This window comes from Staurois parvus, unplaced genomic scaffold (assembly GCF_062004578.1).
Source record: "Staurois parvus isolate SC_StPar_1 unplaced genomic scaffold, SC_StPar_1.0 ptg000717l, whole genome shotgun sequence".
Lineage (NCBI taxonomy): Eukaryota > Metazoa > Chordata > Amphibia > Anura > Ranidae > Staurois > Staurois parvus.
The window spans coordinates 1,016,979-1,161,157 of record NW_028318513.1 but is presented as its reverse complement, the minus strand read 5'-3'; the positions used below and the strand labels follow the sequence as shown (position 1 = coordinate 1,161,157).

General features: G+C 42.9%; 1 protein-coding gene and 2 long non-coding RNA genes across 3 annotated transcripts; all 3 read right to left on the bottom strand.

Annotated features, from left to right (window-relative positions):
* Positions 1 to 5,863: 5,863 nt before the first annotated feature.
* LOC149445588 (uncharacterized) lies at positions 5,864 to 9,595 on the bottom strand. The gene is made up of 3 exons (XR_016306383.1): positions 7,020 to 9,595; positions 6,746 to 6,913; positions 5,864 to 6,659 (listed from the first exon to the last, which is right to left on the bottom strand). It is a non-coding gene; the product is annotated as an uncharacterized LOC149445588 (long non-coding RNA).
* A 6,639-nt stretch (positions 9,596 to 16,234) lies between these two features.
* LOC149445587 (uncharacterized) lies at positions 16,235 to 32,103 on the bottom strand. The gene is made up of 2 exons (XR_016306382.1): positions 31,772 to 32,103; positions 16,235 to 16,322 (listed from the first exon to the last, which is right to left on the bottom strand). It is a non-coding gene; the product is annotated as an uncharacterized LOC149445587 (long non-coding RNA).
* A 45,682-nt stretch (positions 32,104 to 77,785) lies between these two features.
* LOC149445586 (tetraspanin-18-like) lies at positions 77,786 to 139,508 on the bottom strand. The gene is made up of 7 exons (XM_089653636.1): positions 139,430 to 139,508; positions 137,261 to 137,455; positions 87,006 to 87,080; positions 86,810 to 86,908; positions 83,309 to 83,488; positions 79,955 to 80,038; positions 77,786 to 78,044 (listed from the first exon to the last, which is right to left on the bottom strand). The coding sequence occupies exons 1-7, from the start codon at positions 139,484 to 139,486 to the stop codon at positions 77,997 to 77,999; spliced, it is 738 nt and encodes a 245-aa protein (XP_089509762.1). The 5' UTR covers positions 139,487 to 139,508; the 3' UTR covers positions 77,786 to 77,996.
* Positions 139,509 to 144,179: the final 4,671 nt, after the last annotated feature.

Genomic DNA, 144,179 nt, shown 5'->3' with positions numbered 1-144,179 from the left:
GTACATGTCAATCAGGGTAGGCCCAGTGGAGGTGTGGATTTAAGCCATGAAAGCAGAACAATGCCATGGTAACAACAGAAGCTTTCAAAGAAGATTATAAAATGCAGTGGGTATTTACCGTTTTAATGCTAAATTTTGAGGCACATTCTTAAGTAAGTATACATTTATATATTTATATATTATATATAGTGTTTATGGTGGATCTTAGAAAGCATAAACCGCAGTGTAGATCTGTCACAATAAGCCCTCTAGAGACAATGTAATTCATGGAGAGGAGTGAGTGACTCCTATGGGACATTTTGTCTTTTAATTAGGAGGAATAAACACCAAAAACTTTGACCTTGACATGTAGCCTTGCACTTTCATCATGTTCACACTGCAATGCATCCCAGAAGTGAGCTGCAGTAAAATACAGACATTTTACTGCAGTGCACAAGTAGGCACTGCATGTCACTGCACAGTAGGCAAACGCACCACACTGCTGTGTGGAGACCTGAACCAAATGTCACTTTGTGCACTTCAAATAAAGTTAAAGAAAAAAAGCAGTGTGTGGTGTGATGTGCTGTAGCATGCAGCCAAAAATGGAAAGCTGGAAAGCTGCCTGCACGCTGAAATGGAGTAATATTGTGCATGCTGTGTGAATGGGCCCTTACTAACTGTATTACTCTTGAGTTAGAAAAATGCCAAAGCAACAACTATGGAGGTTAGTCTGTAATTGCTTTCCAACTACATGGTATGACAATGGTATTCTCAGCATCACCCTGCCCAGAGACTTTCCTGCTTTGGAGAAAACATTATACAGGCGTACCTCAGTTTACGAACGCCTCGGTTAACGTAATTTTCGGTTTAAGAATGAAAATACATTGAAAATAATGCCTCAGTTTACGTTGTTTTTGCAATAAGAATAGATTAATTGGTTTTCAATGCATTTACAAATTTTTTTAATCATGTCCCCGTACAGTACTATGCCTTTAAAGTGCACTTTATAAAGAGTTTTGAACAGAAAATACTTTTTTTTACTTTTTGCTGACCTCCGGAACGGATTAATTGGTTTTCAATGCATTTACAAATTTTTTTAATCATGTCCCTGTACAGTATTATGCCTTTAAAGTGCACTTTATAAAGAGTTTTGAACAGATAAAAGACTTTTTTTTTTAACTTTTTTCTGACCTCTGGAATGGATTAATTGATTTTCAGTGCATTCCTATGGGAAACCACGTTTCGCTTTACGAATTTTTCGCAATACGAAAAGTCTCACAGAAAGCATTAAATTTGTAAACCGAGGTACGCCTGGGGCATCACAGTGGCTAAATGGTTAGCACGTCTGCCTGGCAGTACTAGGGTCGCTGGTTTGAATCCTAACCCTGGCACCACCTGCCTGGAGTTTCCATGTTCTCCCTGTGACTGCGTGGGTTTGCTCCGGGTACTCCGGTTTCCTCCCACACTCCAAAGACATGCTGGTAGGTTAATTGGCTCCTGTCTAAATTGTCCCTAGTATGTATGAATATGAGTTAGGGACCTTGGATTGTATGCCCCTTGAGGGTTAGGGACTGATGTGAATGTATTTTGCTGCGTAAATTAACGGCGTTATATAAGTACCTGCAATAAATAAGCAAATAGTGTCAATGGGGTCAGTTGACTCTGCAGTCAACCCTTCACACATGCAAACGATGGCTTCCACTACTTGTTTTAAAAGCCTCCCGCCCACCATATAAGGTAATGACGGGTGTAAGGCGGTTCTCTCGTTCTGGGAGGACGTCGTATGACGTCCTCCCACTCTAACAGCGCATGCGTGCCCCCGGGGGGCATGCAGCATGGCGATCAGTGGTGCGCTGTGACCCCGATCAACGGAAAGAGCCAATGACGTCTGCTCTGTCATGTGATCAGCTGTGTCCAATCACAGCTGATCGCATGTAAATAATTAAATGCCTTTTAACGACATTCCTCTCCTCATGAGCTGTCACGCTGACAGCTCATGAGGAGAGGAGAGCCGGTAATCGGCATTACTCAGAGGGGACATGTACATTGATCACCAGGGCACTGATGATCAGTGTGCGCTGATGATCAGTGTAGCCCCATCAGTGCCACCTGTCAGTGTCAATCAATGCCACCTGTCAATGCCCATCAATGCCAAATGCCAGGGCCACATCAATGCCACATATCAGTGCCTACCAGTGCACATCAATGCCACATATCAGTGCCCATCTGAGCTGCCTTTCAGTGCCATCTATCAGTACCAGTCAGTGCCACGTATCAGTGTCAGTCAGTGCCGCCTATCAGTGCTGCCAATCAGTGCCACCAATCAGTGCCAGTCAGTGCCACTTAACAGTGCCAGTCAGTGCTGCCTATCAGTGCATGTCAGTGCTGCCTATCAGTGCCGCCTACCAGTGCCAGTCAGTGCCACCTAACAGTGACACCTAATAGTGCCAGTCAGTTCCTCCTTATCAGTGCCGCCTATCAGTGCCCATCAGTGCAGCTTATCAGTGCCCAACACTGCAGCCTCATTAGCACACATCAGTGAAGGAGAAAAATCACTTATTTACAAAATTGTATAACAGAAACTAAGAAAAAACGTTTTCCTTTTCCAAAATTTTCTGTTGTTTTTGGTTTGTTTAGCAAAAAATAAAAAAAAACAGAAGCGATTAACTACCACCAAAAGAAAGCTCTATCTGTCTAAAAAAATGATAAAAATTTCATATGGGTACAGTGTTGCATGACCGCGCAATTGTCATTCAAAGTGCGACAGCACTAAAAGCTGAAAATTGGCCTGGGTAGGAAGGGGGTATAAGTGCCCGGTAGGGAAGTGGTTAATGGAAGCACTCACCATTCACAGCATCTGCTGTAACAATTCTGACCTTAAAAAATGTAACACTCACTGCCACTGCAGACAGGAAGATAATAGAGTTTAGAATATGATATCATTCTTCAAAGAGGCAAGGATTATTTAATTTCCTATTTAAAGCATTTAGAGGATTACTTTAATGAATTTTGTGATGAAAGAAAAATGATGAAAGAAAACATTTACAGAAAATACATTCCAAAATGTACAATAGCAACTATAAAATGAAAAGGATTAAAAGTGAAAAAATATTTGAAACATTTTCCTGGTTTTTGGTCCTTGTGCATAGTCCAGTTCACTCAAAGAATGTCCAGATTGATATAACCACTGGCTCTGTCATTAATAACACTTCCAGGATTTCCAGCTTTTATTGATATTTCAGTGGACCCTACCTTGATGCCAGTTTTCTAACTGTATCAATATTTTCAGATGACCATGTTTTACCATCTAAAAACCAACATACTATTAATCACTTGCTATCCCACCTACAGTATTTTATTGCAGGCAGGTGGCATATACAGGCAAGGTGACGTACCTGTATATCATGGTGAACATACGCACCAGTGCGCCTCCTGGTGTGTGCGCATGCGTGGTACCTAGCCACTCTGACTGGCCAGGGCATCAGGTGATCGCTAGGACCAATTGTAGCGATCACGTGAAAAATTTAAACAAACTGTCATGAGTTGATTTCATTCATGAACAGCATGCTTACTATTGTTGTGCTGTGATTGGCCAACAGCTATCACATGGTACAAGGAAATTCACAGCAGCCTTTGTGCAATGTGATAACTAACAGTAAGCAAGCTGTCATGAATGAAAGTCATTCCTGGCAGTTAAAAGGATTGCTTATAGCAGTGATTGTCACTGCTAAAAGCAATCACGATGTAAAAATATCCATGATCAACACCCCCCAGAGTAGTACATTGTCACTATGGTGGCATGAAACTGTGTAGTCTATGGTATCTTTGCTAAGTAATTTAGTTACAGCTTTGCAATACCTGCTTGTATTTGCTTGGCCAGAGCAGTAACAGTCTTACAAGGAAAACACATTAAAATGTAAAAATAGAAGTTTAAATAATATATGTATTACAAAAATTTAAAAAAACATAAGAAAAATAGAATACATGAAAAAAACTGTGACAGAGGGTTGCAATACAGTTGCAAGAAGAAGTATGTGAACCCCTTGGGATTACGTGGAGTTTTGCATGAATTGGGCATAAAATGTGCTCTGAACGTCATCTATGTCACAACAATAGAAGAACACAGTCTGCTGAACATAATACTACACAAACATTAGATGTTGCCATGGTTTAATTGCACATAACATGTAAACATTCACAGTGCAGGGAGGAAAAAGTATGTGAGGCCCTAGCTTAATGACTTCTCCCAGAGCTAATTGGAGCCAGAAGTGAGCCAATCTTGACTCCAATCAGTGTGATGATATTGGATGTGTTGCTGACAGCTGTCCTGCCCTTAAAAAACACACACCTGTTTTGGGTTTACTGGTTTCAAGAAGCACTGTCTGATGTGATCCATGCCTCGCAGAAAAGAGCTCTCAGAAGACCTACGATCAAGAATTGTTGACTTGCATGAAGCTGGAAAGGGTTACAAAAGTATCTCCAAAAGCCTTGATGTTCATGTGTCCATGGTAAGACAGACTGTCTACAAATGGAGAAAGTTTAGCACTGTTGCTACTCTCCCTAGGCGTGGTCGTCCTGTAAAAATGACTGCAAGAGCACAGCGCAGAATGCTGCATGAGGTAAAGAAGAATCCCAGAGTGTCAGCTAAAGACCTACAGAAATCTCTGGCACATGCTAACATTTTTGTTGACACATCTACAATAAGGAAAACATTAAACAAGAATGGATTACATGGGAGGACACCACGGAGGAAGCCATTGCTGTCCATAAAGAATATTGCAGCACGTTTGAAGTTTGCAAAAGAGCACTTGGATGTTCCACAGCACTACTGGCAAAATATACTGTGGACAGATGAAACCAAGATTGAGTTGTTTGGGAAGAACACACAACACTATGTGTGGAGAAAAAAAGGCACAGCACACCAACATCAAAACCTCATCCCCACTGTAAAACATGGCGGAGGGAGCATCATGGTTTGGGATTGCTTTGCTGCCTCAGGGCCTAGACGGATTGTTGTCATTGATGGGAAAATGAATTCCAGAGTTTATCAAGACATTTTGCAGGAAAACGAACGACCATCTGTCCGCCAACTGAAGCTCCGCAGAGGATGGGTGATGCAACAGGACAATGACCCAAAGCATACAAGTAATTCAACAAAACAATGGCTGCAACAGCATAGAATACGCCTTCTGGAGTGGCCCAGTCAGAGTCCTGACCTCAACCCGATTGAAATGATGTGGCATGACCTTAAGAGAGCGATTCACACCAGACATCCCAAGAATATTGCTACACTGAAACAGTTTTGTGAAGAGGAGTGGTCCAAAATTACTCCAGAATGTTGTGCAGGTCTGATCTGCAACTACAGGAAACGTTTGGTTGAGGTTATTGCTGGCAAAGGAGGGTCAACCAGTTATTAAGTCCAAAGGTTCACATACTTTTTCCTCCCTGCACTGTGAATGTTTACATGTTATGTGCAATTAAACCATGGCAACATCTAATGTTTGTGTAGTATTATGTTCAGCAGACTGTGTTCTTCTATTGTTGTGACTTAGATGACATTCAGAGCACATTTTATGCCCAATTCATGCAAAACTCCACGTAATCCCAAGGGGTTCACATACTTTTTCTTGCAACTGTATGTTAATGTGGGATGACCCAGGCCATGAACTGGATGAAGAGTGCTGTTTTTTACAAGCTGGTCTAGAAGCAGTTAAATTGCCAAGCAGCTTTGCCAAGCTGACATTCAGGTGCTGGACATGTTATTTTTCCTACCAGTCTAGCTTTTGAGGGAAGTGAAGCCAGGCATGGGCAGGTTATAGTTGGAAACAAGGGAATGAAATGTCCCAAACAGTTAGTGAAAGTAGTGGAAAAGTGAAAACAGAGATGCCACACAAAAAAGAGAATTTATTGTCACATGACTTGACATGCAAGACTGCATTCTTGCTAATCTGTTTTTGTTTTCAAATTATTCAGAGGTCCTCCACCTAACAGCAAAAAATGGTCAGTTTGGTAGAATTTGTCATAGGTGTATGCCTATGGATAGAGTGGTGCCTTCTAGAGGAGGGAACTTTTAGTACAGCAAAATGTCCAAGACACACCTTATGATAAATAATAAAATATTGAATTTTATTCCAAATGAGTTATTTTATGGTTACAAGAAAGGCATGCTCATTAAGAAAGGAGACAATACTGTACCCTTATATCTCAAACTGGTAACGCATTGATTAACCAACATTTCTCTTTCTGTAACCTCCAAACCCTGGGAAGTTCTAAGAACTGTTCAGCTACAGCCTTTTTGATGTATGATCTGAATGTAATCCCCCCTTTCGCCCACTCATGAAAAATGTTTTAGACACTTATGCAATGGAATAGGGAAATTTGAGGCTGCATTCAGCCCAATAATAAATATGAATAGAGTGGTGACTTCTAGAGGTGGGGACTTTTAGTGCAGCAAAATGTCCAAGACACTCCTTAAGATATTTAATAAAATATAGAATTTTCTTTTCAAATTATCTAAAAACATCAGATAAAATACATAGCACACATATTGAAGAGGCGACCAGATGAAATGGAATACATAGCTGATACTTGTGAACAAAACCCAAACATGAGAAGCATGAGATAACACCTGAGATTGTCTCTTCTTCAGGGGTGTATGCTTGCTGGTTCTGGATTTTTTTCTGCAATATAAAAAAATGGTGCATATAGGTAACCATTACACATAGGAAATATTGCTATATAATATTTACAAACAGTATGCACTAACCTAATATTCATGGAATTACATAAGATCGCCAAAATCAAATCACATGATAAAGTGGGTATGTTGTCGCCATTTGTAGTCACACTGAGCAGACACACCCAAGTCCCAAGCATCTACAACCACTGGGGTCACCAAAAGAAAGAAAATGGAGGCCTGAGGATTTCAGTTGTGCTAAAAGAGGGGAGGAGAGGGGAGGGAAAAAGGAGGATAAGAGATATAGTACTAAAAAGTATATGGATGTATTAAATAATGCTATTCCCTAGAAAGCACAACTTACATGGTATATAGTGTCCATACTGGTGAGAAGGTAACAGAGGCTTGCCATCAGATGTTGGAATTTAAATCAGTTGTAGCTACTGTTCCCCAAAGAAAAAGGGAGACGAAATGTCAGTAATAATCTATAGATATGTAGAAAATGTCATGGGACTAGGAATAGTAATGATTTAGCCCTTAGTGTTCTGGAAGTTGGGTCAGCTAGCTCTTTAGAACAGTGAAAACATTTTCTTGAATATATGATGGGCGTTCAAGTCAAACTGGGACTTTTGAGTTTATATAATAAAAGAACAAATTTCAAGGAGTGGAAACTGCATTTATTTTTTTACATACTCGCCTGGTACATTTATTCATTTAAGCTAGCATTTAACTAATGCCTGGAAAACTTCAGCATAGAAAGATTTGTCAGTATGCCTGAACCATCCTAGGTCAGCCTGTTTCACTTCATCATCATTGTGTTCACCATTCCCACACAAAGATTGGACTCTTGTTAAATTTCACAACAGGTTATATGTTGATTATCCAGGATCAAGCGTTCCACATGCTGAATGTTCACAGGAATGACTGCTGTGGGCTGGGAACCACCACGGGCGGGATTGTCACTGACAGACATACGGCCATCTTTGAAATGTTTACACTAATCAAATGTCTTACTGTGGCTGAGTGTCTCATCACCATACTATGCTTGAAGTCTTCTGTAGATATCTAAGGGTTTTACGTCTTCCTTCAGAAGAGATTCCTTCACCACATGCTGTTCCATGCACGCACTAATGCTGTTGTCTGCCATCTTGATAAACGGTGTCTGGACTGGCCTGCAGCATGTGCGCCACCTATCAGTAATAGGACACACTTGCCACTTACTACTGTGTGTAGTACCGCCATACTAGCATTCCTTTTTATTCCTGTAAAATTAAAACTTGGTTTGACCTAGTGGTAACCAATACTTAAATGAATTACAATTACAATCGCAACTGTGGTCAAAACATGAATTTTAAGGCACTAAATCAGAAAAGAGTTAAAAGGATGACTTTAAAATATAAGAAGTTCCTTACCAGGGGCGGACTGACCATTTGGAAACTCGGGCACCCCTGTTCCTTACTGTGTGTATTCTGTGGTATGTTGTAATTTGTGCAATATTACAAGAGCGTGTGTGTCTTTTAGTGGGTTCAGTGCTGTTTTGAGCTCTTTGAGCTTACCACTCTATGGACATCAGCTACTTCAAGACACATGATCAGGGTAGTAATATACACTGGAAGTAGAAACAGAATCAGAGAAACATATTCAAGAACTTTGAAACACGGCTTGTCAAACCTAAAAGATATGCTGCAATTTCTTGCAATGCTTATGGACTCTAATCTATAGACTCTTGTCTATGGTTTTAAGTTTATATAATAAAAAAAACACATTTTATTTGATCAACTTCTAGATTTATGTTGTTTCATTTTTATTTCCTATTTAGTGTTTATGTAAAGAACACCACCTATTCACCTGGGAGTTCAGCTTATAGAAGAATTGGATCCACATCACGTTACGTGTAGAGGCCTAACTATATAAGTGTACCTAAAGGGGGCCATTTACTCCATGCAAACCACTTTTCTTATGTCAACCCCCTCCGTCTTGCTGAAATGCCTGAAGAGGAAAAGTGAGATAATATACTAGCCTTTTCCCCAATTTCTGTATTGCTGGATATGACATCACCATCCTGTCGAAGAAATCCCAGAGGATGCTGAATTCCAGTACAAGATGCTGCTGCAGTGGAATGCAGGATCATTTTCTTCGGTAGATTTGAGCTACTCAATATTCTTCAGGATCTTGCCTAAAGGAGGATGATGTCATTTTCACCTAAGCTCTATTGGTGTAAGCCAGGTAAGAATATTATCCAACGTTTTCCCCCACAGCAGACCTTTCAATCTAGGTGCAAGGTCCAATTCAAGTTGACACTGTCATCACAGAATTATGAGGGCCTCCTATTGCTGGCCTCCTGAAGAAAATTATATTTGCCTGGCTGTGCCTTCCATACAGACGCAGAACAAGCATGCTATAAATAAGTGTTGGCAAAGTGTCAGAATTCCTTATCCCTATAATTGTTCCAGGAAAATCTCAGAAATCCGGAAGTTTAAACTATGGCATGACATCCAGGTATCTCGATGACTAATACCAGCCTCCATGATTCTCACATGACAAAGTCCCTTTAAATGATGATGCGATCAACCTAGAGCGGGGGTCCACAAGCCATCGATCATCATCAACCAGTCGACCTTGGGGAGCCGACAGGTCAATCATGACTGCAGCTCTGCCTCCCCTAGCCTCGGCCGCTCTCATGTTACCTGCAGTGGAAAGTAGGAGGCAGCATAATGCTGGATGGGCAGGGTGGGAGCTGTTCGGTAATTGGTTGCTAGGCAGTCCTAGCAACCAATCACCAGCCTGATTTATGAACTCTGGCAGCTCCAGTCCCACCTTCCACCCAGCACTTTGCTGTCTTCTGATCTCCACTTTGCTCTATGTGTGATGTGAAGAGGACAGAGAAGAAACTGAGACACTGTGAGGGGGGCAGAGGAGACACTGTGTGAGGGGGGACACAGGAGATACTGTGGGAGGAGGGGCACAGGAGACACTATGGGACGGGTGGGAAAGGAGACACTGTGGGGGGGGCAGAGTAGACACTGTGGGATGGGGGCAGAAGAGACACTGTGGGGGGGGCAGAGGAGACACTGTGGGAGGGGGGGGGACACAGAAGACACTGTGGGAGGGGCAGGGTAGACACTGTGGGAGGGGGGACACAGGAGACACTTTTGGAGGGGTTAGAAAGGAGACACTGTGGGGGGGCAGAGGAGACACTGTGGGAGGGGGGCAGAAGAGACACTGTGGGGAGGGGGACACAGAAGACACTGTGGGAGGGGGGACACAGGAGACACTGTGGGAGGAGTTAGAAAGGAGACACTTTGGGGGAGCAGAGGAGACACTGTGGGAGGGGGTAGAAGAGACATCGTGGGAGGGAGCAGAGGAGACACTGTGGGAGGGGGGGACACAGGAGACACTGTGGGAGGGGGGCAGAAGAGACAAAGCGGGAAGGGGAACACAGGAGACACTGTGGGGGGGCAGAGGAGACAATGTGGTAGGGGGGACACAGGAGACACTGTTGGGGACAGAGGAAACTACAGTGTGAGGGGGGATTCTGATGAGAAAAGGACATTGCTTTGGGTTATGGGGAAGCAGAGGACACTGCTATGGGGCTGGGTAGAGGACACTACACAGTGGGTGGGTTGATGTGAAGGGGGCAGAGGACACTGGGTTGGAGGTATGGGAAGGTATAGGACAATACTGTGGGGGGAGGGGGCAGGGGACACTACAGTGGGGGGGGGTGATGTGAAGGGGCAGAGGGCACTGTAGTCAGGGGTGATGTAAAGGGTGGCAGAGGACACTATTGTGGGGGGGGGGTTTAAGGCACTGCCTAGTAACACCCCCACCCTGGGGATCATCACTTTACTCCATGTTGTCCAGGTAGATCTCAACCTCTAAAAAAGCTTCCTACCCCTGACCTAGAGTAAGGGTAGCTTGGTGAGCACTGGTATGGACTGAAATACCTTTATCGTTATACGACATCTAATTTAACTAGCATACTCTTTAACCACTTGACCTCCAGAGGATTTACCCCCCTTAATGACCAGGCCTCTTTTTGCTACTCAACGCTGCACTAATTCAACTGATAATTGCGCGGTCATGCAATGCTGCACCCAAACGAAATTTAGGTCCTTTTTTTCACACAAATAGAGCTTTCTTTCGGTGGTATTTGATCACCTGTGCACTTTTTATTTTTCACGCTATAAACAAAAAAAGGCCAAAAATTTTGAAGAAAAACAATATTTTTTTTTTTCAGCTATAAAAAATATATAGTAAACTCAAAGTTGGTTATAAATGTAGGCCAAAATGTATTCTGCTACATGTTTTTGGTAAAAAAAAATCCCAATAAGTGTATATTGATTGCTTTGTGTGAAAGTTATAGCGTCTACAAACTATGGTATAGATACTGCAATTTACGCCTTTTTTTGCTATACAGCGCTGCGCTAGTTTAACGGACAATTGCGCGGTCATGCAATATTGTACATAAATGAAATTTACATCCTTTTTTTTCCCACAAATTGAGCTTTCTTTCGGTGGTATTTGATCACCTGTGCGGTTTTTATTTTTTTGGGGCTATAAAAAAAAGGCTGACAATTTTGAGGAAAAAAAACAATATTTTGGACTTTTTGCTATAAAACATGTCCAGTAAAAAAAAATGCAAAAATCAAATTTAGACATAAATTTCTGCCAAAATGCATTTTGCGACATGTCTTTGCTAAAAAAAAAAGCCCCCTACCTGTTTACAAAACACACGTTTTAAAACGTGGTTTTGCCCAGCCGTTCCGCCCTGCCGCCGTATTTATACATTGGCTGGGCAGCATGTGGTTAATTATCATATGAAATAGGTTAAATTCAAAATTTGTTCCATTATCTCCCTTAACTGACCACAGGGGAGACAGTGAATAACAACTGGTGAGTGTTTTAAACAAACGTTTATTTAATTGTTGTGTATGCCTGAATGCATCTAATTTGTCCTCAAGCACCAGGCTGTAGATAGTCAGGAAGTATTCTGTCAATAGATGAAGCCAAAGAGTCCATATAGTATTTCAATAAATACTTTTTCAACAACTAGGAGGCACAAATACTCTAATTTAGATAGACTTGTGGATTCACCTGTAAAGTTTCCTACTTAGTGACTTAATTGTCAGAGGTTTTTTTTGTTGTTGTTGCATGTGATTAAATTTAGTTTATTAATTTGCTGCATGTAGTGGGAGTACACTACATAACGTGCATGAGTTTGGCTAATGGTCCATAGTACTTCAGGCATTTTTTGTTTAAATGTCCATAAATGGATCTTGAATATGAAAGGTATAACAGCCTCTGTAAATTATTTTAAGTAGTACAGAGTGATGCCCATTCCTCCAGAGTTGATCTTGAGTGTTGAATTAGTTGAAGATCTCTAAATAATGCATACAGCCAGGGTATTTTTTCAGATTTAAAGAGGTTGTTATTGGACTTAAGCATGTCATACATGGGTCAAATTACAAACAAATGTTCTTTACAAAATGGGAAATTTTGTGCATTTTGTAAGCTGATGGTGCCACCATTGATTTAAAAATTTGACCAACCAAGCCTTTTCACCTCATGTTTTTACAGAAAAGACCAAGAATTTTCTTTTCTTTCCAGGTCACAGCTCATGCTCATTTCTTTTTCAATTACATTTCTTTCACGATTCCCCCATCATTGATTAGAAATGTTTTCATTTTTTTTTAAAAATTCCAGCATGTCCAATCACTCACACAGAGAAGGGCAACCAAACTGATACGAGGCATGGAGGAGCTCAGCTATGAGGAAAGATTAGAGGAACTGAATTTATTCTCTCTTGAGAAGAGGACATTAAGGGGAGATATGATCAACATGTATAAATACATCAGTGGTTCATATAGTGAACTCGGTGTAGAGCTATTCACCCTGAGGTCACCACAGAGGACAAGGGGGCACTGTTTACATCTGGAGGAAAATAGATTTAATCTCCAAATACAGAAAGGTTTCTTCACAGTGAGAGCTGTGAAAATGTGGAATAGACTCCCTCAAGAGTTGGTTCTGGCCAGCTCAGTGGATTGCTTTAAAAAAATCCTGGATTCTTTCTTGGATACACAGAATATAACTGGATACTAACATTTATAGGTGAAGTTGATCCAGGGAATATCCAATTGCCTCCCAGGGGATCAGGAAGGAATTTTTTCTCCCGCAGGAGCAAATTGGATCATGCTTTGCTGGGTTTTTTTGCCTTCTTCTTGATCAACTGTGGGTATAGGATTAGAACTTTTTTTTTTGGGTTGAACTGGATGGACTTTTGTCTTTTTTCACCCAGACTAACTATGTAACTAAAATTCGATGGCCATGTGAAAATCGGCTGATTCTGCGACCCACTAATGGTGTAAAATTTGACCAAAAATTCCTAGGAAAGATTTTTGAAAGAAATTTTTGGGGGAATTCGACTCATGTATGGCCATCTTTAATTTGGGATTGAATTATAGTTTCTTTTTAGGAATTCAGAACTCCAAAAGCAAAGACACCTATGATGACAATTGGTCATCCTTACATTCTCTCATGCAACAAAGGAGGGTTGGAAGCAGAACACAATGATTCCATTTAATCAATACACTATATTTTTTTTACATTTTTAATATGCTTTGATTTTGTCATGAATTTTACATGCAGATTAAGCTGTCAATGAAAAGTGGCCGGCTGAGGCAGACTACAGTATAACACTTCCAGGGGTCATCTTTACTTCACCTTTGGTACAATTGCACTTATATTGCAGTCCCTCCACCCCCAACCTCCTTTTCAGTTTTAGTGCTCAGGTACACTGGACGTTTTTACAGCTGCTGTTTTTGGCTTTTGGCGTTTTTTTTCTACAGCCAGTAAACTCCAACGCATGTTATCCTATGTGTCCATGCACATATAAGCTGTAATTAGCGTTTTTTTAGCAGGAGCAGGAGTAAATTTTATCAGCGTTTCAAATGCCAAACGCTTGTAAAAACGTGTAAACATGGCTTCTGCTCTCTCTATTTTTCTCAAAATGTCTGAAATAGTTCATTTTTTACTGTTTTTCAGTGCATTCTGGGCATTTTGGAAGGTCTCCTGGGGTTATCTTTAAAAAAAACGCTTCTAAAGGCAAACGCTCATAAACGCGTATAAACACGGTATGCAAGCTCAGCTAAACAGACTTTTTTAACATACATTTTCCAGCAGTCAGTTTCCATTGTTGTGAAGTGTCCGCTGTACATGGAGCCTAGCGCTGAAAAAAACACAGCAAACTGGCGTTTTTGGACTTTTCTTGAGCAAAAAAAAATCTTTTTTGGGGATAAAAAAATCACAAAAAAAATGTTAAAAACTGCAAATGCATAAAAACGCTGCAAAACACGGCTAAACGCTAATGCAAACATGCTAAAAACGCTGAAAAACATGTTTTTTTAATGTGACTTTACACAGCTAACGCTACCAGTGTTATTAAAATGCCCAGTGTGCATGGAGCAGGACTGACCATTTGGAAACTGGGCACTGCCCGAGGGCCCGGGGTCAGTAGGGGGCCCCATGAGATGCCCCTGGTACCATTTTCATACGCTTTTTTGAGTTTGGGCAAGGACACAGGAGCCCCATGATCCCCTATTGCCCAGGGGCCCCATGAGTTGTCAGTCCGCCCCTGGCATGGAGCCTTATACTCAGCTTTCCTGGGTCCAGAGAGATATTACCGAATAGATTGCATAGCCACTTCTCCAAATCTTCCTGGTTGGGGCATGTATCATACATTCCTATGGAGAGTTAGTTTAGATTAAAGCTCCTTCCAGCAAAATCTATTGAAATAAAAATGCAGACCGCATGTGGAAGATTTTGTCAAGCCACTGAGCAATATAGTTAGGAATCTGGGATAGGTAAGTATTAAGGCGGGGGGAGGAGGCCTAGGAATAGGGCTATCTTCAATATAACTGTAACTACATTTATAAATATATATTTAAAAAAAGCTGTTGCTGCAACTTCCCACTTCCTTTGGTAGTGTTATAGTTTGTCCTAACCTTTGTCACTGTCACTTTTACCAGACAGCGGAACTTCACTCTTTCAGTCAACTCAGCACTGACTATTTCTAATCCTTATGCTGCTAGCATTGGCAAATAGATAGGAAAGTCTATCATATTTACTTGTTTTAAACTTTTTTCTTTACATTTCTTCAGTTACGTCCTGGTTTATGGCCTAGGCAAATGATGTCAAACATCCCAGGAGTCTTCAGGAGCTAAGCACCCCCCCCCTGCCAGCTTGCTTGAGCTAAAGGCAGATGAATTCCAGGACGTAAATGCTACATGAATCATCTAGACATGTGCAGAATGTAAACATTTGTTTTGTTTAGTTTCAAATCGATTCGTTAAGTTACTAATTTCATTTTGTTGCATTTGTAACAAAATTTGTTTAGTTTAGTTTTGTTTTCAACCGGATTCTAATTTTTCCAGTGGATTCGAAGTATTCGAATCTAAGTTGAATCAAATTTGAATCAAAAATATTGAATGAACCCAAATTCATTGTAAAGAATAGCTGGTTCTATTCTATTCAAAATCCGAAATTCTAATTTTGGAAGACAGCTATATTATTTCTATTTTATTCTACTCTGTTTTAATCTATTATTTCTATTGTTTTCTATTCAATTTTTTTCTATTCTATCACTTTATTTTCTATTGTAATTTTTTTCTATTCTTTTATTTTCTATTATATTCTGTTTTACTCTATTTTTTTATTCTATTCTTTTCAAAAGTCGAATTTCGGAAGACAGCTAATTCTTTCTATTTTATTCTATTCTATTTTTTATTCTAATCAGTTTTTTCTATTCTAGTCTATTGCTTTATTTTCTGTTCTATTTTATTCTATGCTAGTATTTTCTATTCTATTCCGTTTTGTTTTACTCTAGTCTTTTCTTTTTTATTCTGTTTTGTTCTATTCTTTTCTTTTCAAAAGTTGAATTTCGGACATCAGCTATATTCTTTCTATTTTATTACATTCTATTTTTTTCTATTCTATTCCTTTACTTGCTATTTTATTTTATTCTATTCTTTTACTTTCAATTCTATTCTGGTCTGTTTTACTCTATGCTTTTATATTCTCTTCTATTCTGTTTTATTCTATTCTATTCTTTTCTAAATTTGAACTTTGGAAGACGGCTATATTCTTTCTATTCTAGTCTATTCTTTTCTTATCTATTCTATTCTTTTCCACTCTATTCTGTTCATTTCTATTCTTTTCCTCTGTTTTCTATTAAATTTTATTCTATTCTTTTATTTTCTGTTTTATGTTTTGTTTTAATCTATTATTTTCTATTCTATTTTATTCTTTTCAAAATTCAAATTTTGTAAGACAGCTAAATTCTAACACTAATACACATAGTCTTTGAAGGAAATCAGCAACAGTCAGCAATATATTTACATTTCGAATCTAATGTTGTTTTTGAATTAGATTTGAATTTCAGACAAAACTTTGTTTTATCAGTTGGGATTTGTTTAAATTCACTACTGTTCGGAAGTAATTCGGAAGTTCAGATATATCCGAACCGCCGAATAACCAAAATTTTGTCCAAATTTCAAATTAAGGTTTTTCACACTTTCCAAAATGTTTTGGGGTCTGTAATATAATTAGTCCTTTATTGAGGGAACCACATGACATGAGAAGGCAAACAGTACTTCATGTTGAACACCAAGACCTGCAAAGAGAAAAGAAATGCATACAGATCACTGAAAATCTTACTCAATTGCAGTAAAATGACTTTATCTGGGTAACGGTGTTGAAGCTAACATTTATGACCAGTTTTTGACACATTTTCATAGCCACATGTCAAAGCTATCCAGACAATTAGCGATATGTAAATCTGTCCAGGTTTAATTCGCCAAAAGTTTGGAAAATCTTGCTTAGTACTCAGCAAACAGAAACTAATGCAGGCCATAGACAGGCCATTTATCGGCCGAATTGCTGGCCGATAAATAAAAAATCGGTCGGTGCCCTTGCCGATGCTGCCACCAATGCTCACAAAAGAATGGGACAAGAAACCAGTTTGACAGAGACAGGGGAGCACACCATACAATGTGACAGCAATACAAATACATTATGTTTTATATGGATACAAATGGATACATTTGTTGCAACCGCAATACTTTTTCATATAAAATATAATAGCGGACTTATTATTATTATTCTCAGGACATCTGCAGGACATCTTCTGAAACAACAGTTTTTTTTCTACTCCTATAAACCTATCTTTGCTTGGAAAATAGAAAATTTTAAAGTACCTTTTTAGAACCTCATTACCTTTTCTAGGAATACAATTTAATTTTGGACTTTCAAAAACTATATATACTGTATATATATATATATATATATATATATATATAGTTGTGTTCAAAATAATAGCAGTCAGAGATCACTAACTTGATCAATCACTGTTTTTGGTAGAAATTATATTTCTACATGGCGAATAATTTACCAGCAGGTGTAATATAAATCCAACAGACCCAACAGTCATGACATGCACGCTGCTGATCCTGTGTCATTGAATCACTAATTGAAAGGGACATGTTCAAAATAATAGCAGTGTGGAGTTCTATTAGTGAGGTCATTCATTCTTTGAAAAACAGGTGGCAATTATTGCCCTTATTTAAGGAAGGAAGGCAGCAATTGTTGTACATGCTGATTACAGTGCATTTCTCTCTGAAATTCTGAGGAAAATGGGTCGTTCCAGACATTGTTCAGAAGAACAGCGTAACTTGATTAAAAGTTGATTGGAGAGGGGAAAACATATAAAGAAGTGCAGAAAATGATAGGCTGCTCAGGTAAAATGATCGCAAATGCTCTAAAATGGCAACCAAAACCTGAAAGTTGTGGAAGAAAGCGAAAAACTACCATTCGAATGCATAGAAAAATAGCCAAAATGGCAAGAACAATCAGCTCCAGGAAGATCAAAGAAGGTCTAAAGTTACCTGTGAGTACTGTTACAATTAGAAGACGCCTATGTGAAGCCAAGCTATCTGCAAGAAGCCCCCGCAAAGTCCCACTGTTGAAAAAAAGACGTGCTGAAGAGGTTACAATATGCAAAAGAGCACATTGACTGGCCTAAAGAGAAATGGCGCAACATTTTGTGGACTGATGAAAGTAAGATTGTTCTTTTTGGGTCTAGTGGCCAGAGACAGTTTGTCAGACGACCCCCAAACACTGAATTCAAGCCACAATACACTGTGAAGACAGTGAAGCATGGCTGCGCAAGCATCATGATATGGGGATGTTTCTCATACTACGGTGTTGAGCCTATTTATCGCATACCAGGGATCATGGATCAGTTTGAATACATCAGAATACTTGAAGAGGTCATTCTGCTTTATGCTGAAGAGGAAATGCCCTTGAAATGGGTGTTCCAACAAGACAACGACCCCAAACACACCAGTGAACGTGCAACATCTTGGTTCCAGACCAACAAGATTGACGTTATGGAGTGGCCAGCCCAATCTCCGGATCTTAATCCAATAGAAAACTTGTGGGGTGACATCAAAAATGCAGTTTCTGAGGCAAAACCAAGAAATAGAGAAGAACTTTGGAATGTAGTCCAATCATCCTGGGCTGGAATACCTGTTCACAGGTGCCAGCAGTTGGTTGACTCCATGCAACACAGATGTACAGCAGTTCTCAGAAACAGTGCTTATACAACTAAATATTAAGTGATTCAAAGGAAAGCAAAATCTTCAAACATTTTTCAGTTCATATAGTGAATGTTTGAGTTTGTAAAGAAGAACACAAACACTGCTATTTTTTTGAACAGTCTAATATTCACTTTTCTTCAATTTTGTTAGAGGAACAACACAAATTTGATATATTTTTCTTCATGTTTTGATTTGGAATAGAATGTGTAGTGTTCCCAATGCATTTGTGTGTATGGAAATAAAAGCTATTAGAAGGATTTTGAGCTTTATTCACTTTTTTCAACACACTGCTATTATATACATGTGTGTGTGTGTGTGCATTTACATTAAAAAGAATGCTGGCAACCTTGCAGGTCATGGCTCATGCGCAGATTTTTTATCTGTAAAACAATCAGCTGATTTGCCCATCATTGCCGGGAAAATCGGCAGATCATCCAAAATGGCCACAAATTTTCCAGCATGACCGATAAAAAAACTGTGCAAAAACCCGAAAAATGGCTGACCAATTAACCCACTAACTGTGAAAATCGGCTGATTTTTTTTTCGGATGAAAAATCATCCGATTTTCGACCCATCTATGGCCGGCATTAGAGGCAAAGTCTACAGAGGTTAATTATTGTTAAATTCTGGTCATTTGTAGGGCTAATTGGAAAATTAAACAAGGGAAGTATGGGAAGCAAGGTACCACCATGGGGGACTATACAGAAAAGAGGGTCTTTTGTGATGATTTGAGGGGAAAATTGCCCAAAAATACAGGAAGAGGATCACAGAGGACATAGAAGTGTAAAACTGGCCAGCAGCATGCTCAAATTTACTAGGGGAAAATGTCATAGACTGGAGTTTTACTACAAGAATTAAGATACTGTAGAGAATACAGTAGAATAAAATTGACCAGCAGAAAGACAGTTTTACATATGAATACTAGGCCCACCTGGTGTATGCCTAACTTTTATTTAATCTATGACGATGGGCAGTGTGTTGAATGTGAGTGATATAATCTGAGGTGGTTTAGGTAAACATTGCACTTGTTTTTTTCTATTCATATCATGCATCAACATGCTCCGAACAAACAGGCAGCTTATAAAAACAGGTGGACAGTAACAACAGATGTTCTTTAAGCACCCCAAATTTAGAATAAGATAAAAATAAAACACAAACAAAAGGAATGAAACCCCAAATACCACTCCTGAATCAAAAGCCCATTGTTTAAGCAAAGACTTTCAGCATAAAAAAAGGTTTAACAGCTTCTTGTCTGCCCTATAGCAGATATACTGCTACAGGGCGGCACGGGTGCGCAAAATCATGTGTGTGTGTGTGTTTATATTTATTTATTTATTTCAGGTACTTACATAGCGCCATCAATTTACACAGTGCTTTACATATATATTGTACATTCACATCAGTCCCTAACCCTCAAGGGGTGTACAATCTAAGGTCCTTGACTTGCACTCATACATACACATATTAGGGCAAATTTAGACAGGTGCCAATTAACCTACCAGCATGTCTTTGGAGTGTGGGAGGAAACCCACACAGGCAAAAAGAGAACATGCAAACTCCAGGCAGGTGGTGCCGTGGTTGGGATTCGAACCAACGACCCTAGTACTGCCAGGCGGAAGTGCTAACCATTTAGCCACTGTGCTGCCAACATATATATATATACACACATGTGATTTAGCATTTTTGGGTAGGTGGCATGCGCGAGGCACGTGTACGCCCTACCCGTGCCGTCGTCCGCTGCCGCGGCTGTCAATCTCCAGGTCCCAGCCAGTGATTACTCTCCGGCGCCCGGTGATTGCCGAGAATCTCTGATGAGGGGGAGAACTGTTAGTAAACAAAACAGTTCTCCTCCCTGTCAGCTCATGCACACTGCTTTGCATGGTTGTGCACAGCACAGCCATGCAAAGCAGTGTGCTCACAGTGAAGCACTAACATAGGACACAGTGTAAAACAGCACACAGTTAACCCTTTGATCGCCCCACATGTTAACCCCTTCCTGCACAGTGTCAGTGCTTTTTATTAGCACTGATCACTGTATTGGTGTCACTGGGGATGTCAGTGACACCAGGTCAGTTCCCCTCAGTGTCAGAATGCCCACCACAGTCTCGCTATAAGTCGCTGATCGCCGCCATTACTAGTAAAAAATGTTTTTAAAATCCCAGTATAATATATACCGCCATTTGTAAATGCTATAACTTTCACATAAACCAATTAATTTACACGTATTGGGATTTTTAGCGAAGACATGTCTCAGAATACATTTTGGCCTAAACTTATGACGAAATCTGATTTTTTAAAATTTTTTTACTTGACATGTTTAATAGCAAAAAGTAAAAAATATAGTTTTTTTGTCTTTTTTTATAGCGCAAAAAAATTAAAACCATACAGGCGATCAAATACCACTGAAAGAAAGCTCATTTCATGGGGAAAAAAGAACGTAAATTTTATTTGGGTGCAGCGTTGCATGACTGCGCAATTGTCAGCTAAAGTAACACAGCGCCTTAATGCAAAAAATGGCCTGGTCAGGAAGGGGAGTAAATCCTCAGGAGGGCAAGTGGTGAAAGAAGTCTTACCAGAAGCTAAATGCGACTTGCTAAATCTCCCAGGCGACCCTGTGCACAGAAGCACTTGTCCCTGTTAAAATCAGTGCTGTGGTTTCTAAGCAGCGTTGTCAGACAGCTAGCCTCTTCAACCGCTATCCAACAAAATTGGACAAAGACCAGTTTTGACTGACTGCACTGGGGAAAGGGGGCAGTGTGGACACAGAGCCTGTACAGCCTCCAACTTTTAGTCACTACTAGAAATGCCTTGAGCAAGCGTCTCAATGATAGTTGTAAGTATGCAACTGAAAAGCCTACTTGTTTTAGATTTTTGGCTTAAATGTATGTATGGATTGAATTATAGTTGGCAATGGTGACATGTTGTTGACTATAATTATAATCAACATAATTGTAATAGGATAATTTCAGTGTAGGATTGATGACGCATAATCTCTGTGCCATTTCTTGATATACAGTATAATTACTATGACTAGGAATGTTTTCTGTTACACTAAAGAGTATAATACATTTGACAATGATGGACATATAAATAACTATAAATAAAAATAACTATAAAGTGTGCCGCACTAAAATAGTTTATATTCACCACTTTTTTTTATACACCACATTAAATTCCTTATGTTCAGTCATTGTAATTAAATGCGTAAATGGCACCCTTACTAGAGCAGGTGGATCTACCCATACATGTTTTTATGCCTGTGCATGCCCTCAATACTCAGTTGTGACTCCAACCCTCATGACATAATTTGCCATATATGTGCCCCTGCCCCTTTGTTTACATCAGCAGTGGTGGGAGGGAAGCAGAGCTGTCATTCAGAGCTGGCAAGCAACGGGTGCAGTTTGGTTCGGTGGGCAGCATTTTGTTTTTGTGTGGTTCGACAGTCAACGTTCCTCATGATTGATGTGGACCTACATCATTGGATGACGTGATTGATGATGGATGGACTTTTTTAAATACAGGACTAAAACATTGTGTGTATTTATTTTACTTGACTTTTCTTGGTGAAAGAGTATTTCACATGGGGGACTGGGATCCCCTTGTTAAAGGGGTCTAGCAGAATTCGATAAGTCACCCCCCCCCTGCACCCACACAACCACTGGGCTAAGGTTCTGGAGAACCCCCCATGTTGAGAGTATGTTGTCTGGTATGGACGGCGGGGGGGGGGGGTTGGAGGAGGAGTGTGCATGCTTGCCCCCCTCTTTTTGCGTGCCAGGCTGCATGCTCAGATAAGGGTCTGGTAAGGGTCCTCACACCATTTTGTAATATTGGTGTGGGGATTTATACTAGAAAATAGGGGATTTAAAAAAATGCTGTATAGTGAAAAATAAAAAGAGTATTTATTAACTACCACCAAAAGAATCTCTCTGGAAAAATGATAAAAAGCTCATTTGGGTAAAGGGTTGCATGGTGGAGTAATTGTCTGTCAAACTATCACAACACTGAAAACTGAAAATTTGCCTGTACAGGAAAGAGGTGTAGCATGCTTTTCCTGAATAAGTTAAGACGGTAAAAAATACCAACCCCGTGTCAATCAAAAACTTCATACAAGTAGATAATAGCTGGGTACATGTCATAAATACCATAAAAATATAATATCTTTATCAGTCACATCGTAAAATCTAAATAGTAGGATGCTACAAGAAAGAAAAACAAGTCAAGGTGAGGTGGGGGTTAGGAATTAGTTTGCTTTCCCACACTGAAGAACATACAGTACATTTTGGTAGGATTTAAGAAAAATAAGGGGTATTTTCAGTGAGCAGGCATGAACAGAGTAAGAGATAAAGATCAAAATTTAATTTGATCTTGCACCAGAACTTCCTGCAAAGCTTTAGTGACTTATAAATCTGGTAATTAGAGAGAAAATAGAGGGCATTTAAGTACCTCCTAGTGTAATCTATTTAAGTGCCTGTGTTGCAGGGCTTTTGTTCATTTCAGTACTGTTTCTATTTCCATACAAGCCTGTGGGAATGCTACAGCTGCTTGGAGCTGGTCAAATATAGGTTACAAGCAGGTCAGTGGCTAGTCAACTGACCTTGTCAATTATGGACAAGGTTGTCATTTGCCACTACAATGGGTTTGAACCATATCTTGCAGATCTGTGATTCATGGTCCAGGTGAAGCTATGTACAGATTTGCCTAGGGAACTTTATAATGCACTGCTTAGACTGGGTACACACTATCAGATTTTCCTGGTTCAACCCAGTGGGCTGAATGAAAAGAAACTGAAAAGCTAGTGAGGAGCTCACGATACTAACTATGAAAGTTAGTACAACAATCTCCCCACTGAGCTATTGTGTTCTGAGTTCTGTGTTCTGCCAGAACACACTGATCAACACTCGCAGCCATTGGCTGCCAGCAATGATCGGATGCCGATCAGATGCTAGTTTTCCAGCCTGCCCATTTTATAGAAGCTGGCTTATCAGACGGCTTCTGTCGGGCAGGTTGGTGTACATATGGGCCGGTTTCTGTTGAACCACTATTCAACCCATGTGTACGGGACTTTCATCTCTGAAACATAGCCATCAGGTTTAGAAGAGCCAATAAGGCAGCATTTGATTAAGCCAGCCCCTTCACTATAAAATGTAGGGAAAGCTAACAAACTGCATATGGAGAGACTATAAGAGACTATAATCAGGAAAACTGTACTTTAATTCTGATTGTTTGCTCTTTCGGCAATCAGTGGTCATCACTGTTTCTGTCCCATCCATAGCAATAATTGTTTTCTGTAAGGCTTTGCCTTTTAAAAAAACATTTTTTGTTTCAGGGGTTGGTATTTTGGGTTTTTTTTTTACTTTGGGGGTATATTGATAGGGCCTTTTTTTAAGTATGGATGCTCAAGTTGGAGCATTCACTTGTTACTGGCCATCTGTTCTTGGAGCTGCATCTTGTTGGCAACTTGCTGTTACATTGTTTGAAAGGAAAAAACTAATTGCAAGAACAGTGTGCATCCAAACCACCTTATATTGTACCATTCATTTACTGTAACCCCCCTTCCCCGTAGATAAAATAAAATTCAGGCATATACCATATAAGTCTACTATCCCTACTAAGTAAAACTATCTTAGTTCTGGCCAATTTTACAGTGTTCTATCCTCTGCAATATCTTAATTCCTGTAGTAAAATCCCAGCCTGTGTTCTTTGTCTCTTTGAGCCTAGTCTTACTCAATAAAACTGTCCAGGTGTTGGTCAGTTTTTTCACTACTGTATTATTTGTGATCTACTAATGCTTGTTGTAAAAAAACCTGGCTGCCCCCCTTTCCCCTTTTTTTTGTTATATATATGTTTTATGTTGTACCCTTGTTGTTTTTGTTTCAATAAAGTTGCTTTACAAAGTAAAAAAACCTGACTGTGCTCTTTGTCCCTTGTAATGTTTGGTCTACCTTTCCTGATAAAATTCTGTGCTACTGGCCAATTTTATACTTCTGTATCATTTGCAGTATCTTAATTCCTGTAGTAAATTCCCAGCCTGTGCATTTTGTCTCTAGTAAATTTAGGCCTATCCTTGCTATTTGAATTTGTCCTGATGCTGACCAATTTAAACTGCTATGCCATCTACAGTCTCATAATTCATGTAGTAAAACACCTTCCTGTACTTTTTTTCCCTAGTACATTTTGGCAAATTTTCCCTCATTAAAAATGTCCAGCTGCTGGTCAGTTTGATTTGCTGTATTTTCTGTGGTCTCTTAATTCTTAATGAGAGCTTAATAGAAATTGGCCAGTGGCAGGATAGTTTTGTATCAGTGAGAACAGGGATATTTACAACAATCTGCCAGCTAATTTTCATTCGGCGGACAAAGCTGGACTATTACCGTTTCATGATCGAACATTTGCCACTGCTAAAGCTACCTGAAAAAATAATTTCATACTGAAATAAATCAGATTGCTATGCTGCTGTTGTATGTAAGTCAAGCTAATTGCAAAGGAGAAAAACAATTGCACAGCCAAATACACTATATTGCCAAAAGTATAGCCTCTTTTTACACGTACATGAACTTTAATGGCCCACTCTTTGCAGCTATAACAGCTTCAACTCTTCTGGGAAAGCTGTCCACAGGTTTAAAGGTTTAGGAGTGTGTCTATGGGAGTGTTTGACCATTCCTCCAGAAGCGCATTTGTGAGGTCAGGCACTGATGTCAGACAGGAAGGCCTGGTTTGCAGTCTCCGCTCTAATTCATCCCAAAGGTGTTCTATTGGGTTGAGGTCAGGACCCTGTGCAGGCCAGTCAAGTTCCTCCATCCCAAACTCGCTCATCCATGTCTTTAGGGACCTTGCTTTGTGCATTGGTGCTCAGTCATGTTGGAACAGGAAAAGGCCATCCCCAAACTGTTCCCACAAAGTTGGGAGCATGAAATTATCCAAAATGTCTTGGTATGCTGACGCCTTAAGAGTTCCCTTCACTGGAACTAAGGGGCCAAGCCCATCCCCTGAAAAACAACCACACACCAAAATTCCCCCCTCCTCCAAAGTTTACACTTGACACTATGCAGTCAGGCAAGTACCATTCTCCTGGCAACAGCCAAACCCAGACACGGCCATCGGATTTGCCAGACAGAGAAGCATGATTCGTCACTCCAGAGAGCACGTCACCATGTCACCACTGCTCTAGAGTCCACAAGTGCATTCAACGCTTTTCATTGCACTTGGTGATGTAAGGCTTGGATGCAGCTGCTCAGCCATGGAAACCCATTCCATGAAGCTCTCTATGCACTGTTGTTGTGCTAATCTGAAGGCCACATGAAGTTTTCAGGTCTTTAGCTATTGACTCTGCAGACAGTTATTATTATTATTATACAGTATTTATAAAGCGCCAATAGTTCACTCAGCGCTGTACATTACAAAGGGGGACAGAACATGTGACAGAACAATACCAATACAATGCAAAACATGAGGGGATTGAGGGTCCTGCTCTTTCGAGCTTACAATCTAGGAACTTTTGTGTACTGTGTGCTTCAGCATGCGTTGACCCCGCTCTGTCATTATACATGGTCTACCACTTCGTGGCTGAGTTCTCATTGTTCCCAGTTGCTTCCACTTTGTTATACCACCAACAGTTGACCGTGGAATATTTAGTAGCAAGGACATTTCACGGATGGACTTATTATACAGGTGGCAACCTATCACAGTACCATGCTTGAATTCACTAAGCTCCTGAGAGTAACCCATTCTTTCAAAAATGTTTGTAAAAGCAGTCTGCATGCCAAGGTGCTTGATTTTATGCTAATAGAGAAAAACAAAACAGAGGGTGCACTGACCTTGTGCATTACCTTTAAAAATATGTTTATTAAATTAAAAGAAAGTATTCTACTCAAAAAAGTACATGAATATAAGCACATCATATGAGACCGCTCTGTCCAATTTGCACTTCGTTTCTGAATGGTGATGAGAATGATGGACATCTAAAATAGCTGTTTTGTTTTGAGGACTAACTCAGGCTCTGAGGAAGAGGCTAGTCCTCGAAACGCATCAGCCAGTGCGCCCTCTGTTTTGTTTTTTTCTATTAGTACTTTTGTAAGGCGTGCACAGTCCAAGACATTGTTTGTGTGATCCCTATGACACAGAGTCCATCCCTAAGTGCAATAGTATTTGGGTTATCCACTTCCACATCGCTTGATTTTATGCACCTGTGGCCATGGAGGTGATTGGAACACCTGAATCCAATTATTTGGAGGGGTGTCCTAATATTTTTGGCAAAATAGTGTATGTGCTGCCAGTGTATACTATCACTGAGACTGTTCCATAACACTACATACCAACTCCCACTGTATAGTATTTTAAAGATCTATTTTTTATTGTTATATGTCCCACATGGCAGTGCCCAGCTTGCCATGCTTTTTTGACAGTAGTTTGCCTATTAGTCCTAAAATTGGCCAGAATTTCACCAGATTCATCCACGCTTAGGCTTTTTGGGATTCACCCCTAAGTTCAGGTTCACCAAATTTCAGGCAAGCACTGAACTCTTGGTAGATATAAAAGAGATATTCTGGATGGCCACTCACCTTGTTCTACTTGCATTGCTTCATATGACAATAAAACAAGCACAAAGAACCGAACTCTTGATAAATCAAACCTCAACAAATTCACCTATCACTACTATTTTTCTAACTGATCTCAGAAGCATCTTAAACTTATGAAAAAAGCAAGCTGCATTTGCCCATTGATGCAAGCACAGTGTGCAGAACCTAAATAAAAACTATGAACTTTAGGAAAGTAACCTTTAAATGACTCTGCCCGCGATTTGGAAACACGCTGTAAAAGTGTGAAAACGCACGATCGCGTGTTCAGGTGCCATTCATTTTAATACAGAGGGTTCACCACAAGATGTAAACCATTGGTGAGCCTCAAAAACAGGAAGGCCAAATTAGAGTTTGCCAAACAACATCTAAAAAAGCCTTCACAGTTCTGGAACAACATCTGTCCTATGGACAGATGAGACCAAGATCAACTTGTACCAGAGTGATGGGAAGAGAAGAGTATGGAGAAGGAAAGGAACTGCTCATGATCCTAAGCATACCTCATCAGTGAAGCATGGTGGTGGTAGTGTCATGGCGTGGGCATATATGGCTGCCAATGGAACTGGTTCTCTTGTATTTATTGATGATGTGACTGCTGACAAAAGCAGCAGGATGAATTCTGAAGTGTTTCGGGCAATATTATCTGTTCATATTCAGCCAAATGCTTCAGAACTCATTGGACGCCGCTTCACAGTGCAGATGGACAATGACCCAAAGCATACTGCAAAAGCAACCAAAGAGTTTTTTAAGGGAAAGAAGTGGAATGTTATGCAATGGCCAAGTCAATCACCTGACCTGAATCCGAGCAGGCATTTCACTTGCTGAAGACAAGCCTGAAGGGAAAATGCCCCAAGAACAAGCAAGAACTGAAGACAGTTGCAGTAGAGGCCTGGCAGAGCAACACCAGGGATGAAACCCAGCGTCTGGTGATGTCTATGCGTTCCAGACTTCAGGCTGTAATTGACTGCAAAGGATTTGCAACCAAGTATTAAAACGTGAAAGTTTGATATATGATTATTATTCTGTCCCATTACTTTTGGTCCCTTAACAAGTGGGAGGCACATATGCAAACTGTTGTAATTCCTACACCGTTCACCTCATTTGGATGTAAATACCCTCAAATTAAAGCTGACAATCTGCAGTTAAAGCACATCTTGTTTGTTTAATTTCAAATCCATTGTGGTGGTGTATAGAGCCAAAAATGTTAGAATTGTGTCGATGTCCCAATAAGTATGGACCTGACTGTATGTGAGCGTCGGACTGTCTGGGGTGGGCATTGTCTATGATAATGTGATAAGCTCTTATCTGATGGTTTTCTGTACAAATTCAGTGTGTTTCTCCAATAAAGCAAAAATTAGTATTATTTAGTTCTTTGGGGTAGCTACAGCTATAATCACTTGCCTCAAGTTTCAGAGCATGGGAAGCAGCTTCTTTGCGGAGATATCCAGTTGGGGTGTGAGGAGTCCGTCACAGGTGATATGCAAAAATTTACTGCAGAGATCTAACAGAAAATCAGCACAGGTTTATGAAATATAGGTTGTTTCAGTCCTGCAGCAGCTCAGACAGGCTACACCTGATGAGGTAGAGGTAGCTGAGCAAAGGATTTGCAGCCAGATGTGAGGTCCTCCACTGTCAGAACTGACATGTGGGCAGCCAAGCAGGAAGCTAATAGTGGGCAGATTCTCTGGAAGACACAATTACTGTGGGGAGCACCTTCCCAGTACAAGAGTACTTTAGTTCCTGTGGGGTGGTCTCCTTGGGTCCTTGGGCCTCACTTGTTTTACCAAAGCTACCCTACACCTCACTAAAAGGGACACTGTTTATGAGGATAAGCGCAAGTAACTGGTATTGTTCTGAACTGCTTTACTGCAGTAGCAGTTCTCAGCTAGACTCTCTGTTTATTATTTATTTCAGGTACTTATATAGCGCCATCAATTTACGCAGCGCTTTACATATATATTGTACATTCACATCAGTCCCTAACCCTCAAGGGGTGTGCAATCTAAGGTCCCTAACTCAAACTCATACATACACATCCTAGGGCCAATTTAGACAGGATCCAATTAACCTACCAGCATGTCTTTGGAGTGTGAGAGGAAACTGGAGTGCCTGGAGGAAACCCACACAGGCAAAGGGAGAACATGCAAACTCCAGGCAGGTGGTGCCATGGTTGGAATTCCAACCGATGTCCCTAGTACTGCCAGGTGGAAGTGCTAACCATTTCACCACTGCCCCCAGCCACTGTGCTCTGTTGCTATAGAATCTTATAAAGACTATGCTATACAGTCATACATTACCCATACTTAGCCACATAAACAATGCCATAAAGAGTTTGTCCAGCTTTCATAGTCTGTTTTGTATTTTCTACAGTATATGCATGATCTTTGCCATTCTGAACCTTTTTTGTTTTTTCCAGTTTTGTACTTCTTTAGTAAACTGCAAGTTACAATTATCTCTGAGCATTTGGCTGATTACCCATCCTATTACATGTCTAACCATGATCTGTTTTTAGGAAGAGATAACTTCAGATCAGGATGTTGGACATGCAACTGATTTAATGTATAAACAAAGCATTTTATAGTGTTCCCCATAATAGCCTAATACAGAAGGTAAAATGTATGTATATATTTTTTGAATAGAGCAGGGAAGATTTAGAACCTGTCCAATTTTACAATCTGGGAGGCCATTATAGAGATTGCCCCTTGCTTCCTGTCCTGTGGACATGAAGTGAGGGTAGATCTCCAATATCAAGACAGACAAAAAAAAATTTTTCTTTAATTAGAGTAGGAAAACAATAGAATCCCTGCCAGGATTTTATTACTGTTTGTGTCACTATTACAGATTTTCTTACACTTTTGTCTAGAGAAACAAGAAGTGAGGGAAAATCTCTCTAATAGAATCTAGAATAGCAGTATAGCTAATTACTCTTTACGGATGCATGGATTAGGAAAGGATACTTGTACACATGTAATGAACTAGTTACAAAAAAAAGGGTTGATTTACTAAAACTGGAGCATGCAAAATCTGGTGCAGCTCTGCATAAAAATCAGAATCAGCTTCCAGTTTTTATTACCAAAACTTAATTGAACAAGCGGAAGTTAGAAGATGATTGGCTACCATGCATAGCTGCACCAGATTCTGACTGCTCCAGTTTTAGTAAATGTCCTCACAGTGTAGTTTTAAACAGGGCATATTCACAATGGACAACAGTTAGTAGCATTGTACTGCACAGATCAATGAATGATATAGATTATTAATATTGATAAAATGGATATATTGCCATTTTTACTATTGGGGGTTTTGTTTTGCTATTTTATGGACAAATGTTGCTGATTTTTGGGCTACATATAGCCATTTAAGCCTTTCTTTGTGGCTTTGTGGGTTTCCTTTTAAAAAGTGGACACTTTCCGACATAACTTTGCATTGGAATACTTCAGCAAATGTTAAGTACAAGGATTTGCAGTTGTTTTTATTACATTATGTACAAAGAGCTATAATAATTTTGGGAATTGAGAAGGTGTGGCCCTTAATGGATGTTTATTTATTGTATCTAATTCAGCTAGTAGTTTTGTTTTAATTTTACATATCTGTTGTAGAGATGTAAAGAATTTTATAGTAACACTTGTACTAATGACAGCTCTCTGGTACAATGTGTTGTGGTTATGAGCGTAGCGCTAGTGCATTTGAATGAGACGGAAAAGTTGCATGTTAACACATATGTATTAGCACAACGCACCAAGATGCTAAGTTCTCAATGGGCATTTAGAGAATTGCTTATCAATTTAAAATAATTTGAAACAATACAAACTCAATATTTTAAATACATTCTCTAACATTCTAACATCTTAAACAAGACATATTTGTTTCTGTGTACAAAAATAATTTTAATACAGCAGAAAAAGAACAATTATTCGTTTTGGGGAAAAACACAAATCCACATGGCCTTAAGTTCAATTACTAAACACTGCCTGGAGGTGTCTGTCAACTAATTATACAAAACAAAAGATGCATCCCCTTCTTCTTGCATTTCTGATGAATATTGTCTTCCCTCAATAGCTCATTATATAATTAAGTCTGATTGTTGTTAGTATGTTCAATAACTGCTTGTTAGAAGGGGGTAGGTGCCCAATGAACCACTCCTGCCTGAAGCTAGAAGTACAGAGGGTGTTCATAATTAAGTCTGCAATTAATTTTAGCAAGTCATGTGTACAGATGTCTATATTATAGGTTCATTTTCAAGGTCAAAGGCCACAGTTAGTGCAAGAAAAGCTAAGCTCATTTGACCTTGGAGGTCCTTCTGAGTCATTTTGTGTAATGAAATAAAACTGTTTAAATGAATTAATAAAAAACAAATATTATTTAAAAATGTGTAGTGTCAATCTCTAGACTTCAGTATTACCATTTTATTTAAATGTGTCCTTTTTATTTTATAATGTTTAAAAAACAATAACCTGATAAATAAATACAAAATAATATATTTATAATTTATATTATTACATATATTTATATATTATTTATTCTTATGTAAGCCAGTCATAGTTAATATAAAACAACATTTTTGCTTACCAGCAAGCAAAAAAAAATTAAATCTTACTTTCAAGTATAACAATTCACATTGCTATTTAAGGTTTACAATAACTCTGATCCTACCCCTTTAAAATGTGCCATAATTAATTTCTTTAAATTCTACAAATGCATAGATGAAATGAAAATCAGATTACTTTTCGCCTGCATTTTAAAAGCCTTGGTAAATAACATATTAAGGCAGTACATAATACACTTCTTGCATCCGTCTTGCCAGGATGTGCACTGAAGAGATTGTTATGTAAAACGGTGACATTAGGAAGACGGTATTCTGTAACTATAAGGCAAAATCATTCCACACTACTCACTGTGATTGTTGGTTTGCAGCGACTATGTTTTACTGTCTAGACTTAGGAACAGCAGCAATCCCTTCTGCTCGCCTCGTTGTTTTCTTTTTTCTTTTTTTTTTTTTTCCTTCCCTCCATTGCATTCTGCCAGCAGTGATGGAACTGTCATGCTTTGCTGGCCACAGGCTCTTAATCAGACGCATGTTCTCTGTAGTCTAATCTTACTCTTTTCATATTGAGATTCTGTAGATATCCACCAGCTATACAATATCTTGTAAGCAATCTAATATAATTATTTTTCTCGGTTCACTAAATGTGCCTGTTTTTCCTGTGGCATTTCTTTGGAATATTCATACAGGCTCCAGATCATTTAAAAAAAAAAGAAAAAAAAACTAGCAAAGCTCACCTGATCATTGACGGAAGGAAAATGGGTATTTAAACAGATTAAATAGCAAAGCAGCGATCCATCTATTCAAACTGCATTGGGCATCCAGATAATATATTATGATGTTTGGTCGTACACAGTTATTTATTTATTTTCACAACAGTATACACCCACAAACAAAACACACCATTTTTTGAGGCTTTCTCCTGGGAACAGAGTCATTGTATCTGTAAGACTAATGTATATACTGTGCCTAAAAGTACGTTAATAAATCAAAGCTGTTCATAACACTGCCCCAAACTACATCACCGACCTGATATCCTTATACCACCCAAAACGCACTCTCCGCTCCTCACAAGACTTCCTACTCTCTAGTTCCCTGGTCTCCTCCTCCCATGCCCGTCTCCAGGACTTCTCCAGGGCTTCCCCCATCCTCTGAAACTCCCTAACCCAATCCATCAGACTATTACCTACTCTCCTCTCCTTTCGGCACCCCCTGAAAACCCATCTCTTCAGGGAAGCCGACCCCGCCCTCAACTAATTGCCGATCTCCTCCACTCTTCCTACCACTCCATCCCCCACAGCTATTTCCTCCTGTACCACTATCCCCTCCCTCCTAGATTGTAAGCTCCAAAGAGCAGGGCCCTCTAACCCCTCGTGTATCGAATTGTATTGTTACTGTACTGTCTCGTGTACTGTCTCCCATTGTAATGTACAGCGCTGAGCAAACTATTGGCGCTATATAAATACTGTATAATAATAATAAATCAGTATTTATAGGCTAATCATAATTAAAAGTAAATCATAATGTTTTGGGTCAGCATTATATTACATTTTTAAGTGCCTGTGTTTTAAAACTGATGTGTTTTGTATCATTGTAAAATATTTTTATAAAATCTTTATATTATGTATTAACAATTAACCCAGGGTGCCCCATGACTTCTGTCATGGAATATTATAGATTTTCTAAAAAGAGATCACAATAGATGTTTTCTGTCAGACTGCCTCTCTCCAGCTGGTCATTTGTATGAAGTCACATGCAGAGAGCAGACAGGGGGAAGGGGGGGGGGGGTGTAAGTGATTTGGTCTGAGCTATTGAGCTCTGTAAACAACTTGCCTTTTTCAACAGCACAGCTAATAAAAGACAGACAAACATATGAATGAAGTCTAAAGGTTCACCTACTGGCTGGAAATGTAAAAATAAAATATTCATAGGAAATATTTCATAAATGTTTTAAATTAATTTTTTCGTATGAAATGTTTAGTCCAGAGCATAATTATTACAAATAGATATTTAAATACTGTTAAGTGTGCCTTAGTAAATGGAATGAAGGTAAAAGGAACATGGATTTTTATTATTTTCCACAGAATTGCCTATGTAGAAAATGGGAAAAGTTCCAGCAATAAAGAACTACAAGGTTTTCTTCTAAGACAGTCCTCATATTAAATTTTGTTTAGTTGCTATGCATTGTGCTATGGCCTTTTTAAAATGCCACATGAGATGATTGATGGGGGTCTTTTCTTCAGTCTTTCCTTCAGTGTAAAAGATCAGAAAAATTGATCTGAGCTAACCACTATAGTTGATAATCATGTAAAGATGTACATTGTACTTTTTGCATACACTATGGTCCCAATGCAGTGGAATGCATATTGCTAGGATTTTAAAAAAGATTTGGATCAGCCTTGGAATACATAAAAAAGAAAAATGAATAAAAATGCCCCCTTTGTTTACACCATAGCTGACTTAGCCCTCAATTACACTTGCAATTGAGCCACTGATTGCTACCCCTTAAGCTACAAAGGCAACAGTGAGGGGCAGGAGACACAAGCATACAGGCAGTACCACCTACTGAACACAGCTCATTCAACTGAATGGGCCCGTGATGCAAATGCCCCACAATTTTATGGAAAGAATGTGGTTGCGACACAGTGGTACAGGTTTTTAGGGGTTAAAAGAGGCAGTGAGTAGGTGACATAATGCATGATCCCTACCTGTCAAATGCCCTCTGAAAAGTGATGCACCATGTGTAAATGGGCCCTTTTAGATATAATTTAAGGACATCTTACCTACTAAAACTTGTCCCATCCTAATTTTTTTTCTTTTTAAACATCTTTAAGCACTTCCTGTCTGGCCCATGTATATAAACGGCTGGACGGGAGCAGTGCAGGAGTGGATGGTCATTTATAAATGTTCTCCCGCTAACCTGCCTGTGCGCGCTCCACGATTTGGTGGCCGTTGTGTCCAATCACTGTATGGGACCTCTGTGTGAGGTCCCGATCATGTGATCACTGATTGGCCAGTGATCACATGAATAGTAGTAAACAAGATGTCACTTGCTGACATCATTGCTTACTACTTGTGAAATTTGTGAATGATCACAGAGGTCACATGGTACAAGGCTATTCACAACAGCCTTGTACCATGTGACAAGCTGTGACCAATCACAGCTCGCACAGTATTTCTCAATGGCTCCAAGAATGGAGAAATGATTGATTTTACTGCCTTTATGGGTGTAAAAGCAATCAGTGTAAAACAAAAGAAAAATTCTTCATCACCCCCCAAAAGAAGTTTTACAGTGTCACTATGGTGACACTGTACTCCTAGGGTGACAGTATGTTTAAAAAAAAAACATAAATAATAATATAAAAAATTAAAAATGTAAAGAAAAGTTTGAAAAATTATAATTTTTGGTTATAAACTAATTTGGGTTTTTTTTTTTTACTAAAAAGATAACTGAATAAATTTTGGCCAAGATTTATGAAGAAAGATTATTTATTTGCTAAATTTTATAAGAAAAGCACTTTTTTTTTTCAAAATGTCTGGACTTTTTCATTTATATAGCAAAAAATAAAAATCTCAGTGGTGAATAAATACCACCAAAATAAAGTTTTATCTGTCTCAAAAAAATGCTAAAAGATTCATATGGGTACAGTGTTGCATGACTGCGCAATTGTCATTCAAAGTGTGACAGCACTGAAAGCTGAAAATTGGATTGCACAGGAAGGGGGTGAAAGTGTCCGGACTTGAAGTGGTTAAAATCATTCTTATAATTTGTACTCAAGAAACCCGCTGCAGCGGACTTCTTCTTGGTGTGAAGACCAGCAATCCACCACTGCAGTCCAGGCCTGTTGCCACTCGGTATTATTTATGCCCTTTATGGTGACATTATCAAGCTGCCAATAGAATCTTCAAGACATGTGAAGACCCTACATCCAATAACAGTACAATTATCCCAAAGTAAAGCATATATTGCATATACTGTCACACCAAACCAGGGGTGGACTGACAACTCATGGGGCCCCCGGGCAATAGGGGATCATGGGGCCCCTGTGTCCTTGCCCAAACTCAAAAAAGCCTATTAAAAAGGTACTAGGGGCATCTCATGGGGCCCGCTACTGACCCCGTCCCTCCTTTCCAAATGGTCAGTCCGCCCCTGCACCACACAGTTTTTATAAGAAGCCCTATAATATCTGTGTTTAGAATCTGAATGTAGGAATGCTATACTGTGAGCTTTTAACCAGGGCTTTAGCATTGGACATTTAAATAGTTACATATTCTTAACCAGCAGTAAATAAGCTTTGCAAGCAAGGCCAAATCTAGTAGGGTGCTGGGGTGGGCTATGCCCGCCCAGATTTTAGTTGTCCCACCCAAAGCCACATATATCTTTGTGGGGAGGAGGAGCTCTGCTACCTTTGCCCAGGCTGTGTGCAGTGCAGGGATGGGAGAAGGAGCTCTGCTGAGTGCTCTGCCAGCAGTGACCCTTGTTCTCTGCCCTGCCAAACGTGATCTATATCCTCTGGTCCTCTGCCCTGCCTGCAGTGACTCCTGTCCTCTGCCCTGCCAATTGTGACCCCTGTCCTCAGCTCTGCTGCCCCCTATCATCAGTTCTGCTGACCCCTGTGCCCCGCCTTGCTGACCCCTGTACACTGCCTTGCTGACCTACCATTCTCTGCCCCCCCTGACATTTTTTATTGCACTTCCACATCAGACAGGCTAGATCCGTGCCTGTTTGCAAGAAGCCCTAGGTGATCTCTGTAACTGTAGCCACTTTGGAGCCATTTATCCACATCAATAGCACTCAAGTCATTTGTGTCTTTGTTATGCTTGGCTCATGTCTCCCAGCGCAACTGCTCTGTGTTTATTTAAAAGATTAGAAGGCTGCTGAATCACTGATGTAAGAGGAAGAAGAATGTGACTTCAGTGCATCTACTGTGAACTTTGGGAAAGAATTGCTCCACAGTGTCTGCAGATACATAAGTCATCGAGAGCTTGTATTAAAGTTTATTTGCTGCTTGTTGAGAATATATACAATACGTAAATACCTACAGCCTAGCTATAAGTTAATTCTAAATAGAATTGTCGTCAGGCTATTGACATATCCAACAGAAAAAAACAACAGTGAGCGCTAATCCTGAAAGCGGCTAAGCACTCTAAGCAACCAATATGTACTTAAAATGGAATAACATAAAATAAGTGCAGCGCTAAAAGTAGTGATAATACAGATATAAGTCCACTGAAAGTCTTGGTGATATGTACGTGTCCAGTGACAAATGAGGATTCAGAATTGGTGATCCGTGTGGAAACGGCTGAAAAACGCACTCACCAGAAGTAAGACACATAAACGCAGTGTGCATCTAGAGCTCATGGATCCTCAATCCAGAAGGGGATAAAGCTGGTCCGGTTACAGGAATGGTGGATCCCTCCTCTGTGGATGCAGCAACAGATCCTATATTTTTTTCAGTATGTGCTTGCTCCTACTCAGCATGTTGTAGATGAGCAATTCTTAGATGTGGTGGTTGCATTAGTTTCATTTTTAGGCTTTTTTCCATTATTTTCACTTGGTGATCCAGGCAGTAAGTATTTTATTTTTCAACTTCCTTTAACAGACCAAGCTGTCTTTTCTCATAAGCAGTTAGAGCAGTCTGATGACTTCTATCAGTGTCCATTATTGACATATCCATTTACATTAATTTGAAAAAAGTAAGTGCACCTCACAAAGATTGTTGACTTTTAACACGTTTGTTTTTTAAATCAGAAAAATACTTTGTAAACTGTGAATTTTATTTCAATCATTACAACAGTATGATGTATATGATATACAGAGTCTCCTATATGAATTTTCTCTTCTTGAATCTTCACATTATGTTCATTTTCTGGACACAAGCTAACCGAAGCTTAGGTACAAAGTGTGATAAAAATACTTTATAACCTAATATATGTACCTTAAAAATTATACTTATACTATTCTAACAGAAGTCTATTTGATACCCAATCCAAGGAACACAAGCCTTGTGTATCCAGCCAATTATCTCATAGTTTTTCAAATTTGGTGCTGCATTCTCGATGTTGAAAAATGAGGCATTCAAGCCTCAGAGTGTCATTCATATGTTTTAGCCATTCTGCACGGGCCAGAGCTAATTTCCTGTGTTGTAAAACAAGTTTTCAAGCTTGGAATAATGTTCTGGAGACAACAGATTTTACACTTCTGTTGAGTGGTAAGGACCATACGTAAGGATAATTGTAGTTTAGGACATTATATGGATCAAACCTCCATGGTCCCTTGGACATCTATCACAGAACGGCTCATCAAGTTCACCCACCGTATACAATCTTAGATGTGTGTAGTGCGTTCGTAATACTATATAAAATTGAGACAGTCTCTGGATAACATTAATATTACATAGTTATCGTATCCTGTTATAGGTCCCATACTTCTTTACCATCTGTCTGGACCTTACACGGGTAGTCTTTAGGGAAGGCTGTATGGGACATAATATAGTAATTAAATGTGAAGCCTTTAGTAGAGGTGGTGTTTTGCATAAGATTACAAATGAGAGTAGGATACATACACCAACTAGCAGTATTCCCTTGGGCAAGTACTGCATGTCTTAATTGAACATATTTAAACGTACTTATATTGGGGTAGGTTAAACTGGAACTGTAACATTGGGAAAGGTAGCAGGGTACTGTTCACGCATAGGTGAAGCATGTGTGTGACCCCAAAGGTTCTCCACTTACTGGCATATAGCTTAGCAAATTCAGAATATGTACTATTTTAACATACTGTATCATGGCATAGTGCATCTTTTTGGTTTTGTTAAAAAAATTTTACATAAGCATACACAGTAAGTCCTTCAATTTTGTGAAGTGAAGAATAGCAATTGGTCCGGACCTCCCCCTCTTTTATAAACATTACTAGGCCTTCCTCAAGATGTTGCAGCTGTACTGCAAAATAGTGTAGCAAAGGGTTCGGTTTGGCAACCCTTCCACCATATTTTTGGTGTTGCAGCTGTTCTAGTTTAATCCTAGGTGTTTGCATAGTAATTTCCTACAAATAGTGATTATGATGTGAAAAAACCTTAAGTGGAATTTCTATTGGAATGTTATTTATGAGATATAATAATTGAGGCATAAGAGTTTTTAAGGTTAGTTTTACCTCTGAGCGATAACCAGAGATTATTTCATACCCTTACTTTACCTCTAAATCATATTAGTAAATATGATATATTAAGAACATTAAAGTCAGTAGGTCAGGGGAAACATATACCAATGTACTTATAAGAATCTGTAATTGGTATGGGGCAGAATGGTGTAATAGGCCGTGAGGCATCACCATCAGTAAGCATTAATGCTGATTTAGACCAGTTGATTGTCAGTCCTGAATATATGACAAAGGTAGAGATAAATGTCATTACTTCCTGAAGGGGAGATATGGTGTCTCCCAGCAGCAATGCAATGCCACGTGCATAAAATATAATTTTTGTATGTATTTCCTCACAATGAAACCCTAATACTTTGTCATTAGTTCTAATCAGAGCTGCTAATGGCTTAATAGTCAGAGAAAACAGGAGTGGTGAGAGTGGAGACCCATGCCTAGTGTAAATACTGGAGATACCCTGCCTCCTGTGTGAATAGCTGCTTTTGAGTCCTTATACAGGAGTTTAATCCAGGAGATAAATATATTTCCAAATCCAAATTTTGTCAATATCGCCCACAGGTACTGCCACTCTATACTGCCAAAGGCCTTAGTGGCATCTAGGAAGTGTAGGGCTATATACCCATATTGTCTGCTGGGGTTTGCAGCTTAATAAGTAATCTACAAAGGTTAACAGCAGATTTTTGAGGCTTAAAGCCTACTTGATCAGGATGTATTAGAGAAGTAATAGTTTTTTTAATCCTGTTGATAGAACCTTAGCCAATATTTTACATCAGATTGTAGGAGTGAAATATGTCTGTATAAACTGAGGTCCATGGGGGTCTTTTGCACATATTTGAAAAGACAAACATTAGATCTTCATTCAAACAGTGCTTACAGATAAAGGTAATATACGTAAACAAATGACATATAAAATTGACATGGTGTATTAATTCTCATAATCTAAATGAATGAAAATAAAGACTTGTCACATGGAACAAGTAAGCATACGCCTATATTTAAATATATTCTTAGCAATCCATAGATAGACTGACCTTTGTAGTTACAGCTACTGTAAAGCAATTCATTTTCACAATACTGTAGAAGGAGAAATGTTATCCAAGTCATGCCTCAGCATTTTTATCTCTCTTTAGTTAGTGGGAGCTTGTTTTACGTAAAATGCTTTAATGCTTGCTTAAGTGGTTATGTCTTGTGAAAATAAGTACCTGTAATATACATAATACAGTATCTTGGAAATGCTTTTATTATTTTTAAGTAAATTGTTGCAACAACCTTATTTGGGGTATCTTTTCAGATGTTTCTAACAGAATTTAATCAAACAGAAAGTAAATTAAACATGTTATGAGAGAAATATGGTGGCTCCCATTGCTGAAATGCTAGTTGCTAGACTGTTACACTAATCCGCTAACTTCAACACTTCCTGAGTCATTGACCTGAAACTAAACAGGAAATCAGATCAGGAAAGTCAGAGAAAATTTAGAAATCCTTACCCTGTCATATTTTTCTGTTGTAAAGTTTCCTATAACTAGTGCAGGTTTCCTCTGTTCCAGCTGGGTTTTTTTCTATTTTCGTAAAATCTACTCCAATTTAAAGATGTGTGATCATAGAAAAATTGTGATCCACCCTTACCCTCTGTAAATATAGGTGCCAAAATAGAACTCTACCCATGAAGCAACAGGTGTAGTGTATTAAACTGAGTGACTCAATGCACACAATTAATTGTGGCAGTGTTCACGTCAGAATGGGACACAAAAGACTACAGCACCTGGCTCAATACAAGTAAACCCATTTATTTTATTTCTTTGTTTCCACTAGAAGAGTTCTTAATACCATTAGGCGTGTGGGTCTGAGGACTAATGCCTAGAAGTAAGTGGGTCAATGATGAGCTCTGGAAAACACCAAACTGATATGTGAAGTGATGAGAAATACTATTATAAACCTCCATTAAGCCAGAGCCTGCTAATAGCTATCCTAGATCCTAGGACGTAAATCAGTCTAGAGAGGGGTTTGAAGCAAATAAGCACCCTGGTTTATTTTAACTAGTAGAACCAAAATCCATTTATAAACCAAAATTAGTGCTATGGTGGAGCTGCATTCATAACACACAAATACAGAAATGTATAGGAAAATAATCATCAGGGAGATACCAAACACATCTATATTACAGGGAGTAAAGAGATGATGGAACACGTTATCACCTATGAAGAAGAAATACATAGGATTCATATTATGTTTGGTGTGTCACAATCCTAATTTTATTCAGTGCAATAATATGTTGGATGTTGGACTGTAAGTGCTGTGATAGTATAACCACCAAGTGTCCACTCGGTGTGATTAAAATTTTTTTTTAAAAAGTCACTTGTTTCAAAAAAATCCCAAATTATGCTGGACACAGTCAACTGGCTGTTCCAATCTTCCAATCTTTCACTTCCAATCTAGCACTCACCAGCAGACAGACACTCACCATAAAATCTATGCTTCATGTATGACAGATCAGTATATCACACTTTATACACTGACATTTCAAACTCCCTAAGTCATCTCGGATTCCATCCTCCAAATTTGCTCTGCAATCATAAAAACTAATCATGTTAATTGGAATGACTTATCATCCATGAACTCATGCTGGCTGATTCTTTGTCATTGGATTATCTTAACAATAGCCTATGCCATAGGATTTTCACTCAACGTCAAAAAGTCCCAGCCTAGTGGGGGAACCCTTCAAGTGTTTCTTGCACAGCAAAACACCACGCAGTTAGTTTTACATCCTTTGAGCTATACTTTGAGTTTGAAAACTCAAAAGACCAGGCAAAGTATTTATCGTTTTTTGATCATGTTCATTTTATTGTTGCTACTGTCTGTTTTTATTTATTTTTCTGTATATACTTTCATGCACTGTTTTTCTTTATTTTCATTAAAACAATATTTGAATAGAAATGCTTGCCTCTTTGAAGCTACCATATTTAATCAGTTTACATTCCTCTCCAGATGTGGAAGCTATGTGTAAGGAACAATCGTTTTGCATGCATCGCCATGTTTGTCTCGACGAGTTGTCAAGACATGGTCATTGTAACTGACGATCAATCTACATCTCTGGGCGACAGAATTGATAATGAATTTACATCACGATACATTTTTTGTTGGGAGGGTATTATTAAAAAAACAAACTTTTTTTACTGAGCCTGTGTGTCTTTATACTTTATTTATTTATTAATGAATGAGTAACAAGGGGTACGCTCTTTTCTGTACTCATTCACATAGGGGGGAATAATTTTAAATGGGGCTTCCAGACTTTCATTTTGACTCTGTTCCTCCCACCTCACAGACCCCCACATTCACTGAGCCAAGTATGTAGGAATGAGGTCTTTTTCTCTGTCAATATGGGGAGCAAGGCGCATTGCCCAAGGGGGCCCACTTGTAAAGGTATACTCCCTATGTTGATGGCTTGTGGCCTAGTAAGGCTCAGAAGGGGGAGGGCACCGAATTTTTTGTTGCCTGGAGCCCCCCTTCAAAATACATACCAGACCCCTATCTAGGAAAAGGGTCAGATATGGGTTTTTGGGGGACCCAATCACCATTTTTGTTTTCTTCTGCAGGGCATGTTGGCATGTACATTGCAAGATGGGGGGCACGCGCTGGCTGCCCCCTCTTCTCCTAGCTACTCAGGCTTGCATGGTTTGGTGTGTAATTTTAAGGGGTCCCGAAGCAAAAAAAAATTTAAATGATTAAAGATTTGTTTTTCATTGGAATTCATCTTCCACAGCAGTGTCCAGCTATCCATGCCCTTTCTGTTCTAAAAGCTTTCACGTTAGCTTATATAAAGGCCAAAAAAATGACATAATCTTCAATAGACTTCAATAAGGTTTTGGCACTACTGTATGTACAGCATTTGCAATTTTTCTTATAAGTGGTTGGTAAACATCTGGTGAACTAATATCCATCTCAGTGCCCTTTTTTCCTGGAATCCCCATTATGGAGTTATCAGTGTGCTTTTCGGATTTTTATCTATTGTTGAGGAATTCCATGTAACATGGATTCTTCTTCTTGTGCTGTCCATTAATTCTTCCTCTGAGTTCTGATTCTTGGTAAATATTGCCAGATTCTGGCAAGGGTGAGAACTAGCCCTTTCGTCCGTCCTGGGAGGATACTTATAATGGATATGTATGCTTGCATACTTTTACAATTTCCTGACTTTTATTATATTCTCTCCTGGATCTCATCTGGAAGCTGCTAGATCTTCACCTTTGGAAACATTGTGCACTTCTCTGTTATTAGGCCATATGATTTATTCCCTACACTTAATAGTGTTGGGTATTCCTTTCTCAACCACATGGTTTATTTATCCAGAAGTCAAGATATTGACTTCCAAACCACTACATAGGATCTTTAAAGACTGCAGGATGTGCACGTCAATGTGCCTTCTTTCTTTTTTGTAAGGAAGTATACATTACCAAGAGGTGATGCATTTCACTGGAGCAGCCAGGGCATTCTGTTACCTTGCTGCAGATAGTGTAAGTCCAGAGACATTTGTAGAACCAGGTTATTGATCCTATTTTATATCTAAACTGTGTTTTTTTAGAAAGTTTCAAACAAATATTCCTAGTGCTTGTACTAAAATGTCTACACCTGATTACTCTATAGAGGATTTTGCCCTTTACAGGGCTAAGTTGTATGATTCTTCAAATCATATTTTTCATACTGGCTAAGAAGATTTTCTTTGTGGATATCACAACCTCAAAACACCTGTAGGTGTAAATTGTAAGTACTCATTCTCATGCTTTTAGTCCTGATGTCCTTGTACAGTTGTGTTATGTTATATCCTCACCCCTGCCTACCCCTTTTTTATACAGATGTAGTTGCTCACCTTCTTCTTTCAAAGGTTTCAGGTTTACTACCCTTCTATTTTCTTTAACTTAAGGGTTTCTTTTCTTTGTCTTCTTTTTGATTTACTGCTGAGAGGGCTCTCACTTCCATGTAGCTCTCCTTAAGATTATACTTATATATCAAGTAACATTTTGTTTTTTTATGAACCACCCTCTCCCTGAAATCAAGGATTTAGGCTTTAGGCTACAGCTTGGCCAAAGTCTGGTTGGTCTTTTTTCTGAACATACCTTCCCTATCTTAGTTTATTTCTATGAAGTCAAGGGTTAGGTGTTCTAGAGGTTTCTGCCCTAGTGACTTTCCTTGTTATGGACTTCTTTAGGTGTTGGTCCAGGTTTTCTTATACAGCAAAAGGTTGTTTATTTCACATGCTTTCTTTATGGTGGATGAGTGGTTGTCTCTCATATTGTCAATTGGTACCCAAGATTTTTCAAGTACCATTTTCACCTTACTGGGGATTACTTGTCCTAGTCTTGATCCTAGGTGTCCACCCCCTGGATGCAGCAATTTCCATATTTACTTGACTTGGTTTTGGCTAGTCTGATATTTAAAATAGTCTTGTAATATTAATTCAACATCTATTGAATGAAAATATTTTTTACTGACTGTAAAACATTTTTCTTGAAGTTCATTGAAGGACACTGGTCCCGTACCTTTGCTTTATTAGCCTTATGTACTGCTTACCCACAAAACTGAGGCATGATTGTTGGAGGGAGGGCTATACAGGGGCTGGCTAAATGTTTTTTCTTTTTGTTTGCTAGTGTCTCAACCTCTTAAAGGTGGCAGTATAACCTGAGATTTCAACAAGCAGAAGCCAATGGAGGGATAGGCAGAGAGCTGTGGCAGACACTGAAGAGTTGGTAAGGTGGATGAGTCTGGCAGCAACATTCATTATGAACTGAGGGGGGATAGCTTATGTAAAGGAAATCCAATGAGGAAGGAGTTGCAACAGTCAAGGCGATAGATAACCAGGAAGTTAATTAGAAGCTTTGTAGTTTCATTAGAAGGGGCATATTTTGGAGATGTTGCAGAGGTTTGGCAGCAATATTTGTACAGTGATTAGATGTGGGGACAGACTGATAGTTGTGCCATCGATCTTGACAGAGCAGTAAGGGGAATTGGCACGTGGGGGAGGAAATATTTTGAGCTCAGTTTCCATAAATTCAGTTTGTGAAAGTGGTGTGACATCCAGACTGGTACAATATGTCTGTTAGTAAATTAGTGATGCGTGATGAGACTGATGTCCAAGAACAGAACCTTGGGGGATCCCAATAGAAAAAGGAAGAAGAGAAGAGGAGGTAGAGTTGTAAGTGACACTGAAGGTGTGGTAGGATATGTAAGATGAAAACCAATGAAGAGTACAGTCACAAAGACTAAAGTAGTGCAATTTGTGAGGAGTGGGGAGTGGTCAAATGTATCAAAGACTGTGGACAGTTCCCTTGGGGCAGTGTTTCTCCTCATGGACCCCCAACAGGTCATGTTTTCAGGATTTCCCTCAGATGAAACAGCTGTGGTAATTACTAAGGCAGTGAAACTGATCAAATCACCAGTGCAAAATAATGGAAATCCTGAAAACATGACCTGTTGGGGGTCCATGAGGACTGGAGTTGAGAAACACTGCCTTGGGGGAAGGAGTACAGAATAGTGACCATTGGTTTTAGCTGTTAGTTTTAGGAGAGTTTTAGGAGAGCAGTTTCTGTGGAGTGTTGCTTGCATAGTCCAGACTGAAGGAGATCAAGAAGGTTATTCTCAGTAAGGTGGTAGCTCAGACAGTTGAAGACCAGGCATTCAATGAGTTTGGAGGTAAAGAGGAGCAAGGAGATGGGTCATAGGTTGTTAAGACTGGTGGGATCAAGCAAGTGCTTTTTAGATATGGGGGTGACTGGTGCCTGTTTTAGAGAGTTAGAGAAGATCCTAGAGGAGAGGGAGAGATCGAAAATGTGAGAGAGTGTAGGATAGAGCCAGAGGGTGACCAGTATTTGTGAGGAAACAGGGTCCAGGGGAAAGTGGTTAGTTGGGCATTAAAAAAGAGTTTAGCAACCTTGCCTATAGAAGCAAGGTTAATTGACTGTAACCGTGGACATGGAATGTTAAGTGGGGGAGATATCTGTACAGTTAAGATATCATCACGAATTGTATCAATCTTCTTTTTGAAGTGATTAGCGCATGCCTGGGCAGTGAGTGAGTTAGTGGGTGGAGGCAATGGAGGACGAAGTAGAGAGGTAAAGGTAGAAAAGAGTTGAATGGAACTGGATGAAAGGATGTTAATGAGAGTGATAAAATAGGTTGGTTTGGCATTGTGGAGGCAGGAATTGTATTTCTGGAAGGCAGGTTTATATTGGTTGAAGTCTTACTAAGACTTAGTCTTACACCACAGACACTCAAGAAAATGTCTACATTTTTTGAGAGTTCCAGTGTCACCTGCTTGCCAAGGTTGTAGTAGTTGGGGTCTAATTCTGTGTGTAGTGATGGGCGAGAGTGTGGCCAGGAAGGATGACAATGAACTGTTGTAGAGAGAAGTGGCTTGGTTGGGACAGGACAGGGTTGAGATTTTGTCAAAAAGGTGGACAAGAATAGAGGAGAGAATGGTTAAAGGGGGAAGGTTTCAATGGGTAACTGTTAGGCAGTTGGAGGAAGAGGAGGTGGAAGACAGGGAGAGGCTAATAGAGATAAATAATAAGGTAGACATCCAAGAAAGGAAATGTATTGTTGTTGAGGTTGCAAGGAGTGCATAGTTAAGAGAAAACAAGGTCAAGAGTGTTGTCATCAGAGTGAGTATAAATGTGCCCATTGCTTCAGGTTTAAAAGAGGAGGTTATTCTGAGACGTTTAGAAGCAGCAAGAGTGTTAGTTTGAACAGGGATGTTGAAATTGCCAAGAATAATTGTGGGAATTTCAGAAGAGAGAAAGTAGGATAGCCAAAAAGATGTAACTGACAAAGGTTGATACCAACTAAGGAGGCCAATAAATCACAGCAATTCTCAAAGAAACTGGAGAGAATAGACAACTACAAATGAGGAGAGGAAGATGAGTGAAGAACCTGAAAAGAGTGGGTCTAGAGAAGACCACCATGGGAGAGGGAAAAGGGAAAGGCAGAGTCATTGTCATTAAGCCAGGTTTCAGTAACAGCAAGTGGATTAAAGGAGTTAGTGATAAAAAGATCACGGACAGAGGAAAGTTTGTTACAGACAGAGCAGGCATTCCAAAGGGTGCATGAGAAGGGGAGCCTTGTTTTGGGAAGAGGAGGAATAGAAACTATTTTATAGAACTTAGGAGAAGCAGAAGGGTGGGGGATGTAATATGGGAGTGTGATTTATATGAAGGGACATGCCCCATCATCCTGGAGATTTTATTAGCATGTGGGTTCAGAATTAGCAGGAGCACAGTAATAAGGAGAGGATGGAAGTGAGGGTAATATACATAGGCTGCTGATAGAGAAGAGGCGTGAACGAATGAGAGTTTAAGGAGAGAGGACACAACTGTGAAAAGGAGAGGTAGAGAGCGCATGTTACAGAGTGGAAAGATTAAGAAGAAGACAGGGAAAGAGATAAGAGAGTTGAAAGAGGAAACAAGGTCACCTGTAGTTTGACCGGATTAGTTAGGCATTTGATTGGTCCCAAATTCATTATGCAACAGGGCAATACTTAAAACATACAGCCAAAGTCATTGTGAACTATCTTCAGTGAAAAGAAGAGCAACCTGGAATAGATGATATGGCCCCCAAAGAGATGCACCTGTCAAGCCTCTTAACCACTTGTCTACCGGGACTATTTTCTAATTTGTTTCCTCACACATGGTAAAATATGCATTTTTTTTGCTAGAAGTTAATTTAAACTCCAAGCAATTATATATTCTCTGTAAGCAGAACCCTTTGAAGAATAATATAGTGGCAGTTGCTAATGTTAGAGAATTTTAGACTGAACAGACAATTTCCTGGGGGGGGGGGGGGGGTGTGCAAAGGCATATGTGGGTTGGTCCTCCACACTGTAATATAAAAGGGACTGCACTGTAAAGGGGCATTGTGGTTACAGTGCCCCTTTACAGCGCAGTCCCCTTTATATCACAGTGCCCCTAGAAATCTAATCACAGTGCTCCTTATATATTCAAAGAGATTGCCCAATCCAGCAAAGATACATCACCATCCAGCAAAGAGACATCCCCACATAGCAAAGAGACATCCCCATCCAGCAAAGAGACATCCCAATCCACAAAGAAATGGGATGTCTCTTTGCTGGATGGGGATGTCCCTTTTTGGACTGGGCTGTCTCTTTGCTGAACTGGGATGTCTCTTTGCTGGACCCAACTGAGCAAAGAGCCAGCCCATCTAGCAAAGAGACGTCCCTGTCCAACAAAGAGACAGCCTGTCCAGCAAGGAGACAGCCCGTCTAGCAAAGAGACAGCCCATCCAGCAAAGAGACAGCTCAACCAGCAAAGAGACAGCCCCTCCAGCAAAGACAAAGCCCATCCAGCAAAGAGACAGCTCAATCAGCAAAGAGACAGCTCATCCAGCAAAGAGTCATCCCATGGCCGTATGGCCAGTCCGGGCCTGGTGATAGTTCACATGCATCGTAATTTATGTTTACATACGAGTGTGTGCCCAGATCTCTTTTATCTCAAAGTCCTTTGCAAACCTTAATAATAAACAACAAGCTTATGTCTGCAGCATCAGCAGTGAACTTACTTTAAGACCTTGAAAACCAGGGAGTTTATAAACATACTCTGATAGACAAGGAGTAAAAAAAAACTGTGTACAATATGTGCCTGGGAAAATAGATCCTGTTTTAAAAGGCACAAAGAGTTGACACACTTAATATCTGATTTAGTATTTTTTATCTCTTTTTGCACTTTATAGGTTGTTAATTGTTAAACAGAAACTATTTGATGCATTATTTTTTTAAAGCATCCTCACAAGTGTGTAAAATGTTGTACAGGTATGTGTGTGTGTCAAAGATAGTCATATAGCAAAGTTGCACATTGAACCTTGCTGTGCTTTCTGCAGATGACAGTAGTTTAGAGATGATAAAAGTTCTAGAGATTTAAAATCTGACAGTCTGTTTCTCCCTGGAACAATTCAATAAGGTTTAAAATAGCACTGTGCACAATGTTGCATTGTATACAGCAGCTGTTCATTACATTTTCTACAATAGCTTGTAAAAAGTCTGATTTCTGACATTGGTAGTAATTCTGATCTAGGCTCATTGTCAAAGCTATAAAACCTCCTTCAAATTTACTGTTGAAACCAGCATGCTGCACAGTGTTCATGTTGTATGACCATAAGGCAATAATACTATTCCTCTTATGTTTTATATTCTAAAGTACTGTATAACCCCCTGTGTAAAAACTTCTGCAAAACAATTGCTGGAAAAATTAACACTGCATTTAGATATATGAATATAAATTAAGAAAGTTCCACCATTTAGGCCATTTTAGGCCTGGCAAGTGAAAGGTCTGTACCCCACCTGCGTTGTGTCTGGAATAGAAAACAAAATGACAGTGGTCACATCGTAGTAGTTCAGCCCAGTTGTAAATGGGTAAATGGCTACTGTTACAACTCAAAAACCTCCTTTATTTATGCCCATTGGGACAGCCATTAAACTGTCTCCAAACTTACTAACCCCACCCACCTCTGTCCTAATATAATCTTTTACAAGGGAGGATAAGTGACAAGCCTGTTGCCTGGTGCTCAATGGACTGGACTTAGCCTTGAGGGACCTATAACCCTGTAATATGAAATTAAAAATACAATTATTCAATGGCCTGTACAAAAGTAATACTAATGACTCTTGTCTTGTCTGTGCAGATGGTCAATGTAAACTGCACAGAAATCCAATTAGTCCTTCAGAATTTTGTATGTAAGCAAACATTCTAGTAGAACAAATACCCAACGGTTACAGCAAATAGGTAAGTTATGGATGGTTGATCCAATAACCTCAGCTCCTTTTAAATTAAGTATATCCATTACTGAGTAACATTTGACTTAACAAAGTACTGTGTATCAAACCTTTTTTTTGTTTTAACCCCTTTTTAACTCCTTCCAGACTGGGGGCAAAACAAATGTTAATCCCTGTACACAATTTTGACATGTATTTGCAAAACTGTACATATCATCGCAACTACTTTGTGTATCCAGGTAGATTATACCATGGTTTTTGTTTTTTTTAGGACAAATTGGGTTTTCTTTTTGTGGTAAATGGTAATGGATATCTCCAGATTTTTTTTATTATCAAAGGAAGGAAAACTGACCCAAATCTTTTTTTTGTTAAATTTAGCTATATATTTCTTGCTATTACCTTAATGTACCACCAAAGAACAACCCAAAATAAATTATTCTGCAAGACACAGCAATATCACATATGTGTATCTTAGTTGTTGCTTGTACCTGTAGTAGTGCTCAGAAACAACAGTGCACCTTTATCTTTTTTCTTTTTACCCTACCTAAAATACACTGACACTAAAGATAGGTTTATGTGGATGCGGTGTGATTTTCCTGATGGTTGCAGTACAATTTCAAGGGGTAGTTTCACAGCAATTCAGGTGTGATTTTAATGCAATTCGGCAGGGTTCTCAGTCAGTCTCTCGCTCTCTCTCTCTCTCTTTCTCTCTCTCCTTACATGGACTAGGGATGGGAGACAAGGAACAAAGCAAAGACTTTCAGAAAATGTACTGGATTCGTGTTATCTTAGGAAAAATAAGTGATTTCCATTCAAGTCTATGTAGATACAAATCACACCACGCTGCACTAAACTCACACAGGACCCTTTTTATAATGGAAATGAACTTTAACAGCATCACGGTCTTAGTCCATAGGGATCAATATTGTGTTAGCTCACCCATTGCAGCTATAACAGCTTCAACTCTTCCACAAGGTTTAGGAGTGTGTCTATGGGAATGTTTGATCATTCTTCCAGAAGTGCATTTGTGAGGTCAGGCACTGTTGTTGGACGAGAAGGCCTGGCTCGCAGTCTCTGCTCTATTTTATCCCAAAGGTGTTCTATTGGGTTGAAGTAAGGACTCTGTGCAGGCCAGCCAAGTTCTTCCACCGCAAACCTGCTCATCCATGTCTTTATGGACCTTGCTTTGTGCACTGGTGCACAGTTATGTTGGAACAGGAAGGGGCCATCCCCAAACTGTTCCCACAAAGTTGGGAGCATGAAATTATCATTCTCCTGTCAACCACCAAACTGAGACACAACCATCGGATTGCCAGACAGAAAAGCATGATTTGTCACTCCAGAGAACATGTCTCCACTAGAGTCCAGTGGCAGCATGCTTTACACCACTGCATCCGACACTTTGCATTGCATATAAGGCTTGGATACAGCTGCTCAGCCATGAAAAAACATTTCATGAAGCTCTTTATGCACTGTTGTTGTGCTAATCTGAAGGCCTCATAAAGTTTGGAGGTCTTTAGCTATTGTTTCTGCAAACAGTTGGTGACTTCTGTGCACTATGCGCTGACCCAGCTCTGTCATTTTATGTGGCCTACCACTTGGTGGCTGAGTTGCTGTTGTTCCCAGTTGCTTCGACTTTGTTATAATCGACAAAATATATAAAACTTTTTCTTTTTTTTTTTTACCCAAATAATAAATATGTCCGCCAATCCCACCTAACAAAAAGTGTCCAAAAAAATATATATAGTGTCCCAAATGTCTCAATTATCAAAATAAATCTCCAAACATGTAGATCATTAAATTCTTTCTTCTTCAAACTTGCAAATCCTGATGACAATTAAACCTCAAAAGAAAAAAACTTAACATAGTGTCATACCATTTAAATAATAAAACACACGTGCCACTCTCTGTGCAACATGCAAAATCTATGTACACGTGTATACTCTATAAGTGAGTATCTCTATACAAGCAAAATTTATATCAATGGACGACACTCACATAAAGTGTCAGCTACAAACAAACGTGAAAACTAAAGATATCACTCCAAACGATGTGTATCACCACACTCTGTATATAAGTGTACACCTTAGACCCAAACCCACAATCTCCACCTCATGTGCTGATGGATAATTACCCTATGCAGGAAAATATAGGGCATCATATCACTCTGGGTTGCAATCTCTTCATTCAGATATCAGGCTTCCTCCAATCCTAAGATTATTCCTCCATTTCCCTCATGAGGAAATTCACAGTTACCAATCGTGGATAAAAACACAATTTTCCTTTATTTGCCAACTTACATTAAAATAAGGGTGAAGCAGCTCCTCCTCACAGGGATACAGATACAAACAAGTTTTAGGGAAACATTAGCCACATGTTCCCACTTCCAAGATGGCCGCGATCGCACTTCCGGTCAGCGTCGATACGTCTGACGTCACGTGTCACTGACGCGTTTCGTCACTTCCTTTGACTTTATCTGAAGGGTCTGAAGGGTTTTTTTCTTTTTTTTCTTTTTTTCTTTTTTTTCTTTTGAGGTTTAATTGTCATCAGGATTTGCAAGTTTGAAGAAGAAAGAATTTAATGATCTACATGTTTGGAGATTTATTTTGATAATTGAGACATTTGGGTCACTATATATATTTTTTTGGACACTTTTTGTTAGGTGGGATTGGCGGACATATTTATTATTTGGGTAAAAAAAAAAAGAAAAAGTTTTATATATTTTGTCTGTTTGGCCTTCAAGGGTGGAGGTGGATAACTTTTTTGGGATATTGGATTGGGATTGTTTTTGCTGTGTATTTTCATATATGACTTTGTTATAATACCATTAATAGTTTACTGTGGAATATTTAGTAGCAAGGAAATTTCATGGATGGACTTATTGCGCAGGTGGCAACCTATCGCGGTACCATGCTTGAATTCACTGAGATCCTGGGAGTGACCCTTTCTTTTTCAAATTTGTAGAAGCAGTCTGCATGCCTAGGTGCTTGATTTTATACACCTATGGCCATGCAGGTATTTGGAACACCTGAATCCAATGATTTGGAGGGGTGTTCCAATACTTTTGGCAATATAGTGTATGTGAACAGCCTCCATAGAAACTCATGTTATTTCACTTGTCATGAGATTCTATGCATTTTGGAACACATCAGAAATCGCATCAGTGTGAACCAGGGCTAACTGACACTGATACTAATTTTAAAAATACATTTAAAAATAAATCCTACCCAAAATATACTGACCCTGACCCTTTACCTTGACCCAACACTAACCCTGACATTGACCTAGATCAAACCCTAATCTAGCTTTTTTTTTTTTTGTTTACAAATTTTTTACGTTTATTTACATCTTTCTCCCCTGCAGTGAAAGAAAGATACAATGTATCTTTCTCTCCATTCAGAAGAAAATAAAAATACATGGATGGGATATAACAGCGATCAGGTGACCGGAAACTGAGTACTGGGTCCTGGTAGTATGAGACCCAGGGCTCTTGGTGAGAGCTTGGTGGTAGCCTGGTCACTGTGCTGGGAGCACCCTGTGCTGTATCTGTTGCACTGCTGTGCATACCATGCCCTGCACGTGGGGTTTCCTTTCTCGTGTGTGCACTCATCAATGCCTGGGGCCAGGTAGGGCCACATTCATATGAAAGACTACATTATGGTAGTACCTTGGCTTAGAGATGAGTGCAGAAACCCTCTGTGAAACATGCTGTCCTGTGTTACTGGACACCTTGTCTTGTTGTTGCTTTTAGGATGGACAGAGCCTATGCCTCCTCCACCCTAGCATACCTCTGTCACCTCATTCCCAGTGACAGAAAGGGGTCCCAGCATGTATTCATGTGTGCACATGTATGTGAAATTCACTGCTAAAGCAATCATAGTGTGTAAAAAAATCCTCATCACCTCCCATAGTACAGTGTTACTATGGTATGTATTGCTCTGGTCACAGTATGTTTTTTCTTTGCATACGGTCACTAGTCAGTGTCTCTGCTCACCGCCACACCAGTTATATGATGACCTTTTACTGTACTGGTGACAGCATGTAAAAAAAAAAAGTGAAAACATTTTTTTTTCTAATTTCTTTACTTTCCAAAAAATTGTGACAAATAATTACAATGTCAAAATACATGCTATACCTCTTACTAAATACCTTGGACTGTCCATTTTCCAAAAAGAGGTCATTTGGGGGATAATTGTATTGTCCTGGCATTTTCGGGCCTCTAGAAAAGAAAAATGCTAGTACATCAGAACTGATCGGTTTTCAGATATATATACTGTAGTTTGTGGACTCTATACCTTTCCTACAGACTAAATAATATACACTAATTTGGGTTATTTTCACCAAAGACATGTAGCAGAATACTTTTTGCCTAAATTTATGAACAAAAATGATTTATTTGCTAAAGTTTATAACAGAAACAAAGAACGTGTTTTAGCAAAAAAATAAAAACCCCAATGATGATTAAATACTACCAAAAGAAAGAACTTTTTGTGTGAAAAAAAATTATAAAAATTTCATATGGGTACAGTGTTGCATAGCATTACAATTGTCAAAGTGTGACAGAGCTGAAAGCTGAAAATTGTCCTGGGTAGGAAGGGGGAAAAAGTGTCCGGGATCGATCTAGTTAACCTAGAATTACTTCCCTATAGTCACCAACATCAACCTCCTTGTAAGCTTAAATCTGATTGGTGAATCTGAACAAATAACTGTTTTTATTATCATGCTGGTAAATCAAATGTTATTCTTTCATGTGTTTTCTTATTCTTCAGCTCTTATATTGCATTACAATTGGGTGAAAATAATTACATTATTATGTAATCTCATATAGAGATCCTAATCAAACAAATGCAATTGCCCATGAAGCTAAGCACAAGTAATATTTTTTCATGAATCAATGCATTATTCCACATGAACCTTAGGTTTAATAGAGTATTCAGGGTTGGGAATTTATAAAAAAATTGGAGCATCTGTAATCTGGAGCAGTTGTGCATGGCAACCAATCAGCTTCTATCTTTCATTTTTAAAGGATAACTTTACAAAATAGAAACTGAATGGTTGTCATACACAACTGCTCCAGATTCTGTCTGCTCCAGTTTCTATACATTTCCCCCAGGCTGCCCAGACAGGACTGGATTTCCATTGGGGATATCTGTTCCAGTGACATCTGGAGGGGAATTCCCCCTGCTTTGTAGAGATATCCTCTCACTTCCTTTTGTCCAGGGAGACACAGACAACAAAAAAACTTACCAAACCCTTTCCTACTCTATTCAAAACTAAAATAATGTTTTGAGTATACATAAACTTTAAATTCAACATCCTTGCCAAGAGGTCCTAAAAAAAAAAAAAAAGATTTTCAGCGAGGATTTATTTTAAGTAGTAAATAGTATTACTACCCTTTGCTGTTTGTCTTTGAGCAAATAAAGGAAGAATATATACATTTTATGCATAACTAAATCGTTTTACCATTAACCACTGAGCCACCATGCTGAAATCAAAGTATCTCCTTCCAGCACAAAGTACAATTGTATCAATCAAAAGTAACCAAATGTTTCTTGAACAAAAAGGATTTTGACCAATCTGGCAAAATTCCAAGGCACACATTTGGATATTGTTGCATTTTATGCCATACCAGATATTATTTCAAAGATATGAGTGAGCTCATTTATCTGCAAGATATATCTACCCATTAAAATGAAGCCAAAATGTGTTTAGTTATGTGTTTAAAATTTCAACAAATACTCCTCTAAATGCATCATTTTTATTTTACATTTAGCATTCTAAAACAAAAATATTGTATAGTCAAAGATATATGTCCTTAAAATTAATCTGCTTTATGTCATAAAATTAAGAAAAAAGACAATAATATGTATATATAATTTGTGTGCTTAAATTGCATGGCATTGGAAAAAAAAAACATAATTAGCAGTTGCTTTAGAGTTTTGCAGCAAATACTTTAGACAGCAGTTTGATATAATTCACTGGGATTACACAATACAGACAAATGTATGAAATGAAAGAGATCGCTTGTTGATGAATTTGCTTTCTCTCATTTTAAAAATATTAAATACAAAACCATTTTTCTCACCCTGGGAGATCTGTGAAAGGATAATGTATCAATGCTACCATCTAGTGGTAATACAAGGTAACAGGCACAAGCAATGGATTCCTAGATTGTAAACTCCAAGGAGCAGGGCCCTCCTTTCCCTCTTGTATTGAACTGTATTGTTACTGTATTGTCTCCTGTTATATTGTAAAGTGCTGAGAAAACTGTTGGCGCTATATAAATCCTGTATAATAATAATACACATGTTGTTCTGCATCGAGGTGCCAGTGTTAAGCAGCCCATTAATTATAATGGCCTGTCAAGGACCCTAAGTTCATGAAAAAAAACAGGTCCTGCATAATTAAAGGCAGCACACATAAAACACAGAATATTTGTATATGAGTGTTTTGGTTTGCTATAGCACAGGTGAGGTTCTTACTGAAAGTCATATCAGCACTATATTTGAATCTATGGTGTATGTGTACAGCTGTGTGCCAATAGTTTTTATAAAACCGTTCCTTAATTCTGGTTTACAGAAAATGCTGATGTTTTTTGTGCATACTTTGATTAGCAGTGGTGAAACTAGATATTCTTTCACACGGGGCAAAAGTTAGGCGCCCCCCTATTTCCTGAAGTGTGTTAGTAGTTTTTCTATTTGTTCATTATATTTTACAATATTATTATATTGCATCAATACCCCCCCTTACATCCATACATTCCTCCCTAACATCAGTGTCCCCCTTGCTTCAGAGTACTCCATTACTTTAGAACCCTCCCTAACATCAGAATCCCCCTTTAATCAGAGTCCTGCCTTACATCAGTGTCCCCCTTATATCAATGCCCCACCTTCCATTATTATCCCACTTTACATCAGTGTCCTTCTTTACATCAGTGTCCTCCCTTACATCAATGCCCCCCCTTACATCAGTGTCTCCCCTTACTTCAGAGTCCTCTCTTACATCAGTGCCTCCCCCTTTATATCAGAGTCCTTCCTTACATCAGTGTGCCCCCGTACATCAGAATCTCTACTTACTTCAGAGCCCCTGCTTAAATCAGTTCACCCTTTATATCAATGTACCCTCTTACATCAATCCCCCTTACAATACTGCCTTCCTTGCATCAGAATCCTTACATCAGAGTCCTCCTTACATCAGTGTCCCACCCAGGGCCAGTGCTAGACTATTTTGCACCTTAGGCAAGACCAGCTTCTTGTGCCCGCCCCACACACACACACACAATTTTTTTTTAATAACAGTAGAAAATATTAAATCAACAAAATATGAAACTGCTGGATATCTTTTAATTTGCAAAAATAGGTGCCACAAAGTAGTCCGGACAGATCCCAGGGTGGAATTCCCCAGGCAATGGGGGGAGATAAAATGCTGTGACAGCAGGCAGCCTGGCCCACACACACACACAGAGAACACCTGAACTAACTGCACAATCCCACACAGTGACAGATCCGACACAACACACCACCCCCAACACTGACACTGATCAGTAGGTCCAGCAGGCACTAGAAGAGCAGGCTGTGGGATCGTGATGATGTCATCAGTCAAATGTGATGGATGGATGGATGGATGGCTGGGTCACACAGACGTGAGACATCAGAGTCAGACATTATCTTTCCCCGCAGTTGCAGCTCCGCCTTTGCTGATGAATGGGAAAAGAAGGGCTGAAACTCCACAGTGATCAGCAGCTGCCAGCTGGCTTGCAGTAAGGGACTGAGTCTGAGAGGAACACTGAAAGGAGTGTCAGCTCAGCTGCTACATTGACCTCAGACATCTTCCTCTGTCCTTTTTTCCTCCCCCTCTGCCACCCCTTCCCTCAGCTGAAGGATCATTCATGACATGGCAGTGTTCCACACACAGAGAGTGCCGGTCTGTGCTGAAAACAGGTGCCCCTAACTGGCAGTGAGCCCTTGCCGGCTGCCTAGTTTGCCTAGTGGAAGCACCGACCATCGTCCCACCTTACTTCAGTGTCCCCTCTTACTTCACAGCCCCCGTTACATTAGTTTTCCCCTTTATATCAATGTCCCCTCTTACATCAATTCCATTTTACATCAGTGTCCCACTCCTACAATAGTGCCTTCCTTGTATCAGAGTCCCCCTTACACCAGTGTCTCCTCTTACTTCACAACCCCCCCTTACATCAATTCCCACCGCCCTTTATATCAGTGTCCCAAATTACAATAGTGCCTTTCTTGCATTAGAGCTTCCCACCTTACATCAATTACAAAAGAGTACCCTCCCTTACATCAATTTGCCCCCTCCCACATCAGTGTGCCCTCCTTACAACAGTGTTCCCCCCTACCTCGGTGTGCCCCTCTTTACATCAATGTACCCCCCCTTACATCACTGTGCCCCCTTCCTTATATCAGTGTGCCCCCCTCCCCATCAACATGCCCCACTACCTTAACCAGCATAGTTTTAGGAGCCCTTTCTTAGGTAATATAGTTGTAGTAACACAACAGATCTTTTAGCTGCAGTTGCTCTTTTCACTGTCAGCTGCTGCAGCTCAAAGATTGGTCCTGTGTGGCGGTGCGTATGTGGACAGGTACTTACAAACGCTGCTGTCTCCTAGGCACATTCCTTCACCCAGTCCTGCTTGCACATGATCTTGTAACCCCCTCTGACACTTCAGGATCCACGGAGACAGACCATTGACACTACCAGCCTGCAGTGCCAACACTGGTTGAGGGGGGGGGGGTGCACATGTCCTCCCGGGAACAGCTTAGCCACTTATCTTAACTTATCTACAGACAAAATACTAAATTACTGGTGAAGATACAGCTTCAGCTCAGACTGACAGCAAAACTGTATCTGAAAAAGAAAAAGGTTAGTAAGCATATATGATGCCTAATACCAATGCTTCATCAAAGTCTGAAAAAACAGAATTGCCGGTCTTGGAAGTTTAAAATAAAGACCCTGTCCTCTTGTGATGCTATCGACAGGGGAATGCTGGGTTGATGATCTTAAACACCCTCCATGTTGAGGTCATGTGGCCTGGTATGGTTCAGGAGGAGTGGCTGCTCGCTCATCCCCCTCTTTCCTAGCCTGCTGGACTGCATGCTCAGGGTCTGGTATGGATTTTGGGGGTGGGGGGAGCCCCACTATTTTTTTTTTCATTTTGACATGGGGTTTCCCTCAAAATCCATACCAGACCCAAAGGGCTTGGTAAGGATTGGGGAGACCCAATGCTGTTTTTTATTTTAATTTTTAAATGTCAACAATTCTTTTGTTCACATACTGCTATCAGCAGGAAACCTATGATATTTACTTGTTGTTAAGGATGCCAGCGGATGCCTGCTCCTTAACAACCATTTTGTTTACTGGTTGTTAAGGATGCCAGCGGATGCCTGCTCCTTAACAACCATTTTATTTACTGGTTGTTAAGGATGTCAGCTACAGCCGGCATTAAAGTACCGCTAGCTTTCACTACTTAAATACTACATCACTTCATAAAAGAGCTCATGCAGTATTTAATAGCGGTTTTTTTAGTGAACTGCAAAAAAAGTTTGAAAATAAGTATTTTACAGCAGTTCTTAAAGTGGTGGCACAGCTGTCACCAGTCAGTATCGCTGATCAACGCCACACTAATTATATGATGACACTGTACTGGACTGGTGACAGTATGTAAAAAAATTCAGCAGGGATCGGCCAAGATTTGACCTATCTATGGGCAGGCTGATTTTACCCAAGATGAGCCATCGATCGACTTGGGTACAACCAGAATGTCAGATTTTTAGCTTGCAATTATTGCCAGCAGCTATAGCCGCTAGCAATAATCATTATGTTCTCCTGGCATAAACAGTAACTGTAGCCGCAGTTGCAGGAAAGAAAATTGCGTAATTTAGATAAATATGTGCAACATCCTAATATATTATACTGTTATTACTACTTCGAACACTAGATGGTAATGTTATGTCTATGATGGTTAAAGGAGAAGTACAGCCAAAGCTCTTTTTAGAGGGGCTCAGCTATATGTCCAGCAACATCTTGACTGGTTAGAGTCACATTCTGCTTTCCAATAGAAGGGCATCGACACAATCTCAAAGCCCATCAACATAGGCTTGTTTTCTGAATATTTGGTGCTACAATGGAGCAGCAGGAAAGTCTGAGTCCTGAGAAGAAATACAAGGTGAGCGGGATTGATCCTTGATGGACTGGGGATGCAGAACTAGAGAAACATGGCTAAAAAGAACAAAAATAAATCAGCTAGTGAACATCTTGTCTGTTGAAAAAGAGGCATCCTGACTTGGGGTACACTGTATGAGTGTGACCCTGAAAGTGTGCATGATAGGTTTCTGGAAAATGTAATGTGTATGTTTCAATATTTGTTAAGTCAGTGAAGAAAGTTATCGCTCTGCCCAGTAACTTCCCAAGGACTTGCAACATACACTCACTGGACACTTTATTAGGTACACCTTGCTAGTACCAGGTTGGACCCTCTTTTGCCTTCAAAACTGCCTTAATTCTTCATGGCACAGATTCAACAAGGTGTTGGAAACATTCCTCAGAGATTTTGGTCCCTATTGACATGAATTACTGTTGCCTTTCTATCATCTCAGTCTGCCTATTCTCCTCTGACTTCTGACATCAACAAAGGCATTTTTGTCCACACAACTGCCACTCATTGAATATTTTCTCTTTTTCAGACCATTCCCTGTAAACCCTAAAGATGGTTGTGTGTGAAAATCCCAGTAGATCAGCATTTTTTGTAATACTCAGACCAGCCTGTCTGGCACCAACAACCATGCCACGTTCAAAGTCACTTAAATACCCTTTCTTACCCATTCTGATTAGAGATGAGCGAATCGAAGTATCCGAAGTGGAATTCGAGTCGAATATCGGAAAAATTTCGATTCGTGCCGAATCCGAAAAACAGCCTAATTCGGACGCGCGAATCGAAATTTTTCCGAAAATGGCGGCTGACATGTGCGGCGACGGAGCGGGGATGTCGGGGAAGGCGCGCAGACAAGGCGCGCTGCCCCATAATGCATTCCTCAACGACATGTGATCGCATCAGCCAATCAGCAGCCAGCCAGCCAGCACTGTGTAATGGTCGAGGTATATATAGCGGCCATTTTGGAAATCTTCATTTGCCTGCAGTCATTGAACAGAGGCAGACCGCTCTGTACTAGGGACAGGGACAGAGTTAGGGCCACAGAAACGAGAATTGGGGACAGAGAGAAGTTACTTAGGGACAGAGAACCATTACTCAGGGACACAGACTTGTTAATGAGGGCCACAGAATCGTTATTTAGGGACAAAGAAACGCTAGTTAGGGCCACAGAATTCATACTCAGGGACAGACAGAATTTTCACTCAGTGCCAGAGAATTGTTACTTAGGGCCACAGAAACGTTATTAGGGCCACAGAATTTTTACTCAGGGACAGACAGAATTGTTACTGAGTGCCAGAGAATTGTTACTCAGGGACAGACAGAATTGTTACTGAGTGCCAGAGAATTCTTACTCAGGGCCACAGAATTCATACTCAGGGACAGACAGAATTGTTACTCAGGGACAGACAGAATTGTTACTGAGTGCCAGAGAATTGTTACTCAGGGACAGACAGAATTGTTACTGAGTGCCAGAGAATTGTTACTCAGGGACAGACAGAATTGTTACTGAGTGCCAGAGAATTGTTACTCAGGGACAGACAGAATTGTTACTGAGTGCCAGAGAATTGTTACTCGCACAGACACAAAATTGTTACTTGCACAGACACAGAATTGTTACTCGCACAGACAGAATTGTTACTCAGGGCCACAGAATTCATACTCAGGGACAGACAGAATTGTTACTGAGTGCCAGAGAATTGTTACTCAGGGACAGACAGAATTGTTACTGAGTGCCAGAGAATTGTTACTCAGGGACAGACAGAATTGTTACTGAGTGCCAGAGAATTGTTACTCAGGGACAGACAGAATTGTTACTGAGTGCCAGAGAATTGTTACTCGCACAGACACAAAATTGTTACTTGCACAGACACAGAATTGTTACTCGCACAGACACAGAATTGTTACTCAGGGCCACAGAATTCATACTCAGGGACAGACAGAATTGTTACTGAGTGCCAGAGAATTGTTACTCAGGGACAGACAGAATTGTTACTGAGTGCCAGAGAATTGTTACTCAGGGACAGACAGAATTGTTACTGAGTGCCAGAGAATTGTTACTCGCACAGACACAAAATTGTTACTTGCACAGACACAGAATTGTTACTCGCACAGACACAGAATTGTTACTCAGGGCCACAGAATTCATACTCAGGGACAGACAGAATTGTTACTGAGTGCCAGAGAATTGTTACTCAGGGACAGACAGAATTGTTACTGAGTGCCAGAGAATTGTTACTCAGGGACAGACAGAATTGTTACTGAGTGCCAGAGAATTGTTACTCGCACAGACACAAAATTGTTACTTGCACAGACACAGAATTGTTACTCGCACAGACACAGAATTGTTACTCAGGGCCACAGAATTCATACTCAGGGACAGACAGAATTGTTACTGAGTGCCAGAGAATTGTTACTCAGGGACAGACAGAATTGTTACTGAGTGCCAGAGAATTGTTACTCAGGGACAGACAGAATTGTTACTGAGTGCCAGAGAATTGTTACTCAGGGACAGACAGAATTGTTACTGAGTGCCAGAGAATTGTTACTCAGGGACAGACAGAATTGTTACTGAGTGCCAGAGAATTGTTACTCGCACAGACACAAAATTGTTACTTGCACAGACACAGAATTGTTACTCGCACAGACACAGAATTGTTACTCAGGGCCACAGAATTCATACTGAGGGACAGACAGAATTGTTACTGAGTGCCAGAGAATTGTTACTCAGGGACAGACAGAATTGTTACTGAGTGCCAGAGAATTGTTACTCAGGGACAGACAGAATTGTTACTGAGTGCCAGAGAATTGTTACTCGCACAGACACAAAATTGTTACTTGCACAGACACAGAATTGTTACTCGCACAGACACAGAATTGTTACTGAGTGCCAGAGAATTGTTACTCAGGGACAGACAGAATTGTTACTGAGTGCCAGAGAATTGTTACTCAGGGACAGACAGAATTGTTACTGAGTGCCAGAGAATTGTTACTCAGGGACAGACAGAATTGTTACTGAGTGCCAGAGAATTGTTACTCGCACAGACACAAAATTGTTACTTGCACAGACACAGAATTGTTACTCGCACAGACACAGAATTGTTACTCAGGGCCACAGAATTCATACTCAGGGACAGACAGAATTGTTACTGAGTGCCAGAGAATTGTTACTCAGGGACAGACAGAATTGTTACGGAGTGCCAGAGAATTGTTACTCGCACAGACACAAAATTGTTACTTGCACAGACACAGAATTGTTACTCGCACAGACACAGAATTGTTACTCAGGGCCACAGAATTCATACTCAGGGACAGACAGAATTGTTACTGAGTGCCAGAGAATTGTTACTCAGGGACAGACAGAATTGTTACTGAGTGCCAGAGAATTGTTACTCAGGGACAGACAGAATTGTTACTGAGTGCCAGAGAATTGTTACTCGCACAGACACAAAATTGTTACTTGCACAGACACAGAATTGTTACTCGCACAGACACAGAATTGTTACTGAGTGCCAGAGAATTGTTACTCAGGGACAGACAGAATTGTTACTGAGTGCCAGAGAATTGTTACTCAGGGACAGACAGAATTGTTACTGAGTGCCAGAGAATTGTTACTCAGGGACAGACAGAATTGTTACTGAGTGCCAGAGAATTGTTACTCGCACAGACACAAAATTGTTACTTGCACAGACACAGAATTGTTACTCGCACAGACACAGAATTGTTACTCAGGGCCACAGAATTCATACTCAGGGACAGACAGAATTGTTACTGAGTGCCAGAGAATTGTTACTCAGGGACAGACAGAATTGTTACTGAGTGCCAGAGAATTGTTACTCGCACAGACACAAAATTGTTACTTGCACAGACACAGAATTGTTACTCGCACAGACACAGAATTGTTACTCAGGGCCACAGAATTCATACTCAGGGACAGACAGAATTGTTACTGAGTGCCAGAGAATTGTTACTCAGGGACAGACAGAATTGTTACTGAGTGCCAGAGAATTGTTACTCAGGGACAGACAGAATTGTTACTGAGTGCCAGAGAATTGTTACTCGCACAGACACAAAATTGTTACTTGCACAGACACAGAATTGTTACTCGCACAGACACAGAATTGTTACTCGCACAGACACAGAATTGTTACTCAGGGCCACAGAATTCATACTCAGGGACAGACAGAATTGTTACTGAGTGCCAGAGAATTGTTACTCAGGGACACCTAATCGTTGAATTAAATAGTATGTCAGACAACATGCAGAGGAGTGGCAGAGGAGGCAATGTTTTAGGAGCGAGCAGACGTGGCAGCAGAGGAAGGGGTCGAGGCAGCAGTATTCGCAGCCAGAGGCCAGTGCTCCCGGTGTCATCCAGCGGTCGTGTCTCCACCGACAACCCTGCCGTCATTGATTGGTTGGCTCGGTCGTCTTCCTCTTCCCAGGTCACCTCTGACACCTACAGCCAACGGTCGGTGGGTACGTCAGACACAACCGTTAGTTGGCATGGCCCGGGAGCAAGCCCACTGAAATCACGTGTCCTCTACCTGCCCCTGTCCTTTGCTGTTCCCTCACCAAGCGAAGTATCGCATGCTGTGGGCTCAGCCCCACTGTACAGTGAGGAAGAGCTAACAGAGGGCGGTCAGGAACGGGGGGAGACATCGGCCTTTTCAGCAGCCAAGCGAACAAGTACTGGCGAGGAGAGTGGCTCGGTAGCCGGTCTAGAGACAGGTCTGTCTCCTGACCCAGACGCAGCCGAGGGGGCTAGTAGTGAGGCGGAGACCCTACTTGATGATGAGGAGGTTGATCGCACTTGGCAGCCTCGTCGTCATCAGGCAATTTCTTCCGCATCATCAGGAGAAGAGGGTGGCAGCTTGGCAGCGAGCAAAACAGTCGGTGGGTTGCCCAGGAGACAGCAGCAGGGTCGCATCAGTGTCAGTGGAGCCAAACGTCCACGGAGTAGAGCACCAGCTCCACTGCAGCCTACCACCACGGCCAGTAGTGGTGCCGGTGCGCACGGAGGAAGTAGCAGTCAGCCAGTGAAGAGTAGCGGGGGCAAAGTTTCCTACTCGGTGGTGTGGCAATTTTTCCTCAAGCCGCCCGAGGAAGTAAACGTAGCCGTATGTCGACTATGTGGCCAGAAATGCAAGCGTGGCCAGGGGGCCCATGTTGGGACTACAGCGTTGCGTCAGCATATGCAGCGTCACCATTCGGTGGCCTGGGAAAACCGTGATAAACATACGGCGGTTCTGCCTGCCCCAGCCCCCGCTCCATCACCCGCTCCGTTACTTGCTCCGTCACCCGACGTCGTCAATCGCCCTCTATCAGCCAGTCAAGGCTCCAACACCTCTGCTGAGGGGAGTTGTCGCTCGTTGGCATCTTCCGCTCGTTCAGATGCTCCTTCTCCTGCTACTCCTCTTCTCGGATTCCGTCAACAGTCTTTCTTGGAATCCGTATCCAAGAGACAACAGTTTGCGAGCACGCACCCGACGGTGCAAAAGCTGAACGTCCTCCTGTCCAAGTTGCTGGTGCTGCAGTCCCTCCCTTTCCAACTGGTGGACTCAGCACCTTTCCGAGAAATGATGGCTTGTGCCGCGCCGCGGTGGAGAGTGCCAAGCCGTCATTTCTTTGCCCAAAAGGCAGTGCCAGCCCTGCATTCACATGTAGAAGAGATGGTGGGCCAGTCTTTGAGCATGTCGGTCTCTGCCAAAGTGCACGGCAGCGCCGACGTGTGGAGCTGTAACTACGGTCAGGGACAGTACATGTCATTTACGGCCCACTGAGTGAACGTGGTGCCGGGACAGCCGCACCAGCAACTTGGACAGGTCACGACGCTTTTGCCTCCACGTTTGCACGTCCTTGGTCCAGCAAGCATGTCCGCCTCTACCACCTCTTTTTCCGCCGTGTCCTCAGCCGCCACCCCCGTGCCAAGTCCCATTACCCGACCGGCATATCACATGTGCAGGGCGCAACGGTGTCACGCTGTGCTGCACCTGGTATGCCTTGGCGAACGTAGTCACACAGGGGAGGAACTGCTGAGTGTAATGAACAGAGAAATCGACAGATGGCTGTCTCCGCGCAAACTAAAAATCGGAACCATGTTGACCGACAACGGAAAGAACATGGTGTCTGCTCTGCGTCAAGGAAGGTTGTGCCATGCGCCATGCATGGCTCACGTGTTCAATCTGGTTGTCAAGCGGTTCCTAAAATCCACCATCCCACTGCAAGACATCCTTAAAATGTCACGTAAACTGTGCATGCATTTCAGCCATTCCTACACCGCAAAGAACACCCTCATTGAGCTGCAGCGGCAGAACGGAATTCCACAGCATCGCCTGATCTGCGACGTTGCAACAAGGTGGAATTCAACCCTACACATGTTAGACCGCCTTTACGAGCAGCGAAAGGCCATCACCGATTTCCTGATGTTACAAGCGGATAAAGGTACTCCCCTGTGTAACTTAGATGTCAGCCATTGGCAGCTCATGCGTGACACCTGCCGCTTGCTCAGGCCCTTTGAGGAGGCCACGCTATTCGTGAGTCGGCAGGACTATGGGATGAACGACGTCATTCCTCTGTTGCACGTCCTGGAACAAATGCTGTTAACAATGGCTGGTCAGGGTGCGGTAGACGTGGCGCACAGATCTCAACGCCACATGACCCCTGTGGGGGCAGGACAGGAAGAAGAGGAGGAGGTAGAGGAGGACATTTGTGCTCAGGAATTATTGAGTGAAATGGGTGGTTTTTCCACTCAGCGGACAGGAGTGGAGGAGCAGGAGCATCTGGTAGAGGAGGAGGAGGAGGAGACAGAGGACCCAGACGCACCGTGGCAGTATGCTGTGGAGATGGAGGCAGGGAGTCCCTCGCATTCCTTGGCACAAATGGCCCATAGCATGCTCGGTTGCTTGCGTAGCGACAGCCGAATAATAACCATCAGACAGAGGGATGACTTTTGGCTGTCCACCTTGTTGGACCCTCGCTACCGGTCCAAAATGGTGGCCTTTTTCACACCTGCTGAGAGGGAGGCCAAAATTACGTACTATAAAAACCACCTATGTAGTCAGTTGGTCTCTGCCTTTGTGCGCCAACGTCCATCCTCAGACACTGTGGGCCCTGTGCGCTCGCGTTCCGCTGGCATGGCAGCAGGGGAGGGGTGGGGTGGTAGGAGCAGTGGCAGCTCCACCAGCAGCGGCTGCCTCAGTCTGCAGTCGATGATGAGTAGCTTTCTTCACCAGCGCAGTGAGGAAACTACTAACCAGCCGCAGCAGCAGCAGCAGCATCAGGTGGACCTGGAGCAGGAGCTCAAACAACAGGCTTGGGCCTACTTGGACAGCACCCTGCCAACCGAGGTAGACAATCCCCTTGACTACTGGGCAACGAAACTTGACCTTTGGCCCCAACTAGCTGAATTTGCCCTTGAAAGGCTGTCATGCCCGGCCAGTAGCGTGGCATCGGAGCGCGTGTTTAGTGCGGCAGGAGGTATTGTAACTCCGCGGAGGACACGACTGTCCACCCAAAGTGTGGAGAGACTCACGTTTGTGAAAATGAATCAGGCGTGGATTAGTCTGGATTTCAAACCACCAGTTCCTGACACAACTGACTAAATCCGCCATGAATCATGCCTCAAACATGTGCCACTTTCAGGTCTCCTCACACTGCTGGTGTGTTTAATTTTTTGACATAGGGTGCTGGCAGATTACGGGCCTCCTATAGCTGCTGCCAGGCCCCTAATCTGCCATAGGCCCCTATATACCGCCTCCTCATGCTGCTGCTAGGTCCAGAGTCTCTCATGGGTCCCTGTACGGCCTCCCATTGCTGCTGTCTCCATCGCCACACTCTGCTGCCATGTGCCACTTTCAGGTCTCTTCACACTGCTGGTGTGTTTAATTTTTTGACATAGGGTGCAGGCAGATTACGGGCCTCACATAGCTGCTGCCAGGCCCCTAATCTGCCATGGGACCCTATATACCGCCTCCTCATGCTGCTGCCAAGTCTAGAGTCTCTCATGGGTCCCTGTACGGCCTCCCATTGCTGCTGTCTCCATCGCCACACTCTGCTGCCATGTGCCACTTTCAGGTCTCTTCACACTGCTGGTGTGTTTAATTTTTTGACATAGGGTGCTGCAAGATAACGGGCCTCACATAGCTGCTGCCAGGCCCCTAATCTGCCATGGGCCCCTATATACCGCCTCCTCATGCTGCTGCCAAGTCCAGAGTCTCTCATGGGTCCCTGTACGGCCTCCCATTGCTGCTGTCTCCATCGCCACACTCTGCTGCCATGTGCCACTTTCAGGTCTCTTCACACTGCTGGTGTGTTAAATTTTTTGACATAGGGTGCAGGCAGATTACGGGCCTCACATAGCTGCTGCCAGGCCCCTAATCTGCCATGGGCCCCTATATACCGCCTCCTCATGCTGCTGCCAAGTCTAGAGTCTCTCATGGGTCCCTGTACGGCCTCCCATTGCTGCTGTCTCCATCGCCACACTCTGCTGCCATGTGCCACTTTCAGGTCTCTTCACACTGCTGGTGTGTTAAATTTTTTGACATAGGGTGCAGGCAGATTACGGGCCTCACATAGCTGCTGCCAGGCCCCTAATCTGCCATGGGCCCCTATATACCGCCTCCTCATGCTGCTGCCAAGTCTAGAGTCTCTCATGGGTCCCTGTACGGCCTCCCATTGCTGCTGTCTCCATCGCCACACTCTGCTGCCATGTGCCACTTTCAGGTCTCTTCACACTGCTGGTGTGTTTAATTTTTTGACATAGGGTGCTGCAAGATAACGGGCCTCACATAGCTGCTGCCAGGCCCCTAATCTGCCATGGGCCCCTATATACCGCCTCCTCATGCTGCTGCCAAGTCCAGAGTCTCTCATGGGTCCCTGTACGGCCTCCCATTGCTGCTGTCTCCATCGCCACACTCTGCTGCCATGTGCCACTTTCAGGTCTCTTCACACTGCTGGTGTGTTAAATTTTTTGACATAGGGTGCAGGCAGATTACGGGCCTCCCATAGCTGCTGCCAGGCCCCTAATCTGCCATAGGCCCCTATATACCGCCTCCTCATGCTGCTGCCAAGTCCAGAGTCTCTCATGGGTCCCTGTACGGCCTCCCATTGCTGCTGTCTCCATCGCCACACTCTGCTGCCATGTGCCACTTTCAGGTCTCTTCACACTGCTGGTGTGTTAAATTTTTTGACATAGGGTGCAGGCAGATTACGGGCCTCCCATAGCTGCTGCCAGGCCCCTAATCTGCCATAGGCCCCTATATACCGCCTCCTCATGCTGCTGCTAGGTCCAGAGTCTCTCATGGGTCCCTGTACGGCCTCCCATTGCTGCTGTCTCCATCGCCACACTCTGCCATGTGCCACTTTCAGGTCTCCTCACACTGCTGGTGTGTTTAATTTTTTGACATAGGGTGCTGGCAGATTACGGGCCTCCCATAGCTGCTGCCAGGCCCCTAATCTGCCATAGGCCCCTATATACCGCCTCCTCATGCTGCTGCTAGGTCCAGAGTCTCTCATGGGTCCCTGTACGGCCTCCCATTGCTGCTGTCTCCATCGCCACACTCTGCCATGTGCCACTTTCAGGTCTCCTCACACTGCTGGTGTGTTGAATTTTTTGACATAGGGTGCTGGCAGATTACGGGCCTCCCATTGCTGCTGCCAGACATGTAATCTGCCATGGGCCCCCGTACCGACTCCTCATGCTGTGACGTTGCAACAAGGTGTAATTCAACCCTACATATGTTAGACCGCCTTTACGAACAGCTAAAGGCCATCACAGATTTCCTGATGTTAAAAGCGGATAAAGGTACTCCCTGTGTAACTTAGATGTCAGCCATTGTCAGCTCATGTGTGACACCTGCGCTTGCTCAGGCCCTTTGAGGAGGCCACGCTATTCGTGAGTCGGCAGGACTATGGGATGAATGAGGTCAAATCGGCCATGGGCCCCCGTACCGCCTGTTCACGCTGATGCTGGTCCCACAGTGTGACCTGGGTCCCTGTACGGCCTCCCATTGCTTCCACTCTGCCATGTACCTCTTTGAAATCTCCTCACACTCCTGCGGTTGTCCATTTTGTCATAGGTTGCTGGCAGATTAGCGGCCTCCCATAGGTGCCGCCAGGCCCCATATCGGCCATGGGCCCCCGTACCGCCTGGTCACGCTGCTGCTGGGCCCACAGTGTGACCTGGGTCCCTGTACGGCCTCCCATTGCTGCTGCCAGGAGGCAGCAGGGTCGCAGCTGTGTCAGTGGAGGCAAACGGCCACGGAGTAGAGCAGCAGCTCCACTGCAGCCTACCACCACAGCCAGTAGTGGTGCCGGTGTGCACGGAGGAAGTAGCAGTCAGCCAGTGAGGAGTAGCGGGTGCAAAGTTTCCTACTCGGCGGTGTGGCAAGTTTTCGTCAAGCCGCCCGAGGAAGTAAACGTAGCCGTATGTCGACTATGTGGCCAGAAAGTCAAGCGTGGCCAGGGGGCCCATGTTGGGACTACAGCGTTGCGTCAGCATATGCAGCGTCGCCATTCGGTGGCCTGTGAAAAACGTGATAAAGATACGGCGGTTCTGCCTGCCCCAGCCCAGGGTTCCATTTTGTCATAGGGTGCTGGCAGATTAGCGGCCTTCCATAGGTTACGCCAGGCCCCATATCGGCCATGGGCCCCCGTACCTCCTGGTCACGCTGCTGCTGGTCCCACAGTGTGACCTGGGTCCCTGTACGGCCTCCCATTGCTTCCACTCTGCCATGTGCCACTTTGAGGTCTCCTTACACTCCTGCGGTTTTCCATTTTGTCATAGGTTGCTGGCAGATTAGCGGCCTTCCATAGGTGCCGCCAGGCCCCATATCGGCCATGGGCCCCCGTACCTCCTGGTCACGCTGCTGCTGGTCCCACAGTGTGACCTGGGTCCCTGTACGGCCTCCCATTGCTTCCACTCTGCCATGTGCCACTTTGAGGTCTCCTTACACTCCTGCGGTTTTCCATTTTGTCATAGGTTGCTGGCAGATTAGCGGCCTTCCATAGGTGCCGCCAGGCCCCATATCGACCATGGGCCCCCGTACCTCCTGGTCACGCTGCTGCTGAGCCCACAGTGTGACCTGGGTCCCTGTACGGCCTCCCATTGCTTCCACTCTGCCATGTGCCACTTTGAAATCTCCTCACACTCCTGCGGTTGTCCATTTTGTCATAGGTTGCTGGCAGATTACAGGCCTTCCATAGGTGCCACCAAGCCCCATATCGGCCATGGGCCCCCGTACCGCCTGGTCACGCTGCTGCTGGGCCCACAGTGTGACCTGGGTCCCTGTACCGCCTCCCATTGCTCCCACTCTGCCATGTGCCACTTTCAGGTCTCCTCACGCTCCTGCTGGTTTCCATTTTGTCATAGGTTGCTGTATGGCCTCCCATTGCTGCTGCCTCCACCGCCACACTGTGGCTCCAAACACTGGTTTTGGCCCCGTGACTGGCCAAAGGAGTGAAGTGTGCAGTGATTCTAAGATTGACGGCACTCATCTGCATGTCATACTGACAGACAGTATTATTTCTCTTCCCCAGCAGACTCCAAGGGCATTTAAATTAAAGGTACAGTGTTCTGCACTAATATTAAGTCTCTCTGAAGCCTAGAAACACCCTTTTTTAAGTTAAATTCACAGCGAATTTATTCGACTCGAATCGAATATTGTCCACGAATTCGCCGAATCAGTCGAATCGAATTTTTCATTTCTTCGCTCATCTCTAATTCTGATGCTTGGTTTGAACTTCAGCAAGTCATCTGCACCACTTCTAGATGCCTAAATGTGTTGAGTTGCTGCCATGTGATTGGCGGATTAGCAATTTGTGTTACCAAGCAATTGAACAGGTGTACCTAATAAAGTGGCCGGTAAGTGTATAGGCAACTATCACATATCCCTTGATTGTAACTGTAACAATAACAGGGGTGTTCTCTCCAGAAATGTCATATTCTGGCTGAATTTCCCAGTCATATATTTCCTATTATAGCACTAAAAATGATCATTGTATTTTTCAGGATTAAGACCCTCCCACATAAGCTTTCTCTTGCAGGAAGTAGACAATGAGACAATGTCTCCTTTTCAACAAATGGAAATATTATTTGTTAAAATCCTTACAATCCTCCACTACCACAAAAAAGCACCATAGCCTTGGGGTGGCAAGTGCATCAAGTAACATTGGTGAACCCTGCTGTTTTTGAACAGATTGGTTCATAGACACTGCATACAGAGCAGATCCAAGAGGCTCTGTACCCTAGGGTTGCTGGGATTGGTCAAAGAGAAGCCAAGCACAGTGATCATATTATGTAAACAGTGTGTCTTCTTCCTTTTACAACAGAGGAAGGGGAGTAAGTGAAACTAATGAATAGATGAGTCATTTATTAGTTTCTCAACACAGTGGAGATCAGCAGCAGCTTCAGATTCAAGTAAATGTTAACCCTTTCAACCCTTATTCTCCTATATATTTGATCTCCATCTCTTTAGTGACCTTTATCTTAACTCTTCAGCTACCTTATCCTGCACATCTGTATATTAACCACTTCATCTCCATCGTTCCACTGCATGTAACCTGCACACTAACATCTTCATCTCCTTTTCCTTCTGTGCATGACCCTATGTGCGCTGTATCTAGTGCAACATTACCAAGCTCCATGTTTTAACCCTCTCAATACCAGCATGTTTCCTAATTTCCAAAAAATAAGATCATCTTGTGGGGGGGGTCCTATTTCCAAAAAGTGTAATTTTGTATGGCTTTCATAGTGTCCTGGTATTTATATTTTACCAGAAACAATTGAGTACTGTCCGTGATACTTTTTTATTTGCACTAACATACAATTTTGAGGACAAGCTTTCAGGGAACGTCCCATTCTTCAGGGTCTAAGCAGTACTACTCACAAAGTTAGCAGAATGTTAGGAGAGATGAAAGAAAAAAAAAAAGGAGGCTAGAGATAAGATGCAGTCAAAGCGAGGGGGGGGGATACTACACTCACACAGAGGGAGTCAAGCTACAGCTAATAGTCATAAAAATGTCGGATAATGATTGAGGAATCCCATGTCCAAATTAAGGCCCTCATCTCTTGTGTCAAATAGAATTATCGTTCTTAGTTCAAAAGTTTTTCTTTCCTGAATGGATTTGAAATTTCCTTTAAGTATTAAACTTCCTTCTAATAATGATGTCACAAATAATGGAAGCGAACCCTGCAGTAAGAAACGCTACAAACTGTGCAACCAAATCAATCCATCAAAAAGTGTCAGACACTCAAAGGGGATCTTCAATATCTCCGGATCATACAGCTGTACCTCCAGTAATGTTGTGAAGTTGCAAACAAGGATGAATTTGCACAGACATACCATCAAAGAACATAAAGAAGATGACCTCTGCACACCTGTAGGACACCATTTCGCACAACCAGGCCACACAATGGGAGACCTCAATGTTTTAGTACTTAAAGGAAATTTCAAATCCATTCAGGAAAGAAAAACTTTTGAACTAAGAATGACAATTCTATTTGACACAAGAGATGAGGGCCTTAATTTGGACATGGGATTCCTCAATCATTATCCAACATTTTTATGACTATTAGCTGTAGCTTGACTCCCTCTGTGTGAGTGTAGTATCCCCCCCTCCCCCCTCGCTTTGACTGCATCTTATCTCTAGCCTCCTTTTTTTTTTTTTTTTCATCTCTTCTAACATTCTGCTAACTTTGTGAGTAGTACTGCTTAGACCTTGAAGAATGGGATATTCCCCGAAAGCTTGTCCTCAAAATTGTATGTTAGTGCAAATAAAAAAAGTATCACGGACAGTACTCAATTGTTTCTGTCGCAAATGCACTAATACGGCTACAATCAACTCAAACAAAATGGAAGATATTTTACCAGAGAAATGGAAAAAGTATGTTTGCAAACTTTTTGATTTTTATCTATTTAGATGGTAAACAGTTTTCAAAATGTTTATTAAATACCACCAAATTAAAACTTTATCCATCTCAAAAATTTTAAATATTTTATTACAGTGTTACATGATGAAGTAATTGTTAGTCAAGGTATCAAAGCACTAAAAATAGCCTGGTAACAAAGGGTTACTACAGGTACTCATGTAGTTAACTAACCACTGAGATTTTAACATGCAAGCTATGGGGCCTAAGGAAGCATGCAGGGCCCCATAAAGAGAATCCTTCATTACATATTAGTAAACCCATACAACAAAAACACAGGTCAGTCTTACCTGTTTCTGGTGGATTCAATGCACTTCAGATCCCTATTCTCTGGGTACAGCCAACCTCAGGCTTAACATAGGCAAGAAGACATCTCATTGAGAACAACAGGCAATATGACGTTAGCTCATCTCCAAATCAGTTGCTGCTCTGCCATGGCCTGCTGCTATATTAGTAATGACTGCTGGCGGGCCCATACATAAAAATACTATTCTTCTCTTTCTTTCATTACCTTCTTGAAGGGAAGTTTTCTATCAGTTTGGATAATCTCTATGAGCGAACTTCCATCACTCAGAAATCTGCAGTCATCATGGTCCCGATATAAATAGCTGTAGACACTGGCTCATATTGTGTAATATGTAAAGTGATTTTAGGTTTATGAATTACATTAGATATGCAAAATAGGAATTAATACTTACCCCTCCCATTGATATTACCACCCAACTTTGCTGTATTAAAGTGACACCGCTGCCTGAAGAATCTTCTACATTTCCCAGAGTGTGAGATTCTGGCACAACATAGGCATACCAGTGCTTGTGAAATCTTCAGAATCTGACACTTCCAGGAGTGTCAGATTCCTGGTCATCTACTGTGCTCATTGATTTCTCCCTACATCACTGCACTGTAATGACGTAGAGGGTTGTTGGTCAAAGTAGTGAGTGCAGAAGGAGACCATAAATCTGATACTCCTGGATGCAAGTCTACAAACTTTTAACTATAAACCCAATAGCATGCAGAAACAATAGACAAAGCACATGTGCGATGTCCAAATATTTAGTAAAAAAAAGTCCAATTAATATTGGAGTTCTTTTACTCAGCCACATTTTGTACATTTTATATTTGCGCAATAAACTAAATTTATAAAAGCTTCTAATAACTTTTGGCAAAAACCTGTGAGATGTGCCAGTGTTACAATATGCTATGTGTTAATGTCGACCCTCACACATTCAGTTTTAAATAGAAATGAAAGGTAAAACATTTTTGTATACACATAAACACCATTATAAATACTTTTTTTTCTTTTGTTATAAGTGATTACATACCCTGTGTTCTCAGCTGCCTAAGGAGCTCAGGGAGTAGAAATGGCAACACACTGATCTTCCCAGTAAATGGCTGTGCGAGGGGGGAGCAAGCTGAGATCCCAACACAGCTAGAGAACTGACCACATTGTGCTCTCCTGCCTAGTGTGGTCAGTTGTTGACAGGAAAGCAAAGGGACTGGCAGGAACACTAGGTGTTTCATACAAAGGAATCAAGACAAAAAGAACAGGATAGTTTTTCATACAAGTGCATGGTACAGCAGGCACATATCAGGAATATGAACCTGTGGGCTGACAAATTCTTTAAAGCTTAACTCCAGGCAGATATAGAAAAGCAATATTTATTGTAGTTACAGTATATATTCATTAATAAATGACTGAATGTATTTTAAACACAAATACCAAATATGATTTGTATTCTTGTAATTCTCTGAACAACAATAGAATGATAGAGGTCCAACTAAGGAAGCAAATCAGGTGTGCTGCATGTGCATGTGCTAATTAGGATTATGCTGGCAGAAGAGGAGAAGAGATACAATCCCATCAGTCTGCTACTCCTTCACTGTCCAATCACAGGCAAGGTACTGTAATAGCAGTAGAAAAAAGTCAGATTAGCAATTCTGATTGTGTTGTCTAGCAAGTAATTTGAGTGCTTAGCTGCTTGTGTGGAGTTCAGCATTATGTACCTCAGGGATTATGTACCACAGGGTGACTGCTCTTGTTAATTCTGTTTTTTGTATGTCTGGGGTGATTTAGAAGTTGCTGGGCCACCCCAAGCAAAGTATAGGCTCAAGAAATGAACTATAAATATAATACAATATAAACACACACATGGGTATTGCTACAATCAGAAGTAGCTCTATTAATAAAAGAGTGCTTTTCTTGTTGGCCTGCTGTGCATGAAAATTAGTTCAATCAAAAGTGACACCTTAGCAAAAAATGCTTTTTTTTTGTGTTACCTTCCATTAATATTTGCAAGCAACAAATAAGTGACAATTATACAATATATTACAAGCTACATACTTCAGGATGTCTATTTTTTTTAAAGGGATCATTTTTTTATGGCTGTTTATTCTTCAGTGAGTGACAGTCGTTGAACTGGGAACATGATGTAGAAAAAAAACCTTAATCCTTTTAAATTTGGATACTGTTGAGAAGCACTGAAACCGTTGTAAGGTTTTTATTTCTGTATGCATGCCCCACGGTAAGATTTTTATCTTTCTAACTGTGTGGTCACCAGGACAGGAAGTTATCATAATCTCTTTAGTGGAGAAGCAAACTGCACATTTCTTCTTTTAGCAAACTGTCTGAACCCTGGTACAGGGGTTGGATAGTGGAGGCATCAGCAAGGTTGGATTGTGATCAAATGCATATCCTTTGATTGTTTGCAGAACCACAGTTGCACAAAGGATATAAAAGGGGGAGTAGTTTTGAAAAATACAGTAAATATATCAAATTATAGCTCAGAGACGCAAACTAAATTAGTATTGGCAGGTTTCCCTTGGGCAGGTACTGAGATCACAAGTCTAAAAAGGAAACAATATCTAAACAATACCCAGCAGCTTTTACAAATCAGAAAAAAACATAACAATTTGCTAGAAACTCACATAAACCACTGTGGCCCAATCAAAGCTGCCAGCATGTGATGTCACTTCTCAAGCACCACCTACTACATTTCATCTAACATCTTCAGGTGATTATTTTAATGTTTTTAATACATTAGTAAGTTTGTATGCACCATTGGGGTCCTTCTGCTTTGTATTGTTGGTTTGCCAATGTGGCGAGAAGACCACTTCTTGGGAAATTTGGCATGCACTTTGATACACTTAAGGATTCAACTGCCAATGGATATCACATGTGAACTGGAATGTGTGATCTGGGGTCTTTACATTATTATTATTATTATTATTATTATTATACAGGATTTATATAGCGCCAACAGTTTGCACAGAGCTTTACAAAACGAAGGCAGACATTACAGTTATAATACAAGAGGAAACAGAGGGCCCTGCTCGTTAGAGCTTACAATCTAGGAATCTAGTAAAATACAATTCTCTTATATGGTGGCAATCATGAGGTTGTCTAACGTCACAAGCTACAGAGCTGGAATGTATATTCATAAGGGTTGTGAAGCTGTGCTTGTGTTGTATATTTTATATATTTTTTTAAAAAATATTCTTCAGATTTTTTTAACATATAAAAAAGCCATTTTAACATATATTTTTACATATAATTGTAAACGAATTCCAAAAATGTAGATTTGCATTTTTAAAGACGTACAGTACATTTGAAATGTATTTTAAAAAATATTTTTCATATATATATATATATATATATATATATTTATTGAAATATATTTTGAAATATATTGAATATGGCCAAAATTGTAGCATTTCAAATATATGGCAATATATTTGGGAAGAATATTTCTAAAATATATTTCAAATAGATTTTTATTCCATGTGAGTTAGCATGGATGTATTGGTTACTTATCTTATTGGTGTACTGGCCTGGAAGCAGATGCCTGTGGCTTTTCATTAGCCTCTAAGACCGAAAACTGTCTTAGCTTTTACATCAAGATTGGTACATAATATAGCCAGATCTCACATATCAAAGGTTTTTTTTATGTGTGTATATTATATCTTGTTCAGGAATGTATAAAAATAGCATGCTGAGTTATAGAATATATGTACATCCTTTGATTATTCACTGTGGTTTTACACAAACATGAGCAGTCAGGTTAATTACTGAACATGAACACTAATAGGGCTCAGTCACATGGCCATTAATGGCCATACACCCCCCAGATCAGCATATTTCTGCAACAGGCATAGCAAGTCGGTTTTGAGTAGCTGAAGTTTGTTTCAGGACTGCTCATTTGAACAGATTGTCTCTCAATGTGCCGCAGATAACTGTATAGACACCTGTCCTGCCACAGAAATATTCTGATCTGGGCAATGTGCAGCCATAAATGGCTGTCCAAATGAGCCCTCAGTATGAGTTTGTGAAACAATAAAAGGCATATACAAAAAAAATCTTTAAAACGTGCATTGCACTCTTTACTGCACATTTTGAGGATATAGTGACAGCTTAACAACTGAAGTCTATTGCTATTACTTGACTCCTATATTAAATTATTATTTTTATTGAGAGAAATGTCCAGAATGTGCGAAATGTGTGTCTTCTCTGTAGATTTCCAGATTAAAAGTTCTTTTTCTTCCTGCATCCAGCCATATCTTCTAGCTTCTAGTCAAAGTTGTAGTAAAGACAAAGGGCAAAGAACATAGCAAACATCTGTAGGTAAACATGTAAAATACGTTGAAGATTACAAAGCTATTAAACAGCTTTCTTCCATATGAACATTCCTATAGGATGGTAATTAAGCAACAGCTACAGTCATGATTTAAACCTACAGAATACTTCAAATCTTGAAAGTAAACTGCAGAAAATCTTGAGCTGCCTATAGCAATTGTTTATACTTTCAAATGAAAAAAAAAATTAGGTTGGTTTCTCTAGACAAAATGTTTTCTTTGTTTATTAGAAAGAACATTTGTATGAAATTATCATTCAGTTTTAGAATGAATGGACTTTACCAAACAAAAACCACATTCACTGTTAGAAATTTGTTCAAGAAAAATTTTCCATCCTGCTCCTTCAAATTTTCTCATCACTGGGGTAAAAAATGAGGTGTAATTTTAGAAGATTGAACAAATGTTCTTAAAATGGATTATTTTGAACAAAAATCTACTAGTGTATTTATCCTAGCTCTAGCATTACACCTATTCCATTTAATCAGTACCTTGCTTTTTCGCTAAGGAAATCCTTGCAATGCACAGCACTATGGGCAGTGACACCTACAGTATGTCGTCAAACTGGAAACATGTGGACCTTGGCATAGCCATTAAATTATAAGCCAGCCTGAGCCATAGTGTTTTAATACAATTCTTTAAAGGAATTCATGAAAATAGTTAACAATTTTAAAATTGTTTTTGTTTATTTAGTCACAAAATGAAAGCATGGATGTGATGGCAATTTAAGCCAGATCATGTAATTGTAATTCACACTGACCAGGCTTTTATGAAATTAATTAATTGCACTGAACTGGGAAAAAATGATCAGGGAAACATAGTAGCTCAGATCAATAAATCAATTGGCCAAAGACCGATAAATTTTGACCACCAATGTATTTTCCCCCTAACAAATACATTTCAAATACATGCTACTGTAGGAAACCTATCACACTTACATTTTAAAACTTGTTTCCAATATATACTGTATAAGGTAGTTTTAAAAACAGGCTTAAGGGGCCTCCCTGAACTTAAAAGATAGCAGGTCCCAAATTTTATGGACTTTTAGAGGACAGTCCCCATTTCCATATATAACTTTTTAAAAGGGATAATTAGATTAGCCAATGATTTCCATCGGGCCACAGTAAAGTAAGGTGGTCCATCTGTTTAATAGCTAAGGCTTTGAAAGCCACAAAGTTTCTTGGATTCTGTTATTGCGTGGCCAATATTCCTCACCTAGTCTGCCAAATAAACATTACATGTACAGGGAAGAGGTATTTGTGTTAAAGTGGTGAGCACAATCACCTTTTGCTGCCAAAGGTCAGAAAAAAGTCAGGTAAAATCTTAAAACCTTAATTCCCCTACAGTTTGGAGACAGAAACTGGAGAAGTTGAGTGCTTCTGTTTGGGGTATCCCAATTGAAATCTTAGCTCCCTGTTTTTTTCTCCCACAAGAACCTATTTAATAAAATCTGCAGCCGAATTTAAAACCCATTTTGGGCAAATAGTGTTGCAATAAGGCTACAAAGCCAAACTTCAATATCAATTTGACTGTGACCTAAACCACCATAAAAAAACACACACCCATCTTTTTTCTATTTGGCATAAAGTAACCAATTTAGTTGCTGGGATTTAGTACTGTCCCTAGAAATTTAGCACTTTTGATAGCCATTTTTAATTTGTGGGAGAACAAACAGGAACTGTCTGTATGAATTTTCTTTACTATATATATATATATATATATATATATATATATATACATATACACTTGTTGTCTGCACAACACAACCCTGATTGTGCAGTTTAAACAGAGAAGCACATATTCGTAAATATTCATCGTGAGTTTTAATTTTTGTAAATATCACACAAACTTCAGTTCTTAAAATTGTCTTTATCACTTTATTTAAGCTTAGCTTACCTCAGTACCAAGAACCCCAAAGCCCACAGCTCCTGTTATGGAAACATATTTCTGCAAACTTTTGGCAATGGTAATAAAACAGCCCTGGGACACAGGAAAATGTAATACTTTACTACATCATGTAAAGAAGAAGCACTTGCACCTAACCTAAATGCATAAGATAACCTCAATTAAATAAAACGAAACCATAAACCCTTTTTGTGAACAAACTCACTAGTCCCCATTACACTAATAATCATAGTAGTAGCTTTAGGGGGGCTCATTCACTGGCCACTGCAGCCATTCAGAGAACATCTTGTATTGTTATCAATTCGTAAAGAGCATTTCCTGGATGAAGTGGAGAGGTGGAGCGGTGGAGTGGTGACACCACGATCTTCACCACATCCAATCAGAAAAAGCCTTGTATTCATTGAAAAAAGTACAAGGCTTTCACTGAATTGTGGCAATGCTGAGTGAGTGACCACCTGTAGTTTCTGTGGTTACTATGAAGGAATTGGTCAGCCAAATTGGACTATATATAATATATAATAATAATAATAATAATAATAATAATAATAAAATAAAAATATAATAATAATAACTGTATATTATTATATACAGTTATTATTATTATATTTTTTATGCTATAAAAATCATATCTAAACTTCAACTTTATTTTTTTTTAATTTAAACAGCTTAAAACCTAAGTGTAGCTAACATAAGAAACAGAAACATCAGAGCAAGGAACATAACGTACAGTTAGTAGGATGTGTCCCTTTTGATAATTTCCTCTTCTGTTCTGTTAGAAGAAATCCTACTCAGTCTATGCCCCCCACCCCTGCTGTCATAATCTTCTGGTGCAGCAGGGGTTAATTCAACTAAAGTATCTAGAGAATCCTGCACCAGATTCTGTATAGATGGACCAACATAAAGGCCCAAATGAACTCCTAGTGGTCATCTACAGCTGCTATAGATAGAGCCATTTGGAAAGTGGAAATCAGTCATGAAAACAATAATTATCCACAAGCACTCCGGATTCGTTGTCCTGGGCCAGTGTTATGAAATGGTAGATGCCATCAGCTTAATCAGATGCAAAAAATGTTTATTGGACTTCAAAATTGCCTTTGGGAAACGTAGGCATAAAAAGTCATTTATATGCCCTGCAACCCTATAGTACCATGACTGCACTTACATGTACCATTGTGTGGGGCACAACAACGCTGTAACGATGCTGTAAAATGCCTCACACCAAGTCCTGCTGTATAGGTGGAAATAGCTGTATGCAACTCTGTATAGTGAGAGGTGCCAATCTTCTTGGCTTGGGGCGGCACGCACCGGAAGTGATGTATCACTATCCACGAAAACACTGGAAAGGCTGGGTGATGTCTTGAACGGAGGAGCCTGTACCACAGGTCTGGGCAGTGGGGACATTGCTATGACAATGCATTTTGCGAGCATGCACTTTCTTGAGTCAACTAAGGGGCTGTCACAAGCTCTCAACAAGAGAGGCTGACTATGCCAGCCCTTTTTGCCCAGCTGCTCTATTTATAGAAGCTGTACTACAACTTCTATGAATGAAACAGGAGATATGAATAGAGGATGGGGGATGATTGACTACCCCCTCCATTCATGGATCCTGTCTCATTCAAAGAAGCTGCAGTATGCAGAATGGTGGTGCTGAGCGTAAATGATGAGAGCCTGACAGCCCCTTAGTTGTATTAACCCCAGCGCACAGGAGGATTATGGGTGACCCCACCCCCTTGTGACATCATCACAGTATTTAAGAACTGTCATCGTGGTGCAGCTGTCAGATGGCGGAAGCCAGCGTCGAGAGCAGAGTGTTTTCTTTTTCTACTTTTGGGTCGGAATAGGTGGTGGGAATTGTGATTGGCATTGGATCTATTGCAAGGACTGTTTTTTTATTTTTGTTTTTAATAAAGGACTGTCTTCTGCCATTTTTTACACTACACTTTTTCCTTTTTTTTTTCCTTTTTTTTGTGAATGGGTAGCAGTACCATGTACCCCACACTCATTCACATGTGGGGGACTGGGGTCTAGGGAGCCCCTTCCGATGAGCCCCCAGCCTGCAGACCCCCACAACCACAGGCCAGGGTTGTGGGGAAGAAGCCCTTGTCCCCATCAACATGGGGACAAGGTGCTTTGGGGGGGTGCCCCCCTGCCCCAAAGCACCCCCACATGTTGAGGGCATGTGGTCTGCTATGCTTCGGGGGGGACACTCACTCTCCCTCCTTTCTTGAGCTGCTGAATGCTCAGATAAGGGTCTGGTATGGATTTTTGGGGGGACCCCCTGCCATTTTTTTTTTATTTTGACGTGGGGTTCCCCTCAAAATCCATATAAGACCCGAAGGGCTTGTTATGGATGCGGGGACCTCATGCATTTTTTTTTAAATTTTGGCCAGGACCCCCACACCATTTTCTTTTTTTGCATTCAACATTAAAGCATGTTCTCACTATTAAAATACCGCATGATTTAGTAACATCACTCATGCGGTATTTTAGTAGGTTTTTTTTTTTTTTGGACAAATGCTGTGCGGTATCTTACCGCATACTTAGAACTAAGAATGTTCGACCGTGAACCAAATGGGAGTGTTTGGCCCATCACTATTCATTACAAGTACTTTGTGTTACAGCAATGGTCAGAGTAGAGTCTTACACTCCTTAGCCTAACAGAATCAGCATATGATAGGTTACCAGGAAGTATTAATGGATAAAAGATGATTGAAGCACAAGTCTCTATGGAAGATTTAACCCTTCATGGACCAATGGTTGAGGATTTACCTTGCATGTTGATGTTTCTTCTAGCCCAACTCCAACTCTACATCCCAATCTTCATCTTACCCTGCTTCATTCTTTCCTACTCTCTGCACCCTGCATACTTTCTTTTCTCAGCTTTCCTCTACCTAATGGGCATTTTCTATTTTTATACTGCACATCTTTGAAATGGCTTGAGGGGCTTCCCCCACTACTGTACTAAAAGCTTTGATAGGAGCACTTTATCTTAACTGTCTCCAGATCCCCCAGTGAATACTAGACTGCAAGGAGCCTCCCCTGCCTGAAATAAATGCCTACCATATATGCTTTAACGGGTTTCTTACATTTTGTCACCATGCATAACGCCTCAATTTGCACCTAGATTTGTCTTTTGTACCATATGTCAAGATGTGTACTGTAATACATTTAAAGGTCATTAAAGTTTTTGTATTCTGAGCATGTAAAACATTTCAATAAAGATGTAATGAAACAAAAATCTGGTTGAAACAAGGAATTGGAACCATGTAGTTTCCCCCCAAATTGGAAACACTGGACTGCTCATATTGTTGCATTTGCATATATATACAGTATGTGATAATTTACCTGATTGTTAGTGTAGCCTGGAGTATTTTCCATACATTTCTGTCTGTCCATTACAACTCCAGATATGACTGGGTCACCTCGTTTGCAGCAGGCCTCTGGCCATGGAGCAGAAGGATACAGATCATGGAAATGTGAGTAGTTAGCAAAGTCACCAAGCCCAGATATACCACAACACGACAGCTGAAATAGGGAAATGGAAAGGTATACTTTGATTTAGAACAACAATAAAATAAAGCAAAATCATGTGTAATCTTTTAAAATATACAGTAAACCAAATATTTCCTAACGTTAGTGAATAAAGTGCAGAAATTAAAAAGAAAGTAAGCAGAATGGAAATATAAGTATACTTTTTCACTAAAGTTAAGTATATTATATATGTATCTGCATTACTATTGCATAACTAAGTGCAAAATATCTTCAGATGCATAAATATTGCTAGCACACATTTGTTAGGATTATGATATTTAAAATTAAACCTGCAAAAAATTATTACTTCATGATATTTTAACACAGGACTCAGAAAGCTAGATCACTGATTTAAGAAAACTTTTATTTTTTTACCTTCTTTCACTACATGAAAAGTTCTGCTTTACCTTCCTCTGAGTTTCTTTGAATGGGGCCCCTAAAAAGGGCTTCTTTTCCCAAAAACACCGGTGCCCTATGCTCATAGCCACCAGTCCTCAGCAACCCAGATGTCAAGAAGGTATAACAGCACAGTAGCTATGTGCAAAAAGAGAAGAAACCCCATAGAACACCAAATGAGGACCCATATGTACTGCCCAGCTGACGTTCTGTACAGTACTACAGTAAACCTATTTACTATAGTATTTACCTAAATTATGTTAGCAGGTATCAGCAACATGGAAGATAAAATTTAAAAATCCCATGTATTTTTACCAAATAAACATATGGATAAGCAAACCAATTGTATATGTAGTTAATCAAGCAGCTTTGCTAGCAGCAGATGTTGCAATTAAGTAATTGGTGGGGAAAATGACTATTACTTGTGCCCTTTTGCTGCCATGTGTTCATTTGTTGTGGATGTTCTAACCTAAGAAAGAGCTTTACCATCTACTACAGCAGGCAACTAGCAGGAAGCAAGCTGTCATTGCTTGTGTGGTGGACTGGGGAGAATGATAGAAGAGGTTAGTGGTTATTGTAAGATAGGGAATTTTTGCAAATTAGATCAGCTGTTGTCATTTCAATGTAATTTCTCATTTTTAAATTAAAAGCAAAAAACACAAGTGACATTCTTCATTTGTGGTTTCTTTTTTGTGTTGGTTGGCAGGAAAGCTAACACTTTTTTCATTTTTAAACCGAGAAAAATTGCAATAATAAGACTTACACCAGAGAACCTGAACATTTGCCAAATAGATTAGAGGAGAATATAACACAGGATGCCTGTTGTTCTACCTTTCAGTTGATCATTTCCATTTTTGATTTTCATGTGTTAATTTTCTACATAATTATTATTATACAGGATTTATATAGCGCCAACAGTTTGCGCAGCGCTTTACAATATAAGGGAGACAGTACAATTACTATACATTTCAGTACAGAAGGAATAGGAGGACCCTGCTCGTGGAGCTTACAATCTAAAGGAAGAGGGAGATGATACAAAAGGTGATAACTGCGGGGGATGGTCTGGCAGTAGGCTTCCCTGAAGAAGTGAGTTTTCAAAGATCGTCTAAAAGCAGACAGGGTTGGGGCTGACCGGACATGCTGTGGTAGGGAGTTCCAGAGGATGGGAGAGGCTCTGGAGAAGACCTGGAGGCGAGCGTGGGAGGAGGTTCTCATTCCACACTTCATACTCTCACATTTACAGTAGAATTAGTGTTATTCTTGATTGTATATTATTAGTTTAAAAAAAGGTTTAAAAATAAAAAAAATACATTTATTTAAAGCCAAAGCTGCTTTTTTGGATAACAGTATGGTTAAAACCTGTCAAGCTTTTTCCTGCTGTCTTTGTCCCACTTGGGAGATTTTCCTTCACTTCCTGTCACGATACAACAGAAAACAAGAGAAAAATCCTCTTAGTCAGTTGTCACTAGAACATTTTCCTACGTTAAAAGATGTCCACATTGTACCTGTTCCAGTGACAACTGTTCCTGATAACAATGGCCATCAAGAAAAATACAGGTGGAGAATCTTACCAGTTGTGACAAAGATGATAGGAAAAACCTAAAGAGCAAGAATAAGGTTTCAACACTCAAGAAATTTGTGGCTGTTGGTCTTCCACTTTTGTCTTTCTGGTTACATCTGAAAGACAAGACATCTGAAGTGTCTCTTCTTGTAAGGGAAAGCCTGTCCAGGGTCCAAGCACACCACAACACACGTGACTTTATGTTAAGCTGTAACGGTGAACTTTACTGTGGGATCCAACACCCCCAATCTATCCTTGCAAATAAAAAAAACTGGCATAGGTTTTAACCCTGCACTATTCATTCAAAATAAAAAAAATAGCTTTAGATACATTTTAAGCTAAGTAAATAATTTTTGCTCAGCTTTGAATGCATATTTTTCCAAATAAGCGCATAATGTTGAGCAGTACTAAAAGTGGAACTTCACCCAAAAGATGAAGTTTCGCATGTCTGCCTCCTCCCCTCTTCCTCTTTAAGTTACGGCACGTTATTTTTTGGGGGGTGGATGAAGCTTTCCCCCGATTTTCTGCAATTGCTAGTATAGTAAAGCCTGGGGACCTGGATGCCTATGGAGATCTTGAAGCCACTATAACCTGAGCTAGGTAACTTTTTAGCATTTGCTTATTGTATACAGACCATTATTCATTTTTATGCGCTGGGAAGTAGGTAGTATGTGCTTTATATATACCGGTATATGTCAGTCTTGTTTTGTTTTCCTGTCATTGTAAATTGTTTGAATGTGCAGCATTTGTTTAGTAAAAATGCTTTAATACACTACAGAGGTTTTAATTGCTTACTTGCTTTAACTGCTTCTTTGCTTTATTGCAAAGTGACCTTTGCAAAGCAAAAATCCCTGCTCCTTTGTAGTGGGAAAAAAGCATCTCTTGTGTCATTCCATGTACAAAAATATTAGCAAAGTCACTGTCTGTCCTAGTCATCTCACCGAGAATTTCAAATCTCAACCGTCAGGTGCACCATATGCTAAATCTAAAGTCTTCTCTGGTATCACTTCCACAAAGCCAACACACAACAAACTTACAAGCTGGTTTATATAGAATACTATTTAAACAATTGAAATAAAATGTGTAAACCTTTCAGAAAATAGTTAGTATTTGCAATACAAGTGATAGTTGAGATTTTCCTAAATGGCTCAGAAAAATAGAAAAATAATGGCAACTGTGAGCCACTTTTACCATAACATTTTGAAAAAATAAATTAGACTAAGCAGTTATATTAAAAATAATCTCAAACGTCTATGAAAACTGGAGAACTAATAAATGTAAGCAAATAGTATTAGTAGTTCTTTTATACAAAATAACATGCACATTAGTTTCAGCTCACACTCATGTAAATATCTTACTGCTATCATAATGGCGTTCCACGATTGACTGAAGACTTCAGTAGAATTATCTCCTTTGTAGTACATTTGTAGCTCATTCCTAAAATGATTTTCATTGATCTGCAAGGTAATCAGGCATTAGAATTAAGAATTAGATGCTACAGTTTATTAGTAGATACTCTTTAGTTTAGTGTTTACGCATTTCTTGATTTCTTACCGTTTTCTGAAAGGTCAAGGCCATAACGACACCAACAAGTTCCACGATGAACATAAGCAAAACAAGTATAAAGAACTGTAAAAATGGAAATAAAATCATTTAACTGTAGAATGTAAAAAATTAACAGGCAAAGAATAACACATCTATGTAATCCTTTTTGCAAAACAAGATTTATTTGGACTGTCTATCTTTGCATACTAGTGGACAAAGGTATGTCAATGGCTTACAGGTTTATCTATCATTATTTTGGATCAAAATTCACACACGCTGTGCCTAAAATGTACCCATTTGTGTGCCAGCATTCTTTTTTTCTAATTGACTCTCTTTATCACTTTTTGCCCTTTTCAAACAAGATATGCCCATGTGAAAGTTTCTTCAAACAAAATTCCCCCAATATCTGTTTTTAAAGTGTAACTAAAGTCAAAACATTTTTTTGGATTTGGAAGAAGTGAAGTAACTGGGAAAGTGTATTTATGGAAGAATGTGTATTTAATCGCTTCCCGTCTGCCCTATAGCAGATATACTGCTACAGTGTGGCACGGGTGCGCAAAATCACGTATATGATTGCCGAGGATCTCCGATGGGGGGGAGAACTGTTAGTAAACAAAACAGTTCTCCTCCCTATCAGCTTGTGCACACTGCTTTGAATAGCTGTGCACAGCCATGTAAAGCAGTGTGCTTACAGTGAAGCACACAGACACAGCCCCATTGTAAAACAAACCCAGCCCACACAGTTAACCCTTTGATCACCCCATATGTTAACCCCATTCTGCCCAGTGCCATTAGTACAGTGTCAGTGCTTTTTATTAGCACTGATCACTGTATTGGTGTCATTGGGGATGTTAGTGACACCAAGTCAGTTCCCCCCCAGTGTCAGAATGTTTGCCGCAGTCGCGCAGTCCTGCTATAAGTCACTGATCACCGCTAATACTAGTAAAAATAAAAAATAAAAATCTTGGTATATATACCGCCATTTGTAAATGCTATAACTTTCACCAATTAATATACACGTATTGGGAAATTTTTTTCTAGCAAAGACATGTAGCAAAATAAATTTTGACCTAAATGTATGACGAAATTAGATTTTTAAATTTTTTTTACTGGACATGTTTAATAGCAAAAAGTAAAAAATATTATTTTTTTCTCAAAATTGTCGGTCTTTTTGTTATTTTATAGCACAAAAAATAAAAACCGCACAGGTGATCAAATAGCGCAAAAAGAAAGTGTGCTTTGTGGGAAAAAAAGGACAGAAATGGGTGCAGAGTTGCATGATCGCGCAATTTTCAGTTAAAGTAATGCAGTGCCGTAAAGCAAAAAATGGCCTGGTCAGGAATTGAGGGTAAATCCTCTGGAGCGCAAGTGGTTAAACTAGTTTAGCATACTAAAAATGTCCAAAGAGTCAACCCTTAAACACAAGCTGGTGGATACAGTATCAGCCATTAGACTGTGCCTGTTTGGAAAAGAACTGGAAGCGAAAATGTGGTAAAATTTTGAAACGTTTATGTTGTAGCTGTGTATGATAAAAAATAGTAAAAATAGTATATGTTTTCATAAAAATGTAGATTTGGTAAAAATTTGCACAAAAAATCAAATTGACACTAGCATCCTTGCATTTTAAAAGGTTTATGCACATATAGAAACATATAGAATATGATAGAATAAAAAAGGTTCACAAATACTTCATTCGTGTTTTTGTAGAATATCTGTTCAGCTTTTAGAAGTTAAAGTGTTACTAAACACACAACAGTACAATCAGTCTGTATATGCAGTAAAGCATGCTTGTTATACTCACTGTGGAACTTAAGGGGTTAATCCTCCACATTATGTAAAATGGATATTTGATCCTGTCTTTTTGATTGGCCCCCTTTTCTATTGTCCCCTATCCCTCTGCTGATAGAACAGAGCCTTGGAATCAAGCTGCACATGCTCAGTTTAGTGTGAATTGCTAGAAAGTTGTTTTTCTTTGGGAGAGTGCATGTGATCAGCACAGGGCCAATCAGTGCTGTTCAGACAGAGGGTCAATGGTTTTGCAGCCTCATAGGACAATCAGGGAAGAATGAAAGCTCCTCCTACAAGCTTTAACCAGTGATCTGCTGTACACTGGTAGAAGTTACAAGACTGCTCTAACTGCTGATGAGAAAAGGTATTTAGCAGTTTATATTTACTAAAATAATTGCATTTCCATGTTCTATGTACTGTGGGAGGCCGGATATAGTGAATACAGGGTCCTGAGTTTAGTAACACTTTAAGATTTTTATAACTGAAGCAGCGTGTAAATTAGAAAGAAAACAGTGAGATTGATAAAATTTGCATACCTGACTGCCCTAACCCCCACTCATTCAAACAACTAAGTAATTCCAAATATTCTTATGTTTCACAGAAAGAGATTTATTTTCACAATAAGATTTACTCTTTTAATTAAATCTTACGTGCAGTAGGATTTAATAAAAAATTACAGTGCTAGACTGAAATTTGCTGTTTTAAAATTTGCAATCCAATAATTATAGCATTTAATAAAAGTATAATTAATTTAAGGTACAGCTGACTTTTTTTAAAAAGAATTAACCACTAAGCCAAGTATTAGTAATTTGCAACTTGTTAAAAGCATGCAAATCATTTCAGTTGCTAAGGGCAAGACAAAGTGACTAGCATCTTCATTAGAGATGAGCGAATCGAACATGACGAAGTGGAATTCGTTCCGAAGATTTGGAAAAATTCTATTCGCGACGAATCTGAAGATTAGCAAACTTTGGATGCACGAATCGAATTTTCCCAAAAATGGCGGCGACATGTGTGGCGACGGAGAAAATGGACAGAGAAGATGGGGCGGGGATCTCTGGAAAGGCGCGCAGACAAGGCGCGCTGACCCATAATGCATTCATGACATGTGATCGCATTAGCCAATCAGCAGCCAGCCAGGACTGTGTAATGGTGGAGCTATAAATCGCGGCCATCTTAGAATTCTCCATTAGCCTCCGGTCATTCAAGAGAGACAGACCTGTGTGTATTAAGGGACAGAGTTAGGGCCACAGAGACTTTAGGGCCACAGAATCGTTACTCAGGGACACAGAATCGTTACTCAGGGACACAGAATCGTTACTCAGGGACACAGAATCGTTACTTAGGGCCACAGCTATCAAAGAATCTGTCGTGCACAGTTGGTGCTGCAGTTTGCCGATTGTGCAAAATAAACTGACTTTCTGCTTCACAACCACTATTGTACGTTCAAAGAGTTAAATCCATTTACACGCCGGCTGGCGGTAATATTTTTTGGGTGATTAGTGCATTCCAGTGACACAAACGTACAGTTTCCAGCCAACGGCAAGCTGCAATTGACCGATTGTGTACAATAAACTGACTTTCTGCTTCACAACCACTATTGTACGTTCAAAGAGTTAGATCCATTTACACGCCGGGTGGCGGTAATATTTTTTGGGTGATTAGTGCATTCCAGTGACATAAACGTACAGTTTCCAGCCAACGGCAAGCTGCAATTGACCGATTGTGCTAAATAAACTGACTTTCTGCTTCACAACCACTATTGTACGTTCAAAGAGTTAAATCCATTTACACGCCGGCTGGCGGTAATATTTTTTGGGTGATTAGTGCATTCCAGTGACAGAAACGTACAGTTTCCAGCCAACGGCAAGCTGCAATTGACCGATTGTGTACAATAAACTGACTTTCTGCTTCACGACCACTATTGTATGTTCAAAGAGTTAGATCCATTTACACGCCGGGTGGCGGTAATATTTTTTGGGTGATTAGTGCATTCCAGTGACATAAACGTACAGTTTCCAGCCAACGGCAAGCTGCAATTGACCGATTGTGCTAAATAAACTGACTTTCTGCTTCACAACCACTATTGTACGTTCAAAGAGTTAAATCCATATACACGCCGGGTGGCGGTAATATTTTTTGGGTGATTAGTGCATTCCAGTGACATAAACGTACAGTTTCCAGCCAACGGCAAGCTGCAATTGACCGATTGTGCTAAATAAACTGACTTTCTGCTTCACAACCACCATTGTACGTTCAAAGAGTTAGATCCATTTACACGCCGGGTGGCGGTAATATTTTTTGGGTGATTAGTGCATTCCAGTGACATAAACGTACAGTTTCCAGCCAACGGCAAGCTGCAATTGACCGATTGTGTACAATAAACTGACTTTCTGCTTCACAACCACTATTGTACGTTCAAAGAGTTAGATCCATTTACACGCCGGGTGGCGGTAATATTTTTTGGGTGATTAGTGCATTCCAGTGACATAAACGTACAGTTTCCAGCCAACGGCAAGCTGCAATTGACCGATTGTGCTAAATAAAGTGACTTTCTGCTTCACAACCACTATTGTACGTTCAAAGAGTTAAATCCATTTACACGCCGGCTGGCGGTAATATTTTTTGGGTGATTAGTGCATTCCAGTGACAGAAACGTACAGTTTCCAGCCAACGGCAAGCTGCAATTGACCGATTGTGTACAATAAACTGACTTTCTGCTTCACGACCACTATTGTATGTTCAAAGAGTTAGATCCATTTACACGCCGGGTGGCGGTAATATTTTTTGGGTGATTAGTGCATTCCAGTGACATAAACGTACAGTTTCCAGCCAACGGCAAGCTGCAATTGACCGATTGTGCTAAATAAACTGACTTTCTGCTTCACAACCACTATTGTACGTTCAAAGAGTTAAATCCATATACACGCCGGGTGGCGGTAATATTTTTTGGGTGATTAGTGCATTCCAGTGACATAAACGTACAGTTTCCAGCCAACGGCAAGCTGCAATTGACCGATTGTGCTAAATAAACTGACTTTCTGCTTCACAACCACCATTGTACGTTCAAAGAGTTAGATCCATTTACACGCCGGGTGGCGGTAATATTTTTTGGGTGATTAGTGCATTCCAGTGACAGAAACGTACAGTTTCCAGCCAACGGCAAGCTGCAATTGACCGATTGTGCTAAATAAACTGAATTTCTGCTTCACAACCACCATTGTACGTTCAAAGAGTTAGATCCATTTACACGCCGGGTGGCGGTAATATTTTTTGGGTGATTAGTGCATTCCAGTGACATAAACGTACAGTTTCCAGCCAACGGCAAGCTGCAATTGACCGATTATGCTAAATAAACTGACTTTCTGCTTCACAACCACTATTGTACGTTCAAAGAGTTAAATCCATTTACACGCCGGCTGGCGGTAATATTTTTTGGGTGATTAGTGCATTCCAGTGACATAAACGTACAGTTTCCAGCCAACGGCAAGCTGCAATTGACCGATTGTGCTAAATAAACTGACTTTCTGCTTCACAACCACTATTGTACGTTCAAAGAGTTAAATCCATTTACACGCCGGCTGGCGGTAATATTTTTTGGGTGATTAGTGCATTCCAGTGACACAAACGTACAGTTTCCAGCCAACGGCAAGCTGCAATTGACCGATTGTGTACAATAAACTGACTTTCTGCTTCACAACCACTATTGTACGTTCAAAGAGTTAAATCCATTTACACGCCGGCTGGCGGTAATATTTTTTGGGTGATTAGTGCATTCCAGTGACATAAACGTACAGTTTACAGCCAACGGCAAGCTGCAATTGACCGATTGTGTACAATAAACTGACTTTCTGCTTCACAACCACTATTGTACGTTCAAAGAGTTAAATCCATATACACGCCGGGTGGCGGTAATATTTTTTGGGTGATTAGTGCATTCCAGTGACATAAACGTACAGTTTCCAGCCAACGGCAAGCTGCAATTGACCGATTGTGCTAAATAAACTGACTTTCTGCTTCACAACCACCATTGTACGTTCAAAGAGTTAGATCCATTTACACGCCGGGTGGCGGTAATATTTTTTGGGTGATTAGTGCATTCCAGTGACAGAAACGTACAGTTTCCAGCCAACGGCAAGCTGCAATTGACCGATTGTGCTAAATAAACTGAATTTCTGCTTCACAACCACCATTGTACGTTCAAAGAGTTAGATCCATTTACACGCCGGGTGGCGGTAATATTTTTTGGGTGATTAGTGCATTCCAGTGACATAAACGTACAGTTTCCAGCCAACGGCAAGCTGCAATTGACCGATTATGCTAAATAAACTGACTTTCTGCTTCACAACCACTATTGTACGTTCAAAGAGTTAAATCCATTTACACGCCGGCTGGCGGTAATATTTTTTGGGTGATTAGTGCATTCCAGTGACATAAACGTACAGTTTCCAGCCAACGGCAAGCTGCAATTGACCGATTGTGCTAAATAAACTGACTTTCTGCTTCACAACCACTATTGTACGTTCAAAGAGTTAAATCCATTTACACGCCGGCTGGCGGTAATATTTTTTGGGTGATTAGTGCATTCCAGTGACACAAACGTACAGTTTCCAGCCAACGGCAAGCTGCAATTGACCGATTGTGTACAATAAACTGACTTTCTGCTTCACAACCACTATTGTACGTTCAAAGAGTTAAATCCATTTACACGCCGGCTGGCGGTAATATTTTTTGGGTGATTAGTGCATTCCAGTGACATAAACGTACAGTTTACAGCCAACGGCAAGCTGCAATTGACCGATTGTGTACAATAAACTGACTTTCTGCTTCACAACCACTATTGTACGTTCAAAGAGTTAAATCCATATACACGCCGGGTGGCGGTAATATTTTTTGGGTGATTAGTGCATTCCAGTGACATAAACGTACAGTTTCCAGCCAACGGCAAGCTGCAATTGACCGATTGTGCTAAATAAACTGACTTTCTGCTTCACAACCACTATTGTACGTTCAAAGAGTTAAATCCGGTTTTATTTTTGGGGTGCTTATTGAATTAAAGAGTATGTCAGACAACACGCAGAGGAGTGGCAGAGGAGGCAATGTTTCAGGAGCGAGCAGACGTGGCAGCAGAGGAAGGGGTCGAGGCAGCACTAGTCGCAGCCAGAGGCCAGTGCTCCCGGTGTCATCCAGCGGTCGTGTCTCCACCGACAACCCTGCCGTCATCGATTGGTTGACTCGGTCGTCTTCCTCTTCCCAGGTCACCTCTGACACCTACAGCCAACGGTCGGTGGGTACGTCAGACACAACCGTTAGTTGGCATGGCCCGGGAGCAAGCCCACTGAAATCACGTGTCCTCGACCTGCCCCTGTCCTTTGGTGTTCCCTCACCAAGCAGAGTATCGCATGCTGTGGGCTCAGCCCCACTGTACAGTGAGGAAGAGCTAACAGAGGGCGGTCAGGAACGGGGGGAGACATCCGCCTCTTCAGCAGCCAGGCGAAGAAGTACTGGCGAGGAGAGTGGCTCGGTAGCCGGTCTAGAGACAGGTCTGTCTCCTGACCCACACGCAGCCGAGGGGGCTAGTATTGACGCGGAGACCCTAATTGATGATGAGGAGGCTGATCGCACTTGGCAGCCTCATCGTCATCAGGCAAATGCTTACGCATCATCAGGAGAAGAGGGTGCCAGCTTGCCAGCGAGCAAAACAGTCGGTGGGTTGCCCAGGAGGCAGCAGGGTCGCAGCAGTGTCAGTGGAGCCAAACGGCCACGGAGTAGAGCACCAGCTCCACTGCAGCCTACCACCATGGCCAGTAGTGGTGCCGGTGTGCACGGAGGAAGTAGCAGTCAGCCAGTGAGGAGTAGCGGGGGCAAAGTTTCCTACTCGGCGGTGTGACAATTTTTCGTCAAGCCGCCCGAGGAAGCAAACGCAGCCGTATGTCGACTATGTGGCCAGAAAGTCAAGCATGGCCAGGGGGCCAATGTTGGGACTACAGCGTTGCGTCAGCATATGCAGCGTCGCCATTCGTTGGCCTGGGAAAACCATGATAAAGATACGGCGGTTCTGCCTGCCCCAGCCCCCGCTCCATCACCCGCTCCGTTACTTGCTCCGTCACCCGACGTCAATCGCCCTCTATCAGCCAGTCAAGGCTCCAACACCTCTGCTGAGGGGAGTTGTCGCTCGTTGGCATCTTCCGCTCGTTCAGATGCTCCTTCTCCTGCTACTCCTCTTCACGGATTCCGTCAGCAGTCTTTCTTGGAATCCGTTTCCAAGAGACAACAGTTTGCGAGCACGCACCCGACGGTGCAGAAGCTGAATGTCCTCCTGTCCAAGTTGCTGGTGCTGCAGTCCCTCCCTTTCCAAGTGGTGGACTCAGCACCTTTCCGAGAAATGATGGCTTGTGCCGAGCCGCGGTGGAGAGTGCCAAGCTGGCATTTCTTCGCCAAAAAGGCAGTGCCAGTCCTGCATTCACATGTAGAAGAGATGGTGGGCCAGTCTTTGAGCATGTCGGTCTCTGCCAAAGTGCACGGCAGCGCCGACGTGTGGAGCTGTAACTACGGTCAGGGACAGTACATGTCATTTACAGCCCACTGGGTGAACGTGGTGCCGGCACAGCCGCACCAGCAACTTGGACAGGTCACGCAGCTTTTGCCTCCACGTTTGCACGTCCTTGGTCCAGCAAAGATGTCCGCCTCTACCACCTCTTCTTCCGCCGTGTCCTCAGCCGCCACCCCCGTGCCAAGTCCCATTACCCGACCGGCATATCACATGTGCAGGGCGCAACGGTGTCACGCTGTGCTGCACCTGGTATGCCTTGGCGAACGTAGTCACACAGGGGAGGAACTTCTGAGTGTAATGAACAGAGAAATCGACAGATGGCTGTCTCCGCGCAAACTGAAAATCGGAACCATGTTGACCGACAACGGAAAGAACATGGTGTCTGCTCTGCGTCAAGGAAGGTTGTGCCATGCGCCATGCATGGCTCACGTGTTCGATCTGGTTGTCAAGCGGTTCCTAAAATCCACCATCCCACTGCAAGACATCCTTAAAATGTCACGTAAACTTTGCATGCATTTCAGCCATTCCTACACCGCAAAGCACACCTTCCTTGAGCTGCAGCGGCAGAACGGAATTCCACAGCATCGCCTGATCTGCGACGTTGCAACAAGGTGGAATTCAACCCTACATATGTTAGACCGCCTTTACGAACAGCGAAAGGCCATCACCGATTTCCTGATGTTACAAGCGGATAAAGGTACTCCCCTGTGAAACTTCGATGTCAGCCATTGGCAGCTCATGCGTGACACCTGCCGCTTGCTCAGGCCCTTTGAGGAGGCCACGCTATTCGTGAGTCGGCAGGACTATGGGATGAACGACGTCATTCCTCTGTTGCACGTCCTGGAACAAATGCTGTTAACAATGGCTGGTCAGGGTGCGGTAGACGTGGCGCACAGATCTCAACGCCACGTGACCCCTGTGGGGGCAGGACAGGAAGAAGAGGAGGAGATAGAGGAGGACATTGGTGCTCAGGAATTATTGAGTGAAATGGGTGGTTTTTCCACTCAGCGGACAGGAGTGGAGGAGCAGGAGCATCTGGTAGAGGAGGAGGAGGAGACAGAGGACCCAGACGCACCGTGGCAGTATGCTGTGGAGATGGAGGCAGGGAGTCCCTCGCATTCCTTGGCACAAATGGCCCATAGCATGCTCGGTTGCTTGCGTAGTGACAGCCGAATAATAACCATCAGACAGAGGGATGACTTTTGGCTGTCCACCTTGTTGGACCCTCGCTACCGTTCAAAAATGGTGGCCTTTTTCACACCTGCTGAGAGGGAGGCCAAAATAAAGTACTATAAAAACCACCTATGTAGTCAGTTGGTCTCTGCCTTTCTGCGCCAACGTCCATCCTCAGACACTGTGGGCCCTGTGCGCTCGCGTTCCGCTGCCATGGCAGCAGGGGAGGGGTGGGGTGGTAGGAGCAGTGGCAGCTCCACCAGCAGCGGCTGCCTCAGTCTGCAGTCGATGATGAGTAGCTTTCTTCACCAGCGCAGTGAGGAAACTACTAACCAGCCGCAGCAGCAGCAGCATCAGGTGGACCTGGAGCAGGACCTCAAACAACAGGCTTGGGCCTACTTGGACAGCACCCTGCCAACCGAGGTAGACAATCCCCTTGACTACTGGGCAACGAAACTTGACCTTTGGCCCCAACTAGCTGAATTTGCCCTTGAAAGGCTGTCATGCCCGGCCAGTAGCGTGGCATCGGAGCGCGTGTTTAGTGCGGCAGGAGGTATTGTAACTCCGCGGAGGACACGACTGTCCACCCAAAGTGTGGAGAGACTCACGTTTGTGAAAATGAATCAGGCGTGGATTAGTCTGGATTTCAAACCACCAGTTCCTGACACAACTGACTAAATCCGCCATGAATCATGCCCCAAACATGTTATTAGGGACAAATGGAAGACCTCCACCTGATCCGTACATTTGTATATATATTTTATTGAGAGGCTGCTGGTCGGCCGACTCATGTTTTGCACATTTTTAATGACTTATACTCTGCAGGTCGGGCCCCTCATGAATTGGGGTTTTTAAATTATTTATACTTCGCTGGACGACCGTCACATGAATTGAACCTTTTTAATGACTTATACTCTGCTGGTCGGGCCCCTCATGAATTGGTGTTTTTAAATTATTTATACGTCGCTGGACGACTGTCACATGAATTTAAACTTTTTAATTATTTATAGTCGACCAGTTCCAGACCGATGGAATAGCAATTTTTTTAAATATTTATTTGACACGTGTTGTCCATCTCATCAATGAGGTGGACTGTTTATTTATTGGCCACGGTTTGGCCCCCTCCTCTTTCTTACATTGTTAACTTGTTGTATCGGTCACGGTTTGGCCACATGTTTGGTTGTCTTGTTAAGATTTTCTGTAATGTACACAGTTACGCTTGACTTGTCGACTTTCCACAATCTACTAAGGTATAGCATCGCATCAAAGTTTTTTTTTTGGTCTAAACCATTTCTTATAATGTCAATTTGTAGGATACGCCGCTGTAAGGCGACCTACTTTTTTGTCACTGTGTAGACATCTATTTATAGGCCGATGTTTGGCCAGAAAGATATATTTAGTAATAACCTAGCCGTTCAAGCCGCTCACTGAACACCTCGGGAATTGCTTTGTATATCTGTCGCCTTAGGGGCCGCTGTCTGGCGACATAATTTTTTGTCACTGTGTAGACATCTATTTATAGGCCAATGTTTGGCCACAAAAATATATTTAGTAATAACCTAGCCGCTCAGGCCGCTCCCTGAACACCTCGGGAATTGCTTTGTATATCTGTCGCCTTAGAGGCCGCTGTCTGAACAGCTCATGAATTGCTTTCTATATGTGTCGCCTTTGAGGCCGCTGGCTGGACAGCTGATGAATTGATTTGTATATATGTACTTATTGTCCGCTGTCCGGACAGCTCATGAATTACTTTTTGTATATAGCCTTCCAAACCACTCTCAGAATAAGTCATGATATTCATGCTGTGTATAGCCTTATAGGCCAATGGTCAATCAAGTCATGATTGTTATAGTGTGTATAGCCTTATAGGCCGCTGTCTTTACAACTTTATAATTCCATGCAGTATATAGCCCTATCTGCCACTTTCTGGCATCCAGTTGCTGTAGCCCCCATCACCACACTGTGCCACGGGCCCCTGTACCGCCTTCTCATACTGCTGCCAGATCCATACTCTGCCATGTGCGTCTTTGTCGTCTGCTCACGCTGTTGGGTTCCAGTTTTAAACCTAGGCCTGTGTATGGCTTCCGAATACTGCTGCCTCCACCGCCACCCTGCGCCATGTGCCTCTGTCATCTGCTCACGCTGCTGACGGCTTCCACTTTTACCCTAGGCCTGTGTATGGCTTCCGAATACTGCTGCCTCCACCGCCACCCTGCGCCATGTGCCTCTGTCGTCTGCTCACGCTGCTGACGGCTTCCGCTTTTTAAACTAGTCCTGTGTATGTCTTCCGAATACTGCTGCCTCCACCGCCACCCTGCGCCATGTGCCACTTTCGGGTCTCCTCACACTGCTGCCAGGTCCATACTGAATCATGGCCCCCTGTACCGGCTCCTCATGAACGTGGTTCAGCGGGTTTGCATCACTTAACGGCAAATCGTTGACAAATGCTGGGACGTTCAGTGTTGTGCGCATTAAGCCAGACACCAAAGGGCAGCACAGACCTGTTATTACTCGCTCAAGCATGGCTGAACAAAACCAGTCTCTACCACAAATTGGACCCAGACCTGCCCAGGGTCTCGTAACTAGATTGCACGGAGGAGTAGAGTCCGTTATCGGAATTAAATAGACAAAACGCCACACCAAAAAGAGTGGCCATTTCCAACACTTATTCCAGAAAGAGGAACAACCCGTTTCATATACGGCCCGTAGACGTTTCACGTCTGCCACATTCAGTCGATTTAAGACGCAAGCTCCACTTCCTGTGGTCTCTGATATACCTTTAAGTGTCAGCTTTGAAGCTATATTCCCTCCGGAGCACTGACACTGGTGCCCTTCCGTCAACATGCCTTTAAGTTTCAGTTTTCAACCATATTCCCCACAGAAGCCAAACTCTTGGGTATCCCAGAAGCTGCTCAGCGGGTCAGGGCAATAAAGCTCCCGGTTCGCAGGTTGTTCCGTCTTATGGATGGAAGTACGACGGTATATGATCTTCTTCGCACCCACGGCATTACCTCATAAAATTTCTGCATTGCATCTGCAATCACAACGCTGACTTCCCGGATCGCCACTCAGCCATTGGACTCTTGATAGTCGTCTCCCCACACTGCTGCTGGGGGGACTTTTTAACCTAGGCCTGTGTATGGCCTTCAATTGAAGCTGCTTCCGCTCCGCCACTCTGCCATTGGACTCTTGATAGTCGTCTCCCCACGCTGCTGCTGGGGGGACTTTTTAACATAGGCCTCTGTATGGCCTTTAATTGAAGCTGCTTACGCTCCGCCACTCTGCCATGGGCCTCTTGGGTATCCCAGAAGCTGCTCAGCGGGTCAGGGCAATAAAGCTCCCGGTTCGCAGGTTGTTCCGTCTTATGGATGGAAGTACGACGGTATATGATCTTCTTCGCACCCACGGCATTACTTCGTAGAATTTCTGCATTGCATCTGCAATCACAACGCTGACTTCCCGGATCGCCACTCAGCCATTGGACTCTTGATAGTCGTCTCCCCACACTGCTGCTGGGGGGACTTTTTAACCTAGGCCTGTGTATGGCCTTCAATTGAAGCTGCTTCCGCTCCGCCACTCTGCCATTGGACTCTTGATAGTCGTCTCCCCACGCTGCTGCTGGGGGGACTTTTTAACCTAGGCCTGTGTATGGCCTTCAATTGAAGCTGCTTCTGCTCCGCCACTCTGCCATTGGACTCTTGATAGTCATCTCCCCACACTGCTGCTGGGGGGACTTTTTAACATAGGCCTCTGTATGGCCTTCAATTTAAGCTGCTTATGCTTCGCCACTCTGCCATGGGCCCCTGTACCGCCTCCTCTTGCTGCTGCCAGGTCCAGAGTGTGTCATGGGTCCCTGTACGGCCTCCCATTGCTGCTGACTTCATCGCCAGACTCTGCCATGTGCCACTTTAAGGTCTCCTTACACTGTTGGTGGGTTCCATTTTGTGATAGGGTGCTGTATGGCCTTCCATTGCTGCTGCCTCCACCGCCACCCTGCGCCATGTGCCTCTGTCGTCTGCTCACGCTGCTGACGGCTTCTGCTTTTTAACCGAGGCCTGTGTTTGGCTTCCGAATACTGCTGCATCCACCGCCACCCTGCGCCATGTGTCTCTGTCATCTGCTCACGCTGCTGACGGCTTCCGCTTTTTAACCTAGGCCTGTGTATGGCTTCAGAATAATGCTGCCTACACCGCCACCCTGCGCCATGTGCCTCTGTCGTCTGCTCACGCTGCTGCCAGGTCCATACTGATTCATGGCCCCCTGTACCGGCTCCTCATGAACGTGGTTCAGCGGGTTTGCATCACTTAATGGCAAATCGTTGACAAACGCTGGGACGTTCAGTGTTGTGCGCATTAAGCCAGACACCAAAGGGCAGCACAGACCTGTTATTACTCGCTCAAGCATGGCTGAACAAAACCAGCCTCTACCACAAATTGGACCCAGACCTGCCCAGGGTCTCGTAAGTAGATTGCACGGAGGAGTAGAGTTCGTTATTGGAATTAACTGTGAGGGACTTTTAAACCTAGGCCTGTGTATGGCCTTCAATTGAAGCTGCTTCTGCTCCGCCACTCTGCCATTGGACTCTTGATAGTCGTCTCCCCACGCTGCTGCTGGGGGGACTTTTTAACATAGGCCTCTGTATGGCCTTCCATTTTAGCTGCTTACGCTCCGCCACTCTGCCATGGGCCCCTGTACCGCCTCCTCATGCTGCTGCCAGGCCCGTAATCTGCCATGGGCCCCCGTACCGACTCCTCATGCTGCTGCCAGGCCCGTAATCTGTCATGGGCCCCTGTACCACCTCCTCATGCTGCTGCCAGGTCCAGAGTGTGTCATGGGTTCCTGTACGGCCTCCCATTGCTGCTGTCTCCATCGCCACACTCTGCCATGTGCCACTTTCAGGTCTCCTCACACTGCTGGTGGGTTCCATTTTGTCATAGGGTGCTGTATGGCCTCCCATTGCTGCTGCCTCCACCGCCAAACTGTGGCTCAACACTCTGGTTTTGGCCCCGTGACTGCCCAAATGAGTGAAGTGTGCGGTGATTCTAAGATCGACGGCACTCATCTGCATGTCATACTGACTGACAGTATTATTTCTCTTCCCCAGCAGACTCCAAGGGCATTTAAATTAAAGGTACAGTGTTCTGCACTAATATAAAGGCTCTCTGAAGCCTAGAAACACCCTTTTTATAAGTTAAATTCGCAGCGAATATATTCGGCTCGAAGCAAATTTATTCGGCGAATTCGGCGAATCAGCCGAACCGCATTTTTGAATAATTCGCTCATCTCTAATCTTCATTATAAATTCCAAAGTGACATGCACATTTATTTATTCATTCCCATGGATGAAATGTAAATCAAAGGTTCCTTATTTCCCATATGTTACCAGTCACTACTCTCTAGCTTTCCAGCTCATATTTTGCTAAAACATTATTTAGTAGGCTTTCCTAAAGCTGAGATTTAGGCAAACAGCTAATACATTGATGAGATAATTATGAATGAGCTTTTTTGTTACTGTCCATCCAGTCCTGAAACTTACACAGCTCTGCCACACACCACAGCCCTGCCTGGCAGGGCAGAAACCTGATTTTTCTCTGTTGCTGTAACACTTACGAGATGTCTTTCCAACCCAACCCTCTGATTTGACAGTGAAAGGAAAAGCAGCAGACCGATGAGCTCATCTTTTTGTCACTCTCCTCTCTCCTTCTATCAGCATGTTACATAATAGCACATAGGTACTAAAGAACAACTAATTTCCTCTTTGTGCTTCTTCTTCTCCAGTCTGAGTTCTGCTGTACAAGAACTGCAAGATGCTGATCCTATGTCGAATGAAGAACTTACACTGATTTATTAAAAACATAATAATAATACATTTAGGGAGTATCAGTGAATATGCCAATGTATTATTTTCTGTCTTTTATATCTGATTTGAGTTCAGTTCCAAAGAAGACTTAGTAGTAACAATAAATTACTGCATGTAACATGTATTATATTACAGCTTACTAATTCTTAGATGTGATGGCTGCATTCGTTTTTTTTTATTTTAACCACTTGCCATCCAGAGGATTTACCCCCTCTTCCTGACCAGGCCTCTTTTTGCTATTTAGCTCTGCACTATTTCAACTGATAATTGCGCGGTCATGCAATGCTGCACCCAAACAAAACTTACGTTCTTTTTTCACACAAATAGAGCTTTCTTTCGGTGGTATTTGATTACCTGTGCACTTTTTATTTTTCGTACTGTAAACAAAAAAAGATCGAAAATTTTGAAGAAAAACAATAGTAAACTCAAAGTTAGTCATAAATTTAGGCCAAAATGTATCCCACTACATGTTTTTGGTAAGAAAAAATCCCAATAAGTGTATATTGATTGCTTTGTGTGAAAGTTATAGCATCTGCAAACTATGGTATGGATACTGCAATTTACGCCATTTATACAGTGCTGCACTATATTAACTGAAAATTGTGCTGTCATGCAATACGTTACATAAATGAAGTTTATGTTCTTTTTTCACACAAATCTTTTGGTGGTATTTGATCACCTGTGCGCTTTTTATTTTTGGCGCTATAAACAATAAAAGTTTTGAAAATAAGATTTTGAAAAAAATCCGATGTTTTCTCATTTCTGTCATAATAAATATAAAAAAAACTTAAATTTTGTCATACATTTAGGCCAAAATGTATTCTGCTACATGTTTTTGATAAAAAAAAATCAAAATAAGTGTATATTGATTGCTTTGTGTGAAAGTTATAGCATCTACAAACTATGGTATAGATAATAGAACTTAAACAGCTTTTACTTTCCGACTGCCCATCACATTTCTTGAGGTGCTAAAATACCAGGACAGTACAAACCCCCGCAAATGACCCCTTTTCGGAAAGTAGAAACCCTTAGCTATCTGCTGAGAGGCATATTGAGTCCATAGAAGATTTATTTTTTTCCACAAGTTTTTGAAAAATGACAAAAACATTTTTTTTTTACACAAAGTTGTAATTTTAATTATATATTTCTCACACAAGCCATGGGTATATGTGGAATTACACCCCAAAATACATTCTGATATTTCTACCGAGAATGGGGATACCACATGTGTGAGACTTTTTGGGAGCCCAGCCACATACAGGAGCCTGAAATCCAATGACCACTTTGAAAGCCTGAAGGTGCGTAACTTCCTCAATTCACTTCCTTAATAGCTATCACAGTTTCGGAGATGCTGAAATTCCAGGATAGCACCAAACCCCCCCAAATTTCCCCTTTTTAGAAAGTAGACACCCCAAGGAATTTAAAAAGAGGCATGGTGAGTATTTTGCAGATCTAATTTTTTCTCACAAGGTTTTGAAATATAAAAACAGAAAAGAAAAAATATGTGTTTGTTTTCTTTCTTCATTTTCCAAAAACTTGTAGCAACATATGAGATCTGCAAAATACTCACCATGCTTCTTATCAAATTCCTTGGGGTGTCTACTTTCCAAAAAGGCTCATTTGGGGGGGGTTAGGTGCTATCCTGGCATTTCAGGGCCTCCGAAACTGTGATAGGTAGTCAGGAACTGTAATGAGGAAATAAAGCCCTTTAAAAGTCTGAAGGTGCTTATTGGATTTTGGGGTCCTGTACTTGGCTAGAACTGCCAAAAAGTCTCTCACATTTGGTACCCCCATACTCGGGAGGAGTAGCAGAATGTAATGTGGAGAGTAATTCCACATATACCCATGGCATGTGTGAGTAATAAATCATTTAACAGACAATTTTGTGTAAAAAAAATTTAATATTTTTTGGGTCATTCTCCAAAAACTATAAAAAATAAATTCTTCTATTGACTCAACATGCCTCTCAGCAAATAGTTTGGGATGACTACTTTTCAAAACGAGGGTTGTTTTGGGGGGGTGGGGGCATTTTATGCCCAGCATAAGAAGTTTATGCCACACATCATTCACTATTCTAACCGCCTGAAGACCAAACCTTTTCTGACACTTTTTGTTCCCATGAAAAAATCTGTATTTTTTGCTATGAAATTACTTTGAACCCCCATTTTGCTTGAGGTGATTGTAGCCGTATTAGTGCATTTGCGACAGAAACAATTGAGTACTGTCCGTGATACTTTTTTATTTGCACTAACATACAATTTTGAGGACAAGTTTTTGGGGAGTGTCCCCTTCTTCAAGGTCCAAGCAGTACTATACAAAACACAAAGTTTTAGCAGAATGTTAGAAGAGATGAAAAAAAAAGAGGCTCGAGATAAGACACGGCAAAAGCAAGGGGGGGGGGAGGGGGGAAAGACAACACTCACATCACAGAGGGAGTCAAGCTTGAGCTGATAGTCATAAAACTGTTGGATAATGATTGAGGAATCCCCTGTCCAAATGCAGGCCGTTATCTCTTGTGTCAACTATCAGGATACAAAAGTATCCCTGTATAGTAATATCCCTCACAAGGATTATTATATTATTATTATTATTATTATACAGTATTTATAAAGCGCCAATGGTTCGCTCAGCGCTGTACATTACAAAGGGGGACAGAACATGTGACAGAACAATACCAATACAATGCAAAACATGAGGGGATTGAGGGCCCTGCTCTTTCGAGTTTACAATCTGTTAATAAATCTAAATTATGATTCGGCACTTATATTGATGGCAAGCTTGCAAAATATTTGGTTTTTATGATTAGTCATAATTAATATTAATATGTGTGAATGGTCTTTTGACAAATGGTAGTATTACAATTCTTCAATTATAGCTGAGACCAAAAGATATACAAGTTAAGCTGAGACAGTATATATGGGTAAGTTAGCTGAGACAGCTAGCCAGTTGAAGGCTGAGTATACTATATTTAGGCTGGTAGTATATGTCAAGGTTATTAGAAGTGACTTACTATTACATTACGTATTTCAATAGTATCTGTGTGTATTTAGTATACGTTTCTAACATTGATACATATATAGTTTAGTGATAATACATTGATATGTTCTTGAGCTATATTATTCTTTAAATATATAGCTGAGGGTTACGTCATTAGCTTATAATATTATGTACATCAGCATACATATGTTCCTGTCCATCAAAAACATTATGTGAGTGTCGTCCCCTCCCTTCTATGCCATACAAGGTATTAAGATCACTAACTATGACGTAAATTTGCCTCATAAAAGACCATGAGACAACGGACAAGGGGACACTCACACACACACGCTAATACTGACACTCTTTCATACATAACACACACATACATACACGACTGAGAAGCTGCAACAGGTGCATGCTGCTAGATCATCATTTCCATCTACTTCCGGCTTCTTGAACAAAGTCATGAGAAAGACAAGGAGAACATGAAGGACAGAATAGCACATGGCCGTACTTCAATACCTAAAAATGGTGACTTTATCTTTAAACGTTTGCTTGTTATTTTTACAGTAGGTTTATCTACATGGAACTGTTCATAATACGCTTTACGTTGTTATTTTACACCATTGTGTGATAGAATAAAATCACACTTCATTTTTTTATTTCAATGGCTCTTTCATTCATAATCGCCTCAAGACACTAGAAGAAGTATTATATGTGTCTAAAATCCAACACAATCTAGGAGTGGATTAGCTTCATGTCACAGATCCTTATCATCCTCACCAAACCACAAATACACTGCTGAGGATGTTACACAGCTCATTGAATTCATACTTACACACAACTACTTTTCCTTCAATAAAGACATCTATCTTCAATGTATGAGTACTGCGACGGAAAGTAAAATGGCACCCCAATATGCCAATTTATTTATGGCTGACCTGGAGGAAAAATTCCTGAACAGCATGGAACAAAAACCATACAGATACTATTGCTATATTGATTATATTTTCATCATATGGACAGAAGGTGAAGAAAACCTAAAACAATTTTACTCATTGATCAACACTTTTCATCCATCAATCAAACTAAAAATGGAATACTCAAACACACACGTCAACTTCCTAGACACCACAGTATACATCAGGGATGATATGCTTCACACCTCAATATACAGGAAACCCACTGACAGATGCAACTACCTCCACAGTTCCAGCTTCCACCCCCAACACACAAAACGTGCCATCATACACAGTCAGGCCATTAGATACCACCGAATATGTTCTGACCCAAGAGACAAAGATAAACATATTGGGACACTAGCAGAAGCCTTCCATAAGAAAGGTTACAAGGACAAAACTATCAACACCAGCATAAATACAGCCTTGAGAACCCAAAGGGAAAATCTACTTCAGAACAAAGAGAAAAAAACAAACAACCGTGTACCTCTAGTAACCACATACAACCCAGCACTAGAAGGAATAAGAAAAATAATCAAAGATTTACAACCCATCATAACAGAGGATGGAACTCTGAAAGAAATATTCCAGCAACCCCCAATACTGGCCTTCAGACAACCCCCCAACCTGAGAAATAAACTAATCAGTAGGAAACTTCCTTCTGATTATGATGTCACAAATAATGGAAGCAAACCCTGCAATAAAAAACGCTGCAAACTGTGCAACCAAATCAATCCATCAAAAAGTGTCAGACACTCAAAAGGGATCTTCAATATTTCCGGATCATACAGCTGCACCTCTAGTAATGTTGTGTACCTTATCCAGTGCAGAAAATGCAGCAAAGGATCTTATGTTGGCGAAACAGGACAGAAGTTGCAAACAAGGATGAATTTGCACAGACATACCATCAAGGAACATAAAGAAGATGACTTCTGCACAGGGACTGCCCAAGAAGGCCATGGAAGGCAGTGGGGGAGGGGGGCATCATCTCCCGCTGCTTGTAAAAGCACCCCTGCAGCTAATTAGCCACTAAGATTGCTTTTACATGAAAGCCAATTGCCGGCTGAAAAAAAACGATACCAGGATGATGCCTGCAGCTGTAGGCATCATCCTGGTATAACCATGCAAAGTCCAGGGATGTACCAGTACATCACTGGTCCTTGCTGGGTATATATGCTATGTTCTTTTTTTTTGTATGCAGCCTGTGAGCTGAATAAAAAAAAGATAAGAAATCTCTGCCAAAAAAAGTGTGTGGTATGCCCACCAATAGAATATACCGCCCTGCATCCACCAACTTCTAATGGTTGGCACACATTAGGTTGCATGGTTCCACATGTGCCAATTCCAAGTTTGTACATATGTCTAAATAGTGGCACGCTTGAATAAAAATTATCCATGTATAAGTGGTACCCCATATGGAAAAAGGATGACACCAAGTCCCAAACTATCTTGCCACTGCTCCCCATGTAGTCTGGGCATTCAGGAGGCTCCACGTGACTATCTTTTCCCTCGTAAATCTGAAACTTATATGTATAGCCTGTTGCCCCCTCACGGGTCTTATACATCTTAACCTAATATCTGGCATGCTTGCTGGGGAGAAATTAGCCAGAAAAATTAATGAGGGACTCATCAACGCAGATTTTTTGCTGGCAAGTATAGACATCTGCAAATTTTTGGTTAAGGTGATTTACGAGGGGCCGAATTTTGTAGAGCCGGTCAAATTCAGGGTCACCCCGAGGACGAGTGTGTTGGTGTTGAAATGCATAAAACACATTATACTCTCATATCTATGCCTGGGCCATGGCAGCAGAGAAGACGGGCATATGATGAATCGGGTCTGCGGACCAATACAACCGCAATTAATTTTTTTTAGTAATGCCCATGTTGAGGGTTAGGCCCAAAGAAATTTTTCATTTGGAAACTGTAATGAGTTTCCATGTGAATGGTCTGGCAAGGTTTGAATTTGGGTTGGCGGCGATAAATTGTTGTGCATAAAAATTGCTTTGATCCACAACCAATGCATACAGATCTTCCATGAAAAACAGCTCCAAAAAATGGGGGTAGTTAAATGTGCTGTTTCCACCTGAATTCCGTGTTGAGCAGTGAATGGGGGAAGTACGGGTGCTGATTCTGTGAACATTGCGGTTTTGTGTGCAATGTATCAAGTGACAGGGACCTACTGACACTGCACTTGCTAGGGGAAAAGGGAAGGGGGGGGAGTAAGCGTAGGTGCTAAACACAGGTGCTGGCAGGTGCCGGGGCTGATCCCGCTAACGCTGCATTTTTGGGGACACTATACTAATGTGAACGCTGATATAGTGCTGATCTGATCAAAGATATTGATCCGTTCAGACACTATACTAGCAAGGAGGTTTATTGTGTATGAGCGTGTTCCTGGCAATCAAGGGGTTAAATGTGATTACTGGTGTACTGACGGGCAATCTGATGCTATCTGAGAGGGGTGCGAAAACCAAGGGAGTGCGAATCATGTATATATATATATACGTGATTTTGTGCACCCGTGCCACCCTGTAGCAGTATTTCTGCTATAGGACGGTCAGGAAGCAGTTACAGAAGTTGTTTGCGTTACAGCGCTGCGTTACTTTAACTGACATTTCCGCGGTCGTGCAACACTGCACCCAAATTAAATTTACTCCTTTTTTCCCACGAATTTAGCTTTCTTTCGGTGGTATTGATGGCCTGTGCGTTCTTATTTTTTGTGCTATAAAAAAATAGACTGACAATTTTGAGAAAAAAACAATATTTTGTACTTTTTGCTATAAAACATGTCCATTAAAAAAATTTTAAAATCAAATTTTGTCATTAATTTAGGCCAAAATGCATGTAAATTAATTTGATTTACGTGAAAGTTATAGCATTTACAAATGGCGGTATAGATACTGGAATTTTTATTTATACTAATTATGGCAGTGATCAGCGGCTTATGGCGGCGATCAGCGAGTTATAGCGGGACTGTGGTGGACATTCTGACACTGGGGGGGAACTGACTTGGTGTCACTGACATCCTCAGTGACACCAATACAGTGATCAGTGCAAAAAAAAAGCACTGATGCTGTAATAATGACACTGGGGAGGAAGGGGTTAACATTTCAGGGCATTTGTTTTACAAGGGGTGTGTGCATCATTGTAAGAACACTGATTGGGATGGCTCTGCTCAGCCATCCCGATTAGTGTGCCCAAACTGTGTAAACAATGGAGCTCTCTTCCCTGTTGGTGTTTGCCTGTAATCACTGGGCACGGCAGGTAATCAACAGCCGGGACCTGGTGATTGACACCCGGGGTTGCGATCGGCGGTGTGGGCAGGGTGGTCGTGCGCCCTAAATATTAGGCGTGACCCTAAAGGTCATCAGTTTAGAGTGAATTGTGAATAATGGGCCTAGAATTATTGCTCTCATTTTTGAGTGTGCAGCAATATTTAGCATCTGTAGTACAAGCAATGTTTTCATAAGTAGGTGCGCCCCAACGGGTGTGTTAACTTTTGTACATTCACATACATTGGGAGGGGAGGGGGCAGCTCAAAATATTTTTGAGGGGTTTTCAAAGTGTTTGCATGCAACTATTTTTTTTACACTTTATTTTTTTTTAAACTAAAATTAAAGTCCCCTGTGTGATATGATGTGGTTATGATGCTCTTTAATGAGACATCAGGAGTCTTTTAGACCCCAGATGTCTCTCATGCCTGTCATTGCAGCTAAAAAGCATAGCTTGCCCTCCTTTCACTTCCATGTTGTGAGAAAACCACAGCAGGCAGTGTGGAAGGGGCCTTAGGGAGATTGGGGGGGAGGGGTCTAAGAAGGAGAGGAGGGGTATGGGGAGGTCTGAGGAGGAGAGGGGGGTCTGAGGTAATCTGAAATTCAGGGGGGGTCTGGGGGGGGTCTCAGGAGTATAGAGGGGAGGCCACCAGATCTCAGGGAGGAGATGGGAGTCTGGGGGAAGTCTGAAAAGGAGAAGGGTGGTCTGGCGGGGCTCAGAGGAGCAGAAGGGAGGTCTGAGGAGATGAGGGGAGGTCCAGAGGGGTTTTAAGAGGAGAAGAGAGGTCTGGGGGGGTCTAAGAAAGAGAGGAGGGGTCTGAGGAGGAGAGGGGAGGAGAGGGGATGATTGGGGGTTTGAGGAGGATCGGGGAGGTCTGGGGGTCCATGGAGGAGAGAGGGAGTCTGAGGAGGAGAGGGGAGGTCTAGGGGGGGGTCTGAGGAGGAGAGGGGAGTCTGAGGGGGGTCTAAGGAGGAGAGGGGGGGTCTGGGGGGTCTTAGGAGGAGAGGGGGGTCTGGAGAGGAGAGAGCGGTCTGAAGAGGAGAAAGGGAAGGTCTGGGGGGTATGAGGAGGATAGAGGGGAGGTCTTGGGGGTCTAAGGAGGTTCTGAGGGTCTGAGCAGATTAAAGAAGGAGGGGGGGTCTGGGGAGTCTGAAGAGGAGAGAGGGGGTCTGGGAGTGTCTGAGGAAGAGAGGGAGGTCTAAGGAGGAGAGAGATGAGGTCTGGGGGGGATCTGAGAAGGAGAGGGGAGTCTGAGGAGGAGAGTGAAGGTCTGAGGAGGAGAGGGGGAGTCTGAGAAGGAGAAGGGAAGTCTGAGGAGGAGAGGGGGGTCTGATGAGGAGAAGGGGGGTCTGAGGAGGAGAGAGGGGAGATCTGGAGGGGTTTGAAAAAGAGAGGGGTGGTCAGGGGGGTATAGGAGGAGAGGGGGGTCTGAGGAGGAGAGAGGGATCTGAGCAGGAGAGAGATGAGGTCTGCGGGGGTCTGAAAAGGAGTAGGGAATCTGAGGAGGAGAGTGAAGGTCTGAGAAGGAGAAGGGGAGTCTGAGAAGGAGAAGGGAAGTCTGAGGAGGAGAGGGGGGTCTGAGGAGAAGAGAGGAATCTGAGGAGGAGAGAGATGAGGTCTGCGGGGGTCTGAGAAGGAGAGGGGAGTCTGAGTAGGAAAGTGAAGGTCTGAGAAGAAGAAGTGGAGTCTGAGAAGGAGAAGGGAAGTCTGAGGAGGAGAGGGGGGTCTGAGGAGGAGAAGGTGGGTCTGAGGAGGAGAGAGGAGTCTGAGGAGGACAGAGGGGAGATATGGGGGGCTAAGGAGGAGTGCAGGATCTGAGAAGGAAAGGGGGGGTCTAATAAAGAGAGTGGGGTTTGAGGAAGAGAGAGGCATCTGAGAAGGAGAGAGAGGAAGTCTTGAGAATTGGACGAGGAGAGGGGGGTCTGAGGAGGATAGGGGGGAAGTCTAGGGGGGGGAACTGAGGAGCAGAAGGGAGGTCTGGGGGAGGAGTCTTAAGAGGAGAGGGGGGTCTGGAGAGGAGAGAGGGGTCTTAAGAGGAAAGAGGGGAGGTCTGGGGGGTATGAGGAGGAGAGGTGGCTCTGAGGAGGATAGAGGGGAGGTCTTGGGGGTCTAACAAGGAGAGAACGATCTAAAGAGGTTTAAGGAGCAGAGGGGGGAGGTCTGGAGGGGGTCTAAGGAAGAGAGGGGTGGTCTGGGGGGTCTATGAAGGAGAAAGGGGTCTGAGGAGGAGAGAGGGATCTTAGGAGGAGAAGGGAGGTTTGGGGACAAGAGGGGGAGTCTAAGGAGGAGAGAGGTAAGGTTTGGGGGGGATCAGAGGAGGAGAAGGGAGGTGTGAGGAGGAGAGGGGGGGGTCTGAGGATGAGAAGGGGGTCTGAGTCTAGGAGAGGGATCTGAGGAGGAGAGAGGGGAGGTATGGGGGGCTAAGGATGAGAGGGGGGTCTGATGAGGAGAGGGGAGTCTGAGAAAGTGAGAGGGATTGGAGGAGGAGAAAGGGGGGAGATCTGGGGCAATCTGAGGATATAGTGGTCTGAGTAGCATTGGTGAGTCTGGGGGGTCTGAGGAGGATAGAGGGGAGGTCTAGGGGGGATCTGAAGAGGAGAGAGGAGGTCTAAGGAGGAGAAAGGAGATCTGAGGAGAGGGGGGTCTGAGGAGGAGAGGGAGGTCTGATGAGGAAAGGGAAGGACTGAGGAGGAGAGAGGGGTCTGAGGAGCAGAAGTGAGGTCTGAGGAGGAGAGAGGGGTCTGAAGAGGAGAGAGGGGAGATCTAGGGGGATTTGAGGAGGAGAGAGGGAAAGTATGGGTGGTTGGACAAGGAGAGGGGTCCAAGGAGGATATTGGGGAAGTTTGGGGGAATCTGAGCAGGAGAGGGGTGTCTAGATGGGAGAGGGGGGTCTGAGGAGGAGAGGGGGGTCTGAGGAGGAGAGAGGGGTCTGAGGAGGAAAATGAGGTCTGAGGAGGAGAGAGGTGTCTGAGGAGGAAAAGTGAGGTCTAAAGAGGAAAGAGGTGAAGTCTGTGAGGGAACTGAGGAGGAAATGGTGGTCTGATGAGGAGACGAGGATCTGAAAAATAGAGTGGGGTCTGAGGAGGAGAAAGGAGAGATCTGGGGCGATCTGTGGAGGAGGGGGTCTGAGTAGGAGAGATGAGTCTAGGAGGTCTGAGGAAGAGAGAGGGGTCTGAGGAAGAGAGAGGGGTCTGAGGAGAAGTGAGGTCTGTGGAGGAGAAGTGAGGTCTGAGGAGGAAAGGGGGGTCTGAGAAGGAGAGGCGGCGGTCTGAAGAGTAGAGAGGGATCAGAGGAGGAGAGAGGGGGTCTGAGGAGGAGAGAGAGAGGTCTGAGAAGAGAGGAGAGGTTCGGGGGGTTCTGAGGAAAAGAGCAGGGTCTTAGGAGGAGAAGGGGGCATAAGAAGAGGAGAGGAGGATCAGAGAAAGAGAGGGGGGGTCTGGAGGAGTCTGAGAAGGAGAGGGGGAGCCTGAGAAGAAGAGGGGAGGTCTGAGGAGGAGAGGTGGAGTCTGAGGATGAGAGGGGAGGTCTGTTGGGGAGAGAGGGGAGGTCTGAGGAGGATAGAGGGGAGGTCTGAGGAGGAGAGAGGGGGAGTCTGGGGGGTCTGAAAAGGAGATGGCAGGTCTGAAAAGGAGAGGGGGTCTGAGGAGGAGAGAGGGATCTGAGGAGGAGAGAGGGGAGGTCTGGGGGTTGAGAAGGAGAGGGGAGGTCTGAGGAGTATAGGGGAGTTCTGAGGAGGAAAGGAGGAGTCTGAGGAGGAGAGGGGAGGTCTGGGGGTGTAAGAGGACGCCCTCTTGTCCACGGCAGGCTGCCCCACCAGGTACATGACAGGAGGTCTGAGGAGGAGAGAGGGGATTGAGGAGAAGAGAAAGGGTCTGAGGAGGAGAAAGGGGGAAGTCTGGGGGGGTAGACGAGGAGAGGGGGGGTCTGAGGAGGAGATAGGGGAAGTCTGGGGGAATCTGAGCAGGAGAGGGGGGTCTATATGGGAGAGGGGTCTGAGGAGAAGAGAGGGATCTGAGGAGGAGAGAGCAGAGGTCTCTGGGTCTGAGAAGGTTTGAGGAGGAGAGGGGAGGTCTGAGGAGGAGAGGGGGATCTGAGGAGGGGAGGGGAGGTCTGAGGAGGAGAGAGGGATCTAATGACGAAAGAGGAGAGGTCTAGGGAGATTTGAAGAGGAGTGGTAAGTCTGAGAAGGAGAGGAGGATCTGAGGAGGAGAGGGAGGAGGTCTGGGGGATCTGAGGAGGAGACAGGGGTCTGAGAGGGAGAGGGGGCCTAGAGAGGAGAGAGGGATCTGAGGAGGAGAGAGAGGAGATCTGCGGGTCTGAGGAGGAGAGGGGGGATTTGAGGAGGAAGGGGGAGGTCTGAGAAGGAGAGGGGGGTTTGAGGAGGAGAGGGGAGGTCTGAGAAGGAGAGGGGAGGTCTGAGGAGGATAGAGAGGAGGTCTGAGGAGGAGATAGGGGAGGTCTGGGGGGTCTGAGGAGGAGAGGGGGTCTGAAGAGGAGAGAGGGATCTGAGGAAGAGAGAGGGGAGGTCTGGGGAGATCTGAGGAGGTGGGGGTCTGAGGAGGAGAGAAAACATCTGAGGAGGAGAGCGGGGTCTGAGGGGCTGAGAAGGAGAGGGCAGGTCTGAAGAGTAGAGGGGAGGTGTGAGGAGGAAAGGCAGAGTCTGAGGAGGAAAGGGGAGGTCTGGGGGGTATCTGAGGAGGAGAGGGGGTTTTGAGGAGGAAATAGGAGTTTGAGGAGGAGAGAGAGGAGGTCTGGAAGGATCTTAGGAGACAATGTGTGGGGGGGAATCTGAGGAGGAGAGAAGGTTTGAGGAGGAAAGAGTGGTCTGAGGAGGTCTGGGGCAATCTGAGGAGGAGATGGGGGTCTGAGGAAGAGAGAGGGTTCTAAGAAGGAGAAGGAGGTCTGGGGGGATCTGAGGAGGAGAGGGGGATCTTAGGAGAGAGGGGAGGTCTTCAGGTCTGAAAATGAAAGGGAGGGGTTGAGGAGGAGAGGGGAAGTCTGGGAGGGTCTAAGAAGGAGAGTGGGGTCTGAGGAGGAGAGAGGGGAAGTCTGGGGGGATATAAGGAGGAGGGAGGGGGCTGGCGGGGTCTAAGGAGGAGAGAGGGCACTGAGGAGGAGAAGTAAGGTCTGAAGAGGAGAAGTGAATTCTGAGGAGGAGAGAGGGAAAGTCTGGGGGGAAATGAGGAGGAGAGGGATGTCTCAGGGGGGTTCTGGAGGAAGAGAGAGGGGAGGTCTGAACGGTCATAGGAGGAGAGGGGGTTCTGCGGGGAGAGGGGAAGTCTGGGGGGATATGAGGAGTAGAGGGGGGTGTGAGGAGGAAAGAGGGGTCTGGGAAGGAAAGAGAGGTCTGAGAACAGAGGACAGATATGGAGGGTTCAGAGGAGGAGAGCGAGGTCTTAGGAGGAGAGGGGAGGTCTGAGGTGGAGAGGGGATGTCTGAGGAGGAGAGATGGGGTCTGAGGAGAAGAGGGAAGGTCTGAGGAGGAGAGAGAGGAGGTCTGAGGGGGAGAGAGAGGAGGTCTGGGGGTCAGAGGAGGAGAAGGCAGGTATGAGAAGAAAAGGGGGGTCTGAGGAAGAGAGAGAGATCTGAGGAGGAGGGAGGGAAGGTCTGGGGGGATCTGAGGAGGATTAGGGGTCTGAGGAGGAGAGGAAGCATCTCAGGAAGAGAGGACTGGAGGGTCTGGGGGGTCTGATAAGGAGAGGGGAGGTCTGAGGAGTAGACAGGAGGTATGCGGAGGAAAGGTAGTGTGTGAGAAGAAGATGGGAGGTCTGGGGGGATATGAGGAGGCGAGAGGGGGCTGGGGTGTCTAAGGAGGAGTGAGAGGTCTGGGGAAGAAAAAGGGGTCTGGGGAGAAGAGAAGGATCTGAGGAGGAAAGAAGAGAGGTCTAGAGGGATTTGAGGAGGAATGGGGAGTCTGATTTGGAGAGGGGGTCTGGGGGTTTAGGAGGAGAGGGGAGGTCTGAGGAGGAAGAAGGGGGTCTGAGGAGGAGATAAAGGGTCTGAGGAGGAGAGAAGGTTCTGAGAAGGAGAGTGAGGTCTGAGGGGATCTGAGGAGGAGAGGAGTGGTCTGGGGTATGTCCAAGCAGGAGAGGGGGGGCTGAGGAGGAGAGAGGAATCTGAGGAGGAGAGAAGAGAGGTCTGTGGGTCTGAGGAGGAGTGGGAGGTCTGGGGAGAAGGAAAGGGGTCTGAGGAGGAGAGGGGGTCTGAGGAGGAGAAGAGCGGTCTGAGGAGGAGAGAAACGGTCTGATAAGGACAGAGGGGGAAGTCTGGGGTCTGAGAAGGAAAGGAGAGGTCTGAGGAGGAGCCCAAGGAGGAGAGGGGAGGTCTGAGGAGGAGAGTCGGAGTCTGAGGAGAAGAGGGGAGGTCTGAGGAGCAGAAGGGAGGTATGTGGAGGAAAGGGGTGGTCTGAGGAGTAGAATGGAGGTAAGAGGAGGAGAGGGGGGAGGTCTAGGGGTCTGAGGAGGAAGGGGGGTCTGAGGAGCAGAGGGGAGGTCTGAGGAGGAGAGGCGGAGTCTAAGGAGGAGAGGGGATGTCGGAGGTGGAGAGATGAGAGGTCTGGAGGGATATGAGGAGGAGACGGGGGTCTGAGGGGGAGAGGGAGGTCTGGAGGGCTGAAGAGGAGAGAGGGTTTTGAGAAGGAGAGGGAGGTCTAGGGGATCTGAGGAGAAGAAGGGTGGTCTATGAGGAGGAGAGGGGGTCTGAAGAGGAGAGAGGGATCTGAGGAGGAGAGAGGGAAGGTCTGCGGGTGTAATGAGGAGAGGGGGCTTTGAGGAGGAGGGGGAGGGCTGAGTAAGAGAGGGGGGTCTGAGGAGAAGAGGGGAGGTCTGAGGAGGAGAGGGGGTTCTGAGAAGGAGAGACCGATCTGAGTAGGCGAGTCGGATCTGAGGAAGGGAAAGGGGAAATCTGGGGAGGTCTACAGAGGAGAGGGGGTACTAAGGGGGAGAGGGGGGTCTGAGAAGGAAAGGAGAGGTCTGAGGAGGAGAGGGGAAGTCTGAGAAGGAGAGGGGAGGTTTGAGGAGGAGAGAGGTGAGGCCTGGGGGTCTTAGGAGGAAAGGCGGTCTGAGGAGCAGAGGGGAGGTCTGAGAAGGAGAGAGGATAAGTCTGGAGGAATTTGAGGAGGATACAGGGGTCTGAGAGGGAGAGGGGGGTCTAAGGAGGAGAGAAGGTTCTGAGAAGGAGAGGGAGGTCTTTGGGGATCTGAGGAGGATAGGAGTAGTCTGGGGTATGTCTGAGGAGGAGAGGGGGGGGGGCTGAGGAGGAGAGTGGGATCTGAGGAGGAGAGGGGAGGTCTTGGGAGAAGGAAAGGGGTCTGAGGAGGAGAAGGGCAGTCTGAGGAGGAGAGAAAAGGTCTGATAAGGACAGAGGGGGAAGTCTGGGGTCTGAGAAGGAAAGGAGAGGTCTGATGAGGAGAGAGGGGAGCCTAAGGAGGAAAGGGGAGGTCTGAGGAGGAGAGGGGAAGTCTGAGGAGGAGAGGCGGAGTCTGAGGAGGAGAGGGGAGGTCTGAGGAGCAGAAGGGAGGTATGTGAAGGAGAGGGGTGGTCTGAGGAACCGAAGGGTAGTATGAGGAAGAGATGGGGGAGGTCTGGTGGTCTCAGGAGGAAGGGGGGCTGAGGAGGAGAGGAGGAGTCTAAGAAGGAGACAGGGGTCTGAGGGGGACAGGGGGGTCTGGAGGGCTGAGGAGGAGCAAGGGTTTTGAGAAGGAGAGGGAGGTCTCGGGGGATCTAAGGAGGAGAGGGGTGGTCTGGGGGGGTATGAGGAGGAGAGGGGAGTCTGAAGAGGAGACAGGGATCTGAGGAGGAGAGAGGGAAAGTCTGGGGGGAAATGAGGAGGAGAGGGATGTCTCAGGGGGGTTCTGGAGGAAGAGAGAGGGGAGGTCTGAACGGTCATAGGAGGAGAGGGGGTTCTGCGGGGAGAGGGGAAGTCTGGGGGGATATGAGGAGTAGAGGGGGGTGTGAGGAGGAAAGAGGGGTCTGGGAAGGAAAGAGAGGTCTGAGAACAGAGGACAGATATGGAGGGTTCAGAGGAGGAGAGCGAGGTCTTAGGAGGAGAGGGGAGGTCTGAGGTGGAGAGGGGATGTCTGAGGAGGAGAGATGGGGTCTGAGGAGAAGAGGGAAGGTCTGAGGAGGAGAGAGAGGAGGTCTGAGGGGGAGAGAGAGGAGGTCTGGGGGTCAGAGGAGGAGAAGGCAGGTATGAGAAGAAAAGGGGGGTCTGAGGAAGAGAGAGAAATCTGAGGAGGAGAGAGGGAATGTCTGGGGGGATCTGAGGAGGATTAGGGGTCTGAGGAGGAGAGGAAGCATCTCAGGAAGAGAGGACTGGAGGGTCTGGGGGGTCTGATAAGGAGAGGGGAGGTCTGAGGAGTAGACAGGAGGTATGCGGAGGAAAGGTAGTGTGTGAGAAGAAGATGGGAGGTCTGGGGGGATATGAGGAGGCGAGAGGGGGCTGGGGTGTCTAAGGAGGAGTGAGAGGTCTGGGGAAGAAAAAGGGGTCTGGGGAGAAGAGAAGGATCTGAGGAGGAAAAAAGAGAGGTCTAGAGGGATTTGAGGAGGAATGGGGAGTCTGATTTGGAGAGGGGGTCTGGGGGTTTAGGAGGAGAGGGGAGGTCTGAGGAGGAAGAAGGGGGTCTGAGGAGGAGATAAATGGTCTGAGGAGGAGAGAAGGTTCTGAGAAGGAGAGTGAGGTCTGAGGGGATCTGAGGAGGAGAGGAGTGGTCTGGGGTATGTCCAAGCAGGAGAGGGGGGGCTGAGGAGGAGAGAGGAATCTGAGGAGGAGAGAAGAGAGGTCTGTGGGTCTGAGGAGGAGAGGGAGGTCTGGGGAGAAGGAAAGGGGTCTGAGGAGGAGAGGGGGTCTGAGGAGGAGAAGAGCGGTCTGAGGAGGAGAGAAATGGTCTGATAAGGACAGAGGGGGAAGTCTGGGGTCTGAGAAGGAAAGGAGAGGTTTGAGGAGGAGCCCAAGGAGGAGAGGGGAGGTCTGAGGAGGAGAGGCGGAGTCTGAGGAGGAGAGGGGAGGTCTGAGGAGCAGAAGGAAGGTATGTGGAGGAAAGGGGTGGTCTGAGGAGTAGAATGGAGGTAAGAGGAGGAGCGGGGGGAGGTCTAGGGGTCTGAGGAGGAAGGGGGGTCTGAGGAGCAGAGGGGAGGTCTGAGGAGGAGAGGCGGAGTCTAAGGAGGAGACGGGGGTCTGAGGGGGAGAGGGAGGTCTGGAGGGCTGAGGAGGAGAGAGGGTTTTGAGAAGGAGAGGGAGGTCTAGGGGATCTGAGGAGAAGAGGGGTGGTCTATGAGGAGGAGAGGGGGTCTGAAGAGGAGAGAGGGATCTGAGGAGGAGAGAGGGAAGGTCTGCAGGTGTAATGAGGAGAGGGGGCTTTGAGGAGGAGGGGGAGGGCTGAGTAAGAGAGGGGGGTCTGAGGAGAAGAGGGGAGGTCTGAGGAGGAGAGGGGGTTCTGAGAAGGAGAGACCGATCTGAGTAGGAGAGTGGGATCTGAGGAAGGGAAAGGGGAAATCTGGGGAGGTCTACAGAGGAGAGGGGGTACTGAGGGGGAGAGGGGAAGTCTGAGGAGCAGAGGGGAGGTTTGAGGAGGAGAGAGGTGAGGTCTGGGGGTCTTAGGAGGAAAGGCGGTCTGAGGAGCAGAGGGGAGGTCTGAGAAGGAGAGAGGATAAGTCTGGAGGAATTTGAGGAGGATACAGGGGTCTGAGAGGGAGAGGGGGGTCTGAGGAGGAGAGAAGGTTCTGAGAAGGAGAGGGAGGTCTTTGGGGACCTGAGGAGGATAGGAGTAGTCTGGGGTATGTCTGAGGAGGAGAGGGGGGGGGCTGAGGAGGAGAGTGGGATCTGAGGAGGAGAAGGGCAGTCTAAGGAGGAGAGAAAAGGTCTGATAAGGACAGAGGGGGAAGTCTGGGGTCTGAGAAGGAAAGGAGAGGTCTGATGAGGAGAGGGGGGAGCCTAAGGAGGAAAGGGGAGGTCTGAGGAGGAGAGGGGAAGTCTGAGGAGGAGAGGCGGAGTCTGAGGAGGAGAGGGGAGGTCTGAGGAGCAGAAGGGAGGTATGTGAAGGAGAGGGGTGGTCTGAGGAACCGAAGGGTAGTATGAGGAAGAGATGGGGGAGGTCTGGTGGTCTCAGGGGGAAGGGGGGCTGAGGAGGAGAGGAGGAGTCTAAGAAGGAGACAGGGGTCTGAGGGGGACAGGGGGGTCTGGAGGGCTGAGTAGGAGCAAGGGTTTTGAGAAGGAGAGGGAGGTCTCGGGGGATCTAAGGAGGAGAGGGGTGGTCTGGGGGGGGGTATGGGGAGGAGAGGGGAGTCTGAAGAGGAGACAGGGATCTGAGGAGGAGAGAGGCGAGGTCTGTGGGTTTGAGGAGGAGAAAGGGATCTGAAGAGAAGAAAGGGATCTGAGGAGAATAGAGGGGAAGTCTGGAGGATTTGAGGAGGAGAGGGGGTCTGAGGAGGATAGAGGGGAAGTCTGGGGGGAGATGAGGAGGAGAGAGGGGAAGTCTGGGGGGGATCTAAGGAAGAGGGAGGGGGCTGGGGGGTGGATGAGGAGGAGAGAAGGGTCTAGGGAAGAGAGAGAGGGGTCTGAGGAGGAGAGATGGATCTAAGGAGGAAAGACAGGAGGTCTAGGAGGATTTGAGGAGGAGTGGGGAGTTTGAGGAGGAGAGGGGGGTATGAGAAGGAGAGAGAGGAGGTCTTGGGGATCTGAGGAGGAGAGGTTGCCTGATTAGGAGAGGGGGGTCTGGTGAGGAGAGAGGAAATGTCTGGGGGGATCTGAGGAGGAGAGGGATGTCTGTGGGGGAGAGAGTATTCTGAGAAGGAGGGGAAAGTCTGGGGTGGTCTGGGGGTGTCTGAGGAGGAGAGGGGGGTCTAAGAAGAGAAAGAGAAGGAGAGAGGGTTTGAAGAGGAGAGAGGGTTTGAGAGGGAGAGGGGAGGTCTGAGGAGGAGAGGGGGTTTGAGAAGGAGAGGGGAAGCCTGAGGAGGAGAGGAGGGGTCTTAGGAGACAGGATCTGAGGAGGAGAGAGGGAAGCCTGGAAGGTCTGAGGAGGAGAGGGGGAGCCTAAGGAGGAGAGGGAAGGTCTGAGGAGGAGAGAGAAAGTCTGAGGAGGAGAGGAGGGGTCTTAGGAGACGGGATCTGAGTAGGAGAGATGGAAGCCTGGAAGGTCTGAGGAGGAGAGGAGGGTCTGAGGAGAGGGAAGGTCTAAGGAGGAGAGAGGAAGTCTGAGGAGGAGATGCAGACTCTGAGGAGGAGAGGAGGGGTCTTAGGAGACGGGATCTGAGTAGGAGAGATGGAAGCCTGTAAGGTCTGAGGAGGAGAGGAGGGTCTGAGGAGGAGAGGGAGGTCTGAGAAGGAGAGAGGGGAAGTGGGGAGGGATATGAGGAGGAGAGAGGGGAAGTCTGGGGGAATATAAGGAGAGGAGGAGTCTAGGGAAGGGAGTGGGGTCTGAGGGGTAGAGAAGAATCTGAAGAGGAGAGAGGGGTGGTCTAGGGAGATTTGAGGAGTGCGGAGTCTGAGGAGGAGAGGGGGGTCTGAGGAGGAGAGGGGGTCTGATTAGGAGAGAGGGGTCTGGGAGGGGTCTGAGGAGGAGAGAGGGGTGGTCTTGGGGGATCTGAGGAGGAGAGGGGTCTGAGTGTTACGGATCCGCCAGGTGGCACCTCTGGCAGCCCACTAGGCGGAATCACCCGGAGCGTGGGGTCTAAGTCCCGGTCTGCGTTTTCACCAGGGCCCCTGATGGTGGGGATGGACTTGGAGCAGAACCAGGACCAGGTCACGACCTCCGAGCAATACCACCCGTGGCAGAGGGAGCCTCCGTGGATAGAAGTAGGACAGAGTAGAGTCAGATGTGAGGAGGCCGGCAGGACCTGGCAGGATAAACCGGCGGTTGTCACCGTGGGAAATGGCGTGGTACCGAGACAGTAGGCAGAGAGTGGTCAGGTCGCACGCTGGGTCAGTTACCGGGGTCAGTCCGCAGAATGGTCAAACAAGCCGGGGGTCGGGACAGGAGAAGGCAGCGTAGTCAGGGACAATCCGGGTCAATCACAGGGGAAGGCAGCGTAGTCAGATAATCCGGGTCAGGGCAGGAGCAGGCAGAACGTCAAACAATCTGGGTCACAATCACAGGAAACACAGGTATCAGATCAGACCTTGCGGCGATTTGTGACAGTGCAGGGCATCTTTAAATATCGCGCCCTGCACTGCCATTGGCCGCCCAGGACGCGCCCCCGGGCTGTCATTGGTCGCCCAAGGCGCGCCCGCGGTTCCTACTGCGCATGCGCGGCCTCCTGTCAGCCGCGGCCCGCCGGGATCTGGTGCCTGTGTCCCGGCGTGAGCCGCCGCTATTGCGCATGCGCCGGGGACGGAGCCGCGGCGGACCCTGACACTGAGGAGGAGAGAGGGGAGGTCTGTGGGTCTGAGGAGGAGAGGGGAGGTCTGGAGAGAAGGAAAGGAGTCTGAGGAGGAGAGAGGGTCTGAGGAGGAAAAGAGCAGTCTGAGAAAGGGTCTGAGAAGGAAACAAGGGGAAGTCTGGTGTCTGAGAAGGAAAGGAGAGGTCTGAGGAGGAGAGGGAAGGTCTGAGGAGGAGAGGGGAAGTCTGAGGAGGAGAGGCAGAGTCTGAGGAGGAGAGGGGAGGTGTGAGGAGAAGAAGGGAGGTATGTGAAGGAGAGGGGTGGTCTGAGGAGCAGAAGGGAGGTATGAGGAGGAGAGGGGGGGGCCTGGTGGTCTCAAGAGGAAGGGGAGTCTGAGTAGCAGAGGGGAGGTCTGAGGAGGAGTCTAAGGAGAAGACAGGGGTCTGAGGGGGAGAGAGGGATCTTGAGGGCTGAGGAGGAGAGAGGGTTTTGAGAAGGAGAGGGAGGTCTGGGGGGATCTAAGGAGGAGAGGGGGGGAGGAGCAGGAGAGGGGAGTCTGAAGAGGAGCGAGGGATCTGAGGAGGAGAGAGGGGATGTCTGTGGGTCTGAGGTGGAGAGGGGGGATTTGAAGAGGAGAAAGAGATCTGAAGAAGAGAGAGTGAATCTGAGGAGGAGAGAGGGGAAGTCTGGGGGGAATCTGAGGAGGAGAGGAGGAGTCTAGGGAAGAGAGTGGGGTCTGAGGGGGAGAGAAGGATCTGAGGAAGAGAGAGGGGAGATCTAGGGGGATTTGAGGATGAGTGAGGCGTCTGAGGAGGAGAGGGGGGTCTGAAGAGGAGATGGGGTCTGATTAGGGGTCTGGGAGGGGTCTGAGGAGGAGAGAGGGGTGGTCTGGGGGGATCTGAGGAGGAGAGGGGTCTGAGGAGGAGAGAGGGGAGGTCTGGGGAGAAAGAAAGGTGTCTGAGGAGGAGAAGAGCAGTCTGAGGAGGAGAGAAAGGGTCTGAGAAGGAAACAGGGGGAAGTCTAGGGTCTGAGAAGGAAAGGAGAGGTCTGAGGAGGAGAGGGGAAGCCTAAGGAGGAGAGGGGAGGTCTGAGGAGGAGAGGGGAATTCTGAGGAGGAGAGAGGGGAAGTCTGGAGGGTCTGAGGAGAGAGTGGAAGTCTGGGGGGCATCTGTGGAGGAGGGAGGGGGCTGGGGGAGGCTGAGGAGGATAGAAGGGTCTAGGGAAGAGAGAGAGGGGTCTGAGGAGGAGAGATGGATTTAAGAAGGAGATACAGGAGGTCTAGGAGGATTTGAGGAGTGGGGAGTCTGAGCAGGAGAGGGGGGTATGAGAAGGAGAGAGAGGAGGTCTTGGGAATCTGAGGAGGAGAGGTTGTCTGATTAGGAGAGGGGGGTCTGAGGAAGAGAGAGCAAAGGTCTGGGGGGATCTGAGGAGGAGAGGTCTGTCTGAGGGGGAGAGGTGGGATCTGTGGGGGTCTGAGGAGAGAGTGTTCTGAGAAGGAGGGGAAAGTCTGGGGTGATCTGGGGGTGTCTGAGGAGGAGAGGGGGGTCTAAGAAGAGAGCAAGGGATCTGAGGAGGAGAGAGAGGTCTACAGGTCTGAAGAGGTGAGGGGGTTTGAGGGGGAGAAGGAAGGTCTGAGAAGAAGAGGGCGGTTTGAGGAGGAGAGGGGAGGCCTAAGGAGGAGATGAGGGGTCTTAGGAGATGGGATCTGTGGAGGAGAGAGGGGAAGCCTGGAAGGTCTGAGGAGGTGAGGAGTGTCTGAGGAGGAGAGGGGGGTTATACAAAGGTTAAATACTCATAGTAGCACTCTTCAGCGGCAGGGATTCATAAGTTACATTCAGGAGCTATAGAAACAGTTCAACACTTTTAGAAAGTAAAATTTATTACCAAAAGATCGAAAGGGCGAAAGGGTGCAGTAAAAATTTTTACAGAAAGAAGATGTAACCAATATATATATATATATATATATATATATATATATACAGTATATATATATATACAGAGCACAACAGCACAGCAAACAGATAACAGAAAGAATTTTAAAGGGCTAAAGTACTTGCCAATCAGCCTTGGGTTAAGCAGTTTCAAGTCTTATGAGCTCCAGGATGATTTGCTTTCTTGTCTCTACTGCTAGTTTCGTTGGGACATGGCAGGAAATTCTGCTTTCTCTCTGTCTGCTAGATGGTAACGTAGATGGTCCTCACTCTGACTACACACAAAGCATAACAGCTTCTTTTCCTACACCAAAATCAACTGGTATCTTCCTACAACAGACAAGCAAAGCCTTATTTGGCAAAGAATTGTTTAAAGGCAGGGACTAGCAAGGTGCGCTGAATGCATTCCTGAGGGAGGGGGAAAATCAGAGGAGGGAGACTGATTTGGGAGTTTAAGAGAAATACCAAAATGCAGAGGTTTGAAGCAAAATGGAGGACCGCGCCCATCTCTGCGTGCATGCTTGTGACAGGGAAGTCTGAGGAGGTGAGGCAGAGTCTGAGGAGGAGCGGGGAAGTGTGAGGAGCAGAAGGGAGGAGTCTAGGGAAGAGAGTGGGGTCTGAGGGGGAGAGAAGGGTCTGAGGAGGAGAGGGGGTCTGATTAGGAGAGGGGGGTCTGGGAGGGGTCTGAGGAGGAGAGAGGGGTGGTCTGGGGGGATCTGAGGAGGAGAGGGGGTCTGAGGAGGAGATGGGAGTTTGAGAAGCGGGGTCCAAGGGGGAGAGGGGGGTCTAAGGAGGAGAGGGAGATCTGGGGATGAGAGGTCTGAGGAGGATAGGGGGGTCTGAGGTGGAGAGAGGAATCTGAGGAGTAGAGAGGAGGTCTGAGGAGGAGAGGGGGGTCTAAGGAGGAGAGGGGAGGTCTGAGGAGAAGTGGACTGGTCTGAGGAGGAGAGGGAATCTGAGGAGCAGAGAGGGGAAGTCTGTGGGGTCTGAGGAGGAGAGAGGGGAAGTCTCAGGCGATATGAGGAGGAGAGAGGGGAGGTGTGGTGGGGATATGAGGAGGAGTGGAGGGGTCTGGGGAGCTCTGAAGAGAAGAAGGGGTCTGGGGAAGACTGAGGGGTCTGAGGAGTAGAGAAGGATCCTAGGAGGAGAGAGGGGAGGTCTAGGGGGATTTGAGGAGGAGTGGGGAGTTGGAAGAGGACAGGGGGGTCTGGGGGGGTCTAAGGAGGAGAGAGAGGTAGTCTTCTGGGATCTGAGGAGGAGATGATTGGCTGAGGAGGAAAGGGGAGTCTGAGGAGGAGAGGAGCAGTCTGGGGTGGTCTGAGAAGGAGAGCGGAATCTGAGGAGAGAGGGGAGATCTGAGGAGAAGAGGGCGGGTCTGAGGAGAGGGGAGAGATCTGAGGAAAGGGAAGAGATCTGAGGAGGAGAGGGGAGGTCTGGGGGTTTGAGAAGGAGAGAGGGGAGATCTTGGGGTCTGAGGAGGAAAGAGGAGGTCTGAGGAGGAAATGGGCGTCTGAGGAGGAGAGGGGAGATCTCAGGAGAAGAGGGTGGTCTGAGGAGAGGGGAGAGATCTGAGGAAAGGTGAGAGATCTGAGGAGGAGAAGGGAAGTTTGAGAAGGAGAGATGGTCTGGGTGGGAGAGGGCAGACTGAGAAGGAAAGTGGGGTTCTCAGGAGGAGTGAGGTAGTCTGGAGCTTAGTTGCCTCCCTCCCCCTTGTACTTACAGATTACACTGTGAGGCAGTTTCTTCTTCTTCCTCTCTTGACAAGGAGAGAGAGGAAGCATAGCAGTTTACCCTAACATCACAGCAGCATGGATACAGTTTGAGACTGGATACAGTTCTCATAACTGGCTCTCTATTACCGCCTGCAGGCTTCAGGGAGGAGAAAGCTGAATCCCCTCTTGACCACTGTTCTTTCTGACAGGAGTAACAATTGCTCCTGTCAGTAAAGAGCAAGATGAGTGGCTACATATACATGTAATCCAAGCGCACTCTGTGTGTAAGAGGAACGGTGTGCCCCCCTTTCCTCTGGGCTGTGTGCACAACATGACCTTGCACACATGGATGGTATGCCACTGCCTTTATCCCTAAAGAAAAAAACTGTTTGCTGTAACTGCTAGTGTAACTGCAGTGTGAGCTGGAGTTTGGTTTCAAATCCCCTAATACATCTAATACTCCCCCCCCCCCCAGATTGGCAATGCTTCTCTCCGAAGGTGCCCCCTGTGCTCCTTCATGCAGAGTGGGGGCACTCTAGTACAGGAGGTATGTTACTGGCCAGATCATCAGGAAAAACAGAGGGGAAATAAAGCCTAAAACAAAAAAAAAAGAAAACTTGTGCAGCCATAGCATCTAAGGATTGGTAAGTTGCAATATTAAATTTTTGCTGTCACTGCAGAGCCGAACTGTTTATTCTGACAGCAACAGGGTCTTGCTCTCAGAATATACATAAGTTAGTGCGTGCAGCGCTGTTGGATGAGATTTTTCATTCGCAGGTAAAAAAGAGCATATATGCGCAAGCATGGGGGCCTGGGGTGGCCAATGGGTGGATGGCCCCTATGCTTCGGCATATATTTTTAAAACATTTTTAGAGCAGAGATTTCTTTATCCACATCAATTGATGTGAATAGAGGAATCTGTTGGGTTTTTTTTTCATTCAGCCCAGAAAAAAATAAGAGAAAATTTTATGTGTGCCCACTATTAGAAGTAGGTGGATGCAGGGCGGTATATTCTAATGGTGAGCATACCACACACTTTTTCTGGAAGAGATTTCATCTCTTTTTTTCATTCAGCCCACAGTCTGTATGAAAAAAAGGACATAGCATATACAGTTGTGGCCAAAATTATTCAACCCCCAATGCTGTAAAGGGGTTTAGGGACTATAGTGTACATTTGGAATTGTATTCAGAATCAAATCCTACAAGGACGTTGTAACTACCCAAATGCAACTAAAATGACATCAATTGTTTATGTAATACAGTAGTAAATGGTTCTTATGTGGTTTCTTCATTGCCACAATTATTCAACCCCTTAAAGACTACCACTCTGAAGAACAGAGGTTCATACAGGTGCTTTCCATCAGGTATTGAAAACACCTGTGGATGTCACCGAGCAGCAATCAAGCATAATAAGCACCAATTAGGCAGCTTTAAAATGACTGTGATACTCAGCTCCTTCTAGACATTTACTGGTGTGGTTACAAACATGGTGAAGGCAAGAGAATGGTCCAGGAAGACAAGAGAAGAGGTGATTTCTCTTCACAGGAAGGGCAATGGCTATAAGAAGATTGCAAAGATGTTAAACATACCAAGAGACACCTTAGGAAGCATCATTCGCAAATTCAAGGCAAAGGGCACTGTTGAAACGCTACCTGGTCGTGGCAGAAAGAAGATGCTGACTTCGACTGCTGTGCGCTACCTGAAGCGTAGAGTGGAGAGAAGTCCCCGTGTGACTGCTGAGGAACTGAGAAAAGATTTGTCAGATGTGGGTACAGAAGTTTCAGCCCAGACAATAAGACGCACACTGCGTAATGAAGGCCTCCGTGCCAGAACTCCCAGGCGTACCCCCTTGCTGTCTCCAAAGAATAAGAAGAGTCGACTGCAGTATGCCAAAAGCCATGTGGACAAACCACAAAAGTTGTGGGATAGTGTTCTGTGGACTGATGAAACAAAATTAGAACTGTTTGGGCCCATGGATCAACGCTATGTTTGGAGGAGGAAGAACAAGGCCTATGATGAAAAGAACACCTTGCCTACTGTGAAGCATGGTGGAGGGTCAATCATGCTTTGGGGCTGTTTTGCTTCTGCAGGTACAGGGAAGCTTCAGCGTGTGCAAGGTACCATGAATTCTCTTCAGTACCAGGAGATATTGGATGGAAACGTGATGCAGTCCGTCACACACCTGAGGCTTGGGAGACGTTGGACCTTTCAACAGGACAATGATCCCAAGCATACCTCCAAGTCCACTAGAGCATGGTTGCAGAGGAAAGGCTGGAACATTTTGGAGTGGCCATCGCAGTCACCAGACTTAAATCCGATTGAGAACCTCTGGTGGGACTTAAAGAAAGCAGTTGCAGTGCGCAAGCCTAAGAATGTGACTGAACTGGAGGCCTTTGCCCATGAAGAATGGGCGAAGATACCCGTAGATCGCTGCAAGACACTTGTGTCAAGCTATGCTTCACGTTTAAAAGCTGTTATAACTGTAAAAGGATGCTGTACTAAGTACTAAGATTGAATGTCACTTGGGGGTTGAATAAAACTGATAATGCTGTGAGCACAGAAAAGACATTTGTGGTTATTTCATTATAACTGTTATGTTATATTTGTCTGACCTACAAGTGCCTCTTTAATGTAAATGTAAGCAAGATGACTGAATGATCAAAAGCAATGTCAAACTGGCCAAAACACTCAATTTCAGTGGGGGTTGAATAATTTTGGCCACAACTGTATACCCAACAAGGACCAGCAACGTACTGGTACATCACTGCATCATCCTGGTATGGTTTTTTTCAGTCGGCTTTCATGTAAAAGCAATCCTAGTGGCTAATTACCTTTGATTGCTTTTACAAGCAGTGGGAGAAGATGCCCCTCCCCCTGCTGCGCCTTCCACAGTTTTCTCAGGCAGTCCCGTGCCATCGGGGGGAACCTGAGAATGCAGCCACTGTTTCTGCCAGCTGACCATAGAGCTGATTGGAGACCAGAATGGTGCCATTCATCTCTGTAGTCTAAGACACCAGAAGCTACGAGATTTCATCACTTCAGTTTCACAGGATATACACAGCGCCATTTTTAAATTGGGAAAGCATCTGATCACACCTATCTTGGTGAGATCAGATGATGTAAGGGCAGAGGAGATATCTAGAGTCTAATAGACCCCAGATTTCTCTGAAAAGAATGCCTGTCAATGCCTATTGCTCTCACAGGGGATATTTACATTCCCTGTGAAAATGATAAAAGTGATTAAAAAGAAAAAAATTAAAGGGATAGTGTAAAAATAATAAAAAAAATCAAAATAACTAAAAAAGGAATTAAAGCACTCACGCCCCCCCCCTCCACCCCGCATACACGCGTGCGTGCAACTGCGCACGCAAGAGTTGGCCTTGTAAACTGCAGTTGCACAATGCATGTGAGGTGTCATCGCGAACATCAGATCGAAGGCAGTAATTCTAGCACTAAACCTCCTGTGTAAATCTAAAATGGTAGGCTGTAAAGGCTTTTTACACCTATTAAAATATTTAATATTAAAAATGTATGCAGTTTGGCGTCTTTACACAGGGCATGCGCAGTTTTAAAGCATGTCATGTTTGGTATCTATTTACTCGACATACCATCATCTTGTATACTTTAGCAAACAATTGGCCAATATATTCTGTTTTTATGCATTAAATGTAAAAAAAGTGAATTTTTTTCCAAAGATTTGCGTTTAAAAAATCGCTACGCGAGTACTATGTGACTTACAAAAATTGCAGCACCTACCATTTTATTTACTAGGGTGTCTGCTTTAAAAAATATATATATGATGTTTGGGGGTTGGAAGTAATTTCCTAACAAAAAATACAGATTTTTTCATGTGAACAAAAAGTGTCAGAAAAGGCTTGGTCTTCAGGTGTTAGAAGAGTGAGTGATGTGTGGCATAAACTTCTAATGCTGGGCATAAAATGCCCCCCATGACCCCTTTTTGAAAAGCATACACCCCAAACTATTTGCTGAGAGGCATGTTGAGTCAATTGAAGAATTTATTTTTTTAGCACAAGTTTTTGGAAAATGACAAAAACATAATTTTTTTTTACACAAAGTTGTCACTTAATTGATTTATTGCACACACATCCATGGGTATATGTGGAATTACTCCCCAAAATACATTCTGTTACTTCTCCTGAGTATGCGGGCACCAAATGTGAGAAACTATTTAGCAGTCTAGATGCATACAGGACCCCAAAATCCAGTAAGCACCTTCAGGTTTTTAAAGGGCTTTATTTCCTCATTACACTTCCTGACTACCTATTACAGTTTCAGAAGCCCTGAAATGCCAGAATAGTACAACCCCCCCCCCCCCCCAATGACCCCTCTTTGGAAAGTAACCCCCCCCCAAGGAATATGATAAGAAGCATGGTCACTATTTTGCAGATCTCGTTTGTTGCCACAAGTTTTTGGAAAATGAAGAAAGAAAAGGAAAACATACTTGTTTTATTTTTTATTTTTCAAAACCTTGTGAGAAAAAATTAGATCTGCAAAATAAACACCATGCCTCTTATTAAATTCCTTGAGGTGTCTACTTTCCAAAAATGGGTCATTTGGGGAGGTTTGGTGCTATCCTGGCATTTCAGGGCCTCCAGAACTGTGATAGGTAGTGAGGAAGTGAAATGAGGAAGTTACGCACCTTCAATCTTTCAAAGTGGTCAATGGATTTTGGGATCCTGTATGCAACTAGGCTTCCAAAAATTGCCACAAATGTGGTATCCCCATACTTGGTAGAAGTAGCAGAATGTATTTTGAGGTGTAATTCCACATATACCCATGGCATGTGTGAGCAATATATCATTTAAGTGACAACTTTGTGTAAAAAAAAACAAATTGTGTAATATTCCAAAAACTTGTGGTAAAAAATAAAGTATACCATTGACTCCACATGCCTCCCAGCAAATTGTTTGGGGTGTCTACCTTCCAAAAAGGGGTCATTTGTGGAGGGATTGTGCTATCCTAGAATTTCAAAGCTTCTGAAACTGTGATAGGTAGTGAGGAAGTGAAATGAGGAATTTACGCACCATCAGACTTTCAAAGGGGTCATTGGATTTTGGGTTCCTGTATGTGGCTAGCCTCCCAAAAAGTCTTACACATGTGGTATCACCATACTCAGGAGAATTGGCACAATATATTTTGGACTGTAATTCCAAATATACCCATGGCATGTGTGAGTAATATACCATTTAAATGACAACTTTGTATAAAAACAATGGTCATTTTTCCAAAAACTTGTGGAAAAAAATAAATCTTCCATGGACTCAACATGCCTCTCAGCATATAGCTTAGAGCAGGGGTAAGTAACCTATAAGAGGTGGGGATCTACCTGAACAGTATGGAGGAGATCAAAGACCTCCAGGGTGTGCCTTTATATTTATAGAAAAATACAATTACTAGCAATCCCCAAATAGTAAGTAAAGACTTATAATTCCTTCTGTGGCCATGAACCAAAGCAAAACATCCCTTATTCTCCCTCAGTACAGACTCCCTGTGCAGCACAGAACAGCCAAATTTAAACCACAGACCCCCCCCCCCCCCCCAGCACAGCCCTCCCCACACTTAATACAGACACCCTTACCAGTTCAGGTGCCTCAATACAGAAAACCTCCTCATCCCTTCTCTCTCACCCCCAGGGTACAGAACTGAAAGAACAGAAGAACGCTAGCTCAGGGTGAGAAGTCCGGAGCAGTGGAGATTTCCTCTGGCACTGAGCTAATTATCTCACTAAAGCAGCACAGCAGGTGTGGGCTCAGTGGAGCTTTGTGTTTTTCTTTCTGTTACACAGTGCTAAAGAAACTTCAGAAGCCACAGCAGCCCCAGTGAGCCTACTGTCAGGAATGGGCTCACCTGCCTTGTGGGCTGCAGTACCAGTGCTTGCCAGCGGGTGTGTCAGGAATGGGCTCACCTGCTGTGTGGGCTGCAGTACCGGTGCTTGTCAGCGGGTGCTTTCAGCAGCCAGGATCTCACTCCTGCAATCAAGCCATCACCTGAGGCTGATTGCAGGAGGTATATTTAAGCAGCACCAGGCCTGCAATCAGTGCCTTGGTGTTGTCCCATGAGCCCCTGTATCTTGTTCCTGATTGTCCTGTACTCCTGATTGCTTTGTTGCCGACCCAGCCTGATCTTGATACTGCTGTCCTCTCCTGCTCTGACCCCTGGCTCGTCCTGACCATTCTCTGCCTGCTCCCATTGCCTGACCTCCTGTTATCGAACCCGGCCTGTGACCTGTTATTCTTTGCCTGCCGCTCTGTACTGTCTGCTCCGCTGTTACCGACCCGGCCTGTCTGACCATGCATACCTCTTCACATCTGGCTCTTAACTGCTCTACGCCATTGGCACCTGCCTCTACCACAGCTGGTGTTCCTCGGGGGTTGCAACCTGGTCTCAGGCTGCTTCAAGTCCATCCCCACCATCAGGGGCTCTGGTGAACCAGCAGACTGAGGCTTAGACTCCGCGCCCTGAGGGACTCCGGCCAGTGGGTCGCTAGAGGCTACCGCCAGTCGGCCGCTGACAGAACCATAAGGCCTGCCTGACCATTCCACCTCTCCAGCCCTGACTACCTGTGTTCCTGCACATACTGATATTAGTGGAAGGTTAGTTTTGTTTACTGTGCGTTTTGTATAATTGGGTGGCTAACAATAAATTATATTGTTATTACATCATTCCTGAAGCCTGTTACTTCCCTGTGTCAGTCCTCACATTTCTGGTCATACCCGGATCCCTGACACCTACACCTGCAGCTTCAGTGAGAGAGGAACTCAGTGCCAGAGCACGTCTCCTCCACTGGTCCACCCACCCAGCTCTCTCCTTCACAGCTCCACCTGCGCAGCTCCCTCCTCACCTGCTCCGCCCACCATCTCTCTTCTCCCCTGGTCCACCCGCCTTCTCTCTCCTCCCCTGCTCCACATGCCTTCTCTCTCCTCCTCTGCTTGCCTCTCTCCTTTCATGAGCCACCAGCCGGCAATCTTCCAATTTCTACACTGGTCTGCCCAGTACACACTGGGGAGGAGCAGTTTAGCCCGAGGTCAGCAATGCAATCTACCCATCACCTAGCCACGATCGACGGGTAGATCCCGATTGACGGGTTGATGACCCCAAGCTTAGGGTGTCTACTTTCTGAAAAGGAGCCATTTGGGGGTGTTTGTACTGCCCTGGCACTTTTGCACCTCAAGAAATGTGATAGACAGTCAGAAAGAGCTGTGTAAATTCCAGTATCTATACCATAGTTTGTAGACGCTATAAATTTCACAAAAACCAATTAATATGCAGTTATTGGGATTTTTTTTTATCAAAGACATATAGCAAAATACATTTTGGCCTAAATGTATGATGAAATTTGAGTTTGTCAGATATTTTTTATGACAGAAATTAGAAGATTGTTTTTTTTTCAAAATGTTTGGGTTTTTTGTTTATAGCGCAAAAAAATAAAAAAAACCCAGAGGTGGTGAAATACCACCAAAAGAAAGCTCTATTTGTGTGAATAAAAACCCATAAATTTCATTAATGAACAAAATTGCATAACCCCACAATTGTCAGTTAAACTATCGCAGCGCCGCATAGCAAAAAATGGCGTAAATTCCAATTTCTATACCATAGTTTATAGACACTATAACTTTCATACAAACCAATTAATATACATTCATTGTTATTTTTTTTTTACCAAAGACATATAGCAAAATACATTTTGGCCTAAATGTATGACAAAATGTAAGTTTATTGGATATTTTTTAGAGCAGAAATGAGAAAATATATCTTTTTTTCAACATTTTCTGTCTTTTTTTGTTGATAGAGCAAAAACTAAAAAACCCAGAAGTGATCAAATACCACCAAAAGAAAGCTCTATTTGTGTGAAAAAGGGACATAAATTTCATTTATGTACAGTATTGCATGACCACGCAATTGCCCGTTAAACTAGCTCAGTGATGTATAGTAAAAAATGGTGTAAATTCCAGTATCTATACCATAGTTTGTAGACGCTATAACTTTCATACAAACCAATTAATAAACACTTATTGGGATTTTTTTACTGAAGACATATAGCAAAATAAATTTTGGTCTAAATTTATGGTGAATTTTGAGTTGATAGGATATTTTTATAACAGAAATTAGAAAATATTGCTTTTTTCAAAATTTCCTTTTTTGTTTATAGTGCAAAAAATAAAAACCCAGAGGTGATCAAATATCACCAAAAGAAAGCACTATTTGTGTGAAAAAAAATTATATAAATTTAAATTATCTACAAAATTGCATAACCCTGCAATTGTCCAATTAATATACACTTATTGTGAATTTTTTACATATAGACATATAGCAAAATACATTTTGGCCTATATTGATGGTGAATTTTGAGTTTATATAATATTTTTTATAACAGAAATGAGAAAATATTGCTTTTTTAAAAAATGTTTGGTCTTCTTTTGTTTATAGCGCAAAAAAAACTGAGGTGATCAAATACCACCAAACGAAATCTCTATTTGTGTGAAAAAAAGAATATAAATTTTGTTTGAGTACCGCATTGCATGACTGCATAATTACCAGTTTAAATAGTGCAGCGCCGTAACGCCTGGTCAGGAAAGGGGGTAAATCCTCTGGAGCTCAAATGGTTAAAAATGACAAAAGTTCAGATGTACTCAGTTAATGAGAATAAATGTACTGTACAGCTGATATAAATCTGAGGGCTGATAAAGTGCCTAGAACAGTGATTATCACTAAATTATTAAAAAATTGTGTTAACTGGAGTTTAAAAAAATGTGTTATTTGGAACATGGGTGCCCTAAATAAACAGGACAAATCATTAATAATGTCAGTAATAAATTTATGTGGAGTAGATGGAAGTGTGGAGAGGATGGAACAGTGTACACAAAAATTGACAATATGATGTGACTAAGGTAACCATGTTGACCAAGTAAACACAGTCTTCCTGTTGCCACATTTATCTACTTAGAGAATACAATCTGGCAAGTGCAACAAATAATTACAAATTGACCAGTAATGTATGAGCCATAAATTCTTTAAAAAATAAAACTGACTTGGAAGGACTGTTAAAGCTAAAGATTTAGAAGAAAGAGTAATTATAGAAGTTCTCCTGAGTAACCCTACAAAACCAACTTTGCTTAACCACTAATGAAATATAATATAGTGATATCCTCTTTATTAACTTAGAGCTTGTTTTGCTAATTAAAGTTAAAATACAGGAATATTGCAAACATATCCAATAAATCGTTTCCTAAAGTCCTGCAATGTTATCCTTATCAAAATGTTCTCATATGTAGTAGAGGAGTCACTGGTACAAAATTCTACCAAGAAAAATTAAAAAAATTAAAAAATCTGAATTTTACACAACTTCCCTATAATTATAAAGAAGAGGAAATATTTTCTAAATTATAACTGCCATATATTAATCCTCAAATATGCGTTTATTACATAATCAAAAAAATATAACCAATTCAAATCACATAAAGAGAAAACCCAAAGGAACTAAAGAAGCAGTTATGCGCTATGGCAAAAGAAAACCCAAACCTAGAGTTCCAAGGACAAAAACATATGCAAATCACAATTAAAAGAGAAACTTGGCCAAATATTATTTAAAAGAGAAGTATGGACTTTATAAAAAAAAAACCATTTATACTCACCTTGATCTAAAGCTGCATGTATTCCCCAATGGCTGTGCAGTGAGAACTGAGCTATCAAATACTGCTGATCACTCTGTTCTTCCTTCGGCTCTGAGCAGAGAGCCATGACTGTCAGTCGCCGGATCTCTGCTCTGCCCCTCCAGCGCTCACTGGAGCGGTGGGCTGTTGAGGGGGGCGGAAGAGGCTGATTCAGGCTCTCGGCGGATCTCTGAGAGGCTGAGCCAGGTGCTGGTCCAGGCTTCTTGGTGGATCCCAACCATATGGTCAGGATCTTTTCAAAGCCTGGACCTGCTGAATGACTCCATCAAACAGTGGACGCTACAGTGGGGTCACAGGTGTGCAGAATGAACTCCACTCCTGCGACCTACAGCTTTGGCTATAATTCTCCTTTAAAAAGGACATACAAACTGGAACCCTCCTGTCTAACAAGAAATGACTATGTATGTCCTTTTTTCAGTAATACAATTAAAAGATTCTCTTTTAATTGTGTTTTGTATATGTTATATTGTTTGATTATTTAATAAAATATTTGGAAATGAATATCTGGCAGTTATAATTTGGAAAATATTTCCTCTTTTTCATGATTATAGTGCAGTAGAGTCAAAATCATTTTTTTCCTACTTTTTTATTTTTCTTACTAAAAAATACAGAAATGAAGAACAAGTTTGATGGAACCAAATGATATTATCTGTTTAAAACAGGAACCCTCTTGCGCTGCCAATCCTAAATCAACAAATTCTGGGTGGCTGCTAGCACCTATCTATATTACCAAATAGTGATAACAAAAGTACAGGGAATAGTGCTGCGCTACCCCAATAGTGAATTTAAATAAGTGAGATGAATAGAAAAAAATTAAATAAAGTATACATATATGAATAGAATAAAAATACCAGCAGGTGACCAAATGACATAAATATGAATATGACTCAACCCCGTGGGTGAAGAAAAAATATATATAAATATAAATGTAAATACTGCGCTCGGTACCTCAATAGCGAATATAAATAAAATGAAAGGAATATACTAATAAAGATAAAGGAATGCAACAAGTGAACAAATAAAAGAAATCAACTCAATAACGTGAGTGAAAAATGGATGATATAAACCTAATCGTGACCTAATAAGTGAAAACAAAAAAAAAAACAAACATAATAGATCGTAATAAATCACATGACATAAATAAAAATAATGTGCCAAGAACAATGTGGGAAACGATGTGATGAAAACAATATTAATGTACACAGTACAAAAAATATTCTGTCCACTATTGGTACATTTATGAGAGCCTTTGGTTCAACCAAGAGTATTTCCTGGATTACGACCAAGGGGGCAGATGCGAATAGGATCTCTCCTCTGAGTGCTACATTGACCCTGTGGGTCGCAGCGTGGAGGTGAGCATGCATGCTAGCTGGTGGCAGATTATTCTTTGCAGTGATCACTGGATTTATCACCTATTGAATGAACACTGAATATTTTTTGGACTGTGCCCATTAATATTGTTTTCTGTCACATTGTTTCTTACATTGTTCTTGGCACATGATCTTTATTTCTGTCATGTGATTTATTACGATCTATTACATTTGCTTTTTGTTTGTTTTCACTTATTAGGTCACGATTAGATTTATATCATCCATTTTTCACTTACGTTATTGATTTGATTTCTTTCATTTGTTCACTTGTTGCATTCCTTTATCTTTATTAGTATATTCCTTTAATTTTATTTATATTCGCTATTGAGGTAGCGCAGTATTTACATTTATTTTTATATATATTTTTTCTTCACCCACGCGATTGAGTCATATTCATTCATATTTTTTTTTTTTTTCTATTCATCTCACTTATTTAAATTCACTATTGGGGTAGTGCAGCACTATTCCCTGTACTAATGGGTTTTTTTAACAAGCATTTAAAGGGTGCCTCTAATTTTTTTGCTTTTTAAAGATGTAATATAAAGTAAATCTTGATTGCACACTTTGCAGGCAAATTAACTTTTAAATTCCATGTTAACATTCTTCACTTGTAGTTGACTGGATAATGTCTAAATACTTTCTAGTATACATTAAACTTACCAGTAACAGTAGAGGTTTACTCTGCCGAATTGCTCCAAAACATCCCAGGAATCCAAGCAGAGACAGAGCTAGCCCAACAAAGAGTAGAATGTAGCCACCAGCACTTAGTAAAGGATTTGAAGTGAAAATATTCTGAAATCCATCTGGATCAACTACAATCCATATACCAACTCCTAGAAGGCAAATTCCCCCTAACTGCAGAGAAAGGATAATACATACAATTAGGATACAAATACATACAGTAATGTATCTTAAAGGATAAGTTCCCCATTTTCTGGGAGAATTTCGCTTTTCATAATATATAGAAGCATTTTCCAATGCCATTTCTGACCCAGCCATCCCAATGTGCTTATCTCTCACTTACCTTATACACAGGACGTTTCATTTTTGTCAGTTTATTTGAATTTTTGAACTGATTTCCAGATTCCATCACTTCCGGTCTCTCAGCATTCACTTCCTGTAGGCCATCTCCCAGAAGCCTTTACTTCCTTGTTGTGCACAGAAGAAGGTGTGATACGGTGTGTTCACCACTCTGGACCACACCTCCCTCATTACAATTCCACCCACTTTCTATACAATCTGATTGTACAATCTCCTTTAGACCTCCTATCAGCTATGTAGTACAAGGTCCTGTCTGATATGATACCGATTGAATAGATTGTTTAGGTGTGTCCTCCTATTCCATAGTTCTGGTTAATCGAAAGGAAATCGTACTGAGATTGTACAATCATATTGCATAGTATATTGCCATCTTTATACAAGTACATAGATGGGATGGATGGAGACACTCAGTTGTCAGACCTTATTCATATCTCCATGTAGCAAAAACTCGTTTTTCCAGTGGCACACATAGGACAGTCCATTTATTTTAATTGGCTGCACTACACATGGCAAAGTAGCTCATGGGACATTTTGGCATGGTGTGAGCTGCATGTTTTTTACTGCGCATTTTGCTGCATTTGTCACCCATTTTTTCATGTGGCAAAATGTGTGTTTTCTTCTGTTTGGTGTGCTGTTAACAATTAATGACACTGAAAGAGCACTAGGTAATTTTAGGTGCATAAATGTGGCCATACACTATACAATCTGATTGTACAATCTCTGTACAATCTCCTTTAGATCTTCCAAAAATATATAATAGGAGAAGACACCATCTATCCAATCACTCTGTATCCAATCAAGCAGACCCTTGCACTACATCAGGGCTGTACCATGGGCTGCATGCAGCCCCAGGGAGTGTAACATGTGGCCTGAGGTGGTTTGAAGGGATGCTGGGGTAGCCAGGCAAATGCAGATTTGGAGAGATGCTGGGGATGCTGTGAATAAAAAGTTGACAGGTGAAGAGTGTGTTTTAATGAGGTCATTGCAGGATTTGTGTGCTACTGAGATCAGATGGAAATCTCCTTTCTGGGTCTTACCTGCTCCTCTGTCCTATATCTACATGTCAGGATGTGATGAAGCTTTCTAAGAACTATAGCAAGAGCTAAGGTAAGGCCTTGTTCTCAAAATCAAAGAGAGCTTGTATTTTTTTTGCAACTGAGGTGCATTGGTACATAGGGAAGCTGGAATTTACATAGTTAGTCTGGTTGAAAAAAAGACAAAAGTCCATCCAGTTCAACCATTAAAAATTTAGAATTTAGAAAAAAAGATTTTTGAACTTAGCCTTTAAGGTTTATGTGATGTTACAATTATCCCATGTTGGGGGTTGCATCTTCCCACTAAAGACCTGGACAACTGTGAATAAACATAAAGGAAGAAATCCCACCACTTGCCTCTCAAAAAGTAAATTTTCGATGGAGTTGTTCTCAAAATACTAATTTCAAAAGCATGTTTCAATTTCCTCTACAATGGTATCAGTCCAGTTCAAAGCTCTCTTAAAAAGTAAAAGTAAAAGTCAACCTTTTGCAATTTACTAAAAAGCAACTTGTGGAAATTTGCAAAACTCAGCTAGGAAATACAACACCCATGTAGAAATTGTCCCTTCTGACAAAGGACTCTATTGCAGTAAAGTAACAGTGCAAACAATTTCTTCTTTGCAATGTACTTTGTATCCTCATCATGGTAATTATTTAGCAGTCAGTACAAAACAAATAACTTGAAGTGTTATTAAATACTGTATAAACTATTGAGTGTAGGTAACAAGATTTATTTCAAATAGTTCATACTTACAAATATAAGTGCATTGAAGAGAAACATCATATATTTCATGAAGAGTAAGACACCCATATTGTAAATGTGCCTTCACCTGCAAAGCAATTACTATCAATTAAAATGATTGAATATAAAATGGCAAATTATCTTCTGCTATTTATTTCATTTATTCACACAAACTGACATATTAGACAGTTTTCTGTGAACTACTGTGTCTATGACAACCACACAAACCTACAGACTCTTGGGCCATATTAGTTAGAAGCCAGGCAGGCTTTTGGTATTGGGTTGTGAAAGGATAGCCTTGGCAGTTCCTGGAAGAAACTGCGTAGGCATTTGGTCGAAAACCCAGAGTTTACCCAAGCTCTGCTCCTGGGAAGAGTTCAACCTAGGCCTAAGCCCTGAAAAGCTGCAGTATGGTGATAATATTTCACATTTTGTTATCATATACATTTCCTAATTCTCCAATAAGAATTTATTATTGATTTTTTAATTTGAAGTGTTTGGAATGTTTTTCAATTCAAACTTTTTTTTTTTTCAATTGCAATTGAGTTCAGAGGGATTACCACCTATGTCAAGTTGTTGTCTGGGTCCACATTGGGGAAATTTTCCTTCATGTCATATCTTGGGTCTACATTGTGGAGATTTTCCTTCATGAAAGCCAATTATTGCTGCAAATAAGATGGTATTGTTATTATTAGTAGTAGTCTGAAAGTGTTTGTGACCTCAACATTTCATATTTCAGATATGTGCCAGTTCTACCACATACTCTTTGATTTTCTTCCTTTGTGTAAAATATCTGGTGATCCTGCCAGTTCTACTTTCCTGTTGCAAACTTATGATGCACATCCATCCCAGCATGGTCAGTTTTCTGGCTGTACTAGAAGTGTGTACTGCTGTCTGTTCAATAGAAACCAGTCCAACGATTGGCTTCTGTTGAATGGTCCTGCTGGAAAACCAGCATTTGATCAACATGTACAGCCAATGGCTGCACCACTGATCAGTGTATAGGGGGGCCTCCGCTGTCAGACTACAATAGAACAGCAGGGGAAATCGCTTGCATCTATATTGCTCATGCAGGGTTTTTTTTTTCATTCAACCTGCTGGTTGCAAAAAAAAAAAAATGATGCGTGTATACCCTACTTAATCCAATGGTCAGACTTTGGCTGAAATACCCCCCTGCACAACCATTTACTAGGAAGATCAGTGTGATGATGTTTCTCCTCCCCCAAATCTCTGAGCTACTTTTGCTGCTGAGAACAGAGATTATGTGATCACTTAAAGCAAAAAAGAAAAAAAATTATTTATAATGTATTTTTACAAATAAACACAAAATGTTTTACCTTTCATGGAATGGGTTTTGCTTAAAATGAACGGGTTGTTTTACAAGATAAGGATTCACATATACTTTAATCAAAGTATTGTTGGTATCAAATTCTAGCTATAGTAAAAAATGTTTTATTTTGTTATGGACTGATCAGGAAAAGGTTAGAACTCCTGTAAGAGTTTTTATTTCCCTTTCTGTTCCTTTTATAGAGTTTTCCTTTAATCACCTGTCAGAACAGGATGTGAAGGGAAATCTATCCAAAAGGGACATATACAAATCCAATCAAATGCTAGTTTTCCAGCAGAACCAATCATCAGAAGCCAGCTAACCATTGGCATCTATTGAACAGAGATAAGTATACATGGTTCAAAAATAATTTGGTTCCTGTTTATCCGGCTGAATTGTAATGCATGTATACCCAGTTTTAAAATCAATAATTATTTTTCTTTTTTCATTATTATTTGATATTGATGCAAGTACACAGTAGATCTGAAAATCGTCTGCTCTGACAGCTTAATATTCCTCCTCCAAGGTACTCAGCAGCCAGGCTTTTTAAATTGATCTATTTCATTATAATTAGGGCATGGGAAGCATAGATGCAGGGGGAAAAACGATGGCCATAGGCTGTCTATCCTTTCACAATGCAGGGGGAAGGGCAGGCAGCAGCAAATGGGGTGGGGGGAAGACCTACAGCCAGGGGAAAGGGTACACAAAACAAAGTAAGTGTGAAATCCTACAGCAGTAGGCTGCCCACTGTTCCCCAAATCAGAACCGTCCAAAATAAAATGACAGACAAGCCTAAAAGTTGAGCTAAAGGTGCTGTGAACTCTTTCCCCTCCTCCTCGTCTCCTTCCTTTACTCTTAATCCAATTTACAGTGGGGCAAAAAAGTATTTAGTCAGCCACCAATTGTGCAAGTTCTCCCACTTAAAAAGATGAGAGAGGCCTGTAATTGGCATCATAGGTAGACCTCAACTATGACAGACAAAATGAGAAAAAAAATCCAGGCAATCACATTGGCTGATTTGGAAAGAATTTATTTGCAAATTATGGTGGAAAATAAGTATTTGGTCACCTACAAACAAGCAAGATTTCTGGCTCTCACAGACCTGTACCTTCTTCTTTAAGAGGCTCCTCTGTCCTGCACTCATTACCTGTATCAATGGCACCTGTTTGAGCTTGTTATCAGTATAAAAGACACCTGTCCACAACCTCAAACAGTCACACTCCAAACTCCACTATGGTGAAGACCACAGAGCTGTCGAAGGACACCAGAAACAAAATTGTAGACCTGCACCAGGCTGGGAAGACTGAATCTGCAATAGGCAAGCAGCTTGGTGTGAACAAATCAACTGTGGGAGCAATAATCAGAAAATGGAAGACATACAAGACCATTGATAATCTCCCTCGATCTGGGGCTCCACGCAAGATCTCACCCCGTGGGGTCAAAATGATCACAAGAACGGTGAGCAAAAATCCCAGAACCACACGGGGGGACCTAGTGAATGACCTGCAGAGAGCTGGGACCAACTTAACAAAGGCTACCATCAGTAACACACTACGCCTCCAGAGACTCAGATCCTTCAGTGCCAGACGTGTCCCCTGCTTAATCTAGTACATGTCCTGGCCCGTCTGAAGTTTGCTAGAGAGCATTTGGATGATCCAGAAGAGGATTGGGAGAATGTCATATGGTCAGATGAAACCAAAATAGAACTCGTCGTGTTTGGAGGAGAGAGAATGCTGAGTTGCATCCAAAGAACACCATACCTACTGTGAAGCATGGGGGTGGCAACATCATGCTTTGGGGCTGTTTCTCCGCAAAGGGACCAAGACGACTGATCCATGTACAGGACAGAGTGAATGGGGCCATGTATCATGAGATTTTGAGTGCAAACCTCATTCCATCAGCAAGGACATTGAAGATAAAACATGGCTGGGTCTTCCAACATGACAATGATCCCAAACTTACTGCCCGGGCAACGAAGGAGTGGCCTCGTAAGAAGAAATTCAAGGTCCTGGAGTGGCCTAGCCAGTCTCCAGATCTCAACCCCATAGAAAACCTTTAGAGGGAGTTGAAAGTCCGTGTTGCCCAGCGACAGCCCCAAAACATCACTGCTCTAGAGGAGATCTGCATGGAGGAATGGGCCAACATACCAGCAACAGTGTGTGCCAACCTTGTGAAGACTTACAGGAAACGTTTGACCTCTGTCATTGCCAACAAAGTATATATAACAAAGTATTGAGATGAACTTTTTATATTGACCAAATACTTATTTTCCACCATAATCTGCAAATAAATTCTTTCCAAATCAGCCAATGTGATTGTCTGGATTTTTTTTCTCATTTTGTCTCTCATAGTTGAGGTCTACCTATGATGCCAATTACAGGTCTCTCTCATCTTTTTAAGTGAGAGAACTTGCACAATTGGTGGCTGACTAAATACTTTTTTGCCCCACTGTAGCTTCCGTCTCTTCTTCTCCTTCCCCTCCTGCCATTCTTTCTTCACCTCTTCCTCCTCCACCTTCTCCTATGTGATTAGGAAAAAAGAATAGATCTAGGTAGCTTGGGTTTTTTCACCCCACCAGTAGATCATCATCCAGGGACTTTGCAGAGATATGTGACCCCTGTACTTTGGTCAATGGAATAACACTCATAGGTGAGTGAAGAGAATAGTGCCAGTGATTCATACATGAACTGATGAAAATATCCAATTTCCTCCAGTCCATGGTCTGGGCAGTTCTTCATTTTCGTATTGCTATCACCCATTACAATTTTATATGTATTTATTTCTTTGTTAAAAAGTATTTACAGATTTACTTTTTTTCATACTTTTTGTCTTTTTTTCATAGAGTTGTCCCTGCCTATGTCAAGAAAACTAGGACATGAACATTATGTAAACTGGGTTAAAATAATGGCAGCTGGGAAATGGGACCCAAATCGATTTTGTTGGGTCACCACATTTGGTGGGAGACTCATTTCAGTTCCTTTGGTCATCGTTGACCTTTTCCTGTGATTTTTTTTCTCCAGGTACAAGAGCGGAAGGGCAAGTAGCAATAGCAGCAACAATAAGCATATAATCCTTCTCCAAGGTTAAAAGAGTAGAAGAGTAAATCCAAAGCAACACTAGCCAATACCTACCCCACCATCTCAAGTAACAACCTTCCCATGGAAGGGTTTGAGAAATGGTAGCTGGGAAGGGGGACCTAACTTGATTTTGTAGGGTCACAGCATCGGTAGGAAACTCATTTCAGTCCCCTATCAGTCATCATTGGCCTATTTCTTTATCCTCAGGAGCAAGACAAAAAGGGTAAGAAGCAGCAAAACTACCAGCTTGCCACTTCAGCTGCTCCCATATCAGCTGGCGAAAACATCAACCTTCCTCTAATGCAGTTTGCCACTCACCTTCACTATTTTTCTTTTGTAAACATTGTTTAAAGGTTAC

Coding starts and splice junctions, on each gene's coding strand:
- LOC149445586 (XM_089653636.1), bottom strand. CDS start 139,486: ATGGGTGTCTTACTCTTCATGAAATATATGATGTTTCTCTTCAATGCA. Junction 83,489..86,809: donor GGAACGCCATTATGATAGCA/GTAAGATATTTA, acceptor TCCCTATTTCAG/CTGTCGTGTTGTGGTATATC. Junction 80,039..83,308: donor CAGGCTACACTAACAATCAG/GTAAATTATCAC, acceptor CCTGTGTCCCAG/GGCTGTTTTATTACCATTGC.